Here is a 144,179-nt window from a genome sequence, read left to right on the forward strand (position 1 = left end):
ATGAGAAATAAATTGCTCAGCGTAATGACAAACAGTTCAGTTCAGTTCAGTCTCTCAGTCGTGTCCGACTCTTTGTGACCCCATGAATCGCAGCACACCAGGCCTCCCTGTCCATCAAAAATTAGTGCTTTCTTTTTCTTTAAATCATACAAACTCATTTAGATCAATCACCTACATTTGATCTGCATTGATGTGAATTTGCTAAACTGATACTATTCAGTTTGGATACTTGACACCATTTATGAAGCAATCAATTAAACCACTGCTCAGCTGTTGCAGAGCAGTTAGAAAGGCTATGATCCCAATCAATCACCCATGTAGTGACCTGACCAGCCAGATATACCATTCTGATATCTTGGTTTATATACAACAGATACTTTACAATAGGGCTTCTCATATAAACCCTGCAAAATTTCTATGGGGATGAACAGAGCAAACAAATGAGGAAAAAAGTATTGAACTACATACATACTGTCTTAGAATATATTAGAATGTCCATAGCCCTGGCTTAGAGAGCTCATTCTTTGAATGTTAAATGTAGTTAGATCAAGGAAAAGTGGAAAATTTTAGAACAAGTTCACTGTTTTCAGCCCCAGTTTTCACTGTCATCTCTGCGGCCTCCCTTTAGAAATGTCTCCCTATTCCTGGACTCCTCTGTATGCCATAAAATTCTAGACCTGAATTTCCCTTGGCAAGTTAAGTAAAAGCCATTCCTCCTTGGCCTTCGACTCAAGTATTTTAAGAAGACATGCCTTTGTGTCAAGGCACCATGTCTTCAAATGGAAGGCAGGACTTCTTCAGTTTATAAGTCTTATAGAAGCTACTCTAGAGCTTTGTAAGTGTGATAGATACCAATGCTGATGTTTCTTAAAGGAGAAAACTGTGCACAGCTCACTCTCTGCTCTCTGTGGTCCAGAACTGCAAACTACTAGACCAGATGGGCGCTTGGTCATCACAGTATCTATCATAGAGACTAAGACTTCTTTTGTCTCTTTATTTTATTATTTGCAATGTTTGCTTTTTTATTAACAGTGGCAACAGCAGTAGTAATAATGATAGTACTATTTAAGTATTTTTAATAGTATTTTCTTGGGACTCATAGATTTAAAAAATTAACAAATTTGTTAGCAGAATAAATCTAAATCATTTCTTGAAGGAAATTCTCTAGGTTTTCTGAACGTGGGAATAGCATCGGTCATATTGGTTTAGATTTGCTTATGTAAGAAGGGTGCCTAAGAAGAAAGGGGATGAGCAGTTTTGGCAGAGTGAACAGAACTGTGAGATAATATACGATTCTTGTCTGTTTCTTCAGGGTGGAGGATATAACCCCAGAGACTTGTGGCCTGAGGCAGGATCATTGGAAGCTTCACTGGCTTTGATGCAATCTACATAAGAACATATTTTTGCATTTTTCTAAACATGTAACATAATCAGATAACTTTATGTTTCTGTTTATTATAATTGTGTTACATTCCATTAGGCCTCAAGGCATAGTAAAATTTTTAAATCCCAACAATTGAGTATTTAAAATTTTAAAAATCAGCATAAACCAAAGTCAAACTCTTTCTACTAAAGAAACTCTACTCTTTCTACTCTATCCACAATTTCAATTTGGACTATTATTCTGAAGGACTGAATGAGGCTGGTAAAGTTTACACGGTATAGTTTTGAAAATGTGGGAAAATACTGTGCTCCCAATAGCCTGATATACTAATTAGGCAAGCACAAGCTAAAATAGGTTAGCCAGCTCGTAGAGCCATGACGCATGTCCAGGTCTATGGAAATTCAGTATTTTTCATTTGACTCGATTCTTTCTCCCAAAGGTAGAAATTCAGACCTTTAGCTCATCTGGAACTCTCTCTTGACAGTAAGATCAAGGAAAATCAGAGCAGAAAGTCTGTCCAATGGCATCTTCAAAAACTTAGGTGTACCTTTGTATTTTACACAACATTTCAACTTTTTCAGTTCAGTTCAGTTCAGTTGCTCAGTTGTGTCCAACTCTATTTTTTTAATATATATTTTGAGATTTTCCATTTCAATAAGTACATTAAGTATCACGTTACATTTTTGTTATCTATATAATATTTCATTTCAAAGAGATTGGAGAAGGCAATGGCACCCCACTCCAGTACTCTTGCCTGGAAAATCCCATGGACGGAGGAGCCTGGTGGGCTGCAGTCCATGGGGTCGCTAAGAGTCGGACACGACTGAGTGACTTCACTTTCACTTCTCACTTTCATGCATTGGAGAAGGAAATGGCAACCCACTCCAGTGTTCTTGCCTGGAGAATCCCAGGGACGGGGGAGCCTGGTGGTCTACTGTCTATGGGGTCGCACAGAGTCGGACACAAGTGAAGCGACTCAGCAGCAATGCTGGTAACTTAGATTATAAGTGTTTACTATTGTAAAGAATTCTGAAACAAACATCTTTTTCACTAAATATATGAATTTCTGATGATTTCCTTAGGAATGCTGAGGTAAAAATATCATATATTTTTATATCACTGAATGACAAAATAAAAGTTCTTAATTGTCTTAATATTTACTGGACAGAACAACATAAAATTGAGATTTCATTGAATGTTACTTTTTAGACTCATAACTCATGTAAGAAATGAAAGTGGGGATTTTACTACCAGCTTTTCAAAGGTGAAAAGGATTATAAGGGAATTTTATGAACACTGTATGTCAACAAGTTAGGGAACATAGATGAAAATGACAAATTCTTAAAAACAAATTATACTGACAAATTAAATCTAAACTGACTTAAGAAGAAAAAGAAATCTCAACAGAGCAGAAACAAAGGGACTGGTTTAGTAATCAAAAGCCTCTAAGCAAAGAAAAGTCCAGGACCAAACGGTTTCACTGGTGAATTCTACAAAATGTCTGATAGAAAAGAAGGTAACACTTCCTAATTCACTCTATGTGGCGAGCATTACTGTGATATCAAGCCAGTTAAAGACATAAAACAAAATTACAGGCTAATTTTTCTTTTAAATATAAGTACAAAATACTGGCAAACTGAATGCAATAGCACATTAAAAAGATGACATAGTATGACCAAGTGGGATTTATCCCAGAATTAAAGTGATTCAACGTAAGAAAATCACATCAATGTAATATATCACATTACTAGTATGAAGAAAAAAAAAAACACATTATCTCAATTGATGAAAAAGAAAAAAGGCACTTAAGATAGTCCAATACCCTCTCATGTAAAAATATTCAGTAAACTAGGAATAGAAGAAAATTTCCTCAACATGATAAAGCACATTATATGGAAAAACCTGCAGCTGACATTGGGACTTCCCGTGACCACTAATGGTAAAGAACCTGCCTGCAGGTGCAGGAGACTTAAGACCTGCTGGTTTGATTCCTGGGTTGGAAAGATCCTCTGGAGGAGGGCATGGCAACCTACTCTAATATTCTTGCCTGGAGAATCCTATGGACAAAGGCTCCTGGAGGGCTACAGTCTATGGGGTCACATAGAGTTGGGCACAACTGAAGCGACTTAGCACAGCACAGCTGACATTACAATTATGAAATACGGAAAATTGTTATCTAATCTTAGGAATAAATTTTTTTTTGTTTAAGTGGAAAAGCTGGTTCTCAAATTCATATGGAACTTGAGTCCAAATAATCAAAATAAGATTTATAAGTCACAAATCAGGAGGACTCACACTTCCCGGTTTTAAAATTTGTTACAGAGCTACAGTAACCAAAACAACGTGGTTGGGCACATGTCTATATATTGGTCTTTATCAGCAAACAGAACAATGGAAGAGAATTGAGAGTCCAGAAATAAACGTCTTTGGCAGCTGTTTTTGATAAGAGTGCCAAATCCATCGAATAAGCAAAAAAACAAAAACTCTGCTTGTAACTTTAAATAAGCAAATGTGTTACAAAAGTTGTAACTTTTATAATTCTAATGGTCCTTACTAATGCTGAAATATTTGGATGGTAATAAGCTTTTTCTCTATAGTTTCATTCTAGCATTTGGTGGATAACATAAAGAATAATAAGATAAAAGGAGTTTTATTATTAAAATTCATTTAAGTGAAAAAGATTCAATCAGCATTTATGATTATATATTGAAATTTTTTAAAAGTGTGCAAACAAATTGCATAGGAATCTTTCTGAAGTATCTATGTTAAATATATTTAATATTCATCTGCTCTCCTTCCTTAACTCCCAGAATAAATATAAGTTCAGGCAAAATTTATCTGAAATAAATGGTGAACATGCTATCACATGAAGCATGGTACCCATTTCTGTTTCCAAAAATCACAATTTAATCAAATCCAATAAGGAGTAATTAAAGAAAACTTGGTATCTGAAAACCAAAAAATAAAATTATTTATATAAATGGAATTTAGGCAAGCATTAAGGAATAAATATAATCTTATGGATCTATTTTCAAGGATTAAAGTATCTAAACATTTATGAAAACAATACCAGAAATAACACCTTTTTTAAGCTAACATTTCAAAGCATGTTATAGAAGCACATATAATATTTCTTTTTAAAATGGGACTTCCCTCTGAACAGTGAACTTTTAGAATAGTTTTAAAATCTCATTTGTGGCTGTTGATCTTGAGATTGTTCTTAGTAAAAACAAGACTCAAACAAAACTGACTTGGTCAGAAATTCTAATCAAGGCTTGACATTCTGTTTTGGGTGCTGGTCTCTATGTAGCATACTGAGCTAATTTATAACAACAACAACAAAAGTAAGAGACAACTTATCATCAACATACTTAAAGTGTTGAGTACAACAGAATTTGAAATATAATTTTGCAAGCATTTTAATGTTTATTGGAAGTTGATTCAATATTTGATTCATTTTGACTATCTCCTGGGACTGGGGAGAGGAGTAAAACAGCATCGATGTGATCCCTGCTGTCGTTGAGTTTATAATCTAGTAGGAGTAACAAATGCAGAATTAATCATTGTAAATAATTTTTTCAATAAATAATTAATGAAACGTTTCATTACAATTGTAAGAAATGTAATGAAAAGTAGTACACTGTACTAGGCAGGATACAGATGGTGGACTAAAAAAATGTGGAGCTCACCTCCCACCATGAACACATCAAAAATGCATCTACCTTGAAATAATTCACATTGAAAACAGAAAACCAGAAGAAGGACTCGTATACAACCAATGCCGTGTGAAAGATAGACACATAATCAGATAGAAAGGAAAAAAAGCGATTAGACCAGGACCTCCCAGGGCCTCTGGGAGGGCATTGGGAGGAAAATGATTACATGGGTAGAGATTCAGCCCTGGGAATGAACACTTCAAGATACAGATTGGACCCCTCAGACTTGGCGCCCTACACAGAGAAGAAATGCTTCTTTGGCCGGTTGGAGGACGGCTGGGACAAACGGAAGGGTGTGGGAATCCTGGACTCTGCCTGGGAGGAACACACGTTTATGGATGGTCAGGCTAGTCCCAGAGGCAATGAGGAGGAGGGGTGTGCTCTGGTGGACGCTGGTTGTCCCGAGACCGCCTGGTGCACACCCCAGCCCGATTCTGGCCCTGCACACTCCACATCACAGTGTGGCACTGGATCTGCCGCAGTCATGCCCAAGAAAAATACTCAGCCGTGGGATGCCCAGGAAACTAGGTCCTGAGGCGGAGCCTGGAGAAGGGGGCAGCTGTCATTGTTGGTACGTAGTTAAGGAGCACCTCGGACATGGCCCGGATCCCTGATTGCAGTCATGCCTCCGCAGGGCATTCTAGATACAGGCTGAGAGTCCGTGCACCTACAGTCAATTAATCCATGGCAAAGGATGCAAGAATTATACAATGGAGAAAAGACAGTCCCATTCATAAGTGGTGCTGGGAAAACTGGACAGCTACACGAAAAACAGTGAGATTAGAGCATTTCCTCACACCATACAGCAAAACAAACAAAGTAATGGCTTCTCAAGATGGTTTAAAGGCCAAAATGTAAAACCTGAAACCAATAAAACTCATAGAAGACAAAATGAGCAGAATACTTTTTGACATAATTTGTAGCAATTTTTTTTTGTATATGTCTCCCAAAGCAAAATAAAAGAGCAAAAATAAGCAAATGTGACCTAATTAAACTTAAATACTTCTGCACAACAAAGGAAGCTATCAATAAAACTAATATATAACCTAGAAAATTGGAGAAAATATTTGTAAATGATATGACTGACAGGGATTGAAAGAAAAAGTGAAAGTGTTAGCTAAGTCACGTCTGATTTTTGTGACCCCATGGAATGTAGCCTGCCAGTCTGCTTTGTCCATGGGATTCTCCAGGCAAGAATACTGGTGTGGGTTGCCATTTCTTCCTCCAAGCCATCTTCCCAACCCGGGGACTGAACCCAGGTCTCCTGCATTGCAGGAGGATTCTTTACCATCTGAGCCACCAGGGAAGCCCAACAAGGGGTTAATATCCAAATACATAGCAGCTCATGCAACTGAATCTCAAAAAATCCCAAACAACCCAATTTAAAAAATGGCAGTTTTAAGCTTATAGTCTACTTGCTTGATAACACAGAAAGAGTTGCTGCTGCTGCTGCTAAGTCACTTCGGTTGTGTCCGACTCTGTGTGACCCCATAGATGGAAGCCCATCAGGCTCCCCCGTCCCTGGGATTCTCCAGGCAAGAATACTGGAGTGGGTTGCCATTGCCTTCTCCAATGCATGAAAGTGAAAAGTGAAAGGGAAGTCACTCAGTTGTGTCCGACTCTTAGCAACCCCATGGACTGCAGCCTTCCAGGCTCCTCCGTCCATGGGATTTTCCAGGCAAGAGTACTGGAGTGGGGTGCCATTGTCTTCTCCGACAGAAAGAGTACCTGCTGCTTATTTAAACACTGCAGCAAAAGCCTAGGAACTGGCATTTGTTGCCACATTCTGCCCATTTGTGAATTGATCACAGTCAATTGGTTCTCAGTTTCCCTGTTAGGGAAACGCATACAACTGAGCCAGCAAGGATCAACTCATCTCAGACTCAGTTCAATTCAGTCACTCAGTTGTGTCTGACTCTTTGCAGACCCATGGCCTGCAGCACATAAGGCTTCCCTGTCCATTTCCCACTCCCAGAGCTTGCTCAAACTCATGTCCATCAAGTCAGTGATGCCACCCAACCATCTCATCTTCTGTCGTCCCCTTCTCCTCCTGCCTTCAATTTTTCCCAGCATCAAAGTCTTTTCCAATGAGTCAGTTCTTCACATCAGGTGGCCAAAGTATTGGAGTTTCAGCTTTAGCATCAGTCTTTCCAATGAATATTCAGGATTGATTTCCTTTAGGATGGACTGGTTTGATCTCATTGCAGTCCAAGGGACTTTCCAAAGTCTTCTCCAATGCCATAGTCCATCTCACACTACAAAAGAAATTAGTTGATTTTCCAGAGGGAAACTGAAATGTTATCTAAAAATATAAACAAAACCGAATAAATACTGAAAAAGCAAAAAGGAGATAGATTGGCACAGCAGGTAGTTATCTCACTCTACTGCTCACATTTTATGTAAGTACATGGCACAGTGGTAAAGAATCTGCCTGCCAATGCAGGAGACACAAGAGATGCAGATTTCCCCCCTGGGTTGGGAAGATCCCTAGAGGATGGCATGGTAACCGACTCCAGTATTTTTGCCAGGGAAATCTCATGTACAGAGGAGCTTGGCTAGCTACAGTCCATGGGGTCACAAAGAATCAGACATGACTAAGCATGCTCACACACATATGCAACTAACTACATATAAATGCAAATCTTGGGTCCAGTTTACAATTTAGGAGTAAACTAAATGGATGATATCGGCTTTAGATTTTCTAAGGTGGAATATTTCCATGAAAGGCTGAAATCACATATTTTCTCTGTGTTTCCTAACACTGCTTAGCACAATTTTTTTGCATTTAAGGTAACTTGATTTTATTTGCAAAGGCAGATATAATTTCCACTGCCTGAATATTGTTGAATATTAAATTTGACCTTTAAATATTATGCCTATTGAGATAAAATGACACCATTTCATCTTTATATTCTGAAAGGATGATTTGAATATTTTTGAAGACATATAATACATTGCACAGTACAAAACATAAATGATTCAACAATAAAGTGTATCTCCCTTTCACCTCTCTTCCTAGCCATAGATTTCAATTCATTGATGGAACGTGTATTATCATGTATTTTCATGGGTATATGTGTGTGTACTTTTTAAAGCATAAATAATTCTGTGTTACAGAATTATGGACATATGGACTGGTAAACTTAGAATGGCTAGTATAAGTGGGCAGTTTCCATCAAGATTGGAATGTAAGTTAGTATCAGGGGACATAGAAAATTGTGTAGTAGTCAATGGTGTAGATTTGTTTTCAGAGAAATTAAATATTTTTGAACACAGAATTAAGCTATCTACAGCTAATATGTCAATTATGTGTGAACTGAAATGGAGAGTGGTAGATTTGGAGTTGGTGGGAATATGAGGAGGAAGGTACTGTAGAAATGCAAGTAGGTGAGGTAGAATGACCAAGATAATGACCCAGATACCTGAATGACCCATATAACCATGATGGTGTGATCACTCACCTAGAGACAGACATCCTGGAATGCAAATTCAGGTGGGCCTTAGGAAGCATCATTATGAAGAAAGTTAGTGGAAGTGATGGAATTCCAGTTGAGTGATTTCAAACCTAAAAGATGATGATGTTAAAGTGCTGCCATCAATATGCCAGCAAAATTGGAAAACCCAGCAGTGGCCACAAGACTGGAAAAGGTCAGTTTAATTCCAACCCCAAAGAAAAGCAATTCCAAAGAGTGTTCAAACTACCACACAATTGGAACATCTCACATGCCAGAAAGTAATGCTCAAATTTCTCCAAGCCAGGCTTCAACAGTATTTGAACTGAGAACTTTCAGTTCAAGCCAGATTTAGAAAAGGCAGAGGAACCAGAGATCAAATTGCCAACATCCACTGGATCATAGAAAATGCAAGAAAATTCAGAAAAACATCTATTTCTGCTTCATTGACTACCTCAAAGCCTTTGACTGTGTGGATCACAACAAACTGTGGAAAATTCTGAAAGAGATGGGAATACCAGACCACCTGACCTGTCTCCTGAGAAATCTGTATGCACGTCAAGAAGCAACAGTTAGAACCAGACATGGAACGATGGACTGGTTCCCAATTGGGAAAGGAGTCTGTCAAGTCTGTATATTGTCTCCCTGCTTATTTAATTTGTATGCAGAGTATATCACGCAGAATGCCAGACTGGATGAAGCACTAGCTGGAATCAAGATTGTAGAGATAAATATCAGTAACCTCAGGTATGCAGATGACACCATCCTTATGGCAGAAAGCAAAGAAGACCTAAAGAGCCTCTTGATGAAAGTGAAAGAAGATAGCGAAAGAGTTGGCTTAAACCTCAAAAGTCAGAAAACGGAGATCATGGCATCCTATCCCATCACTTCATGGCAAGTAGATGGGAAAGGAATTGAAACAGTGGCTAACTTTATTTTTGGAGAGCTCCCAATCACTGCAGATGTCACGCCCACCAGTGTCCCTCTACCTAACTGTTGCAAAAGCATCAGTAAATTCATTGTCTGCATAGTAGCCAAAGGGATCTTTCAAAGCACACTTATTTATCTTGACACTATGTAATTAAATATTCTTTAATATCATCCTTTCTCAAGATAAAGATAAATATAGTAAGATCAATATCTTCAGCATTATTCCCTTAGCCGTGAATGATTGGGTGTGATATATCTCCAGGCTCATTTAGCATTGCTTGTTGCATCTGGCTCTTGGCAACACTGTGGATGCCACCAGCCTCCTCTGTCCACGGGATTTCCCAGGCAAGAGTACTGGAGTAGGTTCTCCAAACACTACAGTTCAGCTATCAGTTACACTGGTTTCCTTTGAGTTTTTTAAAAATAGTAGCCAATTATCACTGGAGGAGGAAATGGCAACCCACTCCAGTGTTCTTGCTTGGAGAATCCCAGGGATGGCGGGGCCTGGTGGGCTGCCGTCCATGGGGTCGCACAGAGTCGGACACGACTGAAGCAACTTAGCAGCAGCAGTAGCAGCAGCAGCCAATTATCTACTGGATTGAAATATCTATGGGCAGAAAGATTTGTCAATTTCACTATTTTATTTTTGCCTCCCTCAACAGATAGAGCATAGTAAGGTAGTAGGTTTTCAATAAATGCTTGTGGAGAAAATACAGTTGACATGGTACGTTGTGTCTTATGCTGATGATCGTGCCCAATATCATAGAATAATAGTTTTAGAAGACATTCAAGGTCAGAAAGACCTACTTTCAAAGTGTTTTTATGAGCAGGAAGAAGTCTTTTTGGGTAATGCAAATGAACAGGAAAACTGCTGATTTTAGGTATTTAAATCATAGAGCTGCTTGTTCAGGGACATGATTTAAATCATTATCTAAAGATATTTACTCTCTCATGGAGATTAACTAGTGAAACCACTAAGTATCTCATATTACCTCTTGACCTGCAGTGTTTATATTTAAATTTCCACATTAGTTCTGTTTATAATTTCTAGGGCAAACACTAGTCTCAGCAACCTGCATGGAATTTGGTATTGTTGTGTACATAAATGTACATTGTCACTGGAATAATTTTAAATGCTTGTTAATATTTATATTTCTAAAAACTTTAATAGCTACAGATTTTAAATTAACACAAAATATTGATTTTCTAGTAATCCAATTTATGTTAATTGCTTAATATTTTATATAGTTTCAATAGCAAAACATTTCCCTTGTGTAGGTTGTTAGCTGTCCTTTGCCTTTTCTGGCTGTACATGCTCCCCTCTGCTATGCCTGTGAGTTTGGGGCTTCCCTGGAGGCTTCTCCTTCAATGCAGGAGACCTGGGTTCTATCCCTGGGTCAAGAGCATCCCCTAGAGAAGAACATGGCTACCCACTCCAATATTCTTGTCTGGGAAATCCCATGAACAGAGGAGCCTGGTGGGCTACAGTCCATGGGCTCACGAAAAAGTCAGATACCACTGACTAACACCTTCACTTTTCTGGTTCACTGCAGCACCAATGGGAATGTAGGTTTTTTACATTTCTGCCAAGAAGAGTTGACTCTATTTCTCTAATATTGCGTGTTTCAGTGAATAGCAACTCCATTCTCTTGGTTAGGTGAATCAGAATCCTCCCTTTTCTTAATTCCCACATGCAGTCCACTGGCTCCAACTGCCTCAAGAGCATGGCACTGGTTGGGCAATGCATGACATGATTTTCCCTTTTACTTCTCCAGACCTAGGGGTAATAACTAGTTTCCTGAGTTATTAATATTAATATCTAAACAATCTCATTCTACACATTTTATTTCCCAGCCTTTTCAACTCTTTGATACTATATTAAATCCCCTGGTTGAATGGGCATAACAGAATGGACTATTCTGGTTATTCTGCACTTTTCCTCCTTGTTATACTGTGGGAGGGGCTTTCTTTACTAGTGGTAAAGAATCTGCCTGCAATGCAGGAGACCTAGGTTCAATCCCTGGGTCTGGAAGATCCCCGCTGGAGAAGGGAATGGCTACCCACTCCAGTATTCTTGCCTAGAAATTCCATGGACAGAGGAGCCTGGTGGGCTACCGTCCATGAGGTTGCAAAGAGTCGGACACGACTAAATGACTTTCCCCATCACTTTTCATCCTGCAGGGAGCTAGAAGTGAGAATAAACAGATCTCCTTGACAGTAGGTTTCTGGTTAAATTCTTCTTCTGGGAAGACCAAAAAGCTTGAAGAAAGGGAGAATCACTTTTTATTTGCTCCTGGTAGAGTCTCAGGGAACAATAATTGAGATAGGCAAGCACAGACACCTAGCTATCTGTTGGGGCAGCACTAGTATGAGAAATCAGGGCATCAGTCACTCCAACAGCTTCAGCAGCTCAACACTGAGCACACAGCAGCCACGAGCATGCTCAGTCTCCATGACAAGGTGTTATGGCTCTGGCTCTGTCCAGAGTAGAAATATAAATGGACTTCTGCAGTTCCAGAAGTTGTTTAGCATTTTGGCTTCCCTTGTAGCATTCTTGGTTATGGTTCCTTAGGCAAGTTCAGTAGCATAGCTATCTTGGACTTCCGGTTAAATTAATTAAAAAAAACAAACAAACTTTCTAGTCTAAAGTTTTCTGAATATCCTAGTTTCCTTTTATCGTTTTCTAAGCCTTTTCATTAGTTTTGTATTTAACTCCCTGTATTAAATGCGCTTTGTTTGAAAGAACTAGGATTGCTTGTTTTCTGTTTTTAAAGGGATACTAACCAAACACGATTTCCAATATTTAAAATCATATCATATATACGTGATTATAAAATTCATCTGGTTTATGAATGTGTCATTAGTTATTTTATATTATGTTATAGTAACATTATATTGTATTATATGTATTACGATTTATTGTATTGTATGGATAAGCTCCAATTTATTTACCAATGATAACTTTTAGATTGTTTCCAGTTTCTAAATATTATAAAAATTCTTCTACATGTATGTTTTCAGCATACATATGCATAATATATATTATATTTATGTATATATATATATTTCATTTAGACATACAGCTTGAATCAAAATAGTGGGTCATGGATATTTGTATATTACTCTGTAGCATATATTACTAATAGTTTTCATAGTGAAGTCTCTCAATCGTGTCTGACTCTTTGCAATCCCATGGACTGTAGCCTACCAGGCTTATCCATCCATGGGATTTTCCAGGCAAGAGTACTGAAGTGGGTTGCCATTTCCTTCTCCAGGGGATCTTCCCGACCCAGGGGTCAAAAGCCCAGGTCCCCTGCATTGCAGGCAGACACTTTACCCTCTGCACCACCAGGGAATCTCATAGTGGATGTACCAATTTATATTTTCACTAAAAGCTTATGAAAGTTCCAGCTCTCCTCTTCTTTGCAACACTTGGTATTCTATTATCTACAAAAACATTAGTTTTCCTTAGAAATTAGCCATTTAGGTAAGACTAGGTGGGGCAAGTTGTCTTTGCTCCATTCAGAATTACCTGGGCCCACTTGAGTGCTGATGACAGAAATCATCTGATATTTTACTAATATATATATATATATATATATATATATGTATGTATATATATTTGGAGACTAATGCTAGGATCCTATTGGCTGAAATTTCAAGGAACATTGTAGGTAGCTTCCCCATGGCATGATGCCTGGATTTCTGGGGAAAGTACCTAAAGAAATACAGACTGAGATGAGAAAGAGAAACCAGTAAAAACTGTATCACCTATCATGACCTAGGCTCAGATCTAAAACAGTTTCAATTTCACTGTTTATTATTTATTAGAAGTGAATTACCAAACATAGACATGATAGTATTCATAGTTATACGAGTGTATTTTAAACACTTTTATCTCTCCTATGATAGTTATAAATATCTCTAACAATTTCTTTTCATTCATACCTTTCTGCTTTGGTTGTGTTGTTTTCATGCAGTTTGTTCTCACATATATTTGCTGTTGCTGCTGCTTAGTCGCTCAGTCGTGTCTGACTCTCTGCGACCCCATGGATTGTAGCCTGCCAGGCTCCTCTGTCCATGGGGATTCTCCAGGCCAGAATACTGGAGAGGGTTGCCATTTCCTTCTCCAGGAGATCCCCCTGACCCCCACATATATTTGAAATAGTGACAAATAATTACTATTGTTTTAAACAGTCAAAATTTATTTAGATTTATATGGAAATGTATCTTTTTGGTACCCTTTATTTATTTGTACACTATAATACCTTTTTATAAAATTGCATTTCTTTTCCCTACAAAACTGTTCAGAGGTTTTGTTTTTTTTTTTTTTTCCTCTCATATGAGTTTCAACTAAATAAACTTTCTCAATTTTTTTAATGGAAAAAAGTTTTATTTTAAAACTGTTGATTCATTTCAAAAGGATATTTTTATTGAATAAAAAGCTTAGGTTGACATTTGTTTCCTTTCTGTCTCTTAAAGCTCTCATTCCATAGTCTTTTGGCTTTCAATGTTTTCTGTAAAGATCCAGCTGCTCATCTCACTATTAGCCCTTTGCAATGATCCCTTCCTTCTTCATTTGCCTCTCTCATTTTTCTCTTTGTCACTGGGTTATAGCAGTTTTACCGTGATGTATGTACCTGAGTATAATTTTTTTATACTGATCATGTTTGGAATTCAAAGAGTGTTTGTTATGTGTGACAAGTTATGATTCATCATTTTGGTCAATACTTAAAAGTTTGACCAATACCTACTTTAATAGTCTGCCTCATATTCTCTCTTACCACATTTTATACTCCAATTAGTACCAATATATTTATATTTTTCTTTTTAAAATTTTCATCTCATTTTTTAATTTTCAAAGTAATTTTTATTATATTTTTTATATTAGATGTATTTTAATATATTAGAATATATTATATACCTAATATAATATATATTAGGTATATAATATCTAATAATATATAGAATATATATTAGAATATAATATATTAAAATATATTAGATATATTTATTATATCTAATATATTTCTTTCACTTATACATTTTCCATTTCTTTATTCATGTATTTGCTTAAATCTAGATACTTTTCTACTCACCACCTTTCAATTACCTAATTCTTCTGCTGTGTCTAGTCTGCTCTTGAATACATCTATTAATTATTATGTATTTATTTTTCAAATTTTCAGTTTCTATTTAATTACTTTCTATGAATTCCAGCTTGTTATTCACATTTTATTTGTTTTTTTTTTATGTTATAGGGACAAATTAATATAGTTAAGTGTTACCTTCTAAACTGTTAGGCAAAGTGCCATTAACACAGTGAAGTTTATAGGTACTCATAGAGGATGGTGAGTGGTTTCACAGTGTTTATTATCATGATCATGATAAAGTCAATATTCATAACAAAATTATGTTCTCTGATAACTGCAATATTTGGATTATCTAAGAGTCTCATGTTAGTATGTGTTTATATTTTGTTTTTTTGACTTTTAGTTTCTTAATTATTTTCCTGTCTCAACTTATAATTTTGAATAAATGCTTAGGGCATATGAATCATGGTACTGTCAATTCTCAGTATTTCTGATAGCTGTGTTAAATGGTCACTGAATTAGTGAACGCTGAACCAATGTTCTTAGGGGAAATACAAAATTAGGTTCCTGGGGGCCTCTGTCACAATACTCTCAAGATACTGAAGGTATATGGATGGATGGATGCTAAGTCACTTCAGTCTTGTCCAACTCTGTGAGACCCTATGGACTGTAGCCCTCCAGGCTCCTCTGTCCAGGGGATTCTCCAGGCAAGAATACTGGAGTGGATTGCCATTTCTTCCTCCAAGGGATCTTCCAGACCCAGAGATAGAACTAGCATTTCTTATGTCTCCTGCATTGGCAGGCAGATTCTTTATATATATAATACTGTTTTATGTGTGTTTCTGTTGAAAGAGACGTTATTCAATATACATATTTGATTCATTAGCATTGAACTCACAGCCAACGGCACAGTATTCATGTTTGCATACTCAGTCACGTCCGACTCTTTGAGACTCTATGGACTGTAGCCTACCAGGTTCCTCTGTCCATGGAATTTTTCTGGCAAGAATACTGGAGTGGGTTGCAATTTTCTACTCCAGGGGATCTTCCCAATCCATGGATTGAACCTTCATTCCTTATGTCTCTTGCATTGTCAGGCAGATTCGTTACCACTGTGCCACCTGGGAATAACACTGTAACTCATGCTTATGTGTAGCTTATCTAACGTGCAGTTCCTCCATCAGGCAAATATAGCCTGTTTACACTTAGAAGCATTAGACAGCACTCAGCAATGTGCTTTGGGGGTCATTTTAAATAAGAAATCACAGAAAACAAACAATCACAAAAACATTTTCACAAAAAGGAAGTTTGTATTTTGAGAGAGAAAGCAAGAAGTCAGAATATTACCTTGACTTCAGTTGACAATATAGATGTTGGGCAATGTAAAATTTTACCACTCTATGCATGTCCACAAATGATTGTGAAAACACTATAAGCATAAGTACTGGTTTTTTGGGGGGATACAAATAAATTTTAATGAATAAGCAAATTTACAAGTAGGAAATCCTTGGGTAATGAGGATTAACTATATCTGTCTAGGATAGCATTTAATTTTCCTCTTGTAATAAAACTTTGTCCAACAAGCGATTGAGATAATTCTAAAATCTCAGAAGCATTTAGAAATGTTCTCCTTTGCTGGACTTCAAGCTCAATTTTTGTCTCATTAACACCATAATATTTTCCAAATCTCATTTTATCCTCATAGCAGCTGCCTTTTAAATACTTACTTTGTGCATGTACAGTTGAGGAATCCCAAACGCCTTGAGGGAGACTGTGTAAAATAATGGACTCTCATCTTTACTGTTTTCATATCTCCGGAGCATCTTAGCTCCTACCTTCTTGCTTCATTGGAGCCTCAAACTCCATTTGACTTCCTTACTCAGTAAGATTGTTGCACCCTCCAAGCCACAACTTTCTGTTTGAATGCTATGCCCTGTGAGTAAATTAGAAAACAAACAATCAAACAAAAAAAAACCAGTGTCCTGAGGAAAAAAGCAGTGGTGAATAGAGAGCTCTCTTCAATACATTTTTTTTTTTTCTGCCTAGGACCTTTGTCTCTCAAATCCTGAGCACCATAGTTGCTTTTCTATGCTTTGAGAAGAGTTTTTTTTTTTGTATTTTTCAGAGTTTACCTTTGCTCTTTTTATTTATGTTTGGCTGTGCTGTGTCTTCATTGCTGCATATGGGATTTCTCTAGTTGTGTCGAGTGGGGACTACTCTTCTTTGTGTTGCATGGTCTTCTTATTGCAGTGGCCTCTCTTGTTGAGGCGCACAGGCTCTAAGTGTGCGGTTTCAGTAGCTGTGGTACACAGGCTCAGTTGCTCCGTGGCACATGGAACCTTCCTGGACCAGGGAATGAACCTCTGTCCCCTGCATTGGCAGGCAGATTTTTCAACGACTGGGCCGCCTAGGAAGTCCCTACGTTTGCTCTTGAGAGAAGGTTAGTCTGATACAAGTTATCCCATTTTGGCTGATAGAGCAAGTCTGATGTATTATTTATTACATGAATAGTGAATAGACATTCAGTTTACTTACCAACTGGTTTAGTGATTATTATTGAAACATCTATTTTAACACCTCCTACAAGCCAACCATTTTGGATGTAGCATTGAATAAAGAGCAGAGAATGATTTTTCTCAAGGAACTTAGTATCTAATGAAGAATATAGAAAAGTTTAAAAGAGTAATGTGTTAGAAGGGTGATAAGAGCAAAGATTCATACTGGGACTTTTGAATTCAGAGAAGAATTAATAAAAGAAAGGGCATTTAAGTGTAATCCTGAAGACTGAATAGAATTTAGGTAGGAAATAGAGGGCTTTGGAAGAAAAAGGAAAGAGAAATTTTAGCAATGAAGAAAATTATTAAATATCATAGAAGAAAGGACTGACCTTTAAAAGAACTAAGTGAAAAATATGACAAAAGAAAGACAATAGATGAAGTTAAAGAGGAAAAAAGATAATAATATTTTATAATAAGACTATAAGTTCTTTTAAGAAAGCTGACCTTTATCCTAAGATCAAAACAATTCATTTATAAGTATAGCATGAGCAGTAGTATCAAATTTGCATTAAAAATAATCCTGCTGGTTATACTATTAACAGTATATTGAAAGGGATAAAATTAAAGGTAGAAGATAGGATAGGCGCCTATAAGAATGACACAGATGAGTGGAAACATTGGATTAGAATATTTATTTTACACAAAGATACAAAATAGTGTATTTTATTGCAAAGTGAAGTAGTATATTTTTACTGCAAACATATGAACAAGCCAGGCATGCGTGTATATATAGTTTATGAGTCTTCCTGCTCTCAATCGTATTCCTGAAATTTACAATAACTATTATCAACAGCTTGGTGAATACTATGCAATAATTTTTTAAAACATGTATATGTTCATATACAAAAACCAATATTACAATTTTATTTTTCCCATTTATGGAAGATAATCATTTATGAAATATGACCTCTTTATATCCATTGTTCCTGTACATGAGATAATGAAAAATTCCTGAAAAAATAATGGTTTGGAGACTAATAAGAGGAGATGAAAACGGAGCCTTGGGAGGAACGAGTATGTGTATAAGAGAGAGAGGGAGAGATAAGGAGAGAAAGAAAATGAAGGGAAGAGAATGAGGAAATGAGAGAGAGAGAGACTGGAGATGAGGATGAGGGAGAGAAGATAAATGGCAAGTAAAAGAATTGGGTAAGAAGACAGAAATGTCCCATGAGGGTTATTAAATTATTTTTCTATGATGGATACATTGTTTTCCCTTCTTTTTCTCTATAATACCATAAGTAAAAAGTTATATAAAGCTTTAAGAAATAAATATCATTTGGAGGGGAAAATTAAAAGTTTCAGATCTTGTCTCAACCTTGACTGTCAACCCCACATTTCATTATCTATTAAATATCACATTAAATATCTATCTATTTATTCTTTTCTGAACATATATATCTGTATACACAATATCTATAATTTATGCACAAAAATATATGCAATCATATGTATGAAAGTATATATGTGCAGTTATATGAATATATAACTTAGTCATATTATACACATAGCTAAGCAATTTGCATTTTTCACCATACATGAGAGTCATCTATGTCCATATATATATCAATTTAATGGAGCTTTTCAAAAGAGTTCTTATGATTACATAGCATTACCCTAATCAATTTAGCCAACTGTCTTTTGCTGACTATTTAGGTTCTATATTAAAATAATCTCTAATCACGGTCGTCAAAAATTACTGTTAGAGAAAGATCTTTTTTTGCATATTCATGTTATTTTGTAAAGTTTGCGTGTGTGGCAGATATCATAAAATATTGTCACATTTGCCTGCAAAGTTTTTATGTACTATGAATTTGATATTTAGAAAATCTTTACCTATCTGTGTTCCCAGAAGAAGAATTTGAGAGTGCCAAACTTCTTCTAGTGTGAACATTTTGCTTTTGGTAAAAAAAAAAAAAAAAAAAGAAAAATGCCACAGCCATGAAAACATTTCCTTCTGGAGGCAGTAAAAGTTGCTTCAGAGGCAATTTGTACTGCTTGCTTTCTTTTCTTGTTGCTATATCTTTTTCTCAGCTGGAACATTTTGTTAAGACTTCTCTTTAGCAATCTTATTGCTGGGTTAGTTTCTACAGTTCTTACCTAGCTGGTATGACAAGACATTCTATTGTAGGCTTTGCATTTTCCTGATTCTGTATTCACTTAACATTTTAGTTTTTCTTGGCTTACCCAATTTCAACAGCTTCTTGGCTAACCAAGAAGAATATCACTTTTGAATAATGACCTGGATTTCACATCTTGACTAAAACCAGTTTATCATTCTGGTAAAATTCCTCTCAAGGGCGAACTTACTTATTGGGATAACATTTCAGAATTAGCCTATGAGTTTTATGTTTTCAATCATACTCAGTAAGACTCACTCAGTATTAAAAGATAAAGAAGTGAATTGTAATTACAAAAGTAACATTATTTCTCTAAACTGTTAGTCATAAATTATTTATGTGAATCAAGTATCGTATCAAGCTGACAAATTACTGTTATTAAATATTTAAGACACCACCTAAACATAATTTTCGTACTATATGTGTGAGGGTTTACAAATATTTAGCTTAAGTATTCAACTTTTTATCTAAAGAATTACCTATTTTTAAGATAATTTAAAATTTGACCCTTAAGGACTATTATTAGACAGTGCCGCTGCTGCTGCTGCTAAGTCACTTCAGTCGTGTCCGACTCTGTGTGACCCCATAGATGGCAGCCCACCAGGCTCCCCCGTCCCTGGGATTCTCCAGGCAAGAACACTGGAGTGGGTTGCCATTTCCTTCTCCAACGAACGAAAGTGAAAAGTGAAAGTGATAGATAGTGCACGCAAGCTCAGTTGTGTCCAACTTTTTTTGCGATCCCACAGATTGTAGCTCCTCTGTTCATGGAATTTCTGAGACAAGAATCCTGGAACGGGTTGCCATTTCCTTTTTGGGGGATCTTCCGATAGAACCAATGTCTCCTGTGTCTCCTGCACTGGCAGGCAGATTCTTTTACCACTAGCGCCACCTGGGAAGCCCCCGATAGTAGTTTGTACTTATTATTGAAGTGAAGTGAAGTCACTCAGTCGTGTCCGACTCTTAGCGATCCCATGGACTGTAGCCTACAAGGCTCCTCTGTCCATGGAATTTTCCAGGCAAGAGTAGCAGAGTGGGTTGTCATTTCCTTCTCCTGCAGACGCTTTACCGTCTGAGCCACCAGGGAAGCCTGTATTCATTATTAAACAGAGATAATTTCTAGTGAATGTGTTCATTATTGGAATTTTTTTGTGTTTGATGTTATATATTTGGTAATCTATTTTTTTCAGAGCCAGTATACTGTAACACTTTTATTTAAAAAATGCATTGCCTTAATTATATAATTTATTAATTTATGAAATACTAAGATAATTTGTCAAAAAGTAAGTTGAAGTAAGAATATGTAGTAGCTTCTATCAGGAAATCATTGGTTGTTGGGAAGTAGAAATCTTTTGATGTTACAAGTCATTTTTCTTTAGGGTACCCTCATGATCTTCTGAAGGAAATGATATGGGACATATGAGGATGTAAGTCAAAAGCTCATTTGAGTCAGTGTTAAATATTAAAAGCTTATTGATGCTTATAAGCATCAATTATGACTGGAAATTATATCAGAATTAATTTATACAATTAATTACAATTAAAGGGTGCAAATAAGCTTAATAACAATGTCATTTAACGTTTGAATTCTTTCACAATCAACATTAAAATATATTGACTGTATTGATCAGGACAAGAAACTTTATGTTACAAGATTTACCATAGAGAATTTTCCCTAACGATGAGAAACCTTGAATGTCTACATGCACTCTCTCTTGTTCACTACTGTGTCTAGTTTTCCTCGCACAATACTTAGTCACAGCAGGTATTTAATTATAAATGAGTACAATGAGGTGGTCCAAAAGAGGGAATCACTCCCACAGTCATGCTTTAATATTTACTGTTATTTCTATTTTTCAAGAGAAAAAATATAAGTAGCATTTGCAAATTATAATTTATCAGATTCTCACTTAAGTAAAAATGACAGCTCTCTCAGCATAAATATGATTAGCTGAAAGAGTTGCTGTTGATTAGTCACTAAGTCATGTCACTGTTTTGTGACCCCATGGACTGTAAACTGCCAGACTCCTCTGTCCATGGAGTTTCCCAGGCAAGAATACTGGAGTGGGTTGCCATTTTCTTCTTTAAGGGATCTTCCCAATACAGGGATCAAATGCATGTCTCTTGCATTGCAGGAGGATTCTTTATCGTTGAGCCACTGGGGAAGCCATAGCTGAAGGAGTAGCTAATGCATATTGCTTGCTTACTACATTCAAGGCACTATTCTGTTTTTGCAAAAATCTTCATGTCAATTGTAAGACAGATACTATGATTCCCTCCAATTTACAATATGAGTTAGTATTTTAAATACTCTATCTAAATATGTAATACAGAGTATACTTTTTGGAAAGAATGATGACTTTTCTGCTAAGATGATATGCTGCTGCTGCTGCTAAGTCACTTCAATCGTGTCCGACTCTGTGCGACCCCATAGACTGCAGCCCACCAGGCTCCTCTGTCTCTGGGATTCTCCAAGCAAGAACATTGGAGTGGGTTGCCATTTCCTTCTCCAATGCGTGAAAGTGAAAAGTGAAAGTGAAGTCGCTCAGTCGTGTCCGACTCTATCGACCCCATGGACTGCAGCCTACCAAGCTCCTCTGTCTATGGGATTTTCCAGGCAAGAGTACTGGAGTGGGTTGCCATTGCCTCAGGTCAGATCAGTCGCTCAGTCGTGTCTGACTCTTTGCGACCCCATGAATCGAAGCAGGCCAGGCCTCCCTGTCCATCACCAACTCCCGGAGTTCACTCAGACTCATGTCCATCGAGTCTGTGATGCCATCCAGCTATCTCATCCTCTGTCGTCCCCTTCTCCTCTTGCCCCCAATCCCTCCCAGCATCAGAGTCTTTTCCAATGAGTCAACTCTTCACATGAGGTGGAGTTTCAGCTTTAGCATCATTCCTTCCAAAGAAATCCCAGGGCTGATCTCCTTTGGAATGAACTGGTTGGATCTCTTTGCAGTCCAAGGGACTCTCAAGAGTCTTTGCCAACACCACAGTTCAAAAGCATCAATTCTTCGGTGCTCAGCTTTCTTCACAGTCCAACACTCACATCCATACATGACCACAGGAAAAATCATAGCCTTGACTAGACGAACCTTTGTTGGCAAAGTAATGTCTCTGCTTTTGAATATGCTATCTAGGTTGGTCATAACTTTCCTTCCAAGGAGTAAGCATCTTTTAATTTCATGGCTACAGTCACCATTTGCAGTGATTTTGGAACCCAGAAAAATAAAGTCTGACACTGTTTCCACTATTTCCCCATCTATTTCCCATGAAGTGATGGGACCGGATGCCATGATCTTCATTTTCTGAATGTTGAGCTTTAAGCCAACTTTTTCCCTCTCCACTTTCACTTTCATCAAGAGGCTTTTGAGTTCCTCTTCACTTTCCGCCATAAGGGTGGTGTCATCTGCATATCTGAGGTTATTGATATTTCTCCCGGCAATCTTGATTCCAGCTTGTGTTTCTTCCAGTCCAGCGTTTCTCATGATGTACTCTGCATATAAGTTAATAAACAGGGTAACAATATACAGCCTTGACGTACTCCTTTTCCTATTTGGAACCAGTCTGTTGTTCCATGTCCAGTTCTAACTGTTGCTTCCTGACCTGCATACACATTTCTCAAGAAGCAGATCAGGTGGTCTAGTATTCCCATCTCTTTCAGAATTTTCCAAAGTTTATTGTGATCCACACAGTCAAAGGCTTTGGCATAGTCAATAAAGCAGAAATAGATGTTTTTCTGGAACTCTCTTGCTTTTTCCATGATCAAGTGGATGTTGGCAATTTGATCTCTGGTTCCTCTGCCTTTTTGAAAACCAGCTTGAACATCAGGAAGTTCACGGTTCACATATTGCTGAAGCCTGGCTTGGAGAATTTTAAGCATTACTTTACTAGCGTGTGAGATGAGTGCAATTGTGCAGTAGTTTGAGCCTTCTTTGGCGTTGCCTTTCTTTGGGATTGGAATGAAAACTGACCTTTTCCAGTCCTGTGGCCTCTGCTGAGTTTTCCAAATTTGCTGGCATATTGAGTGCAGCACTTTCACAGCATCATCTTTCAGGATTTGGAATAGCTCAACTGGAATTCCATCACCTCCACTAGATTTGTTCGTAGTGATGCTTTCTAAGGCTCACTTAACTTCACATTCCAAGATGTCTGGCTCTAGGTCAGTGATCACACCATCATGATTATCTAGGTCGTGAAGATCTTTTTTGTACAGTTCTTCTGTGTATTCTTGCCGCCTCTTCTTAATATCTTCTGCTTCTGTTATGTCCATACCCTTTCTGTCCTTTATCGAGCCCATCTTTGCATGAAATGTTCTTTTGGTATCTCTGATTTTCTGGAAGAGATCTCTAGTCTTTCCCATTCTGTTGTTTTCCTCTATTTCTTTGCATTGATCACTGAAGAAGGCTTTCTTATCTCTTCTTGCTATTCTTTGGAACTCTGCATTCAGATGTTTATATCTTTCCTTTTCTCCTTTGCTTTTCACTTCTCTTCACAGCTATTTGTAAGGCCTCCCCAGACAGCCATTTTGCTTTTTTGCATTTCTTTTCCATGGGGATGGTCTTGATCCCTGTTTCCTGTACAATGTCATGAACCTCATTCCATAGCTCATTAGGCACTTTATGTATCAGATCTAGGCCCTTAAATCTATTTCTCACTTCCACTGTATAATCATAAGGGTTTTGATTTAGATCATACCTAGCTATTATTAAAAAAAGGTAGTCCAAAACATGTGATGGAAAAAGATTTTAAAAAGTATTTGAAATAAAATCATTTGTTAACAACTGGGTAACATTGTTCCAGATATCTCTATGAAAGTGTTAAAGTTGATAAATACAAGTAATTTGAAAACCTGGGATTGCATTATACCTGATTTTAGTGTAAGCCAGTAAATAAATGTACTTAAAAAGTGAAAATAAGATCAAGTTAGAGTTGCTTAATTTCTGATAAATATTTCTCTGTAATATATAAGTATCTAAAGAATTTTATCAACTTGTAAAAGATTTTATTATGAAGACATTTAAAGTTATAAATTCATTATTGTGTTTCTCTTAATATTTAAGTTGTAGTCTATACTGAATTCTTGATAAAACTTAAAATAATATTTTCTCAGTTAAATTTCTTTCTCTTCTTTCTTCTATCTTATATTTATTTCTTCTTTTTTCTAACTTTTCTATCTCTATATTAAATTATTTAATTATATTGTCAAGGCACATACTGCTTACCTACAGTTATGAAACCTTAATTCTCTCCTTTATTATTAGCTTTATAGTTCTAAAATCTGTTCATCACAACATATCCATTCTATGATTCTTCAATTTGATTAGCATTTTATCATCAAATATAATTTTCGTATATATTATATTCCCAGTATCCCAACTTGCTAAATAATGCCTATTTGTTATTGTATTTTTGAAAGGCAAATTGCCTATATGTAAAGGATGTGCCACCATCTTTCTGTCAAAATTATTGTAAGATATTACTCTACTATATTCCCAAGTTGAATGATATTATGAAAGAGCTAAAAATATTAAAAACATATTTTTATATAACTTGCTATATCGTTTAAGAATTTAGTTTCAATTTTAGTTTCAGAGACGTTGTTCAATTATGCTTTACATTATTTTGGACCATTTCTTCTACCTTCTTATATTTTTTTTCCCAGAGTCATCCTTTATATACTTTTTCTTGTAATTGAAATATATCTTTGTAATAGTTTTTCATAAATTTATACTTTTGTATGATATCTGTTCAGTTGCTCAGTCATGTCCGACTCTGCAACCCCATGGACTGCAGCACACCAGGCCTGCTTGTCCGTCACCAACTCCCTGAGTTCACTCAAACTCTTGTCCATTGAGTCGGTGATGCCATCCAATCATCTCATCCTCAGTCGTCTCCTTCTCTTCCCGCCTTCAATCTTTCCCAGCATCAGGGTCTTTTCAAATGAGTTGGTTCTTCACATCAGGGGGCCAAAGTATTGGAGTTTCAGCTTCAGTATCAGTCCTTCCAATGAATATTTAGGACTGATTTCCTTTAGGATGGACTGGTTTGACCACCTTGCTGCCCAGGGAACTCTCAAGAGTCTTCTCCAACACCACAGTTTAAAAGCATCAGTTCTTCAGCACTTAGCTTTCTTCACAGTCCAACTCTCATATCCATACATGACCAGTGGAAAAACCAGAGCCTTGACTAGATGGACCTTTGCTGGCAAAGTAATGTCTCTGCTTTTTAATATGCTATCTAGGTTGGTTATAACTTTCCTCCAAGGAACAAGCGTCTTTCAATTTAATGGCTGCAGTCACCATCTGCAGTGATTTTGGAGTCCCCCCAAATAAAGTCTCTCACTGTTTCCACTGTTTCCCTCTCTATTTGCTGTGAAATGATGGTCCTAGATGTCATGATCTTAGTTTTCTGAATGTTGAGATTTAAGCCAATTTTTTTACTCTCCTCTTTCACTGTCATCAAGAGGCTCTTTAGTTCTTCTTTGCTTTCTGCCATAAGAGTGATGTCATCTGCATATATGAGGTTATTGATAATTCTCCTGGCAATCTTGATTCAAGCTTATGCTTCATCCAGCCCAGCATTTCTCATGACGTACTCTGCATATAAGTTCAATAGGCAGGGTGACAATAAATAGCCTTGATGTACCCCTTTCCCTATTTGGAACCAGTCTGCTGTTTCATGTCCAGTTCTAACTGTTGCTTCCTGTCTTGTATACAGATTTCTCAGGAGGCAGGTCAGGTGGTCTGGTATTCCCAATTCTTTCAGAATTTTCCACAGTTCATTGTGATCCACACAGTCAAAGGCTTTGGCATAGTCAGTAAAGCAGAAGTAGATATTTTTCTGGATCTCTCTTGCTTTATCGATGATCCAATGGATGTTGGTAATTTGATCTCTGGTTCCTCTGCCTTTTCTAAATCCAGCTTGAACATCTGGAAGTTCACGGTTCATGTACTGTTGAAGCCTGGTTTGGAGAATTTTGAGCATGACTTTGCTAGCATGTGAAAGGAGTACAACTGTGCTTGAACATTCTTTGGGATTGGCTTTCTTTGGGATTGGAATGAAAACTGACCTTTTCCAGTTCTGTGGCCACTGCTGCATTTTCCAAATTTCCTGGCATATTGAGTGCAGCACTTTCAAAGCATCATCTCTTAGGATTTGAAATAGCTCAACTGGAATTCCATCACTTCCACTAGCTTTGTTCGTAGTGAGGTTTCCTAAGGCCCAGTTGACTTCACATTCCAGGATTTTTATGATATAGAATTAGATAATACCATATATTAACCCTGGGATAGAACCCACGTCTCCCACATTGCAGGTGGATTTTTTACCACCTGAGCCATCAGGGAAGTCCAAGAATATGGAAGTGGGTAGTTTGTCCACTCTCCAGGGGAACTTCCCATCCCAGGAATCAAACTTGGGTCTCCTGCATTGCAGGCAGATCCTTTACCAGCTGAGCTACCTGGTACACTTAAAATTAGTAAGTTTAAATATAAATTTAATAAATATTTAAACATACATTTAAATATAATAAATAGATGAAAGTTTTTAGATGGACTTGAATAATTTTCTAATAATGTCAGCATTCCTACATGAATAGATTATTGTTGGCTGGGTAAATACCTTTTGCTTTATTAGGAGTAATATATAGGATCTTAGGAGAAGGCACTGGCACCCACTCCAGTACTCTTGCCTGGAAAATCCCATGGACGGAGGAGCCTGATAGGCTCCATGGGGTCGCTAAGAGTCCAACACGACTGAACGACTTCACTTTCGCTTTTTACTTTCATGCATTGGAGAAGGAAATGGCAACCCGCTCCAGTGTTCTTGCCTGGAGAATCCCAGGGACTGGGGAGCCTGGTGGGCTGCCATCTATGAGGTCGCACAGAGTCGGACACAACTGAAGCGACTTAGCAGTAGCAGCAGCATAGGATCTTAATAGCATAAACAAGCTGAGAGTTATATTGTATCTTGTATTTTGTCTTGTTATGTTGCATGGTTTCTTTTTTTATAAAAGCATATATTTAAAAAATGCTGATAAAGCTCTGGTTGGCCCATTTTAGCCATTAACTTTTCCGAAGCTTCTTTCTGTTCAGCATGATTTGAAAGTTAGAAGAAAATCTTAAAACTTTGGGCTATCTTGATGATCCAGGCTTATCTTTGCATTATTTCTACAGGATCAAATCTTCAACCTTTTACTTCCAATGATCTAAACAATGGATTATTTTATAACATTTTCGTTAAGTGATGCTTGTTTTTTCATTCTTTTGCCACAAATCTTTGTAATATATTTATTATCTGGTTATCTCTAGCAAATCCCAATTTTAGTAGGATTTCCAGTCTCTGTACATCCCAATTTATATGAGATTAAGCTCTGTAGAGATGCCTTGATTTCTGTTCTTTATTATAACTGAATGCTAAACTTCAATTCTGTGAACTGCTAAGTACCCTAAAATTTTTTTTAAGGAGGTTATTTTTATTGCTTGCAACTAAATAACCACTTATAAATAAGAAAATAAATGATTCTCCCTACCTGATATCTGGCCCACCCCCCAAAAAAAACCTGGATGTTTACAAAGTTATGCTCAGCTTGAATTATCTGTGATTGTTTTATAAATCTTCTAAACTTGATCTTTATTGGTATTCAGTGTGTTCTCAGAATGAAACTTTTTCTCATATTAATTTTTTAGTAATAAGTACTGTTAATAGGAAAAGAATGAAATAGAGATTTAAAAATGAAATATGTGATAAGACATCACAGTTTTAAAATAAAAGCTTTTCAGCATGTCTTAGGAAAGGCAAAGAAACTCCTTTCTTATCTTCTAGAATATAGAATCCTGATTTGTATGAAGGGAAACACAGGAAGATGGATGGTGTCTTGTACATTCCTCATGTGCTACAGGAAGAAGTCAATAGACCTCGTGTCAGGATGAAGCTAGTGTGTCAGACAGAAGATTAGAGGAATACCATCAGCTCCTATGAAACTACACTTACAGCTCTGCTCAGACAAGATAATGCAAATATTTTAAATAGTTTGTTATATCTTACATTTAAATTACTTTTTCTCCAGAGGAAGTAAAGTTTGGAAATGCTTATTAAGCTTTTTCTTTATTTCATAGCAAAGGAAATTAGAGAAATTCACCATTTATGGTTCTAAAATTATGGAGGGTTGAATGAATTTACTATTCTCTAAGTTAGTTTCACATTTCATAATATGACTTATAATTTATTAGAAGTTAAATCTATATGTTCTTTGGAAGGAATGATGCTAAATCTGAAACTCCAGTACTTTGGCCACCTCATGCGAAGAGGTGACTCATTGGAAAAGACTCTGATGCTGGGAGGGATTGGGGGCAGGGGAAGGGGACGGCAGAGGATGAGATGGCTGGATGGTATCACTGACTCAATGGACGTGAGTTTGAATGAACTCCGGGAGATGGTGATGGACAGGGAGGCCTGGCGTGCTTAGATTCACGGGGTCGCAAAGAGTTGGACACGACTGAGTGACTAAACTGAACTGAACTGAACTGAAATCTATACAGGAATACCAACTACATTTCTTTCTGAGAATCCTCCAAAGTCAATGTTTACATAACAGTAACAATTATATTTCTCTAACAACACTACTACTTCTAGCCTTTGATTTGGGGAAAATAGGAAGTTACTATACTGTGCTGTTTGAACCTGTCAGTTTGTCCTAATGAATATCTTAAAGGAAGTTTGGATGCCAGATGTGCTACTCAGTTTTATGCTCAGTTATTAACTCCATTCCAAGTAAAAGATTTTTACAAAAATATTAGTAATAATAAAAAGGTCAGACATCTATGCCCCATTAATAACTAACCTACAGACCTGCAAGAGTGATAATAGAATGATAAATGTATAACAAATCATGCTAGAATTTCCTAATGACTGTTTCAAAAAGGAAATCAGTTGAATAGCACAAAATTCACAGTAAGAAATAGGACCTGGCCACACACAGATATATTCCTGTTATGGGTTGAATTGTGTCCCCAAACCCACCCCCACCTCCAAACTCTTCCCACACCAGTCAAGTTCTTTTATTGACATTCTAACCCTGAGTCCTGCAGAATGTAACAAATTTAGCAACAGGGCCTTCTAAGAGGTTATTAAAATTAAATGAGATCTATTGGCTGATCTTAATTCACATGACTGTATTTGGACATAGACTTCAAAAGGTGATTCAGTTAAAATTCATAAGTTTTCTAAAATACATATATTATGTTATACATACTATTTATATATATATATATATATATATATACATACATATATATATGTATGTATACAAAAGCTTTTCTACTTAAGAATTTTTGCCTAGCTAAAAAAGTACAGCATTTGATCCTACTTGTTTGAATAGAATGAATATTACTACTACTTAGTATGAATAGAATGCTAGATTTCTAATTTATATTCACTCAAAATTTTTATATTGTTCCATGTATTTTGGCATCCAGTATTACTGGTAAAAGTTTGCAAATTTCATTATCTTCAGTTCAGTTCAGTCACTCAGTCATGTCTGACTCTCTGCCCACCCCAGGAGTTACAGCACGCCAGGCTTCCCTGTCCATCATCAAGTACCAGAACGTGCTCAAAATCATGTCCATCAAGTTGTTGATACCATTCAGTCATCTTCTCCTCTTGTCATCTCCTTCTCCTCCTACATTCAATCTTTCCCAGCATCAGGATCTTTTCTAAGGAGTCAGTTCTTCTCATCAGGTGCCCAAAGTATGACTATTGGAAAAACCATAGCTTTGACTAGACAGAACTTTGTTGGCAAAATAACGTCTCTGCTTTTTTAATATGCTGTCTATATTGGTCATAGCTTTTCTTCCAAGGATCAAGAGTGATTTAATTTTATGACTGCAGTCATCATCTGCAGTGATTTTGGAGCCGAAGAAAATAAAGTCTCTCACTCTTTCCATTGTTTACCTGTCTATTTGCCATGAAGTGATGAAACCAGATGCCATCATCTTAGTTTTTTGAATGTTGAGTTTTAAGCTTACTTTTTCACTCTCCTCTTTCACTTTCATTAAGAAGATCTTTAGTTCCTCTTCGGTTTCTGACATAAGGGTGGTATCATCTGCATATCTGAGGCAATCTTGATTTTACTTGTGGCTCCTCTAGCCTGGCATTTAACATGATGTACTCTGCATATAAGTTAACTAAACAGGGTGACAGTGTAAAGTCTTGACGTGCTCCTTTCCTGATTTAGAACCAGTCTGTTGTTCCCTGTCCAGTTCTAGCTGCTTCTTGACTGGCATAAAGATTTCTCAAGAGGCAGGTCAGGTGGTCTGGTATTCCCAGCTCTTGAAAAATTTTTCTAGTTTGTTGTGATCCACACAGTCAAAGGCTTTAGTATAGTCAATAAAGCAGAAGTAGATCTTTTCTGGAACTCTCTTGCTTTTTCTATGATCCAGTGGATGTTGGCAATTTGATCTCTGGTTCCTCTGCCTTGTCTAAACCCAGCTTGAACGTCTGGGAGTTCTTGGTTCATTTTTCAACATTACTTTGCTAGCGCGTGAGATGAGTACAACTGTGTGGTAGTTTGAACATTCTTTGGCATTGCCTTTCTTTGGGGTTGGAATGAAAACTGACCTTTTCCAGTCCTGTGGCCACTGCTGAGTTTTCCAAATTTGCTGACATATTGAGTGCAGCACTTACACAACATCATCTTTTAGAATTTGAAATAGTTCAACTTGAATTCCATCAATTCCACTAGCTTTGTTTTTAGTGATGCTTCCTAAGGCCTACTTCACTTCACATTCCGTGGTGTCTGGCTCTAGGTGAGCGATCTGGGTTATTAAGATCCATGGGGTTATCTGGATCATTAAGATCTTTTTTGTATAATTATTCTGTGTATTCTTGCCACCTCTTCTTAATAGCTTCTGCTTCTGTTAGGTCGATACGATTTCTGTCCTTCACTGTGCCCATCTTTCTGATTAAAATTTTTTTGAATGAGCCTTGGAACTTCTATCCCCATTCTGAGAATATAAAGAGATATTGTTAACAAAACAGGAAAGTAACATGTGATATAGTGTTATTAACTAAAGTAGAGATTTTGTTAAAATCTCACAAAATTTTATGCTAGTGTCCATCGTTTTATCATACCTTATTCAAGATTCCAAAGGTGATTAAGTTAAAATGAAGCTACTACAACCCTAATCCAATATAATCAATATTCTTATAAGAAGAGAAAGAGATCCAGGTGAACACATATAGAGAAAAGGCTGTGTGTGAGGACATACCAAGAAGATTGACATCTGTAAGTTAAGAAAAAAAATCTTAGGAGAAACCAAATCTGCTGACACTCTGATCTTGTACATTAGACTCCAAAACCATGAGAAATAAATTGTTGTTTAAGCCACTCAATCTGTAATATTTTGTTATGACAGCCCTAGCAAACTAATACAATTCCCATCTTTCCAAGATTTTTTCTTTCAGGATGATATTTTTTTTACCCTCTTAGTATGAATTAGGTAATTTTCAGAGTACAATCAAGCCATTATTTATGATGTAAGTAATTTTTCAAGCTTCTGAGTATACTGATGCTGTACAGGTATTGCACATTCTACATTCATGCAGCGGCTTAACTATTGCTGTATTCCTCAAAAATCCAGTCCTTAATTCGACCAAGTATACTTTGATTTTTATGGTATGCAAAAATTCAACTTAAGTGGGCCTTAGGAAGCATCACTATGAACAAAGCTGGTGGAGGTGATGGAATTCCAGTTGAGCTATTTTAAATCCTAAAAGATGATGCTGTGAAAGTGCGGCACTCAATATACCAGCAAATTTGGAAAGCTCAGCAGTGGCCACAGGACTGGAAAAGGTCAGTTTTCATTCCAATCCCAAAGAAAGGCAATGCCAAAGAATGCTCAAACTACCTCAAAACTGCACTCATCTCACACACTAGCAAAGTCATGATCAAAATTCTCCAAGCCAGGCTTCAGCATTACATGAACCGTGAACTCCCAGACATTCAGGATGGATTTAGAAAAGGCAGAGGAACCAGAGACCAAATTGCCAACATCCATTGAATCATCAAAAAAGCAAGAGAGTTCCAGAAAAGCATCTACTTCTGTTTTATTGACTATGCCAAAGCCTTTGAGTGTATGGATCACAATGAACTGTGGAAAATTCTGAAAGAATTGGGAATACCAGACCATCTGATCTGCCTGTTGAGAGATCTGTATGCAGGTCAGGAAGCAACAGTTAGAACTGGACATGGAACAACAGACTGGTTCCAAATAGGAAAAGGAGTACATCGAAGCTGTATAATGTCACCATGCTTATTTAACTTATATGCAGAGTAAATCATGAGACACGCTGGGTTGGATAAAACACAAGCTTGAATCAAGATTGCCGGGAGAAATATCAATAACCTCAGATATGCAGATGACATCACCCTTATGGCAGAAAGCAAAGAACTAAAGAGCCTGTTGATGAAAGTGAAAGAGGAGAGTGAAAAAGTTGGCTTAAAGCTCAACATTCAGAAGACGAAGATCATGGCATCCGGTCCCATCACTTCATGGGAAATAGATGGGGAAACTGTGAAAACAGTGAGAGACTTTATTTTGGGGGGCTCCATAATCACTGCAGATGGTGACTGCAGCCATGAAATTAAAAGATGCTTGTTCCTTGGAAGGAAAATTATGACCAACCTAGATAGCATATTAAAAAACAGAGACATTACTTTGCCAACAAAGGTCCATCTAGTCAAAGCTATGATTTTTTCAGTCATCATGTATGGATGTGAGAGTTTGACTATAAGGAAAGTTGAATGCCGAAGAATTGATGCTTTTGCACTATGATGTTGGAGAAGACTCTTGATAGTCCCTTGGAATGCAAGGAGATCCAGCCAGTCCATCCTAAAGGAAATCAGTCCTGAATATTCATTGGAAGGACTGATGCTGAAGCTGAAACACCAATACTTTGGTCCCCTGATGTGAAGAACTGACTCATTTGAAAAGACCCTGATGCTAGGAGAGATTGAAGGCAGGATGAGAAGGGGACAACAGAGGATGAGATGGTTGGATGACATCACCGACTCAATGGAGATTAGTTTAAGTAAACTCCGGGAGCTGGTAATGGACAGGGAAGCCTGGCATGCAGTAGTCCAGGGGGTTGCTAAGAGTTGGAGATGACTGAGCAACTGAACTTAAAAATTCAAGTGCTTCCTGTTGAGCCTCTCTTATTAACAGATAAAAATCTAGCCAAATAAAGTTTTATTGAATTAAATTCTTGATACATAAACAAGCCTGAGTACATTCTCCCAAAGACTTCAGTAATATATTTCACTGTTTTAGTAGGGTGCACAATTTCCCAATATGAAATTTTGGCAAAGTCATTGTTCTAAAGCCTTATTGACTAAAACCATCAATTAAATAGTATATCCTCTTAGCTTAATTAAATGTAATCCATGTGTTTCAAATAGAAAGATGGCTAAATTCAGTCTTGGAGAATTTCCTTTCATTTATCTACTTTTGACTTGAGAGTATTGTTGAACACTGAAAAATTACAAGTAGTTTGCACTTCCAGATTCTGATATTTTCTACTGAGAAAGTATTTAGCTATTACTTTCATATTAAAAAAAAAATCCTTGGCAAGATATAAGCTCTGGCAATCATTTACTCTTTGCAGATAAGACTCTTAAATTCACATTTCTTGTGTCAGCTTTTTGGTTGAATTCCAAATATATTTGCATACGTAGAGCTAGACATAATCAATGGGTACTATCCTCCTTATTGCTGACTATCCTTTGTAGGGCTGGTCTACTCTTAGATGTGTAAGTTGCCTTTTATTGAACAAAAGTTGCCAAATTCTGTAGTTCTTACTGTTTTAGGAACATAGACAAGAGGTCACCAGATCAGCATGTGTAAAGGGAGAAAGAAATCAGTACTAATGAGTGTTTAGCTTAGGTCAGACACTTGATGTAAATCTTTCCTACAGCATTATGTTAATCCCTCCCAGAAACCTTCTAAAGCAGATATTTGTATCTTCAATTGAGTGAAGAAACTGAGGCTTATATTAGGCTAAAAATAATTGTCAAATAGCCATCTAATCCTATTTCAAAGTTAATACCTCAGAAACCATTTTAGACCAACTGAGTCATCTGTTTCACAGATAGAAACCCGGAGTGCTGGCATTGCTCCTTGTGATACATTTGAAGTCACTGTGAGCAGTGTCAACAGCAAGTGGCCATATCAAAGAAGAAATTCTTATATAATGAAGCATTTGGCCAGAAAAACAATATCAGATGGACCATGAGTCAGCACAGTTTTTTTTTTTTTCCCCTAGCACACAATCTGAATTCACTCTGTTGTGTTCCTCTGTTAAAACTGTTTGTGTCCTGACTGACATTATTTCACAGTTTCTAAGTACAAACAGTTACATTTTGAGTTGTGTAATGTTCTCTCTTCTGAAAGAGTTAACTGGACTTGAAACATCTGCTTAGATACCTGCAGGAAATGCTTATGTTATGGTTTGGGGCTTATAAAAACAATAATATTTATTTAGAACTCCTGTGCTGGGCACTATGCTAAGTGATTTCACACATGTTGGGGTGGAGAGGCAGAATAACTTAGGTTGTTTATTTGAGAAACAAATCCTGTATGAGTAGACCATCATTAATATGTAAATCCCCTGTATTATTGCTTTACTGGCACATTCCTTTCTTACTTGTCCCTTTCACAACTCAAAAGAGAATCAGTCAAGACTGAGTTACTTGTCATTCCTTTTTTGACTAGACAAAAAGCCAAGAAAGAAATGAAGGAAGGCATTTGCTTGCTCAGAAAGCCTCCTTTAGGAAGTTGAAAGGGGCTGTAATTAGTTCTAAAATACCATCTTATATCCACTGTGCATATATTTTTCACTCAAGAAAATTGAACATTGGAGACCAAAGGGCTAGGAATGTAAAATGATGCAGCTAAATTCCATTTAGAAATAGTTGTAATGCAATTCCCAGTTGCTGGAATGATTTGATCTTCCTATCTGGAGAAGAAATTGAACCCTGCAATATCAACAATATTTTCTAACTCCTCTCTGATTATTGTTATAAACTGACAGTGATTGATTTTGAATAATTATTCTAAAAAATGAATTAGATTAAAAAATAATCTTCTTGATTATAGAGAAGCCTAGTACATTTTTTTTTAATTAGTCCTTTTTAAGAATGACTGATGATGTAGCATTTGACTAGCGCAGTGGATCTCTTACATACTAACTATTAGACTTTACTTTCAAAAACACTGTTTAAGTTAAAGGCCAAATTTTTAGCAAAATCCCAATTGTGGGTAAAATTCTTCTAAAAGGAAGTGGCATGTAATTAAAGCAGCCAGGAAATCAGAATCAGGGGCCTGATGTGTATTCTTGGCTTAACCATCAGTTATCTCCATGAGTCCAGGTGACTTCTCTGGGTCTGATCTTTCTGCTTCTGTAAAATGAAGGAGTTCAAGGAGGTGCTCTCTGAGGTCCTTTCCTCTTGAACATTCTGTTTTTATGTATTACGTAATCCCATTTTATATATATTAATGGTCTAGTTTCCATATAGGACTCTAAAGTAACATCGGAAAGCGATTAAGGGAAAGTGTAGAGAAAGATTAGCTATTAGGAGATACAATAGTTTCTTTATGTTTCATTGCTTATGGAAAGATGCTCTCAAGAGTCGTACTTTTAAGATTTTAATTTGCATTCAAATCAACCAGGAATTTGGTTAAAATGCAGACTCTGATTGGTAGGTTTGAGAAAAGGCCTGAGAATATACATTATCTTTAGCACGTTTCAGAGTGCTCTCCTTGTTGCTGGTTTCAGAGTACATTTTGAGTAGCAAGGCTCTGACTATAAATATAAAGTATGTATAAGAATCTGATAGAAATTAAAAATTCAGATTCCAGGATTAGCTCTCCAAAAATTTGAAGACTAGACTGGGGGTCACCAGCTCTGAATCCTTAACAAGGATCCTGTGTGAAACTGATGTTAGGGGTTTAAGAACTCAAACTAAATACATTTAAGAATTACTATTATAGAGTCATGGGAGGGATTTATCTATCAGCCCTTCTCTAGTTTGTACAGGTTATTTTTTCAGTCACTGACTAATTTTCTGATGCATTTGTTTTCAAAATAACCTTGTGAAACTGGTTCTATGGTTCGCTTGTATTCTTTTTTTTTTTTTTTTGTAATTTTATTTTATTTTTAAACTTCTCATTTCATGAATTATCTCTTGCCTAATTAGAAGGGCAGTTCTGTGTGTAGTGCTTTTGTAGCTTTTTTTTTTTTAATCTTTGTTTTTTCAACTTGTGGTCCAGAGGACTGTCTACCCTTAACAAAGATTTGTGAAGTCACTATAAAGGGAGTAGGCTGTAGTAGAGAGAATACCATACTGGAAATAAGAGAGCCCAAGCCCTGATTCCAGCACTACTAACCATTCATCCATCCATTTGTTCATTCATTGATTCAGTCTGTGCTTTTCTCATACCTGAAACTGGGAGATCTTGGGTATCATAAGTTAAATTAGTTACTAAATTATTAATTAAATTAGTTAGACATAAACTAAACAGCATGCTGATCTAGTGGGAGTCGCCAAGAATGAAAATAATGATTAAGTTCAGAGGTATAATTGCTATAATACACAGAAAGCTTGACAATGGTCACTGAAGTTCTTTGCTTCCAAGAAAATGTTATCTGTTTCATTTGTGAGCATGATAAGAGAAAATAAGAGATTAGTATGGACACTGAAAATAGTATGCACAGGAGCATGAACATGTGGCTGTATTGGGTAAATTCAAAAGCTTGTTAAATAAAGTCATTTTCATTGTAGAGACTATATTGGGTCAAGGTTCTCCAGAGAAACAGAGCCAATAACAAATATATTAGATATAGATGTAGTTAGAGGTAAAAGGAGATTTGCTATAGGAATTGGATCACATAGTTAAGAAGGCCAAAATGTCTTAGAATGTGCTGTCTGCAAACAGGAGACCCAGGAAAGCCAGAGGTAGAATTCAGTCCGAGTCTAAGAGCCTGAGAATTGGGAGACCAAGGGTGTAAGTACTGGTCTGAGTCAGAAATTCTGAGAACCAGAGGGCAACAGAAGATGCACATCTCAGATCAACAGCAGATCCACCCTTGTCCACATTTTTGCCCTGTGTGTGCCTCCAATGGAATTGGCTGATGCCTTTCTATGTAGGGGAGGGACATCTGCTTTATTCGGTTGAATTCAAATGCTAATCTCTTCTAGAAATTCCCTCACTGAAACATCTAGAAATAAGGTTTCACCAGCTCTCAGTGCATCTCTTAGTTCAAGCTGACACAAAAAAATTAAGCATCATAGAGGCAGAGGAGAAAAAAAGACATCAAAATGTTATGTTAAAAAATTTAGAGATAAACCTTGGTGTATTACATTTGAAGTTCTAAATAACTTCTATCATGTGTTACAGTAATTTCTCTGTTGCATCTAAGCCAAGAACTTTCTCTCACCCTCCCTGAGTTCATTTAGGGAGTGCTTCATTCAATAACTATTTAATTTTTAGTTCTAAATTATATACCAGAAACTGTTCTAGACTCTGGAGATAAAATAGAAAATCATTAAAATAAACATATCCTCATGTATATACCAATATTTTAATGGGAAATATTCTGACTGGGGGGACAAATGAAAATTAAACTTCTTAGCATACTAACTGGTGAGGTTAGAAAAAGAATATAGCAGGGAAAGAGAATGGGGCATGTTGGGAGGAGGGCGATGGTGATTTCTTAGGGAGGAAAGGCTTCATTGAAAATAAGAGGTTTGATCAGGGACCTGAGGAGGGTGGAGAGTGAGTTTTATAGTTCATGGATTCTCAGACAGGAAATAGAAAGGGTTGGTGCCCTCGTGCATTTGGCAAGTTCAAGGGCCACCAGAAAGATCAATGTAGCTAGATCACAGGAGCAAAATTGAGGAAACACATTGTTTAGAAACTTTGTATGCCATACGAAAAATTTTGACTTTTACTATGAGTGAAATGGGGAGCACGATCTGTTGACAACAGACATTAGGAAAGAAAGATGAGTCAAGGAGACAAACTAGAATTGGTGTTGGCAAGCTACAGCTCATAGATCACATTTGGCCACCTTCCTGCTTTAATAAATAACGTTTTACAGAAACACAGCAAGTTCATTAATTGTATACTGTTGATGGAATGCTTTCAAATTTTGGCAGAGTTAGGTACCTGCAACAGGACCTTATGACCTGCAGTACCTAAAACACTCACTATCTCATCCTTGCAGGAAAAAGTACACACACTTGAACTAGAAGATTATTATGATAATCTAAGTGAATGATAGTGGTAGCTTGTATTAGGATAGGACTAAAGGAAATGATGAAGAGTGTTCAGATACCAGGCATATTTTGAAGGTGAAAGGTAAGTATGTGCTGATAGAGGAAAAGTATAAGAGAAAACAAACAAAAAAATTACAGATGACTTTTTTTTAGGCATGAGCAGTGGGGAAGACAGTATTGATTCATTGATTGGTTTTAGGAAGATTGAGTTTTTTTTTTTTTTTTTAAGTAAGATTGTGGGAAGAGCAGGTTTGGAGGTATAGACCAGGAGTTTAATCTTTGAGATACTTACATCTCAGCAGATATATCTACTAGAAAGTTGTATGGCTAAGTCTAGAGTTCAGACAGATCTGAGCTTGTGATATAAATTTGGAAGTTTTCAGCATAAAAAATTCATGGGTGAGATCATAGGGAAGTTATGGTATGAAATCAAGAGGTTTTAAGGTTAGAACTGAGATTTGAGTGTTTCTAGTGTTTGGAGGTCATGAGATACTGTAAACCCAGCAAAACTGAATGAGAAGGGGAAGCTCGAAAAATTGGGAGAGAAACAACATATGAAAACCTGGTTGCTGAGAAAAGAGAGTATATTTAGGAGACTATCTTGAGCCTTATTAGTACTGCTGGCCTTATAGATAAGATGACGATGGAGAATTTGTTATTGGCTTAAAATATTGAGGTAGTGATAACCTTGAGGAAAGTTCTGGTGGCATATGGGGTGAAATGCTAATTGGACAGGATTCAAGAGACTGGAAAGAAAGGAACTGAAGACAGCTTGTAAAGAAAACTTAGAAGTTTGCCTCTAAAGGAGAGCAAATAAGCTAGAAAAAGGATGTAGTATTGAGATTTTTTTTTTCTTATTTTTTTCAAGATGGGAGAAATAGCAGAATGCTTGTATGCTTTGGGGATAATTTAGTCAAGAGGGAAAGTTAAAATGTCCAAGACAAAGAAAAATTCCTGGAGCAGTGTGTTTGAGCAGGTGCACAAGTGGAAGAAATGTCCTTCAACAAAAACACAGGCTGTTCATTCAAAGCAACAGAAGGGAAAACAGAATGTATAGGCACAGATACAAATAGGTGACTTGATTGTAGCAATTTGGAACATTTTCTTCTCTTTGATTTTTCTCTTTTTTTCCTTTTTCTTTTTTTTTAAAGAAAGGTCAACTGCTGAGGGGAAAAGCAGAAGAGATCTTGGAGGTATGAGAATGAAGGAGTAGAGGGCATTTCAGTTCAGTTCAGTTGCTCAGTCGTGTCCGACTCTTTGTGACCCCATGAATCGCAGCACACCAGACCTCCCTGTCCATCACCAACTCCCGGAGTTCAGTCAAACTCTTGTCCATCAAGTCAGTGATGCCATCCAGCCATCTCATCCTCTATCGTCCCCTTCTCCTCCTGCCCCCAATCCCTCCCAGCATCAGAGTCTTTACCAATGAGTCAGCTCTTCACATGAGGTGGCCAAAGTACTGGAGTTTCAGCTTTAGCATCATTCCTTCCAAAGAAACCCAAGGCTGATCTCCTTCAGAATGGACTGGTTGGATCTCCTTGCAGTCCAAGGGACTCTCAAGAGTCTTCTCCAACACTACAGTTCAAAAGCATCAATTCTTTGGGACTCAGCTTTAAACATCCTCAAAGAGAAGGTCAAGTAGATAGATGGCGTGTGGGGTATATATAGTAGAACTTCAGAATAGTAGAGCAGAATACCAAGGGCTAAGGTTCAAAACAAATAAAAAATTATGACAATAATGTAAAATAAAAAGATTCTAAATACCCAACAAGATGATAAGAAATGACAGTTTAGAACTTTCAGTAAATGGACTATTGTGCAACAATTATAATAATTTTCCAGTAAGCTTACTAACATGGAAAAATCCCCTCAAACAATTTTTAAGAGAAGATCCTTATACTCTAGACTGTTATTAAGACAATTTGACAAGTGGCATAGATATTAAGATTCCAAAGACCCATTGCTGGAAAGTGATGGCATGGACTTACACTTCAGGTCTATCTGCTTTTCACTGATAACCACACAGCTTAAATTTACATTGTAAGTACCTATATCACATCATTCATTGAAATGTAGCCCTTGCTTTTTGAACCTTCAAATTAAAAAAAAAAAAAATTAACTATTACATAGAGATGTAGCTCCCATCTCCTACTTCAATAATTGTTTCAACTGATACATTTAACTTTCTTTTATCAAACTTTTTATTTTGTATTTGCTTATAGCTGACTAGCAATGTATCAGATAAACAGCAAAGGGACTGAGCCATACATATACATGTATCCATTCTTCCCGAAGTCCCCTCCCCTGTCCACGTAACACTGAGCAGAGTTCTCTGTACTATACGGTAGGTCCTTTTTGGTGTTCCATTTTAAATATAGCTGTGTGTACGTGTCTATCCCAAACTCCCTAATTATCCCTTCCCCTCATCCTTGCTTTCCCCTACCGAGCAAAGAGAAGTTTGCTCTCCAAGCCTGTGAGTCTGTGAAACATGTAACTTTTATTATAAACTAATATCATTTATTTCTAACATTCCAAGTCATCACTCTGAACTGCATTTTTGTAAAAGCTGATTCTGTCATTCAACACCTAAGACTTACCTTTGTCAACACTTTTCATTAGCCAGCTCTTTGTCATTTGTAGAATTAATTATTTCAAGGAAGTCTCTCATGTAAATCACCAACATATTTAACATGCTAATTCATTCTTTGAAAATAGTATTTAAAATGATAGAATCACAGGAGTTTCTTTGAACAATGCAAGAAGCTTTGTGCAACTAAATAGAATAAATTTTAGACATAGGTGAATCAAGAAACAAAACCCAAATTAAGTGTGGGTCACTCCTCTATGATGATTTCTTTAGCAAAAATGGTTTTTAATTTCAGGGTTTTACCCTCAAAAGACTTATAGGATTTCTACACAAGTGTGATTTACCCCTGGTATCTAACAGCTGGCATTTAGATGATCTTACCTAGTCCTACTGATCTCGAGTGGCTTCAGCCTGCAATTGCTTGGAGTGGGGCATGGGTTCCCAGCCAGAGACTGGGGCTGGGTTGTGGCAGTGAAAGCACTAGATCCTAGCCACTAGGCCAGTTCAGTGACAGGGGCCCTGGCCCTTCGGCTTTGCACAAAGGAATTTCCACAAAGGTGGAACGTAGTGAAGCAACTCAATTATTTATTAAGAGGATGAAGAACACAGAACATGTGGTTAGACACACGGTTTGACTCAGAGGAAGAGTGCCTGAGTTGCACCCTCATGGCAGTTTGAATTACTTTTATGAGGCATTTCTTCTGGTTTTCCTTTGGCCAATCATTTTGATTTGTCTGGTTCACTGTCCATCTTTGGTATGTCTCAGGATCTTTCCATGTGTGCACACATATCTCTTAGCCAAGATGGATTCTACCGAAGAGACCTGTGGGTAGCCTGACATTAGTTAACATCATTCCCCTTTGATCTCCAAGGAGACTTTCTGTGCATGTGTGGTCAGGGAGGTGCCCTGACTTCAAGAATGAGAATTATGTGGTCTGGGCAGGGCCTAGCCTCCTCCCTTAATTGTCCTGCTATTCTCCTCTTAGAGTTTCAGTAAATAAAGAATGAATCTCCTATTGTTTTACCCTGAGAGGAGGGGGGTACATCTACCTCCTGCCTCACTATGACCATAAGGAATATTTACCTCCGATGCTGATGACTTCTAAATTTGTATCTTTTATCCAGATCTCTTCTTTAAGCTTCAGTCACATATATTCGGCTATCTTCCTGATAGCTCCCTCAGGGTAATTCAAACATAATTCATTCAAAAGAGATTATTTACACTTTTTGCTACCTCTACTGTAAGAAGGAAGATGATTCTCATCATATTGTTAATATTTCGGAAAATCTTGACATCACTCTGAAAGAAAGCACAGTTATTGTCAAGGATCCCACAGGAACTCTGTGGAGAAACTTCAGTCACATCAGTGTAGAATTCAGTTTCCTTGAAATGAAGAAACTCTACCCTGATAAACTACTATCATGGCATCCAATCTCATCACTTCATGGCAAATAGATGGGAAAACAGTGGAAACAGTGGTTAGCTTTATTTTTGGGGGGCTCCAAAATCACTGCAGATAGTGATTGCAGCCATGAAATTAAAAGACTCTTACTCCTTCCAAGGAAAGTTATGACCAACCTAGACAGCATATTAAAAAGCAGAGACATTACTTTGTCAACAAAGGTCCATCTAGTCAAGGCTATGGTTTTTCCAGTAGTCGTGTATGGATGTGAGAGTTGAACTGTGAAGAAAGCTGAGTGCTGAAGAATTAATGCTTTTGAACTGTGGTGTTGGAGAAAACTCTTGAGAGTCTCTTGGACTATAAGGAAATCCAACCAGTCCATCCTAAAGCAGGTCAGTCCTGGGTGTTCACTGGAAGGACTGATGTTGAAGCCGAAACTCCAATACTTCGGCCACCTGATGTGAAGAGCTGACTCATTTGAAAAGACCCTGATGCTGAGAAAGATTGAGGGCAGGAGGAGAAGGGGACAACAGAGGAAGAGATGGTTGGATGGCATCACCAACTCAATGGACATGGGTTTGGGTGGACTCCAGGAGTTGGTGATGGACAGGGAGGCCTGGTGTGCTGTGGTTCATGGGGTTGCAAAGAGTTGGACACTACTGAGAGACAGAACTGTACTGAACTACCCTGACAAATGGTAGGGAAATAGAAAGGAAGTGGTTACTGCTTGCACTATCTATAGTCAAGCATAGAACATGATCAAGACTGTCACACTAGGCTCCTCTTACAAAATGAGATTTGTGCCACTTGCCCATCAACCTCATTATTTAGAATGACTCTCCTGTTGAAATTAGAAATTTCTTAGTTGAAAGTTGCATCTGCAGTGTTTGAATGAGACAAGGCATTCCTTGTTCACTATCTTGAGTTCAGAATGATGAGTTAATTCTTGAAGAAAAGGGCATTGAACATGTATCAAACCTAGCTATTTTGATTCAGCAAGCCAGAATAGTTATAAGTGAGAATATCAGAAAATTTGGGGATGGTATCTATGTTTTTGAAAAAGGAAAAGTTCAGCTGGCTGATGAATAGAATCTAAGAGTTGTCTACCTATGGAAATAGTAAGATGCTTGATGACTACTAAGATCTCCTTGTGATATTTTAAAGATGAAATAAAGGCTCTATTGAAGAAAACAACCAAAAATCTGGATCATCAGCTTATCCTTTCTGTCTGCAAGCTGTTTTCTGTTTTTATAATGGAACCATCACTTGCTCAAGCCAAGAATCATCCTTATTTCAACATTCTCTCTAAACTGTGTTTCTTCAATGATGTGTTTGTTAGTTTTACCTCTGAATTTGTTGGAGAGTCCTTTGGACAACAAGATCAAATCAGTCAGTCCTAAAGGAAATCAATCCTGACTATTCATTGGAAGGACTGACACTGAAGCTGAAGCTCCAATACTTTGTCCATCTGATGGGAAGAGTTGACTCACTGGAAAAGAACCTAATGCTGAGAAAGATTGAGGGCAAGAGGAGAAAGGGGTGACACAGGATGAGATGGTTGGATGATATCACTGATTCAATGGACATGAGTTTCAGCAAACTTTGGGAGATAGTGAAGGATGGGGAAGCCTGGTGTGCTGCAGTCTATGGGGTCGAAAAGAGTTGAACAGGACTGAGTTACTGAACTAAAATGAACAATCCCCGAAATACATGTCTATTCAATCCACTTTTCTTTACCTTCTCTGCTCCTCTGTAGTCTAAGTGTCAATCATCTCTAGCCTGTATTACTATAGTTGTCTTCTAATTAGTCTGAGGACTTTCCCATTTCATCCTTCTAATTTTTCCACAAAACAAGTAGCTTTGAAAGATCATTCAGATCATGTCACTTCCCTACTTAAAACCTCTTAATGGCTTTCTGTTCTTCTAGAATAAAACTTAAACTCTGTATCCTCATCTATAAGATACTGCATGCTTTAACTCTTGTCCAGGTTTTTAAACCATTGTGCTCTCCCTAGTTTTTTTTCTTCAGTTGCTTTATTCTTTGTCTTCTTTGAAGAAATGAAGCTTTTCTAGCCTTAGATCCTTGTATCCACTCTTTCCTGTATCTGGACCACTTTCTCATGGCTTTTCTTATTCTTTAGAGCCCTGAAAATGTCACACACCCAGGGAGGTATTTCCTGACCATTCAGATCAGTCCTGGGTGTTCATCAGAAGGACTGATGTTGAGGTTGAAACTCCAATACTTTGCCACCTGATGCGAAGAGCTGACTCATTGGAAAAGATCCTGATTCTGGGAAAGACTGAGGGCAGGAGGAGAAGGGGACAACAGAGGATGAGATGGCTGGATGGCATCACCAACTCGATGGACATGAGTTTGGGTAAACTCCAGGAGTTGATGATGGACAGGGAGGCCTGGTGTGCTGCGGTTCGTGGGGTCACAAAGAGTCAGACACGACTGAGCAACTGAACTTAACTATGAAGAATAGATTCCCAACTTTGAACTTCTCTTTTTTCTATGAAAACATCTGCTATTCCATTTCTCCTATGGAACCTACCATAACCGTTGGGTATCTTGTTTATCCATGTATTTAATTCATTTTTTTATGTCTCACCAATTTATAGTTTGTCACTGAAACCCCACAGTCTCTGTCACATATTAGATTCTTAATAAATAACGTTTGAATGAATGGGTGAATATGCTATTTTCACTCTTTGCAGAAGCAATAGTTCACTTTCATAGTTTATGAATCCATTAGGTACCATGTGTAGTCAATTGATATTTAGATTACAGGTGATAACTGCCTTCTTAACACTTCCTATTTCCCAATTTTAGTATGAAAAGATCTGTTTTAAGCAATTTCTAGAGCCCTTTGGTATATCAGAGTTCTAAATCTTTGTCATCTTTCACCCTGAATAATTCCAATGGATATTTATAAGGAAACCATTTAGCTGGATACCCCTAACTTGTTTCTCATTTTCGCTCAAGTTCTAACCTCAGGATAAATGCTTTCCCTATTTTAACCACCTGTGAACCATTTTAACAGCACACAAATCAAAATGCAAATTTACAAAGCAAAAGAGGTTTCTTTATCCTTCTTCCACCATTTACACAGGTTGTCTACATAAATTTGTTGAAGGTAGAAATATAAGATGAAATCAGTTTAAATCAGTAGGAAAGGGTTTAATCCAAAAATCTCATCTCAAGTGACTGAAATCACAGCATGAATCAGTGCATTTATTAAGATGCTGCCTGGCCCGCTGAAATAGATCATATTTTTATATCATCAACCATGCCTTTGGCAAATAAACATGACCATAGCTATTCAATTTTAATTTTAGAGATACTATTTTTAAACTTTCAGTGATCTTTAACACAGATTCCAGAATCCCACAGAAAAGCAATAGTCAAAAACCATATTATGTCATATCTCAAACTTCTGCACTAGAAGTCATTAAAATTGTCTTTGGAGATTTAGTGGATTTATGCATAAAACCTCTACTGGATTATCCTTTTGTGTCATAGACAGCATTATCAATGTTTCCTTTCAGATTCTCCCCTAGTGTCTGGTGGGTCAAGCGGACAGAGTCCACTGACACTGGTCAATATTTGGGCCTGTATTACCCATTGGAACACTTCGCGAGAGTTAGAAACATGCTTAATTCTCCCTCTCATTTATCCTTCTTTTATCCATCAAAGGACACTAAAGGACCTATGGATCTTGCATTATTCCCAAACCTATATTGATATCAGCTATATCTATATCTTAGCCACAGCAAGTGAAGTGAAGTAAAGTTGCTCAGTCATGTCCGACTCTTTGCAACCCTGTGGACTGTAGCCCTTCAGGCTCCTCTGTCCATGGGATTCTCCATGCAAGAATACTGGAGTGGGTTGCCATTTCCTTCTCCAGGGGATCTTCCCAACCCTGGGATTGAACGCAGGTCTCCTGCATGGCAGGTAGATGCTTTATCCTCTGAGCCACCAGGGAAGCCCCAGCAAAGGGAAGAACAAATTCTAAGTTAAGGAATGTAAAACTGGAAGTAGCTATTTCCATTGCCAGAGGGGAGCTGACTATGTGAAGACAGAAAGTGAAGGATAAAATACTCTTCTTACTCCTCTATTCTCTTTTTCAGTCCACAACATCATAGTTCCAGCAGGAGAAACAACCAGATACTTTTTCAGGAGTTCTGAACAAGGGGGTTTGTTTCTCACTTTCCCAGCTACATAGTAGAAAAATTTCAGCTTCCCTTAGAGGGAAAGCCAGTGCAACATGTAGCCACCCAGGTGATATGTAAGGCAGTAACATGACCAGTTGAAGAAGGGCCAAGCCATATTCCCAATTTTTTTCAGAACTTCCTAGTTTTTCTTTAAGCCTAGAGAAGGAGGCAGGAGATACCTGGGATGTGACCTGGCTTAGCACCCCACAACAAAGTCTATCGAGTTGGGTAAAACAATCCCAGGAAATGAGGAGAAAGAGAGCCGTTATGCCTCTGCAGTATCCACAATGCCATGAAACTGAAGAGAGGGTGCCCAGGTGGGTTCCTGAAGACCACTGAATGTATAACATGGCAAAATAGAAGTCTCCAGAGTTGGACTAAGTAAGAGCATGGTTAGCCTGACAGATCAGGAAACAAGAGATAGGCTTCATTGCTCTAGACGTCAGCAGCTGATGGCAACTGGCCATTAGGGCAAGAGATAACTGCACTGGAGCCCAGGATATTTCAAAGAACCTACATACAAGGAAACTGAAGTCAGAGTAGTGGATATTATCATCTCTGCAAAGTATGTAGTATGAGAAAAGTGGAGCAAAGGACAGATCTCTGAATTTTGAATCAAGAGTATGAAAAGAAAGAGTAATCTGAATAAGGGGTTTTCCAATGTGAGGGACTGAACACCCTCTCTTTGGTCTCAAGGCATTGTGGATACTGTGGAGGCCTAACTGCTCCCTGTTTCCTCATTTTCTGGGATTGTTTTACCCAAATGAATAGACTTTGTTGTGTCTGGTCAAATTTCAAGTTCAATGGAGACTTTCACTCAACTAACAACTGAAAATCTCCACTGAACTTGAAATTTGGAAGTCATTAGTGACCATGGTAGAAACAAATTTTGTGAAGAGGAGAAGACTCAAGAGAGGTTGGAGGAGTCTGTAAGTGAGAAAGTAAAGAATGGATGAGGAAATGGAGGCAGCAGCTGCAGTCCTTTCAAAAAATTTGACAACGAATAGGAGAGAAATCAAGAAAATGGAGTAAAACAGTAGTTTTTTATTTGTTTCTTTGTTAAATCATTTGTTTTAAAGAATACTGAGCACATTTCATTATCTGGGGAAAGAAGCAGAACATAGGGAGAGTAGATAATGTTGCTCATAGACTGAAAAGGTGAGCCGAAAATGCATCAGGGCTTATATTTTGTAAATAAGAAAAAAATGAGATTTTAGATTAATCTGCTTGTTGAAGGCCACAGAGATTGAATGATCTATTTGAGCAAGAAGCACATCCTTTATATTCATACTCCTTTACTCTTCTATCATTATACTGAATGTCTTCATTTGCATCAGAACAATGGTGATGCTGTGATGGCTTAAATCACCGGTAATACCCCTTCCTCTTGCACTGAATTAAGATTGTTGTTGTTGCTTAGTCCCTAAGTCAAGTCATATCTGACTTTTGCGACCCTATGGACTGCAGCATGCCAGGCTCTCCGGTCCTTCCCTTTCTCCCAGAGTCTGCTTGAATTCATGTCCATTGAGTAGGTGATGCTATCGAACCATCTCATCCTCTGCTGCCCCTTCTCCTTTTGCCTTCAATCTTTCCCAGCATCAGGGTTCTTTTGCAATGAGTTGGCTCTTCCCATCATGTGGTCAAAGTATTGGAGCTTCAGCATCAGTCCTTCCAATGAATATTTAGGGTTGATTTCCTTTAGGAATGACTGGTTTGATCTCCTTGCTGTTCAAGGGACTCTTGTCAAGAGTCTTCTCCAGCATCACATTAAGACTTGAGTGTGCTTGCGTGCTTAGTCGCTCAGTTGTATTCGATTCTTTGCGACACCATGGAGTGTGGCCCGTCAGGCTCCTCTGTCCATGGGGTTCTTTAGGCAAGAATACTGGAGTGGGCTGCCGTGCCCTCCTCCAGGGGATCTTCCTGACCCAGGGATTGAACCCCTGTCTCCTGTGTTTCAGTCAGATTCTTTGCCATTTGAGCCACCAGGGAATTTAAGGATTCCAAACTTCTTGATAACAACCTGAGGCTTTTGTAAGTTTTGCATATGAAGGAGTCACAGTTGTAATTTTGTTGCTGTTTGTGAATTTCTCATTGCCTTTTAATCTGAGCACAGAAGACTACTGCCTTTTTTTTTTTTGCCAGTCCTTAGGAAGAGGGAAAGTAGACACTCAAAAGGGGGAAGAAGATGAAAGCGCTTCTAGACCTGGGCAGTGGGTAAAGGGAGATGAATGACTTCCAGTTTTTGGTGCTGGATCAACTATATTCTTTATCCTTTTCATGAATTTTGAGGAAACTACAGTGCAATCTTTTCTAAATGTAAAGGAACTGGAAGGAAGATAAGGCTGACAATACTGGTGTTAGGGTTCACAAAGGACTCAAGGTTTAAAAATTGCCCATCGTGGTGACCTAACAAACAAGGGATGAAATCACAGTGGCCACATTGCCCTGGTGGCAGCCTGTTTTTTCCTTAAGGTGATACCTGTTTTTCCTTCCTGGTGCGAGTTTCTCAGGACTATGTGCCCACCCGACAGTGAGATCCCTCTGACTACATGATCACAAGATCCCAGCTGCATGCTAAAGATAAATGAAGGCCCCCTCCCTTTGGGGCACAATTTCCCATTGATAGGGTATAAGAGGGGTTGGCTGTAAAGGGGAGCACTGTTTTTCCTCTAAAGCCAGTCACTTTCTTTCTTTCTATAATACATCTTTCTCTGCTTGAATGCCTGGCTCACTCTCTTTTTCTCCGAACTTGCCTTACAATTGGCACCTATTTTTTAAATAAAAATAGCAAACAGTAGCTGATATTTATTAAGTCCTGGCCATGCGTCAGGCAGATTTAGCTGATGGCACTTAAACATCTCATTGAGTCATTACAATGTTCTGAAGTAGGATATGTTTCCCCCTTGTTGGGACTGGAGACTGACTGATTCAATATCCCACTTATAAGCTATGTGACTTTTGGTCAGTTATTTAACCACCTGAGCCTCAGTATCTTTATTCATAAAATGTGATTGAGAAAGATGATCCATGGATGATAAACTCTTCTTTGGAGAGTTTTTTTTTTTTTTTTTTTTTTTTTTGAGTTAGTGTTTATAAAGTATTTAGAATCTCATGGAGAGAAATATGTTTTTGTAAAATGAAATAAAACTCTGATTTTGAGGCCCATATTCTTTCCACTTCACCAGCCCAAACTACACATCAGTTTGCTGACTCTACTCTTAGAAGTGATAATGTATTTTCCCAGAGCAAAATAAGCAATTATAATTCTTGTAATACTATAATTCAAGCAAGTAGAATTCTGTGGACTATCCAAGAAAGTAATGACCACACATCATAATACAACCTTGAATATATTTTCTTAGAGAAGCAAAAATAAGTATCAGATATTTCGTGTGATATGGGTTGAAGATTACTTGTTGATTAAATACAGGAAGTGGATGAAAGATAACACCTTCCAGTGAGTTATCAGTAAGGTGCATTCTCCATTCTTATTCACCTGGTTCAGTTTAATTGACTAATTACTGGAAATACACCTACAAACCACAGCAGAAGAGCATGTGAACATTAAGGTAAGAGAGCAGGGAAAATTGCCCTTCTTCCATGAAACAAAACACTCTAATCTTCACTGAATTGTACAGACAAGAAGTGATTTCTGAAGAAATGAACTCATTTGAACAAGTTAAACTCTTGTTTTTGATTCTTTGGATGGCTGACAGCAACTAATTTTTCATAAAACCCCCAAATTTTTCATAAAATCCTCCTCAGCCAAGTGTGTATTTTTTATTAATGTTTTTCTTACCAGTTGAGTTCTTAAATGCAAAAATGCTTTGAAAATTAAAAAACATTATAAAATTTAATATTTATTTTTTGTGAACTGTTACTTTCTATGTTTAAGAACTCTACTGGTCCAAGAGGTACTAATTTTACTCTGAATTAATCCAGAAGAAGGAAACAGTTTGCAAAATTAATCCATTTTGATCTTTAATCCATTTTGAGTTTATTTTTGTGTATGGTGTTAGAAAGTGTTCTAGTTTCATTCTTTTACAAGTGGTTGACCAGATTTCCCAGCACCACTTGTTAAAGAGATTGTCTTTAATCCATTGTATATTCTTGCCTCCTTTATCAAAAATAAGGTGTCCATATGTGTGTGGATTTATCTCTGGGCTTTCTATTTTGTTCCATTGATCTATATTTCTGTTTTTGTGCCAGTACCATACTGTCTTGATAACTGTGGCTTTGTAGTAGAGCCTGAAGTCAGGTAGGTTGATTCCTCCAGTTCCATTCTTCTTTCTCAGGATCACTTTGGCTATTCGAGGTTTTTTGTATTTCCATACAAATTGTGAAATTATTTGTTCTAGCTCTGTGAAGAATACTGTTGGTAGCTTGATAGGGATTGCATTGAATCTATAAATTGCTTTGGGTAGTATACTCATTTTCACTATATTGATTCTTCCAATCCATGAACATGGTATATTTCTCCATCTATTAGTGTCCTCTTTGATTTCTTTCACCAGTGTTTTATAGTTTTCTATATATAGGTCTTTAGTTTCTTTAGGTAGATATATTCCTAAGTATTTTATTCTTTCCGTTGCAATGGTGAATGGAATTGTTTCCTTAATTTCTCTTTCTGTTTTCTCATTATTACTGTATAGGAATGCAAGGGATTTCTGTGTGTTGATTTTATATCCTGCAACTTTACTATAATCATTGATTAGTTCTAGTAATTTTCTGGTGGAGTCTTTAGGGTTTTCTATGTAGAGGATCATGTCATCTGCAAATAGTGAGAGTTTTACTTCTTCTTTTCCAATTTGGATTCCTTTTATTTCTTTTTCTGCTCTGATTGCTGTGGCCAAAACTTCCAAGACTATGTTGAATAGTAATGGTGAAAGTGGGCACCCTTGTCTTGTTCCTGACTTTAGAGGAAATGAATTTTAAACTTTATACATCATTGCCTGAGAATGAGAACACATTACTGCTACTGCTACTGCTAAGTCACTTCAGTCGTGTCCGACTCTGTGTGACCCCATAGATGGCAACCCACCAGGCTCCCCAGTCCCTTGGATTCTCCAGGCAAGAACACTGGAGTGGGTTGCCATTTCCTTCTCCAATTCATGGAAGTGAAAAGTGAAAGTGAAGTCTCTCAGTCGTGTCCGACTCTTAGCGACCCCATGGACTGCAGCCTACCAGGCTCCTCCTGGTTTTTCCAGGCAAGAGTACTGGAGTGGGGTACTCACTCAGCCTGAGTTCACTCAGAGTCCTCCTAGGATTTTCCAGGCAAGAGTACTGGAGTGGGGTGCCATTGCCTTCTCCGGAGAACACATTAACAATGTTAATAAATTGGGTATATGCATGAATTATTACCAGAAACGTATATATTTCAAGTTTCTGCAAGTATATGTTTTCTCTAAGGTATCAGTTCAGTTCAGTTCAGTCACTCAGTCATTTCCAACTCTTTGCGACCCCATGAATTGCAGCACTCCAGGCCTCCCTGTCCGTCACCAACTCCCAGAGTTCACCCAAACTCTTGTCCATCGAGTCGGTGATGCCATCCAGCCATCTCATCCTCTGTCATCCCCTTCTCTTCCTGCCTCCAGTCCCTCCCAGCATCAGAGTTTTTTCCAATGAGTCAACTCTTCGCATGAGGTGGCCAAAGTACTGGAGTTTCAGCTTCAGTATCGGTCCTTTCAAAGAACACCTAGGACTGATCTCCTTTAGAATGGACTGGTTGGATCTCCTTGCAGTCCAAGGGACTCTCAAGACTCTTCTCCAACACCACAGTTCAAAAGCATCAATTCTTCGGTGCTCAGCTTTCTTCACAGTCCAACTTTCACATCCATACATGACCACTGGAAAACCATAGCCTTGACTAGACGGACATTTGTTGGCAGAGTAATGTCCCTGCTTTTGAATATGCTATCTAGGTTGGTCATAACTTAAGACGCTTAGGGTTAGGGTTAGGGTTAGGGTTTTAATTTCATGGCTGAAGTCACCATCTGTAGTGATTTTGGAGCCCCCCAAAATAAAGTCTGACACTGTTTTCACTGTTTCCCCATCTATTTCCCATGAAGTGATGGGATCAGGCATCTTTTAATTTCATGGCTGAAGTCATCATCTGTAGTGATTTTGGAGCCCCCCAAAATAAAGTCTGACACTGTTTTCACTGTTTCCCCATCTATTTCCCATGAAGTGATGGGACCAGATGCCATGATCTTAGTTTTCTGAATGTTGAGCTTTAAGCCAACTTTTTCACTCTTCTCTTTCACTTTCATCAAGAGGCCTTTGAGTTCCTCTTCACTTTCTGCCATAAGGGTGGTGTCATCTGCATATCTGAGGTTATTGATATTTCTCCTGGCAATCTTGATTCCAGCTTGTGCTTCTTCCAGCCCAGCGTTTCTTATGATGTACTCTGCATATAAGTTAAATAAGCAGGGTGACAATATACAGCCTTGATGTACTCCTTTTCCTATTTGGAACCAGTCTGTTGTTCCATCTCTAAGGTATAGTAAATTCTTAATAGTCAGTGTGTGAACATTCTTGGAGTGAGTTAGGACAACTTCTGTTGTTGCTTAATTGCTTACTCTCCTCATTGTTCTATTCTTAAAGGTCTAACCTGAGGGAGCCTCATCAATGTATTTCTTGCCATCTGGTTTCTCCTTGGGTTTGGTCAAGGAAGAGAGCAGAGTGACATAGGGTTAATCATTTCCCTGGATGTTTCTCTGCCAGCATGCAACCAGTGTCCCTTTTGGCTTTTACTCCCACTTAGAAGCCTCCTCTGTATAGCTCTCCTCTTGGTAGTTGTTGTTCAGTCACTAAGTCGTGTCTGACTCTTTGCTACCCCATAGACTGCAGCATGCCACAATTCTTTGTCCTCAACCATCTCCCTGCATTTGCTCTAACTCATTACCACTGAGTCAGTGATGCCATCCAACCATCTCAAACCTCTGTAACCCCCTTCTCCTCTTGCTCTCAGTCTTTCTCAGCATCAGGGTCTTTTCCAATGAGTTGGCTCTTCCCTTCAGGTGGCTAAAGTATTGGAGCTTCAGCATCAGTTGTCCCAATGAATATTTAGGTTTGATCACTTTGCTGTCCAAGGGACCCTCAAGAGTCTTCTTCAGCACCTCAGTTCTAAAGCATCAATTCTTCAGTGCTCAGCCTTCTTTATGGTCCAACTCTCACATCCATACATGAATAATGGAAAAATCATAGCTTTGACTATACGAACCTTTGTCTGTAAAGTGATGTTTCTGCTCTTTGTTGTTATTCAGTTGATTAGTCCTATTCACCTCTTTGATATCCCATGGACTGAAGCATTCCAGACTTTCCTGTCCTTCCCCATCTCCTGGAGTTTGTTCAAACTCATGTCCATTCAGTTGGTGATGCCATCCAATCATCTCTTCCTCTGTCATCCCTTTCTCCTCCTGCCCTCTTTTTTTCCGCTGGTATCACGGTCTTTTCCAGTGAATCAGTTCTTTGCATCAGGTGGCCAAAGTACTGGAGCTTCAGCTTCAACATCAGTCCTTCCAATGAATATTCAGGGTTTATTTCTTTTAGGATTGATTGGTTTGATCTCCCTCCAATTCAAGGGACTCTAAAGAGTCTTCTCCAACGCCACAGTTTGAAAGCATCAATTTTTCAGTGCTCAGCCTTCTGTATGGTCCAACTCTCACATCCATACATAATGACTGTAAAAATACATAGTTTTGAATATATGGACCTTTGTCACAAAGTAATGTCTCTGCTCTTAAATATGATGTCTATGCTTGTCATAGTTTTCTTCCAAGGAGAAAGTGTCTTTTAATTTTATGGCTGCAGTCACCATCTGCAGTGATTTTGGAGCCCAAGAATAAATAAAGTCTGTCACTGATTCCATTGTTTCTCCATCTGTTTGCCGTGAAATGATGGGTCTGCTTTCAATGATTTTGTTTTTCTAAATGTTGAGTTTTAAGCCAGCTGTTTCACTCTCCTCTTTCACTTTCATCAAGAGGCTATTTAGTTCTTCTTTGCTTTCTGCCATAAAGGTAGGCTTATCCTCATATCTAGGGTTATTGATGTTTCTCCCAGCAATCTTGATTCCAGCTTGTGCTTCATCCAGCCCTGCATTTCTTTTGTATGATGTACTCTTCATATAAGTTAAATAAGCAGGGTGATGATATACAGCCTTGATGTACTCCTTTCCCTATTTTGAACCAGTCCATTGTTACATATCAAATTCTAACTGTTGCTTCTTGACCTGCATACTGGTTTCTCAAGAGGCAGGTGAGGTGGTCTAGTATTTCTATCTCTTTAAGAAATTTCCAGTTTGTTTTATTCCACACAGTCAAAGGCTTTACTATAGTTAATGAAGCAGAAGTAGATTTTTTTCTGGAACTCTCTTGCTTTTTCTATGATCCAGTGTATGTTGAAAATTTAATCTCTAGTTCCTCTGCCTTTTCTAAGTCCACCTTGTACATCTGGAAGTTCTTGGTTCACATACTATTGGAGCGTAGCTTGAAGGATTTTCAGCATTACCTTGCTAGCATGTAAAATGAATGCAATTGTGTGGTACTTTGAACATTCTTTGGAATTGCCCCTATTTGGGATTGGAATGAAAGCTGACATTTTCCAGTCCTGTGGCCACTGCTGAGTTCTCCAAATTTGCTGGCATGTTGATTGCAGCACTTTAACAGCATCATCCTTTAGGATCTGAAATAGCTCAGCTGGAATTCCATCATCTGCACTAGCTTTGTTTGTAGTGATGCTTCCTAAGGCCCACTTGACTTTGCACTTCAGGATGTCTGGCTCTAGGTGATTGCTCACACCATCGTGGTTCTCCAGGTCATTAAGATCTTTTCTGTACAGTTCTTCTGTGTATTCTTGCCACCTCTTCTTAGTATCTTCTGCTTCTGTTAGATCCATACTGTTAGGTCCATACTCTGCTATTTAGGTTTCAGTGATAGTTTGCTATCAACTATCACTGGAAAACTCAGCAGTAGCCACAGGACTGGAAAATATCAGTTTTCATTCCAATCCCAAAGAAAGGTAATGCCAAAGAATGCTCAAACTACCACACAACTGCACTCATCTCATACACTAGTAAGGTAATACTGAAAATTCTCCAAGCCAGGCTTAAGCAATATGTGAACCATGAACTTCCAGATGTTCAAGCTGGTTTTAGAAAAGGCAGAGGAACAAGAAATCAAATTGACAACATCTGCTGGATCATGGAAAAAGCAAGAGAGTTCCAGGAAAACATCTATTCTGCTTTACTGACTATGCCAAATCCTTTGACTGTGTGGATCACAATAAACTATGGAAAATTCTGAAAGAGATGGGAATACCAGAGCACCTGACCTGCCTCTTGAGAAACCTGTATGCAGGCCAGGAAACAACAGTCAGAACTGGATATGGAACAGCAGACTGATTCCAAATAGGAAAAGGAGTACGTCAAGGCTGTATATTGTCACTCTGCTTATTTAACTTATATGCAGAGTATATCATGAGAAATGCTGGGCTGGAGGAAGCACAAGCTGGAATCAAGTTTGCCAGGAGAAATATCAATAACCTCAGATATGCAGATGACACCACCCTTATGGCAGAAAGTGAAGAGGAACTCAAAAGCCTCTTGATGAAAGTGAAAGAGGAGAGTGAAAAAGTTGGTTTAAATCTCAACATTCAGAAAACTACAATCATGACATCCGGTCCCATCACTTCATGGTAAATAGAATGGGAAACAGTGGAAACAGTGGCTGACTTTATGTTCTGGATGCCAAAATCACTGCAGATGGTGACTGCAGCCATTAAATTAAAAGACAGTTACTCCTTGGAAGGAAAGTTATGACCAACCTAGACAGCATATTAAAAAGCAGAGATATGTCTTTGTCAACAAAGGTCCATCTAGTCAAGGCTATGGTTTTTCCAATGGTCATGTATGGATGTGAGAGTTGGACTATAAAGAAGCACAGAAGAATTGGTGCTTTTGAACTGTAGTGTCGGAGAAGACTCTTGAGAGTCCCTTGGCCTGCAAGGAAATCCATCCAGTCCATCCTAAAGCAGATCAGTCCTGGTGTTCATTGGAGGGAATGATGTTGAAGCTGAAACTCCAATACTTAGGCCACCTGATGTCAAGAGCTGACTCATTTGAAAAGACCCTGATGCTGGGAAAGATTGAGGGCAGGAGGAGAAGGGGATGACAGGATGAGATGGTTGAATGGCATCACTGACTCAGTGGACATGGTTTTGGGTGAACTTCGGGAATTGGTGATGCACAGGGAGGTCTGGTGTGCTGCAGTCCATGGGGTTGCAAAGAGTCGGATATAACTGAGATACTGAACTGACTGACTGATAGTTTGCTCCCATTGCATCCATTCATTAGACCTAGATGGTAGTATATTTTCCGTTATAACTAGCCTCATCGTATTATACCATTTGTTGATAACATCTGTATTATACTAAGGTTGATAACCTTGATCCACCCATGGGAATACCCCTTATTAAAATCTTCTCAAATTATCCCATTTGAATGATCCATCTGTTTCCTGACTGATCTATTACAGTGTAGGAAATAGATTTCCCAGAGAATTTAGTTATGGTGTAATAATCTTCAGTGTCAACATCATCTCTTGTCTACTTTTTAAAAAATTTTTAATTAATTCATTAATTTTAATTGGAGTATAATTCTTGTCTGCTTTGCAGTAGCTTTCTGTTGTTCTCCCTTCTACTTTTGTTCCACTAAAATCTGTCTTCTACACTGCAACCAGAGTGATCTTATTAAAATGTGAGATCAGATCATTTCTCTGCTCAGACCCCTTGAGGGCTTTAAATCTTAAAGTCCAATACATCTCCATGGCCTCAGGCCCCTAACAGTCTTCATCAATACATGACTTGCTTACTTCCTTGCCCTTATCACTCCGATATCCACTGCTGTAGATCTTCCATTGTTTCTTGAGCACATCAGGCATACTTATTATTAAGGATCATCACACCTGATATTCCAGCTGCCAATAATGTTCTTCCTCATGGGCCCTGCACTAACAAATCAAATTTTAGCTTCTAAACTGAGGCTTTTCTGTACACCCTATTCAAATGAAACCCCGTCCAGCCTTAGGCGTGCTTACTTACAAAGTGCTTTTTTTTTTTTTTTCTTCCAAAGTGCTTATCATCAACTAACATATTTATTTTATGCCATTTCTTCCTAAAAAATTAATGTCATGAAAACTGGCTTATTTCTGTTGGCCCCTATGCTGTGAATGCCTTGAACACTGCCTAGCACTTAGTAGAAACATACTTTATAATGATTTATTGAATGAGTGGGTATGTATTACTCACTGAAGTTTAGTTACATTTTATTCAGGTCACAGTGATGCTAGTTGCAATGTTAGTACTGATTTAATTAAATAAATCATCAAAAAATTATTAAAACTTACAGTTCTATACTGAAAGTGTCATGGATCTCTAAGACTTATATCTGTTTAATAAACATAAATAAATACAAGTCTTAATTTACTCCTAAGTCCATAGAATAATGTAACTAAAGTGAATCAGTAGACCTAAACTTTTGAACTAGCTCTACTAACAACTTATATTGCATAACCTAAGGGAAAGTCTCTTCAATTTCTCTGTGCTCCAATTTCCTTAGTTGTAAAATTAGGTGAAAGGGTGAATGATCCTTAGCATCCATTATTCATCTGAAATTCTAAGAAGTGGTTGTTATATACCTTTGAGAATATGTTTATGTATTTTAAAATTTCATCTGAAATTATAGTGTAATCAATGCTAAAGATCATTGATAAGTGATACCTACAGGAAGCACATGTAACTTATTTTCATTTGTCCTTCATCTTCTTTATGAACAATATATTACTATGTCTTTTTCTAGAGAATAACTAATCAGGAGACTTGTGATGACAGATAACCCTGTGATAGTGACTATTTTTTTTTTAATTGAAGTATAGTTGATTTATAATGTGTTAGTCTCACATGTACAAAAATGATTCAGTTATTCATAGCAGTAGTATTAGTCACTCAGGAGACTGTAGCCACCAGGCTCCTCTGTCCATGGAATTCTCCAGGCAACAATACTGGAGTGGGTGGCCATTTGTGTGTGTGTGTGTATATATACAGATTTACATGCATGTATATTTCTTTTCAGATTCATTTCCCTTATAGATTATTACAAACTGTGTATAGTACTGTATGCTATATAGTAGGTTTTTATTGGTTATCTAATTTACATATATTATTACATATATTTTCATCACAAACTCCTTATTTATCTCTCTCCTTCTTTCCACTTTGGTAAACATAAATTTGTTTTCAATGTCTCTTAGTCTATTTACGTTTTATAAATAAGTTTATTTGCATCTTTTTTTAGATTCCACATACAAGGAATTACGGTATTTGTCTTTCTCTGTCTGCCTTAGTAATTTCTGCTGCTGCTGCTGCTAAGTCGCTTCAGTCGTGTCCAACTCTGTGTGACCCCATAGACGGCAGCCCACCAGGCTCCACCGTCCCTGGGATTCTCCAGGAAAGAACACTGGAGTGGGTTGCCATTTCCTTCTCCAGTGCATGAAAGCGAAAAGTCAAAGTGAAGTTGCTCAGTCGCGTTGGACTCTTAGCGACCCCATGGACTGCAGCCTACCAGGCTCCTCCATCCATGGGATTTTCCAGGCAGGAGTACTGGAGTGGGGTGCCATTGCATTCTCTGTAGTAAGCTCTAGGTCCATCCATATTCCTGAAAATGGCATTTTTTGTTTTTATGCTGAGTAATATCCCTTTGTGTATCCATACTTCATCTTTGTATCTGCTCACGTTTCAGTGGACATTTCGTTCACCCCATGTTTTGTTTTTTGTAAATAGTGCAGCAATGAACATTGGGGTGCATGTATCTTTTCAAATTATGATTTTCTCTGGATATATGGCCAGCAATGGTATTGCTGGATCCTATGGAAATTCCAGTATTTTAAAGAGCCTCCATACTGTTTTCCATAGTAGCTGCACCAATGTGGGACTAAAGTATAATCTTGAATTTACTGTTTTCAACAATATATTGAGAATATATTAAAATATAGATGAAATATGTTACGATAGATGGTATGTGTCAGAATTTCAGATTATACTGCAGTAAGTATTCTCATCTTTGATATTCCTGGAAACTTATCCATGTCATAGATTTTCAAATCCAAGAAAATATTTTAAATAATCTCAAATGAATACTTCAAATTGAAATAAACCTTTTATATATGGCATATTTTTAACCTTTAGGATTCAAACTGGACTCCTGAAAAATTTATGTAAAAGTAGTAGAAGTATCCAGATGGTTCTCTTTATCTCTTTAAATATCTGAAAATACAAAGTCAAAAAATTTTAAATTTCCTATGTCTGCATTGTGCCAACCCAGCAAAAATCAGATGCTATTTATCACTTTTGAATTTTCACCACCAGAAAAGTCATTAATTTTAATGATAAAATCCTGTTATAACTTGCATTGAGTTGACCTTTTAAGCTCTCAGACAAAATGTACCATATAACCATAAGGTGATATTATTGTTATTTGGAAATGAAATAGTATTTCTTATCCTTTTATAATAGCATGACAGACAAAATACTTGAATACCATAATTTTTTCCTCTGTGCAAATTTTACATACAATATTCATTTTGAAAATGAGTATTTTCTATACATTTATGTTTACATTTTAACAAATAGATATACGTAATTATTTATAGACTCCTGTTGGGTAGATAGAAATGTTTTTATTACATCTATTGTTTTATTTGTCTTAATTGTTTTCAGTAAAATCTGAACTAAACCATTAGTTATTAATATACTTGACCCCGTACATGTGTTTTATCCCTCTACTAAATAACTTTCTTACCTTGCATCAATTCATCTTGATTATGAAACTGAAATAAATTCAGTGACTGCTTGTCAGACAACTGGACAGTGGAAAACTCTTCTGTTGGGAAAACAAAGAACTCACAATTTCTAGCCTTTTAGTGCTTGATGATATATGCTTCCATCATGCCATTTGCTTATTGTACAATACATAGGAGAATGCTTTCTACTGGCTTCAAACATAGCCTTCTAACAGGCATGGTTCAAAGAAAAGGCTCTCTACATGCATCACAATTTCTTCCTTGCTGCTGCTGTTTCGTAAACACTTAGGTGATACATCCATCCTCATTAGGAATCACTCTTCCTTACAGACAGACTATTCCCAACAATCAGCAAAACCAGTTCTTCTCTTGGATTTAAAATATCCTTGCAACATTCATTCTTACCATTTTTCTTTCTGTGGTCCCCAATTAACACCATTTTTTTTAGCATAATATCTTCCATCTTGATTTATGTCAATATAATGTAACAGATTTTATGGGTAGGAGGAAGCAAGCAATACAAAAGGCAACATTAAAAGGGCCTTGCCAAGTACTGGGTTTAACAATTGGTAGAATTTCAAAAAAGCAGCTCTTAGAAATTATGTTTAATCATTGCTAGCAGCTTAGAATAAAATTACTTCATACTCCTAGTCACTTACCATTTAATATTTATAAAAATGATTTCTACATTCCATGAATCTTAAATATTCATGATTATCATTTCTCTAATTTCCAAAAGCCCCTCAGAGAAAGTATACTGCAAGTTAGAACATTACCTGATATAGGAAAGGGAATAATGACACATATATCTGACAGATTGTGTGATACAGTGGGGTGAAAGCGATTTACTAGGAGATGGGCAATATGGGCTGCCCTTTGGTACCTGGGACTTGCTACTTTTGTGACTGAGCAAATTCTATGGTTCCTGTGTTCTCTAGTTTTCACCCCTGGCAATGAAAGAGATCACTGTCTTGCTCTACCTTTTAGGTTCTTTGAAAGTTCATTGATAATGTGTGTGAAAGTACTTTCAAAAGGTGAAATATTTTAAAGTATTAGATTGGTACAAAAGTAATTGTGGTTTCAGATCATGAATTTTAAATCATTATAACAAAGCTCAAACACATCTTTATTAATCAAAATAGGAACCATTACAATCAACATATTTTTGCCAACAAGAAATAAGTTTGTTTATTCCTATAGCATAAAAATCCATACTTTGGGATTCCACAAACTCCTGGAAAGCATTTTTTGCCTCCTGCTGATGGTGAGAACATTCTCCCTGCCAAACATTACCTAGATGCATGAAGAAGTGGGCCCTTTTTACTGATCAATGCCAGCTGTAGGCGTTGAAGTTTTCATTGCATCTCATCAATTTGCTGAGCAGACTTCTCAGATGTAATGATTTGACCAGGATTCAGAAAGATATGGGAGAAGGCAATGGCACCTCACTCCAGTACTCTTGCTTGGAAAATCCCATGGACGGAGGAGCCTGGTGTGCTGTAGTCCATGGGGTCGCTAGGAGTCAGACACGACTGAGCGACGTCCCTTTGACTTTTCACTTTCATGCATTGGAGAAGGAAATGGCAACCCACTCCAGTGTTCTTGCCTGGAGAATCCCAGGGACAGGGGAGACTGGTGGGCTACCATCTATGGGGTCACACAGAGTTGGACATGACTGACGTGCCTTAGCAGCAGCAGCAGCAGAAAGCTATAGTGGATTAAACTGGTAGCAGACCACCAAACAGTGACCACGACCTTTCTCTGGCATAACTCTGGCTTTGGGGAATGCATTGGAGCTTCCTGTCAGTCCAACCACTGAGTTGGTCATCACTGGTTATCATACAAAATCCACTTTTCATCACACATCACAATCCGATTGAGAAATGGTTCATAGTTGTTATATAGAATAAGAGAAGATGACACTTTGAAAATGGTGAATTTTTGATTTCCAGTCAGCTCATGAGGCACCCACTCATTGAGCTTTTCATCTTTCCAATTTGCTTCAAATGTCAAACAACTATAGAGTGGTTGATGTTGAGTTCTTCAGCATCTTTTCCTGTAGTTTTAAGAGGATCGGCTTCTATGATGCTCTCAATTGGTCGTTGTGAACTTCGGATGGCCAGTCATTATGCTCCTCATCTTTGCAAAATTTCTTGAAGCACCACTGCACTGCATGTTCATTAGCAGTTTCTGGGCCAAATGCATTGTTGATGTTGAGAGCTGCCTCCATCGCTTTACAACCCATTTTGAACTCTAACAAACAAACAAAAATTGCTCGAATTTATTTTTTGTCTAACATCATTTCTACAGGCTAAAATAAAATAAAATAAACAGCAAGTAATAAGTCATTAGCAAAAAAAACTTAAAGCAAGTAATGTACATTAAATGATGTATAACATAACCACATTTAAGAATGTATTCCGATATCAAACAGCACAGTTCAACAATGTGAAACCATAATTCCTTTTGAACCAACCTAATATTATCTTTGTGATTCTTTAAAATTTTGTATTCCTATCTATATACCACTACGGAATCAGCTTTTTTCCCCCTCTCCATCAAAAAAAAAAAAAAAAAAATCACTCCCCATTTTGAAAAAATATAAGCAATTAAAACTCCTCTTCCTGGTCTCCACAATTCCAGACTCTCTCTACTTTTATCTGATGATTTTTAGAGGGTTAGATTTTGTACCAAATATCTCATGACACTCTAACAAATCTCAAATGATAGTGTCACCAAAAAAGAAAGTGAAAGTGAAGTCACTCAGTCGTGTCCAACTCTCTGTGATCCCACGGGCTGTAGCCCACCAGGCTCCTCCATCCATGGGATTTTCCAGGCAAGAGTACTGGTGTGGGGTGCCATTTCCTTCTCTAGGGGATCTCCCTGACCCAGGGATTGAACCCAGGTTTCCCACACTGTAGGCAGATGCTTTACTGTCTCAGCCACCAGGGGAGTCACCAATAAAAATAGTAACAAAACTACACATGGTTTACTGTTGATACAAGGTATTCATACACAACTCCACTGTGTCTTAACCCAGATGTGTATCAAAAGTAGCCCTTTTTAAGACTTGTAATCCATTAAGCTCAAGCCTAATTTTCATTCTCTATGCAAAAACTATCTTTTTTAAAAAAGAAAACTCCTTTATTTTTTCACTGAAACCATCCATCAGACAGGCCCACCCCTTCCTTGCAATAGCTCTTTTTTTAATGATCAGAAACTTTTTACATCATATTTTGTTTACTGGACTAGAACAATAACACTACTACTGTTAGTATTACTACCTTTTACTACTCAACACTTTGTTTTCTCATTTATAAAAATTGGGATGTTAAAACTAGTAGCTAAAATTTTTGTTTGGGTTAAGTTAGCAAATAAAAATTTATATATTAATACCTATAAGTTCTTTAAAGGAAGGAGCATATGGTATTTCAGGTATACTGCTACATTCCCCATAGTATTTAACACTAAAGCAATTTTCTACCCATATACATAATATATATCCTTTAAATACACTGAATATCAGAGAGTTAATATATTTGTCTGTGCTCATGAGTATTATATACACATGTGTGTGTGTGTATATATATATATTTATTTATTTATTTATATACCTGTAGTATTAATGCTACATGTGTTTATATACATGTAGTTCCCCACCCCCCTCCATTTCTTTCTGGTAAGTAGTACTGAATACTAATTGCTATTCCAGAGAACTCAGAGTGGCAGATGTTACCATCCTCATTTCACAGAAGAGAAAACTGACTTCAAGGAGTTATAGCTTTCTTAGAATTACTCAGCTTAATAATACAGAATGAGATTCCAAACACAGGATCTTTTCTCATAAGTAAATGCTACTTACACCGCTTCATCTAATTGTCAGACACTGTTCTAGCTGACGATGATAGAATTGTAATTTAGAACAACTTCCTGCATTCTCATCTCCTTTTCATGCCCAAGCCTGAGAAGAGTTTCTTCATCAGCTCTTTGGGTTGTTGAATGAGACTTTGGAACCTGGAGCAGAGTATGTCCAATTCCCTTCTCCACTCTGAAAACATATGTGACTCATACATTAAATCTAGTGATCAAATGTCTTCGAAATACCCTTCAACTCACCTAAGCATTATTAGCTTACAATATGTTTATTCTTTTGTGATTTGTATTAAGAAGATATTTCTTGAGATTGTAAGCATCCCTTCAAATCACATTTAAAATATTCTAACAAAAACTGGTCAAATGCAATTGTATTATCTTATTGTTTTACAAAATAAAGTTGGTAGTGCCAAATGATCACAAATTATTAATAGTTAGAAAAGCTAATGAGCCAATTTGTTCCTCTGGCTCATGATACTCTAGGTATTTTAAAATTGTGTTTTTCTCAATTATCCATGAATTATTACATCATGGTACTAAACAGACTTACATTTTCTTAGATGTTTCAGAAATGCCTTATAATGTATATTAGGTAAAAAGTTCTTGCTTCATGGCTTCCCATTTCCTGAAACTTAATAGTTATTCACCTTAATCCTATAAATTCAGTGTTCTGTAAGGTAAATTTACTTCAAATGCAGAGCATTTTTCTGTAAACACCCATGTGTATCACTTTCATTCTCTCATCAGTCTGGCTTTATTGCTCTAAGCAAATATCCCTTGATTTCATTTGTAAAATATTTCTGAAGAAACAAAGGTGGTTTTGAACTTATTTTCATTTTTCCCCTTTTACTGAGATTATGATGACTTTGAACAGTCCTCAGATGAATTTCACCTTTCCTTTTTGTCTATTTCAAAGGAAGGGAAACTTTGAAGAACATTTTTTTCTTTTTTAATATATCTAAAGCTTCTTTTACATAGAAATGAAATTTCCATTTAATACTTTGAGCTTTCACTGTGAATAGACTATGCTCAGTGGAGACAGAGGAAAACAAACTTACTTATAACTATTCTTGTTGTCTCTGGGGACCCATGTCTGGTCACTTGTAACTCCTCTACCCTGCTCACGATAGGGAAACTGTAGAGCCTCAGTTCAAGCACAGTTTGCCAAGGAAATGAGGACCCTGAGTGTACAGAGAAATTTTCCCTTCAACTTTGTGAGTCACAGTTTCCTAAGGGAGAAAAAAAAAAATATGGGATCATGAGAAGCCAAATTCTACTTCACCTCTTCTCTAACCTGCCAAACATTCCTGATCAGGGTTACAGAAAGAATGCTTTCAGTCTCTTGCCGTAGTGGTTATCAAAAACTTAAGTCTCCTACTTTAGTCTTAATTTTTACAAAAATCAGTTCTTACTGAAAATGTAAGGACTATTTTTATGGGGATGCAGTCCATTATGTGGTAGCTACTGCGCTGTTTCTGGAAATGACTTGTTTTTCCTCTTTGATTAAACAACTGTTGTTGTTCAGTTGTTAAGTCATTTCAGTCTCTTTGCGACCCCATGAACTCAGCATGCCAGGGTTTCCAGTCCTTCATTATCTCCCTGAGTGTGTTCAAATTCATGTCCATGGAGTCAGTGATGCCATCCAACCATCTTATGTTATATCACTCCCTTCTCTTCTTGCCACCAATCTTTCCCCAAATCAAGGTATTTTCCAATCAGTTGTCTCTTCACACCAGGTGGCTGAAATATTGGAGCTTCAGCTTCAGCACTAATCTTTCCAATGAATATTTAGGGTTGATTTCCTTTAGGATTGAAGACTTTGATTCTCCTTGCTGTGCAAGGGACTCTAGAGTCTTCTCTAGCACCATACTTTGAAAGCATCAGTTCTTTGGTATTCAGCCTTCTTTATGGTTCAACTCACAGATTCATACATGACTACTGGAAAAACCATAGCTTTAACTACACAAACCTCTGTTGGAAAAGTGATGTCTCTCCTTTTTAATACATTGTCTAGGTATGTCATAGCTTTTCTTCCAAGGAGCAAGCGTCTTTTAATTCCATGGCTGCAGCCACCATCTGCAGTGATTTTGGAGCCCAAGAAAATGAAATCTGACACTGTTTCCACTTTTCCCTCATCTACTTGTCATGAAGTAATGGGACTGGATGCCAACTATCAGAATATGTCCAAGTTCAGTTCAGTTCAGTCACTCAGTCGTGTCCGACTCTTTGCGATCCCATGAACTGCAGCACGCCAGGCCTCCCTGTCCATCACCAACTCCCGGCGTTCACCCAAACTCATGGGCATCGCATCAGTGATGCCATCCAGCCATCTCATCCCCTGTCGTCCCCTTCTCCTCCTGCCCCCTATCCTTCCCAATATCAGGGTCTTTTCCAATGTGTCAATTCTTCGCATAAGGTGGCCAAAGTACTGGAGTTTCAACATCAGCATCAGTCCTTCCAGTGAACACCCAGGACTGGTCCCCTTTAGGATGGACTGGTTGCATCTCCTTGCAGTCCAAGGGACTCTCAAGAGTCCTCTCCAACACCACAGTTCAAAAGCATCAATTCTTTGGCACTCAGCTTTATTCACAGTCCAACTCTCACATCCATACATGACCACAGGAAAAACCATAGCCTTGACTAGACAGACCTTTGTTGGCAGAGTAATATCTCTGCTTTTGAATATGCTATCTAGGTTGGTCATAACTTTCCTTCCAAGGAGAAAGCATCTTTTAATTTCATGGCTGCAATCACCATCAGCAGTGATTTTGGGGCCCCCCAAAATAAAGTCTGACACTATTTCCCCATCTCTTTCCCATAAAGTGATGGGACCAAATGCCATGATCTTAGTTTTCTGAATGCTGAGCTTTAAGCCAATTTTTTCACTCTCCTCTTTCACCTTCATCAAGAGGCTTTTTAGTTCCTCTTCACTTTCTGCCATAAGGGTGGTGTTGTTTACATCTCAGGTTATTGATATTTATCCCGGCAATCTTGATTCCAGCTTGTGTTTCTTCCAGCCCAGCGTTTTTCATGATGTACTCTGCATACAAGTTAAATAAGCAGGGTGACAATATACAGCCTTGACGGACTCCTTTTCCTATTTGGAACCAGTCTGTTGTTCCATGTCCAGTTCTAACTGTTGCTTCCTGACCTTCATATAGATTTCTTAAGAGGCAGGTCAGGTGCTCTGGTATTCCCATCTCTTTCAGAATTTTCCACAATTCATTTTGATCCACACAGTCAAAGGCTTGGCATAGTCAATAAAGCAGAAATAGGTGTTTTTCTGGAACTCTCTTGCTTTTTTGATGATTCAGTGGATATTGTCAATTTGATCTCTGGTTCCTCTGCCTTTTCTAAAATCAGCTTGAACAACTGGAAGTTCATGGTTCATGTATAGCTGAAGCCTGGCTTGGGGAATTTTGAGCATTACTTTACTAGCATGAGATGAGTGCAATTGTGCGATAGTTTGAGCATTCTTTGGCATTGCCCTTCTTTGGGATTGGAATGAAAACTGACCTTTTCCAGTCCTGTGGCCACTGCTGAGTTTTCCAAATTTGCTGGCATATTGAGTGCAGCACTTTCACAGCATCATCTTTCAGGATTTGAAATAGCTCAACTGGAATTTCATCACCTCCACTAGCTTTGTTCCTAGTGATGCTTTCTAAGGCCCACTTGACTTCACATTCTAGGATGTCTGGCTCTAGGTGAGTGATCACACCATCGTGATTATCTGGGTCGTGATGATCTTTTTTGTATAGTTCTTCTGTGTATTCTTGCCACCTCTTCTTAATATCCTCTGCTTCTGTTAGGTCCATACCATTTCTGTCCTTTATCGAGCCCATCTTTGCATGAAATGTTCCCTTGGTATCTCTAATTTTCTTAGATCTCTAGTCTTTCCCATTCTGTTGTTTTCCTCTCTTTCTTTGCATTGATTGCTGAGGAAGGGTTTCTTATCTCTTCTTGATATTCTTGGGAACTCTGCATTCAAATGGTAATATCTTTCCTTTTTTCCTTTGCTTTTTGCTTCTCTTCTTTTACAGCTATTTGTAAGGCCTCCCCAGACAGCCATTTTGCTTTTTTGCATTTCTCTAAGAGTGTGCATTTTTGTTCAGTGGGAATTCTGCCTTATGTGTCAGCAAATATACACAGCATAATTTGATTTTAGAAAGTAAAATATGATGGGCTATTAAAAATTATTGGAGTATAGTTGATTTACAATGTTGAATTAGTTTCAGGTGTACAGCAAAGTGAATCAACTATACATACGCACGTATCCAGTCTTTTTAGAATTTTTTCCCATATTGATCATTATATGGTACAGAGTTCCCTGTGCTATACAGTAGGTCCTTATTAGTTATCTATTTTTATATATGTATTTAGTAATGTGTACATATCAATCTCAATCTTCCAATTTATCTCTGTCCTCCTTATACCTTGGTAACTGTAAGTTTGTTTTCGACATCTGACTCTATTTCTGTTTTAAAGGTAAAGTCATTTTGTACAGTTGTTTTAGATTCCACACATAAGTGATATCTTGTGATTTTTGTCTTTCTCTGATTTATTCAATATGAAAGTCTCTAGGCCCATCCATGTTGCTGCAAGTGACATTATTTCATTCTTTTAATGGTTGAGTAATAGTCCATTGCATATAGGTACCACATCTTCTTTATCCATTTCTCTGTTGATGGACATTTAAGTTGCTTTGACTTCATCTTAAAAAGATGAATTTTAAAATTCAACTGAATAATGACTGTACTTAACACAAATACATGGCAAAAATAAGAATTTTTAATTGGCCAAAACAATCTTGATGAAAAAAGAATAATGCTGGAGATATAATGCTCTCTGATTTCAGGTTATGTTACATGGTACAATAATTAAAACCATATGGCACTGGTACAAGAACAGACATATATATCAGTGGAGCAGAATAGAAAACCCAGAAATAAACCTAAATATTTATAATCAGTTAATCTATTAAAAAAGGAGGCAAGAATATACAATGGAGAAAAAACAGTCTTTTCAATAAATGGTGCTGGAAAAACTGGACAGCTATTTGTGAGAAGGAACCTACCTCAAGATAGTAAAAGGCCATATATGATAAGTCCACAGCAAACATTATTCTCAGTGGTGAAAAACTGAGAGCATTCCCCCTAAGACCAGGAATAAGACAAGGGTGCCCTCTCTTACCACTATTATTCAATATAGTTTTAGAAGTTCTAGCTACAGCAACCAGAGAAGAAAAATAAATAAAAGCAATTGAGATTGGAACAGAAGAAGTAAAACTCTCACTGTTTGCAGATGACATGATACCCCCTAAAGATACAAACAGAAAATTACTAGAACTAATCAATGAATTTAGCAAAGTCACAGGATACAAAATCAATACAGAGAAATCACTTGCATTCCTATATACTAACAATGAAAATCAGAAAGAGAAATAAAAGAATGAATCCCATTCACCATTGCAACAAAAAGGATAAAAAATCTTGGAATAATCCTGTCTAAGGAGACAAAGAGTCAGACACAACTGAGCAACTGATCTGATCTGATCTGAAGGAGACAAAAGTACTGTATACAGAAAATTATAAGACACTGATGAAAGAATCAGATGACATAGCAGATGGAGAGATATTCCATGTTCCTGAGTAGGAAGAATCAATATTGTGAAAATGACTATACTGCCCAGTGCAATCTACAGATTTAACACAATCCCTATCAAATTACTGATGGCATTTTTCACAGAACTAGAACAAAATATCTCACAATTCATATGGAAATACAAAAGGCCCTGAGTAGCCAAAGCAGTCTTGCCAAAAAATGGAGTGGAGAAATCAACCTTCCTGTCTTCAGATTATACTACAAACCCACAGTAATCAAAACAGTATGGTACTGGCACAAAAACAGAAATATAGACCAATTGAACAAGATACAAACCACAGAAAAGCTCACACATTTATGGGTGGCCATTTCAAATCCTAAAAGATGATGCTGTGAAAGTGCTGCACTCAATATGCCAGCAAATTTGGAAAACTCAGCAGTGGCCACAGGACTGGAAAAGGTCAGTTTTCATTCCAATCCCAAAGAAAGGCAATGCCAAAGAATGCTCAAACTATCACACAATTTCACTCATCTCACACACTAGAAAGTCATGCACAAAAAAATATTCCAAGCCAGGCTTCAGCAATACGCAAACTGAACTTCCAGATGTTCAAGCTGGTTTTAGAAAAGGCAGAGGAACCAGAGACCAAATTGCAGACATCTGCTGGATCATCGAAAAAGCAAGGGAGTTCCAGAAAAACATCTATTTCTGCTTTATTGACTATGCCAAAGCCTTTGACTGTGTGGATCACAATAAACTGTGGAAAATTCTGAAAGAGATGGGAATAGCAGAGCACCTGACCTGCCTCTTGAGAAATCTGTATGCAGATCAGGAAGCAACAGTTAGAACTGGACGTGGATCAACAGACTGGTTGGCCACCTGATGTGAAGAGCTGACTCATTGGAAAAGACCCTAATGCTGGGAAAGATTGAAGGTGGGAGAAGGGGATGACAGCGGATGAGATGGTTGGATGGCATCACTGACTCAGTGGAGATGAATTTGAGTAAACTCCGGGAATTGGTGATGGACAGGGAGACCTGGCATGCTGCAGTCCAAGGGGTCGCAAAAAGTCAGACACGACTGAGTGACTGAACTGAACTGATGCATGCCTTATTTTTCACAAAGGAGGCAGGAATATATAATGTGGCAAAGACAGCCTCTTCAATAAGTGGTGCTGGTAAAACTGGATAGCTACATGTAAAAGAATGAAATGAGAACACTTCCTAACACCATCAAAGATAAACTCAAAATGCATTAAAGTCCTAAATGTAAGACCAGAGCCTATAAAAATCTTAGAGGTAAACAGGCAGAACACTTCATGACATAAATCAAAGCAAGATTCTTTATGACAAACCTCCTAGAATAATGCAAATAAAAGCAAAAATAAACAAGTGGGACCTAATTAAAAGCTTTTGCACAGCAAAGGAAACTATAAACAAGGTGAAAAGACAACTGTCAGAATGGCAAATGAAACAACTGACAAAGGATTAATTTCCAAAATATACAAGCAGCTCATACAACTCAATACCAGAAAAACAGACAACCCAATCAAAAAGTTGGAAAAAGACCTAAACAGACATTTCTCCAAAGAAGACATACAGATGGTTCACAAAGATATGAAAAGATGTTCAACATCACTCATTATGTAAGAAATGCAAATCAGACTACAATGAGATATCACCTCACACCAATTAGAAAGCCCATCATCAGAAAGTCTACAAACAATAAATATTGGAGAGGGTGTGGAGAAAAGGGAATCCTCTTGCACTGTTGGTGGGAATGTAAATTGATAAAGCCACTATGGAAGACCGTATGAACATTCCTTTAAAGACTAGGAATAAAACCACCATATGACCTAGTTATCCCACTCTTAGGCAAATATCCTGAGGAAAACAAAATTGAAACAGACACATGTACCACAATGTTCATTGCAGCATTATTTACAATAGCTAGAATATGGAAGTAACCCAGATGTCCATCAACAGATAAATGGATAAAGAAGTGTGATACATATACACAATGGAATATTAGTCATAAAAAGGAATGCATTTGAGTCAGTTCTAATGAAATGGATGAACCTAGAGCCTATTACACAGAATAAAGTAAGTCAGAAAGAGAAAAATAAATATCATATACTAACACACATATATGGAATCTAGAAAAATGTTACTAATGGATTTATTTACAGGGTAGCAGTGGAGAAACAGACATACAGAACAGACTTAAGGACACGAGGAGAAGGGAGGAGAGGGTCAGATGGATGGAGAGAGTAACATGGAAACTTACACTCCCATGTGTAAGATAGATAGCCAAAGGAAATTTGCCAGATGTCTCAGGGAACCCAAACAGGGGCTCTGTATCAACCTAGAGTGGTGGGATGGGATGGGAGATGGGAGGGAGGTTCAAGAAGGAGGGCACATATGTACACCTTTGGCTGATTCATGTTAATGTTTGACAGAAAACAAAATTCTGTAAAGCAATTATCCCTCAATTTAAAAAGAAATAAAATTTAAAAAAAGAAAAGGAATTTAGAACATTTTTCACAATGCATAAAAAATAAACACAAAATTGATTAAAGACCTAAAAGTAAGACTGAAAACCATAAAACTCCTAGAAGAGCACATAGACTTAGTACTCTGAGGTAAATCATCACAGTTTTATTTGGATCCCTTTCCTAAGGCAAAGGAAGCAAAACCAAAAATAATCCAGTGGTACCTACTTAAAAGCTTTCACACAGCAAAAGAAACCATCAGTAAAATGAAAAGACAACCTACTCAAAGGGAGAAAATATTTGAAAAATAATATAACTGATAAGGGGTTAATATGTGAAATGTATAAACAGTTCATGTAACTCAAATTCAAAAAAACCTGATTAACATTGGGGTACACGTGTCTCTTTCCCTTCTGGTTTCCTCAGTGTGTATGCCCAGCAGTGGGGTTGCTGGATCATAAGGCAGTTCTATTTCCAGTTTTTTAAGGAATCTCCACACTGTTCTCCATAGTGGCTGTACTAGTTTGCATTCCCACCAACAGTGTAAGAGGGTTCCCTTTTCTCCACACCCTCTCCAGCATTTATTATTTGTAGACTTTTGGATCGCAGCCATTCTGACTGGTGTGAAATGGTACCTCATAGTGGTTTTGATTTGCATTTCTCTGATAATGAGTGATGTTGAGCATCTTTTCATGTGTTTGTTAGCCATCTGTATGTCTTCTTTGGAGAAATGTCTATTTAGTTCTTTGGCCCATTTTTTGATTGGGTCGTTTATTTTTCTGGAGTTGAGCTGTAGGAGTTGCTTGTATATTTTTGAGATTAGTTGTTTGTCGGTTGCTTCATTTGCTATTATTTTCTCCCATTCTGAAGGCTGTCTTTTCACCTTGCTAATAGTTTCCTTTGATGTGCAGAAGCTTTTAAGGTTAATTAGGTCCCATTTGTTTATTTTTGCTTTTATTTCCAATATTCTGGGAGGCGGGTCATAGAGGATCCTGCTGTGATGTATGTCGGAGAGTGTTTTGCCAAGAGACACGTGTACCCCAATGTTCATCGCAGCACTGTTTATAATAGCCAAGACATGGAAGCAACCTAGATGTCCATCAGCAGATGAATGGATAAGAAAGCTGTGGTACATATACACAATGGAGTATTACTCAGCCATTAAAAAGAATACATTTGAATCAGTTCTAATGAGGTGGATGAAACTGGAGCCTATTATACAGAGTGAAGTAAGCCAGAAGGAAAAACATAAATACAGTATACTAACGCATATATATGGAATTTAGAAAGAGGGTAACAATAACCCGGTGTACGAGACAGCAAAAGAGACACTGATGTATAGAACAGTCTTATGGACTCTGTGGGATTTGGGAGAATGGCAATGAAACATGTAAAATATCATGTAGGAAACGAGTTGCCAGTCCAGGTTCGATGCACGATGCTGGATGCTTGGGGCTGGTGCACTAGGACGGCCCAGAGGGAGGGTATGGGGAGGGAGGAGGGAGGAGGGTTCGGGATGGGGAACACATATATACCTGTGGTGGATTCATTTTGATATTTGGCAAAACTAATACAATTACGTAAAGTTTAAAAAAAAAAAAAAAAAAAACCTGATTAAAAAATGAGAAGAAGAGCTGAACAGACACTTTTTCCCTCCAAAGAATACATACTGATGGCCAACCAGCACATGAAAAATGCTCAGCATCATTGATCATCATAGATATGCATTTATTAAAATCCACCTAGGAATTTAACTTTTTTGAAAAACAGCTAGATTAATTTTACTGGGTTTCCTTTCTCCATTCTTAGTCTGCATCTCCGTCCACATTTCATACAACCTTTACCTGTTTTTTCAGTCACTTTTTACCACCTCATTTCATTTCTTACTGACAGATCTTCAGTGGACTCCTGTATTTACAAGGCAGTATCCAATTACCTCAACTTACATTTTTAGTTTTATAATTACCTTTATGCAGCTCTCCTTCCCAACCTCTTGTTCTTCTAGCCTAGTTGGTCTCTCCATCTTCACAATATATTTATTTTTACAAGATATATATTTCCTTTGTTTCCTTTGGAACAAGTAATAAGACAAGAATATTCACCATACCATTGTTATTTAAGATTGTTCTAAGTTACTAGCTGAAGTAATTAGTAAAGATGGAGAAGGAAATGGCAACCCACTCCAGTGTTCTTGCCTGGAGAATCCCATGGACGGAGAAACCTGGTAGGCTGCAGACCATGGGGTTGCACAGAGTCGGACATGACTGAAGCGACTTAGCAGCAATTAGTAAAGACAAAGGAAATGGAGACATAAGAATTAGAGAGTTGAATGTAAAATGGTTATCTGCAAATAATATGACTGTTTTCTGAAACACCGAAAATAATCAACTGAATTTTTGTGAAAAAGAATTCAATAAGTAGGCACAGAGTGATATCAATTGTCTTTATATAAATTGCCTTCATATGTTGAAGCTAAAAGACAGTCATATCTTGTGTCTTTTAGTGTTTTTATAATAGCAACCAAAAGATGAACTACCTAAGACTAAAAAAAAGAAACGATCAAGACCTAAATGAAGAACACTTTATAATATCATAGAGATTCATGAAAAGATATTTTAACAAATGGAAATCACGTTCTTGAAGAGAAAGACCAGAAATTATAAAGATGTTTCCTTAATTTCTCTTTCTATTTTCTCATTATTAGTGTATAGGAATGCAAGGGGTTTCTGTGTGTTGATTTTATATCCTGCAACTTTACTATATTCATTAGTTCTAGTAATTTTCTGGTGGAGTCTTTAGGGTTTTCTATGTAGAGGATCATGTCATCTGCAAACAGTGAGAGTTTTACTTCTTTTCCAATTTGGATTCCTTTTATTTCTTTTTCTGCTCTGACTGCTGTGGCCAAGACTTCCAAAACTATGTTGAATAGTAGTGGTGAGAGTGGGCACCCTTGTCTTGCTCCTGACTTTAGGGGAAATGCTTTCAATTTTTCACCATTGAGGATAATGTTTGCTGTGGGTGTGTCATATATAGCTTTTATTATGTTGAGGTATGTTCCTTCTATTCCCGCTTTCTGGAGAGTTTTTATCATAAATGGTTGTTGAATTTTATCAAAGGCTTTTTCTGCATCTGTTGAGATAATCATATGGCTTTTATTTTTCAATTTGTTAATGTGGTGTATTACATTGATTGATTTGGGGATATTGAAGAACACTTGCATCCCTGGGATAAAGCCCACTTGGTCATGGTGTATGATCTTTTTAATGTGTTGTTGGATTCTGATTGCTAGGATTTTATTAAGGATTTTTGCATCTATGTTCATCAGTGATATTGGCCTGTAGCTCTCTTTTTTTGTGGCATCTTTGTCAGGTTTTGGTATTAGGGTGATGGTGGCCTCATAGAATGAGTTTGGAAGTTTACCTTCCCCTGCAATTTTCTGGAAGAGTTTGAGCAGGATAGGTGTCAGCTCTTCTCTAAATTTTTGGTAGAATTCAGTTGTGAAGCCATCTGGACCTGGGCTTTTGTTTGCTGGAAGATTTCTGATCACCGTTTCAATTTCCATGCTTGTGATGGGTCTGGTAAGATTTTCTATTTCTTCCTGGTTCAGTTTTGGAAAGTTGTACTTTTCTAAGAATTTGTGCATTTCTTCCATGTTGTCCATTCTATTGGCATATAATTGCTGATAGTAGTCTCTTATGATCCTTTGTATTTCTGTGTTGTCTGTTGTGATCTCTCCATTTTCATTTCTAATTTTATTGATTTGATTTTTCTCCCTTTGTTTCTTGATGAGTCTGGCTAATGGTTTGTCAATTTTATTTATCCTCTCAAAGAACCAGCTCTTGGCTTTGTTGATTTTTGCTATGGTCTCCTTTGTTTCTTTTGCATTTATTTCTGCCCTAATTTTTAAGATTTCTTTCCTTCTACTAACCCTGGGGTTCTTCATTTCTTCCTTTTCTAGTTGCTTTAGGTGTAGAGTTAGGTTATTTATTTGACTTTTTTCTTGTTTCTTGAGGTATGCCTGTATTGCTATGAACTTTCCCCTCAGCACTGCTTTTACAGTGTCCCATAGGTTTTAGGTTGTTGTGTTTTCATTTTCATTCATTTCTATGCATATTTTGATTTCTTTTTTGATTTATTCTATGATTTGTTGGTTATCTAAATTAATCTATGCATTTAATGTGATCCCAACAAAAATGCCAGCAGGATAAATTTGTGAAGCTAAAAAGACTGATTTAAAAATATATGTAGAAAAAGGAGATGGTTTCCCCCCTGTAAATACTCTTTCCTTTTATTACTGCTAATTTTTTACTTAATTCTGAAGGGTATTAAGCATTGTAGTCCTATGATCTAGACCTAAAACACAAAAGAAAGCAAATATTAGTGAGTGGTGATTTCAGAGCTTGGGCGTTATGAAATTAGCAGACTCAGATTTGTGTTTTGGTTTTGCCACTAGCTGGCTATGTGAATGTAGGGAATTGACTTAACTTCTTCAAGTCTCATTTTCCCATCTAATGAAGGGAAGAATCCACCTTACTGTGAGAGTCAAAGGAAATGAGTACACATTTCCATTTGTGAAAATCCTAGACACTTTGCCTAACCCAGAGTGTATTTAAGACATATTACTTAAAAAATGTAACCTTGGCTTTTCCAAAGTTCAGAAATAATCTAGGTCTCTTGCAAACCTAATTCCTAATGGATGCCTTACATTTATTTTTCATGTAATTCATCAACTATCTCCTATTGTTTCCCTGAACATTATATGTAACAGTAGTGATGGATTTATTTAGGGGTAAAGAGAAATGTTAATATCTTCCATTCTTCTGTTAGATTTTCACCTGAGTTGAAATTTGTAGGTTGTTACAACTTCTGAATTAAGCTCAGCAGAATTTTGTTCTCATTGTTCTCTTATGACAAACAGTTATCTGGGCATACCTGAAACAAAACAAATACAATCTTGAAAAAGCACCCCCTCTTTCAAAATCTTGTATGAATCTTAGGGGGTGCGTGCTGCTGCTGCTGCTGCTGCTAAGTCGCTTCAGTCGTGTCCGACTCTGTGCGACCCCATAGACGGCAGCCCATCAGGCTCCCCTGTCCCTGGGATTCTCTAGGCAAGAACACTGGAGTGGGTTGCCATTTCCTTCTCCAATGCATGAAAGTGAAAAGTGAAAGTGAAGTCGCTCAGTCGTGTCCGACTCCTAGTGACCCCATGGACTGCAGCCTACCAGGCTCCTCTGTCCACGGGATTCTCCAGGCAAGAATACTGGAGTGGGGTGCCATTGCCTTCTCCTGGGGGGTGGGGGTGCATACTCTTCTCTAAGCTTCTTGGTTACCGTCCAGGCAGTCTCATGGGAGTAGCATCTGGGGAAAGTTACAAGTGTTTTCTGCAACCCATGTTCTTCATCTATAAAAAGAAAATTATTAATACTTGGCTGCCAAAGTGTGGTGGGGATTAATTGGATGTTTATAAAATCTTTAAAGATACAAAATTCCATAAAAGCTCAGAGTTTCTGCCTATTAAATTAGTCATAAAATTTGGAAAATTTCCAGGAGAAATATTTAAACTACTGGTATATGATTGTTCAATTTCAGGAGATAACAAAAATATGCAGCATATTTTATAATTTTTGATCCTACCTCTTTTATTTAGATGATTGAGGAAAGGTTAAAATCAAGTTACCATTGATCCTTAACAGTCACAGAGCAGATGAGTTTCTATATGAAAGTTATTGCAATGAAAAATGAAGAATCCATGAATTCATTAGCATTAGCATCTCATTTATCTTATCAAAAGACTTTTAACTGTCTGGCTATCCTTTTTCTCACTTCAAAACCGTGATACTCTATTTTAACACTGCTCTCCTTTGGGTACTTTATCAATATTTACTCATTAAAAAATTCTTTGGAAGTGAATTATTTGTTTTCACAGTACATATGGTAGCTCTTGGAACCAGCACAATGAGAACAGGAGAAATGTTATTTGATGGTATAAGAGAGGGTAGGTCTTCCCAGTGGTAAAGAATCCACCTGCCAATGCAGGAGATGTGCCTTTGATCCTTGGGTCGAGAAGATCCCCTGGAGAAGGAATTGGCAACCACTCCAGTATTCTTGCCTGGAAAATCCCATGGACAGAGGAGTGTGGCAGGATATAGTCCATGGAGTCACAAAGAATCAGACACAGCTTAGTGACTGAACAACAACAACAAAGGCATGAACATTACAGATTTGTGTACAGTAGGTGATGGTCATACCACTATGTTCTATGGCCTGTCTAAGGAAGCAGTGACATTAGTGAAATTCACTATTGCTATATTCATCAACAATAATTGAGGAGAAAACATGTGAAAGCTGTAGAACTCACAGAGTTCAGTTTCACACTGGAAGATTTGAATATGGAATACTTTGTGTTTTATAAAGCAACATGCCATGAGACTCTGTTGCACAGAAAATATGCTGTAAAAGAACTCTGTAGTCCATTATGTTAGTAATGAAATAACAAAATATTTATTTTAGAATATTCCTATGATAAACCTAACCTAACCATAGACAGTGCCTCTGAGTGGTTCCTCTCCAGTTCTGTGGAGCCCGTGAGTCCCAAACAGCCAAGCAGAAAGAAATCAGACAGAGAGTGAGAGCAAGAGGTTGCGTGCGCTTGTGTGTGTGCTGCCCATTTTCATGTGACAAGGGAAGTGTTCTGAGGTAGTGATGGAGGGTGCTTTTGGTCCACGGAAAGGCGGTACTGCAGGTGGCTATAAGACCTTTGAGTTTGAACTCAGGTTGACTGGGCTCTTCATCTCGGATCCATCACTCATAGAGAACTGAAACAATTCCTTGCATGAAATGGAGGCTATAACAGGAGTACATATTACACGGATTAGTTATTAGAGTTTAGTGTTCATGTTAAAATGATTAACAGAGTGTCTTGTGAGCACAAGTAAAAACTGAATACATTTTAGCACTTGCTGTTATCATCTCTTTTTAAACATAATAGTTCTATTAATAGCTTTGAAAACAATGATCAGTTTATATTTGGGTGGCATAGAACAAAATTCATTCTCTATCTGCCTTCCCCACCTTCCCTACACTAAAAGAGCAAAGCTGTTATTAATTGGACTCACCAACCAATACAAGGTAGAGAACCTCTCAGACCACGTGTGGGTAGGAGAAGGTAGGGTGAGTTATTGAGACCAGTGTAGTGTGCGTAAACCTCTTAGGATTTATGATACTCATTCATTCCTCTTTGAAACTTTCTAAGCACAATATTGTTGTAGAAGGTTATTGAGATGGTGTGACTGCCAGTTGACCTGCAAACTGAACCCGAGGAACTGGGGGCTCTAGTTTATGAGACTGCAAAGAGTCAGACGTGACTTAGTGACTAAATAGCAACAACTCTCTTAACCCTGTCCTTAGAACGTACATTCCATCTACCATTCCCACTCTAGGAGCCATTTTAAGGACACAGCCTTGAAAGAGCAAAGTGTTGAGACCATCCTAACTGAATATGTGATTGGATCCATTTAAGTCCTCTGTATAAACTTTGAAGATACTGATGGGTGGATATGGAACTTTACTCATGGTGCAGTTGCCCAAGGCAAGCCTCATATGTAAGTTCCCTTTCTTGTTAGAGTGCTTCCCTGGTGGTTCAGACACAAAGAATCTGCCTGCAATGCAGAAGACCCGGGTTCAATCCCTGAGTTGGCAAGATTCCCTGGTGAAAGGAATGGCAACCTACTCCAGTATTCTTGGCTGGAGAATTGCAGGGACATATCAGCCTGGTGGACTACAGTCCATTGGGTCACATAGAATCAGATGCAACTGAGTGACTAGCACCATCACTTTCTTGTTGAAACTGTTGCCAGTCTAGGGTGGTCCACTACTTTCTTTAATCTCTCTGTGTCCTCCATGTATGGGGCCAGTTTGTGAACTAACAAATAAGAACATAGGACTTTGGGGGAGTAATAAATAATCTCAGGACAAATCCAAGGCCAAATATTTTGAATATCCCTTAAACAATTTTTAGACATTTTTCAATTCTGGCTTCTCCCTGTCACGGTTTTATATTTTTACTGAATATGCAGAACAGAACCATTCTAGTGCCTTTTGACTGAACACAGTTCTATATTCAATACCCATTTCCAGGAACAATTCCAAAGGCCTTATAATCGCAGAGTCATATGTGGATTGTTTGTTGAGACCTGCCAAACCTATGTTTAAAGGGTTGGCCCTGGAAGCAGATACCCTCTTCAAAATCAGGTCTTGTCATGTACTGAACTGGGTCCTTGAGAAAGTTACTTAATCTTTTTATGCCTCAGTTTACTCACTGATCCACACAATCAAAGGCTTTGGCATAGTCAGAAAAGCAGAAATAGATGTTTTTCTGGAACTCTCTTGCTTTTTCAATGATCCAGCAGATGTTCGCAATTTGATTTCTGGTTCCTCTGTGTTTTCTGAAACCAGCTTGAACATCTGGAAGTTCACGGTTCACGTATTGCTGAAACCTGGCTTTTGAGCATTATTTTACTAGCATGTGAGATGAGTGCAATTGTGTGGTAGTTTGAGCATTCTTTGGCATTACATTTCTTTGGAAATGGAATGAAAACTGACCTTTTCCAGTCCTGTGGCCACTGCTGAGTTTTTTAAATTTGCTGGCATATTGAGTGCAGCACTTTCACAGCATCATCTTTCAGGATTTGAAATAGCTCAACCGGAATTCCATCACCTCCACTAGATTTGTTCATAGTGATGCTTTCTAAGGCCCACTTGACTTCACATTACAATAAACTGTGGGAAATTCTGAAAGAGATTGGAATACCAGACTACTTTACCTGCCTCTTGAGAAACCTATATGCAGGTCACGAAGCAACAGTTAGAACTGGACATGGAACAACAGACTGGTTCCAAATAGGAAAAGGAGTACGTCAAGGATGTATATTGTCATCCTGTTTATTTAACTTATATGCAGAGTACATCATGAGAAACGCTGGGCTGGAAGAAGCACAAGCTGGAATCAAGATTGCCAGGAGAAATATCAATAACCTCAGATATGCAGATGACACCACCCTTATGGCAGAAAGTGAAGAAGAACTAAAGAGCCTCTTGATGAAGGTGAAAGAGGAGAGTGAAAAAGTTGACTTTAAGCTCAACATTCAGAAAACTAAGATCATGACATCTGGTCCCATCACATCATGGGAAATAGATGGGGAAACAGTGGAAACAGTGTCAGACTTTATTTTTTGGGGCTCCAAAATCACTGCAGATGATGACTGCAGCCATGAAATTAAAAGACACTTTCTTCTTGGAAGGAAAGTTATGACCAATCTAGATAGCATATTCAAAAGCAAAGACATTACTTTGCCAACAAAGGTCCGTCTAGTCAAGGCTATGGTTTTTCCAGTAGTCATGTATGGATGTGAGAGTTGGACTGTGAAGAAAGCTGAGCACCGAAGAATTGATGCTTTTGAACTGCAGTTTTGGAGAAGACTCTTGAGAAACACTTGGACTGCAAGGAGATCCAACCAGTCCATTCTAAAGGAGATCAGTCCTGGGTGTTCTTTGGAAGGACTGATGCTAAAGCTGAAACTCCAGTATTTTGGCCACCTCATGCAAAGAGTTGACTCATTGGAAAAGACTCTGATGCTGGGAGGGATTGGGGGCAGGAGGAGAAGGGGACGACAGAGGATGAGATGGCTGGATGGCATCACTGACTTGATGGATGTGAGTTTGAGTGAACTCTGGGAGTTGGTGATGGACAGGGAGGCCTGGCGTGCTGCGATTCATGGGGTTGCAAAGAGTTGGACTTGAGTGAGTGACTGAACTGCACTTACTGTACAGCAAAGATAAGAGTAATTCATTGTTATGCTATATGATTATATAAAGATCAAAGAGATAAAAGATACAATGAGATTAGAATGGTTTCAGGCTCATAATAACTGTTTAGAAATGTAAGTTGTTATTATTGTATTATGGTTATTATGCTGCCCTGTTGAAAGGGTATACTCACACACTATGTTAACAGCCAGTTAATGGAATAAAAGCACTATAGTACGTTTGAGTATGATCCTCAACTTCCTTCTATCAGGTATTATTAAAGATAATGGAGAAATCAGAATGAAAACATTAGTTGTGCTATTATGCTTAGTGGAGAGATCAGTAAGTTCAGTGTAATAGTAACACCTGACATTTCCTTAGGGCTTTATAGATCACAAATTTCTATGCATAAATGCTTGGCAGTTTGCAAAGAGATTCAGAACTCTGCTTTTTAGACTTAGCAACAATCAGACAACTGAGGTTATTGTTTTTATTTTTAAAAAAAGTAAGGCTAAAAGAAGTTAAGTCATTCAATTGTAGTCCAACACTCATGCCAGTTAATATGTCTAATAAAACAAAGAGTTGTAAGTCACGTGGCATGCTGCTTATCTCCACATTCTCTTCCCTCTTCCTCCTCCATCCCCTCCCTATCTCCCTGCCTCCCTCACTTCCTTCCTTTCTCCCTTCCTTCCCTTTCCTCTTCTCTTCCTTTTTCCCTTCCTTCCTTTCTCCCTTCCTTCCTTTTTTCATCTTTCTTTTCTTACTCCATTCAGAAATATTGATTAAACCTGACCATGTGCCATGCACTATGCAAGACGCTGGTATGAAGTCATGAAAAGCAAACATGATCCCTCCCTCTTTGGAGAAAACATTCCAGTGTTAGAGTCATAAACAAGTAAACAAATCCATAAACCTAATGACTCCAAATTTTGACACTATAAAGAAACAGACGAGGCAGTGTGATTCAGAGAAATGAACTGTGAGTGGGGGTTAATTTAGGCAGATTGGTCAAGATAAACATCTCTGAGAAATGGGCAAATCAGAGAGCCAAAGAAAGAGGGGAGTTTGTTAAGTGAGGGGCTTGGTGAGATATGCAGGGGTGTTACAGACACTGAAGCCTAAGTCATTTTGGTCCCTGACGTCTTTCAGGTTGAAGTATTTGAATTGAGTCTGGATTACAAACCTTTCAGGTAGCTAAGAGATTTTTGGGATTGTGTCTTATCCTGAATGTCCGCTAGTACTTTGTTACTTGATTCTAGAAGATTAGCATAGAGTGTCTACTCTGCAGGCACCATCAACTATGATAAGTGGGGCTTAATTCGCCCCATTCCCCGAAGTGTCTTAAAATGCTCTTTCTTGTAATTGCTGTATTCAAGGAACATTTTGCATTTTTCTCAATGTTTGTCCCAAGGAGATTTTTTATTTTTTTGCTGCTTTGAGCTCTAGAGCTTTTTGTTGACTCACCAATGAGATTCTAATTCAGCATGTTTTACACTAAAATCCACAGTTTTCATTCTGGTCTGGTATAGGAGATATACATCTTTTGGAAAATAATACTGATCCAGACAGTATTAAAAAGAAATCTTATCCCCCAAAGGATGTAATGTAAATAGAGCAGCACATGGCCAGCTGTTAAAGGAAATCTCTTTGGCTTTATTCTTTCCCCAAGAGTGCAGTGAGCTGGTCCTTTTAGAATGTACCTACTGGGATACTAATAAGACACAAAATGAAAACACCTTTAAAATATCTGTATATGTCAAATACTCAGGCCTAGAAATCCTATGGATAAGACATGCTGTTATTATGTGACTTACACTGAGGATTTATTTTGCATTGCCTAAACCAAGGTCCTTAGCATTGAAGACAGAATGCTGAAAGATGCTAATATATTACATTTAAGGTTTCCTTCAGCATCTTTGGCATTTCCCATGAGACATCATCATGTACATAGCTTTGAATGCAGAGTGATGTAATAAAGCAGGATAAAATATGGCTGCAGAATTCTGTGATGGCACCACGGCAGGCATCTTAAGCTTTTTTCATATTGAAAATTCAGCAGGACTATTAAAGTGTAATGGCACAGAACATCTTGTTAAAAAAAAGCCACAACCCTGTATGATATTCTTGTTTATGGATGATATTTATTGCTTTTGTATTCTTATTGTGTGCTTTCGAAGTCAATTGAAATGCAAGGGCTAATGAAACCTCCACCATAACACATTTATTCTTCCCCTACCCAAAATGAGTCTACAAGATGTAAATGACTTACATATATCAACAGCTCAGGTTTTATTGTTTTGGATTAATTTATTTACTGTAATATTCTTAATGAAAGTAATGACTCTTACACTAGTTTGTATATTCTCCTACTACAGTTTTATTAAATCATGCTGGGAAAGTTCACAATGAAGACTTTAAAATAAAATTCCATGTTTAGTCAAATATATAAATATAATCCACTTACGGAAGATTAACACTATATGTTTTTTCTTTTCATTGTCCTTAATTTTAGCTCATCAAAATTTTAAGTTTAGGAATGTCCAGGATTTAACATATTAGCAATGTACTCCTATTACATAATTTTTAAAAATAATGCATGTCTGAATTATTAGCTTTTCTTTTATACCCAGAGTTCACTGCACATTTTATTGATTATGAAGAACTCAAGCAATCACTTCAAACTTTTGTCCTCAATGTTTGCATTTCTCAATGTTTGAGGTGAAAGTGAATATTTTTAATAGAATTACTGAAATTCTAGACTGGATATGAAAGCAGAAACTTGCAATGTCTAATTCCAAACTGCATGTTAGAAAAATTACAACAGTCAATAAATGCAATTATTGTGTGACATAGTTTGATAAAGTAACCTAAAATGTTTTTATTTATGTCCGTTCCTTTTCATATAACTGATGCCTGGTAGTAGTACGGAATCTCTCCCAAAATTTTGCTAAATGACCTTCTAATTCATAATCCCTTATTGCCATCAATCCCAATCTGTCAAAAACTAGGCCTCTTATTCCTACTTTCTTCCTTAATTATTTATTAGAAATTACTTCCCTTGAATGAAATTAATCTTAAAGTTTTGGAATAATCTTCAAATCAATCTCCCAATGGGACCATGATATGTCAATTATACCCTCAAAAAGCATTGCAAAATATATCCCCTCCTGTCCATTTCCACTGCATGCTTCAGCAGTATCTTTTGACATTCCCAGTAGCAAATGATCTTCAAACAGACCTTGGCAATATCTTCTACCTATAGTCTTTCCTTATATAACAGTTTGTTTTCTTGAGCTATACATTCGATCATGTAACTTTACTGCTCTAAAATTGTAAAGGTTTCTTAAAATTCAGATTTCTTAGTCTAACTTGTAAATCTAGGATTTATTGCTAAACTTACATTTTTAGAGCTTTCCCATAATTTCACTTCATTTATCTTATATTACAACCCATCTTGAAATCTCAGTAGCCTCAGAATCCATCACCTATAATCATTTACCCAATTTAGAATGTCTTTTGGTAACGTGTGGTCCACTGCTACAGAAGTTTTATTAGAGAATGGTTCATTCACCTTTCTCTGATAAAACCATTGAGAAATATTTGTTTCTTACATCACCTACTTCTCCCCCCATAATGGTCTGTCTGGATTGTTTTTAGATCTATTGAGGCATTAACAACTAACTGCAAATCATTTTTGCACTTGAAAATATTTGCCTTCTATATTAAAGCTTCTTGAAGGTCAATTTCTTGTTTGTTTCTTCTTCATATTCTTTTATGATGCCGAGCACAAATCCATGCACATATTCTGTGTTCAGCAAACATTTGTTGAATTAAATGGAGTCAACCATAAAATGTCTTATACTTTTAAAAACGTTCTTTCTGTATCTAATGCCTGCCAAATAAGCCCTAGCTGCTCTTTAATCTCTATTCAAAGCTGCATTTTCTAACTTGCAAGTTTCTTTAATTGCTCTTTCTTGAAGCAGGAAAATAAAGAAATAGAGAAAGTGGGGAGATGAAGGAGAGAAATGCAAGATGTAGATGCTGCAGAGGCATCCAGTTAAGTTAAATGTTGCATGTGATCTGATGAGAAATACCTGAGAGCTGCAGATCTCAGAGGACTTGTGCAGGCTTCTTCAAGTAAAGTGGTTTTATCCATTGTATGAAAAGCATTTATGACATGGTCAGCCTTTCCATTGTAAAGAAAATATGTTTTCTGAGTTTACAAAAGGCACTTTCTCCCTGGTACTGATTTTCCATCCATGTGGCAGCAATTTTAAGTTCTTCTTTGAGTGACAGCTAACGTTGCATCAGTGTGAACTAGTGAGTGATAGCTTCCAAGGAAACAGCCAAGAAACCCCTCAAGGTTCAAAAAGCTTCTGGTGAATAATCTGTTTTTGATTTAGAATCCTGTAAGAAAAGGGCTTTTTTAAGGTGTCATGGGTTTCACTGTCCTTTTCTTCTCTATCCCCCAATTCAGACTGGGATATTTATAGCTCAGTAATGCTTACAGTCTTTTGTGCTCAGGGCAGATTTTCATTTTTTTTTTTTTTTCTAAAATTAAACATTCATATGGTAGAAAGCATTTTTTACAGTCAGCCTTAGCATTTTGATCTTCAGCTTAGTTTGACACTGACACTTTGTTTTTGTTTTTATTTTCTAGTTGAGAGCACTAAGAATTAATGGAAACCTTTTTTTTTTTTGTAAACTCAATGCATCTAAGAGAATCTGGGATGATTGCCAGTTACAGAAATGAAGGTGTGGGAGATAATCTTTAAGCATGAAGTCATACCTCTCATTTTAGTGTCCTGAAATGTTTCATTAGCCACATGGTCAGAAAATTATTTCTTATATACAATGAGATCTTTCTTGGAGTAACAGCATGAGCCTAGTTTTATCTGATATTTTATAAAGTATAAGATAAAAGTCATATTTTTCCTGATAATAGTGACCATTTATTTAATGATTATGTAGCCTGTGATAAGTAGTTTACACAGTGTCCTGATAAAGATGTCCTAGTATTTTGATTTTACAGGTGAAAACATTTAGGCTAAGTAGGTTGCCCAAAGTAAATGGGCAGAACCCGGATTTCTGTCAAGGTCTGCTGCTGCTGCTGCTGCTAAGTCACTTCAGTTGTGTCTGACTCTTTGCGACCCCACAGACGGCAGCCCACCAGGCTCCCTCGTCCTTGGGATTCTCCAGGCAAGAACACTGGAGTGGGTTGCCATTTCCTTCTCCAATGCATGAAAGTGAAAAGTGAAAGTGAAGTCACTCAGTCATGTCCGACTCTTAGCGACCTCATGGACTGCAGCCCACCAGGCTCCTCCATCCATGTATTTTCCAGGCAAGAGTACTGGAGTGGTTGCCATTGCCTTCTCCACTGTCAATGTCTATTTGACTTCAAAACCATGTTTTTTAGCACTCCATTCTGCTGAGTCTCAGCAATAGATTTTCAAATATGTAAGCCATGATGATGTAAACTTTCTGTTCTCATTTTTTAAAGTTCTGCCCATATTTACATTGGCTGTTATTTGTTTATGATGTGTCAACTGAAAAAGTACAGACAACCTAAAATTGGCTTATTGTTTGTTTTAGTCTCTAAGTCGTGTCCAGCTCTTCTGCAACCCCATGGACTATAGTCCACCAAGCTTCTCTGTTTATGGGATTTCCCAGGCAAGAGTATTGAAGTGGGTAGCCATTCCCTTCTCCAGGGGATTTCCTGACCCAGGGATGGAATCCACATCTCCTAAATTGGCAGGTGGATTCTTGACCACTGAACCACTTGTGAAAATGTTACGACTTCAAGCCAGTGAGACAGCATCTCAAGTAACCCTGAGAGAACTGTTTGGAGGAGGCAGGGGAGAAGCCAGGTTATATAGAAGCTTTAAAACAAAGAGTGGGAAATCTGAACATGAAAAGATTATTGTTAATTAAAGAAAGCCAGAAAAAGCTTCTGCACAACAAAGGAAACTATTAGCAAGGTGAAAAGGCAGCCTTCAGAATGGGAGAAAATAATAGCAAATGAAGCAACCAACAAACAACTAATCTAAAAAATATACAAGCAACTCCTACAGCTCAACTCCAGAAAAATAAATGACCCAATCAAAAAATGGGCCAAAGAACTAAATAGACATTTCTCCAAAGAAGACATACAGATGGCTAACAAACACATGAAAAGATGCTCAACATCACTCATTATCAGAGAAACGCAAATCAAAACCACTATGAGGTACCATTTCACGCCAGTCAGAATGGCTGCGATCCAAAAGTCTACAAGCAGTAAATGCTGGAGAGGGTGTGGAGAAAGGGGAACTCTCTTACACTGTTGGTGGGAATGCAAACTAGTACAGCCACTGTGGAGAACAGTGTGGAGATTCCTTAAAAAACTGGAAATAGAACTGCCTTATGATCCAGCAATCCCACTGCTGGGCATACACACTGAGGAAACCAGAAGGGAAAGAGACACGTGTACCCCAATGTTCATCGCAGCACTGTTTATAATAGCCAGGACATGGAAGCAACCTAGATGTCCATCAGCAGATGAATGGATAAGACAGCTGTGGTACATATACACAATGGAGTATTACTCAGCCATTAAAAAGAATACATTTGAGTCAGTTCTAATGAGATGGATGAAACTGGAACCTATTATACAGAGTGAAGTAAGCCAGAAAGAAAAACACCAATACAGTATACTAACGCATATATATGGAATTTAGAAAGATGGTAACAATAACCCTTTGTACGAGACTGCAAAAGAGACACCGATGTATAGATCAGTCTTATGGACTCTGTGGGAGAGGGAGAGGGTGGGGAGATTTGGGAGAATAGCATTGAAACATGTATAATATCATGTATGAAACGAAAAAAAAAAAATAATAAAGAAAGCCAGATAACCCAAGTTAAGGAATTTAGAGCTTTTCTATATATGGGAAGATGCAAGATTCTGGGCCCACTGAAATGATTCCTTTGATATGTACCTCAACTATCTGGGACCAGTTTCCTGGGTTTTCACATCCTGAGCTTCCTTTCCTCAGGGCTTATAGGAGGGAGTGGCTACAGTCTGGATGGTAGGTATTCTCCTTTCTGAGTTCCCTCAGGGTTCACGGCTTACATTGGAGGGCTGTAATCTCTGATGACTGTGACATCTTTGTTTACTGATACGGCAGGAAATAGTCCATTTTTCAGGTGTATGGCAATATTTTTCTTCAAGTAGTAATATCAACTGCTAACTATCCTTTGAGTTCTTACTTAATGAGGTTGTTCAGTTGCACAGTCCTGTCTGACTCTTTGCGACCCCATGGACTATATATAGCCCTCCAGGCCTCCCTGTCCCTCTCCGTCTCCTGAATCTTGCTCATTTTCATGTCCATAGCACTGGGGTTGCCATGAAGTCATCTCATCCTCTGACACCCTCTTCTCCTTCTGCCCTCAATCTTTCCCAGCATCAGGGGCTTTTCCAATGAGTTGGCTACTGGCATCAGGTAACCAAAATACTGGAGCTTCAGCTTCAGCATGTGAAATGAAAATATTAATAGATATTAATAAACAAGAAATGTCACAGCCATCAGTGATTTTTGGCCTCCAAATGTAAATGAGAGCTCCCAAAACTGAGATCCAGTGGATGCTGCCACCCCCCCCCCCCACCCTCCACCCCATGGTGATTTCTGGGGAGGTGGGGGAAGGAAAGAAGGTGAACAAGGAAAAAGGATTGACCCCAGAGAGCTGAGGTGCATATGAAAGAAATGCATTCAGTGAGCCCAGAGTCTTGCATCTTTCCATACGTAGAATGCTAAATTCCTTGATTGGATGTCTGCTCTTTGATGTTTAGACTGCCTGACCCTTTTGTTGCAAATTTATGTATAGCCTGATTTCCCCTCCTGCCTCCTTGGGGCAATTTTCTCAGACCTACTGAGATGCTGTCTCCCAGGCTCAGAGTCCTAAACATTCCCACAAAAATAAAATAACTCTCAGGTTGTGACTATATTTTTTAGTCAACAGCATCAGTTCTTCCAATGAGTATTCAGGGTTTATTTCTCTTAAGGGTAACTGGTTTGATCACCTTGCTGTTCAAGGGACCCTCAGGAGTCTTCTCCAGCACTACAGTTCAAAAGCATGGATTTGTCAGTGCTCCACCTTCTTTATGGTCCAGCTGTCACAGCCTCACGTGACCACTGGGAAGACTGTAGACTTGACTATGTGGACCTTTGTTAGCTGAAAGTTAATTGTACCTACAACATACACTACAGCTATTCAGGTTTTACCACCATCAGGCATTAGTCTGTATTTTTTTCCCCCAAGACTCCTTTCCAAATTTAAATACAAGCTTGTAGGACTGATTCTAACTTTTAAGACTTTATTTTTCTGGGATTTCCGTGCTGGGAACAGGCTGAAGTTTATTCATTTTTAACGAAGTGGTCTGTGTTGTAAAATCTGAGAGCTAGTTGGAGATTTTATATGATGGCAAGTCTTTTTTTTCAAAATGCTTAAATTTGGCATTATCACTGTTAGGTAGTTAGAATAGGAAAAAGGAGTCCAGAATGGTGGCGGTTAAAAGACAAAGAAAGGAAAAAGCCCGCAAAAATGGAAGAAAGGAAGGTCTGAGGACTGGAGTGAGAACCTCAGGTGAAGCAATCAGCCTTCCTGGCTAGCCCAATGTACAAAGGACAGACTCAGGGGGAGGAGAAAAAACACATAGAAAGAGGAGCCAAAATTGAGTCTTTTTTCTTTGCTTCTTTTGGGTCAGCCCACCCTCACGCCTTGAAGATGTATTTTCCTTTGCTTGCCAAATAAAACTGAGCTATAACCGAGCTGTAACACTGAGCTGGTATGTCCGTCGTCGCTTCAAATTTTTGCTGCCGTGAGACAGAACCGAGGAAATTATACACTCCCCTGACATCTCTGATTCCATTTCTCGGGTTTAACCTGACTGAAACAACTTCAGCTCAGCCCCCATGAAGGAGAGGCCAAGCACAGCAGAAACCCAACTCAGCAGAAAGCTCACACGGCTCAGTCTCAGATTCCAGAAGACCTCCATCTAAGGTAGGAGGTCCTCACTCCTAAGGTTGAAAGGACCTATGGCTAACAAAATCTTAATTCCTTTACAATCTCTTGTTTCTTGTTTCCTTGAACCCCCTGCAAACAGGCAAGTGGCAGTGGGTGCAATTGAGGGACTCTGACAGGGGCTACCTAAGAGCTGTTGCCCAAGTGTATGGGGGTTCTTCTGTCTTTAATCTTCTTTGTGCCAAGGATCAGTCCAATGAAAACTGTGAGCACAGGTCAGGTATTTAGCAGATTTTCTGGCAGGTTATGAAGGGGATTCCTCTTCATGTTTTTCCCACTGTTTTTTCCTCCTGTCCCTTAGCTCTTCTTTCCATCTATGCCACTGCTTATAAAGTACTGGGCAGGTCATTATCTTTCTATTTCTGAAAGTTGTGCTTGAAGCTGATTACCTGAGTGGGACTCTGTGCTGTGCTTAGTCACTCAGTTGCATCCAACTGGGACTTAAGCCTGGCCAAAACCCACAGTGCCTGGTTTTAGGACCTAATAAAGTTCAGACTCTTAATGTCTCATTGCAAAAAAATTCAGTGAGAGACACAGCGATAGGTAATAGGTGGATTTGTTTGGATTTAGAGAGAAGAACACTCCACAGGAAAATTCTTAAAGAGATGGAATACCAGACCACCTGACATGCCTAATGAGAAATCTGTATACAGGTCAAGAAGCAACAGTTAGAACTGGACATGGAACTCCAGACTGGTTCTAAATTGGGAAAGGAGTATGTCAAAGCTGTGTATATTGTCACCCTGCTTATTTAACCTATATGCAGAGTACATCATGCAAAATACCAGGCTGGATGAAGTACAAGCTGGAGTCAAGATTGCTGGGAGAAATATCAATAACCTAAGATATGCAGATGATATCACCCTTATGGCTGAAAGCAAAGAAGAGCTAAAGAGCCTCTTGATGAAAGTGAAAGAGGAGAGGCTGCTTTAAGAACATTCAACATTCAGAAAACTAAGATCATGGCATCCAGTCCCATTGCTTCATCGTGAATAGATGGGGAAACAATGGAAACAGTGAGACTTAATTTTTTGGGCTCCAGCATCACTGCAGATGGTGACTGCAGCCATGAAATTAAAAGATGCTTTCTCCTTGGAAGAAAAGCTATGACTAACCTAGACAGCATATTAAAAAGCAGAGACGTTACTTTGCCAACCAATTTCCATCTAGTCAAAGCTATGGTTTTTCCAGTAGTCATGGTATGCATCAGAGATTTGGACTATAAAGAAAACTGAATGCTGAAGAATTGATTCTTTTGAACTGTGGTGTTGGATAAGACTCTTGAGAATCTCTTGGACTACAAAGAGATCCAATCAGTCCATCCTAAAGGAAATCAGTCCTGAATATTCATTGGAAGGACTGATGCTGAAGCCTAAACTCCAATACTTTGGCCACCTGCTGTGAAGAACTGACTCATTGGAAAAGACCCTGATGCTGGGAAAGATTGAAGGCAGGAGGAGAAGGGGATGACAGAGGATGAGATGGTTGGATGGTGTCACCTACTCGATGGACATGAGTTTGAGTAAGCTCTGGGAGTTGGTGATGGACAGGGAGGCCTGGCATTCTGCAGGCCATGGGGTTGCAAATAGTTGGACAGGACTGAGCAACTGAACTGAACTGAACTGACACTCCACAGCGTGTGAGCCATTGCAGAGAGTGAGTGTGGCAGCCATGGAATGTGGTATGGTTAGTTTTTGCAAGCTGGGTGATTTCATATGCTAATGAGTAGAAAGTTCATCCCAACAGTTGGGGAACCACCCACTCCTCAGTCACTTGACAGTACCTTGGAACTGTCCTGGAACCCTCTGCATGTGTCATTTAGCTTGCAGATTGAGCATCAATGTTTAGTTGAATTTGACTTTTCATCTTGGACCCATTTGATTTTAATTGGTTTATGTTATGCCCTTGGGCTATGGCATTCTTTCCAAAGTTGTGTCCTGCCCCTTTCCCTCCTATTTCATGCTCTTTTCCTGGGCCCCTCAATGGACCACAGTTTTGCCTCTGCAATCTTCTGGAGGGACAACCAGAAAATAGTTGGCCCTTGGGAAGGAAATACTGTATAATATCCAACCCTTCTAGATATTCAGACCTTCATCTTCCATGTTTCCTATAACATGCACAACAACAGCATCTCTCAGTGAGCTCACTAGGGTGGGTGACAGGCACCAAATGCCTGCTAGAAGTCCATTGGTTGGTGGCATCCCTTCAAGGGCAATTGAGTTTCCAGGGATAATGTTTGCCACTTTGGAAGTTAGCCCTGCAGGCCGTTTGGGCCCAAACCCTGACACCCTTCTCCTAAAGTTACAAACATACTACTGGATCAAATCTCCACTACACTTTTATGGAACATCTCTTCTGTTGCCTCTTATCAATTTGTTCTTAAGCCACTTACTAACTCCTACAACCAGGACCCTGCCCCCTTGTAGGCAACATCACTTCGCACTGCTTATTATTAGAACACTCTAATGGGAAAGATTGAAAGCATGAGTAAAAGGGGCCAACTGAAGGTGAGATGGTTGGATGGCATCACCAATTCAATGAACATGAGTTTGAGTAAGCTCCAGGACTTGGTGATGGACAGGGAAGCCTGGCATGCTGCAGTCCATGGGATTGCAGAGTCAAACATGACTTAGTGACTGCACTGAACTGAACTAATGCCCCTAACAGGACCAGATAGCCCACTCCTTTGTCATTACTTCTGTTATTACCAAAATGGGTCTATGACGATGAAATGTTTATCACTGAAAACATCCTAAACTTCTCTTATAGAGGACTAGGGGAGGGAATCAGTGACTTACATTACCTCAGAGCAATAAAAGGGTAAGTCTTATGGCTGTTTCACCAGGTTCCCAGTCTCAGGGCACAGGCTTGGATTACTTTACATTATTCTATTCTATATTACTTTACATTATTCTATTCTATATCTATTCTATATTATTCTATATTACTTTACATTATTCTATTTTATATCTATTCCCATCCATGGTGGACAAATCAGCAATGAGTTAAGATTACAACCCCTTAATCCTACCCAGAACTGGTCATTTTGGAGATCGTGGAGATCCCCAACTCCAGTCTGGGGAACCAGGAGGTCTATATGCCTCGACCTGCCCGGGGACCCAATTCTTGTGAGGCTAATCTGCCTTGGCCTGCCCTGAGATTAGATCTCCAGGAGGCTGTCATGCCTCAGCCTGGTTGGGGATCTGTACCCTGACCTGGGAATGCCTGGCTCTCAAGTTGCAACAGTACTGGGTAGGATAAGCTTCAGAAAGACTCACCCTTAAGGGAGTCCACCCATGGAAATTGAAAGAGGCCTATTAGTCATCACTGTGTTTCAGATGGGAAATAACCAATCTACTTCCTGACAGACACCCTTGAGATGCATCCTTGATAACTGGAAGCAGTTTGAATCTCTGATTCTAAGGAGAAGTGGCTTATAATTCTTTTGTGCCACTGTGTGGCCATGGTATCCTCTGGGGGATAAGGAACACTGGCCTTAGGATGGGAGTATAAATTAAAATACCATCTTGAAGCTATATTTATTCTGCAAAAGACAAGGGAAATGGACAGAGATCCCTTGTGTCCAAAATTTCTTCCAACTAAGAGATATGAAGGAACTCTGTCTTAAGTATGGGATTGTTGTATGCCCTAAAACTGAGCCTACTAGGCAAATGCTGTTAGGCACAGCCAACCAAGAGGAGGAAGGCCCCATGAAGGCTCAGCTCCCATGGCTCCTGAGTTGCCTGGTGCTCCTTTCTTGTATCCAAACATTCCCCCATATCCGGGAGCACCTCCTCCCCAAAAGCCAACTCGAGTATGTCCCTTAGTGGAAACTGGAGGAGAATTCGGACCAATTCAGGTCTGTAAGCCCTCCTCCTGCTTAGAACTAAGACAGATCAAACAAGACCTGGGAAGCTATACAGATGACCCAGGCCAATATATCGATACATTCCAACACATTACCTTAGCCTTTGACTTGATGTGGAAGGACATCATGGTCATATTCAGTCAAACTTTATCTGATCCTGAGTATGCTAGTGTCTTAAAGGAAGCCAGAAGGTATGCTACAGGGCTTCACATGCCAAGCCATATATACCCAGTGGTGGAAACTGCGGTCCCCTCCTCAGATCCTAATTGGAATTATAATCATCCTGAGCACATCTAGGAAAGGGATCATTTTCTGATCTGTGTAAAGGCAGGACTAAAGTCAGCCCAGCAAAAAGTAATTGGCTGTGCCTGGGTCTCAGCAATAACTCCGGAGCCCCATGAGAACCCCATTGCCTTTCTGGAAAGGCTAAAAGAGGCCTCCAAAAGTTTACCAATCTGGACTTAGACTCTTATAAGGGACAGGTGATTTTAAAGGACAAATTCCTGTTCCAATGCACATTAGATATCAGGATAAAGTTACAACAGCTATAGCAGCAGGACACTGCTTCCTCTTTAGATGAGATGGTCCAGGCAGCCACCAATCCCATTTATAACAGAGAACAGGAGAGGTAGGCCAAGTCCCAGGAAAGGGAGAAAAGGAAAGAGACAAGACATGTTCAGATGCTGGCCACCCTCCAGGGAAGCCCTATGGCAAACCCTGAGTCCTTAAAAGACAAGGCATGACACAAACGCCTCATCTGTAGACAGGTGGGATATTGGGCCATGGAGTGTTCAAAGCATGACAAGTCTCCTAAAATGGCTTGCTGCAGATGCCGTAAATTAGGACATTGGGCGGCACTCTGCTGTCAGGACCCAAGAGCCTCAAGATCAAGTGCCAAGCCTTACCTCATGGTAGTTCAACAGGTCTGAAGTGGCCGGCTCCAGCTAGTCTACCTGTCACAGATAACCATCATGAGGCTGGAGCCAAGGGTGCAACTGGATGTGGCAGGTAGGTCCAATAATTTATTGTTTGACATAGGGGCTACCTACTCTGTCCTGACCTCCTAGTTCAGAGCCTTCCCCTCCCAAACCTGTAGCATTTTGTGTGCTACAGGAAAAACAATTACTAAAGGATTCACCCAAGAACTTACTTGTTACTGGGATGGATACATATTTTCCCACCAGTTCTTGGTGGTCCGTGAGCATCCTACTCCCTTACTGGGAAGAGATATACTCACTAAACTGGGGACCACCCTTGTGATGAGAAGCTTTTCATCCCCTAGAGCCCTACAGCTTCTGGTTACTACTGAGGAACCCATTACACCCTCTCCAATAGAGAGGGACCAAAAACTACGGGAGGACAAAACTAACCCCCAGGTGTGGGACCAGGGGACTCCTGGATGAGCCCACCAAGCTGAACCTGTCATCATTGTCCTCTCAGTTTCCAAACTGGAAACAATACCCCCCACAGAAGAGAAGCTTGGGAAGGGCTATAGCCTCTAATAAATAAATTCCTTGCCTGTGGGCTATTGGTCTCCCCCAGTTCACCATATAACACCCTGATCCTCCCCGTAAAGAAAAAGGACAGAACCTGGTGAATGGTTCAAGATCTCCGGATCATAAATGAAATTGTAGTCCCCCTCCATCCCACAGTACCCTGCTGCTGCTGCTAAGTCGCTTCAGTCATTTCCGACTCTGTGCGACCCCACAACGGCAGCCCACCAGGCTCCTCCATCCCTGGGATTCTCCAGGCAAGAACACTGGAGTGGGTTGCCATTTCCTTCTCCAATGCATGAAAGGGAAAAGGGAAAGTGACACTTTCCCATAGCGACCCCATGGACTGCAGCCCACTAGACTCCTCCATTCATGGGATTTTCCAGGCAAGAGTACTGGAGTGGGGTGCCAGTGCCTTCTCCTACAGTACCCTATCCCTATGTAAACTTGGGAGAAATCCCACCCAGTGCCAAGTGGTTTACACAGTCTTGGATCTCAAAAATGCATTATTTTGCATACCACTGGCTAAAGAATCCCCAAATTTTTTTGCCTTCAAGTGGGAGGCTCCAGGAGAAAAACACCAACAGATGACTTGGACAGTATTACCTCAAGGGTTCAGAGATAGCCCCCACCTGTTTGGACAGGCTCTTAGCCGGGATCTCCTAGGTCTGGACTTGGGACCTAATGAGAAAATATTCCAACACATAAATGACCTACTAACCTGCTCTCCAGATGAGAAAAATGCCCAACAACATGCAATTCAGGTTCTAAACTTTTTGGCAGAGAGGAGATATAAGGTCTCTCATGCTAAGGCACAAATGGTTGAGACAAAGGTCACTTACCTGGGAGTTCAGATTACACACGGGTCCAGGAGGCTGTCCTCTGATCAGGTACAAGGAATCCTCCAGTTGCCCTCTCCCTCAACTCAAAAAGAATTGCGAGCTTTCCTGGGGCTAACTGGGCACTGTAGAATCTGGATACACAGCTGTAGCCTAATTGTCCAGCCCTTATATGAAAGCTTAAAGGGACAGGATCATTCAGTCTCATTGATGTGAGGAACTCCTCAAAAGAAGGCAGAGTCTACACTAAAACAAGCCTTAACTTGTGGTTGCCAGACCCAAAAAAAGCATTCCAACTTTATATCCACAAAAAGGAAGGAATAGCCTTGGAAATGTTAACTCAAAGATTGGGACTTTTAACTCAAAAGTTGAGCCCCAGCCTGTAGCTTACTTATTCAAGAAGTTCGACCTAACTGCCTGAGGCTGGCCTCCTGACCTTTGAAATCTTGCAGCTATTGCAGTCCTGATAGAAGCGTTAAAACTCTCTTCTGGGGGCAAACTAACTATTTTTACCAGCCACCAAGTGAAACAACTCCTAAATGGGAGAGGCCATCTATGGATGTCTGATCAAAGGATTCTCAGATATCAAGTGGTGCTGATGGAAAATCCAGGCCTCACTATATCCTCTTGTGAGGTTCTTACCAGGTACCCTCCTGTCTAATCCCGAGGGCTCTCCCCTTTCAGTCGTGCTTAGAGACCTTAGACCACTGGTCAAAACCCTGAGAGGGATTGTCAGAAGATCCTCTGACCAATCCTGAGGAAATCTAGTACACTGATGGAACCAGCTTTGTCTTGGATGGAAAAAGAAGAGCCAGATAGGCAGTAGTCTCCAATTTTGAGGCCATAGAGGCTAAACCTTTGGCATCGGGCACTTCAGCCCAATTGGCTGACCTCATAGCCCTGACTCAAGCTTTAGAGCTGGGAAAAGGAAAAAGAGTATCCATTTACGCTGACTCCAAGTATGGCTTTCTGGTTCTACATGCACATGCGGCTATTTGGAAAGAAAGAGGCCACTTGAAAGATGGCCCCCAATCAAATATGGTGATCTAATCCTTAGGCTCTTGGAGGCAGTCCATCTGCCCACTGGGATTTCAGTCTCCCATCATAAACAACACCAAAAATGGAGCACGGAAATGGCATGAGGGCACAAGCAGCCGTTCAGGCAGCTATGAGAGCAGCATTATAGAACAAGGACCTAATAGGGGTTGCCACCTTAGTTCCACAGACTAATTTGCCAGAAACTTCTTCATTTACTGAAGGTGAGGCTCTTAAAGCTAAGAGTGAGGGCTTTCAAGAAGATCATATGGGCTGCTTTCAAAAAGAGAAACTCCTTTTTCTGCCTGGGAACCTCCAATGGAAGTTGATTAACTCCTTACATCCCACCACTCATTCAGGAAAGAAGGCCCTCCAAAGGTCCTTCAGAAGAACAGGTCTCCAAACGACTTTAAAGCAAGTGGTCTCCTCTTGTTCAGAGAAGGAAATGGCAACCCATTCCAGTGTTCTTGCCTGGAGAATCCCAGGGACAGGGGAGCCTGGTGGGCTTCTGTCTATGGGGTCGCACAGAGTTGGACACGACTGAAGTGACTTAGCAGCTCCTCTTGTTCTGCTTGCCAATTAAACAACCCCCAAAGAGCTCAAGGATCCCAGCTGGCCCAGTGCATCCAATGACATGGGACCTACCCAGGAGAGGCCTGGTAGATGGATTTCACCCAGATGAGAGTTCCTCAAGGCTATATATACCTATTAGTCATGATAGACACATTCACAGGATGGATTGAAGCCTTTCCCACTTGGAATGAGAAGGCTGAGGAAGTGGTAAAAAAAAAAACCTGTTCCATGAAATCATTGGTCTGCCCAGGTCATACATAGTGACAATGGGACATCATTTACTTCTAAGGTCACTCAAGGGGTCTCTAAAGTGTTGGGCATTATTTATTATCTCCTTTGTGCCTGGGGCCCTCAGTCTTCAGGAAAAGTAGAAAGAGCCAAACAATTCTTAAAACCAGTGATAAAATGATAACCCAGGAGACCTCCCTGGGATGGAAGAAGGCTTTACCAACAGCTCTCCTCCACACCCTTATTGTCCCTAAGGAACAGATTGGTCTTAGTCATTATGAGATGCTATATGGAAGACCTTTTGTTCACGTCAATGACCTCCTCCTAGATCCAGAGGCTCAGACTCTCCAGTCTTATACCATGGCCATTGGGCAATTCCAGGAAGATACATGCTGTGGGGTGTCAACCAGGACCCACAAGACTCTAAAGAGCCACCACTATATGCTCCAGGGACTCAAGTCCTAATTAAAGTCTGGAAAGATGGGTCCCCAAAGGCTCAACTCCAGCCCACATGAAAGGGGCCCTACTCTGTAATACTTTCTACTCCCACAGCAGTCAAGGTATAGGACTCCTGGATTCACTACTCACAAGTCAAGCTATGGAAGAAAACAAAAGAGAACACTCAATACACCTGTGAGCCCCTGGGAGATTTCAGATACCTATTCAGGAATACAAATGAGTGCCATTCTAATGAATACCCCCAAAATTAAGTTTATTGGGATAAGATTTCTCAATATAGCTCTAAAGAGCCAACACACCTTGGCAGGAGTTGTACTCCAAAATAGACAGGTGATAAATCTCCTGATCCCTGAATAAGGAGGGACTTGAGCTATCTTGAATGAGTCATGTTGCTTCTGGGTAAATACCTCCAGCTAAGTTAAAGCAAATCTCACAGTCCTCAGGAAAAACATTCAGATCCTACAGGATCTCAAAGAACGAGCTGGAGAGTTCTCCTGGTGGCTACAATCTCTCTTTGGAGATCCTTCTCCTGGCAAGGGGGAATTTGGAGTTGGCTAATGTCCCTATTAATCCCTGTATCACCATATTGATGCTGCTTATGATTACCCCCTGTATTATCAAGTGTCTACCCCATTTTGTATCTGCCCAGGTCAATAAACTACAACATGCAGTGTCAGTTCAACAAGGATATATAAAACTACAGCCAACCACGGAATATATCACTCACCCTTAGATGGACACCTCTGTAAGGACTCTGAAGCTTGAGACTAGCAAGAGGGGGAGGCCCAATGACCCTTGCTGTCCCAGTTCAGCAGGAAGTTAGTCAGAGAGACAGCAACACCCCTACTCCCAAAGAACTGGACCTTCTATCCAGTGGGGATAGAAGTGGGGAATGCTAGTTAGTCAGAATAGGAAAAAAGGAGTCCAGAATGGCAGTGGCTAAAAGACCAGGAAAGGAAAAAGGCCGTGAAAATAGAACAAAGGAAGGTCTGAGGATCAGAGTGAGAACCTCAGGTGAAGCAAACAGCTCTCCTGTTTAGCCCAATTTACAGAGAGCAGGCTCAGGGGGAGGAGAAAAAGCATCTAAAAAAGGGAGCCAAAATTGAGTCTCTTCACTTTTTTTGGGCCGGCCCACCCTCATGCCTAGTGGATCTATTTTCCTTTGCTTGCCAAATAAAGCTGAGCTGTAACCGAGCTGTAACACCAAGCTGTAACACTGGTCTGTCCATCACTTCAAATTTTTGCTGTGGCAAGACAGAACCAAGGAAATTACACATTCCCCTGACATCACTTTTTTCTTGGTTAATTAGCCTTGTTTTCTTGTTCACACTATTATACAGTGATTTGGAAGAGGGTTTTTCCTTTCCAACTTCTCACTCTGATATTTTTAGGGGACTATTTCTGTAACGTTGAAGGCATAATTTTAAATTATTTTAAGGGATGTATAAACCCATTTCATTATTTTTAAAATCAGAATTTGAGGTAAGGACTGTGGGCCATCAGTGTCTACCAAGACATGGCCTTAGACTGCAGTCAAGAATAGTAGATAGAAATTTACATGATGATTATGTGAGTTGAATTTAAAGAGGGTCATAAAAGAGTTCTAAGATTGGGTGGTGGAATTTCACAGGAAAAATAAATTAATTCTGCCCAAGACATTGCTGGAAAATTTCTTGGCATAGGTAGCAAGCTGTTTATTTTCTGTTCTGATTTTTCCCATGAAAATATGTTAATTTTAAAATTAACCTAAATTCTACATTTTAGAATAGATCTGGTAGGATTTTGACAAATGGATGGTAAGTAACAAAGTGAAATTAACATATTCTATATATTTTAAATACAAAACATAAGTTTTACCTTGAAAAATAAAGTACTTGAGCTTTGTTACTGACTTTTCTAATACCTTGGCATTACTTTGCCAACAAAGGTCCATCTAGTCAAAGCTATGGTTTTTCCAATAGTCATGTATGGATGTGAGAGTTGGACTATAAAGAAAGCTGAGTGCCAAAGAATTGATGCTTTTGAACTGTGATGTTGGAGAAGACTCTTGAGAGTCCCTTGGACTGCAAGGAGATCAAACCAGTCAATCCTAAAGGAAATCAGTCCTGAGTGTTTTGGAATTCATTTGGATTCATTTGGAATTCATTCAGTCTTTGGAATGACTGATGCTGAAGCTGAAGCTCCAATACTTTGCTCACTTGATGTGAATAACTGACTCATTGGAAAAGATCTTGATGCTGGGAAAGATTGAAAGCAGAAGGAGAAGGGGACAACAGAGGGTGAGATGGTTGGATGGCATCACCGACTCAATGGACATGAGTTTGAGCAAACTCTAGGAGTTGGTGATGGACAGTGAAGCCTGGCATGCTTCAGTCAATGGGGTCACAAAAAGTCGGACATGACTGAGCAGCTGAACTGACTTTCTAATATCATGATAATCAAAGAAGGAAGAGAATAGGGAAGGGAAGGGAAGCAGGGAAGGAGGGAAGAATGAGCAAAGGGTAGCAGGGAGGAAGGAAACAAAGCCAAGCATTTTGGTTAACTTTTTAAAACCCAACTAAAAGCTTTATTGGGCAACTGAAATATAGAAATAACTAAATTTTCATGCAACTTCAGTGTTTCCTCCTGTACTTTTAGTTGGCGTCTACATATAAAATTTGAATTTATATTTACTGGATTTTTTTAGTTGATAATTCTTCCAAATTGTGCACCTGATCCTCCCCTTCAAGAAGGCAGAAAGTCAAGTCAGGGAATTGTCTTTCCAAGTAGTTCTTGGTCATTTAACTCTCAATATACTCCATTCCAGAGAACAAGCCAATCCCTATCCCAGAAAATATTAGCTTGCTCTCTGGTGTCTAACAATTTTACAAAAACCAATTTTATCATGTCATAGTGCTATTGTGCAAATGATAGTTAGCTTGTAAATGGCAAGTAGTAAGGTTATAGTGTTTTCAATGCTATTCAGATTGTGAACAGGCAGAAACATCATAGAGCTAGTCTGCTATTGAGATAGTAAAATAAATATTTTTATTGAAATGCATTAAGTGGTTGGGGAGTCATACATTGAAATAGAATAGAGTAGGAGCACTTACTCAGAGATAAATTTGACAGGGGAATCTCAGAGCTACTTCCTACATAATCATATACGAGGAATGAGAGATCCTATGATGAAATTTGCAGCAATGGTTTAACACCGAATGACTATAATAAAGAAAGTATAGAGTCAGAATGTTTTATCAATTATTGAGAGGTGATTCATGTGGCTTGGCTGTCTGGATATAATTCAGCCTCTTCAATTACAAATGTGACTCAACCAAACCCCAGAGACCTGAAACAATGAGGAGGTTTTACTTTTTGCTTTTTTTTTTTTTTCCAGCACACATCATGTTTGAGGTATGATTGTAGCTATCACTATCTGTAATTGTAGCTGCATTGAGGAAACAGGAAATAAAGAGGAAAGGGTCAAATTATAAATTGAATTCTAGACATACTTATGGATTTCCTTTTTTTTTTTTTTGATTTCCTTTTAATGGAGGATGATGAAACAAGATGCTGGAGTCAAATTTATAGCAGCCCTTTTGAATAGGAAATAATGAATGACAAGTGTTTGTCATTCAAACAATGCATAATTACTAATACTATAATAATATCATGTTATTGCTGGCATTTGGAGTATTTCTCTCATGGTTCAGGTTTAGTGAAAATGCAAGCTTGTTGACCATTTATTTTATCCATAAGTGGATGATATCCAGTTCAATGCTAGTATAGTCTTGGCAAGTATCATGATAATTTCCAGTTTGCTAAAAACCAACCTATAGTACTTTGCAACTTTTATGGAAAGTTTCAAATATAATGCAAAGCTTCAGTCTTAATTCTATTATTAACACATTGTCACCACTGTCTCATGGAAGTATTGGCTCATGAAATACTAATAAATAGGATCTCTAATTCTTTGAGAATAGCAAGGTTCCAAAGGCCTTTATTGGAGAAGGAAATGGCAACCCACTCCAGTATTCTTGCCTAGAGAATCCTGTGGACAGAGGAGCCTGGTGGGCTGCCATCCATGGGGTCTCACAGAGTCGGACACAACTGAAGCGACTTCGCAGCAGCAGCAGCAAAGGCCTTTGTAACTCCCAGTATGATATTTTACTTAAATTTTATTCAATCAGAATTTAATGGGTTAAATAATTATTTTAAAATGTCAAAACTTCAAAACAATTAAGCATGTATACTTAATGGACTTAAAACCTTGCTTAAGTAATTATTACAAGCCCAATAGTCTTTAACAAACCAATGTTAGCACACATGTCAACTTGATGTGACATCATAGAATATTTAATCTTCACATCATTAAGTCTAGTGACTTTGAGTTCCATGAAAAATAAAGGGGCGATTCTTAGGGTATATTAACTTGATTTTTCCAAATAATATGCTTTTGTTCCTTTCCATGCTAGTCCTAAATAAACAATATTTTCAACTTCATTGCCTACCAGAAAAACGTCCATGCAATTTATGCCCCAGCTACACTGATTATTAACCATTCCTTCAAAACATAAACACTTTCAGCTTCAAGCTATTCCTTTACTTTTGGTGTGGTATTATTTATGAAACTCTCAGCCTTGATGCTAGGTGTGGACTCTAATTGGAATACTACTGATTATGACACAGTTTCTACAGCAATTGTGTTAGCGATAAGCACATGATTCAAGATGACATACTCAGAAAGAAGTCTGGTTCTTCTGGTCAGAAAGTTGAGAAAGAGATAAACTTTTCCCCTGTGTTAGATGCTAGTAAGGACTAATAAATGTGGATTACTGCATATAGCTCACCTTGGTAATGAAGACATTTCTATCAGTTTGAGGCTGCTTTTTAGTTACTTGTAACTGAAGAATTTGAATTGGTATAAGTGTTAAAGCTTTTAAAGCTCTCTTTAAAGCTTTTCATGACTACTCTACAAATAATGACTGCTTGAAGAACACACTCCTATTAATTCAATAAATATTTTAAGGTTCAGAAGAGAAGTCTGGGTTAGAGATATAAAACTGGGAATGACTAGCATGTATACAGTAAATGAAAGCTTGGGACAGGAAGACATCACCAGGATAATGAGTGCAAATATAAAAGATGACCAAAGACATCCCTGTGCTACACCATCACAAAAATATAAGGTAGATGAGGAGGATTCTTGCCAAGAATTCTGAGAAGGAGTAGTAAAGTGTTGCTAGAAGGAAAGCTAAGAAAGTGTGTTGTCCTAAAAGGAAGTAAACATTATTATATAAGTGAATAACTCTTTAACATGCAGCAGATAGATGAAATCAACATCATATTTAGTAAGGTGGAGGTTACTTGTGACATTGACAAGAACAGATCGGACAGAAATTTGGAGGCAAAAACTGATTAGAGTAGGTTTTGAACAAAAGAGATGGAGAGGTCTTAGAAACATCAAATACATGCCTGATGATGTTGAACACCATTTCATTGCTTTTTGTCAATTGTATAAACACAACAGCCATCTAGTATTAGGGTCAAGCAAAAACCACCCAAGGGATTTCTCTAAATTTCAAAGTTCAAATTACAAATAAATGGCATGATATATACATGCGCTTCCTTTAGCATCACTGTTCAGAAAGGATATCATATTGAATTGACTAGCTTAATATAAAATGTCTTGTATTCTTTAGTTAGTTTATTTTTAAACTTCAGGCAAAATTTCATCATAATTCAAAGGTAGTTTGTATTTACTTTCCACCCGAATATTTTACAGACTCTTCAAATAAATGTGTTAATTGCATGTCTAAGCACCATCACTGTAGAAAATATTTTTTAAATATTTTCCATATATTTTCTTTGAATAATTAGTGAATTAGCCAAACAGCAAGTTTTACAGGTTTATTTTTTTAGATTTTTGGCCTAAATCCACACTTTCCATCACCCAAGTCTATTGTTCTGCCAATTTATGAGAGCTTACCATCACAAAACTGTACTGGTCAAGTCAAAATATACATTGTTTGTTCCTTGGTACTTAGACAACCAAACAGAAAAATTATGTTCATACAAAACCCTTCACACAGATTTTTATAACAGCTTTACTCATAATTGCCAAACTTGGAGCAATGAAAAAACCTTTCAGTAGGTCAATTAATAGATAAACTGTGATATATCCAAACAATGGAATATTATTCAGTGTTTAGAAAGAAATAAGCCATAAAAAGACATGGAGGAAACTTATGCATATTACTAAGAAAGAAGCCAATCCAAAAAGGCTGCACACTGTGTAATTCCAAGTATGATATTCCAGAAAAGGCAAAACTATGGAGACAGCAAAAAGATCAGGGGTTGACAGGTGTTAGGAAGAAAGAGGGATGAATAGGTGGAATAAAAAGGGTATTTTGGGCAGTGAAACTAATCTGCATAATAATACAATGACATATACATGTTACTGTACATTTACCAAAACCAAAAGAATGTACATCATACATGTACAACCCTAATGTAAATTTTGGGGGGCTTCCCTTGTAGCTCAGCTGGTAAAGAATTTACCTGCAATGTGGGAGACCTGGTTCGATCCCTGGGTTGGGAAGATCCCCTCGAGAAGGGAAAGGCTACCCGTTCGAGTATTCTGGCCTGAAGAATGCCATGAACCGTATAGTATGTGTGTACTATAAAGTATGTATGGACTGTAACATAAATTTTAGGCTGCTGCTGCTGCCGCCGCTGCTACTAAGTCGCTTCAGTCGTGTCTGACTCTGTGCGACCCCACAGACAGCAGCCCACCAGGCTCCCCCGTTCCTGGGATTCTCCAGGCAAGAACACTGGAGTGGGTTGCCATTTCCTTCTCCAATGCATGAAAGTGAAGTCGCTCAGTCGTGTCTGACTCTCAGCGACCACATGGACTGCAGCCTACCAGGCTCCTGCGTCCATGGGATTTTCCAGGCAAGAGTACTGGAGTGGGGTGCCATGGCCTTCTCCGAAATTTTAGGCATTGGATACTAAAGATGTGTCAAGGTACGTTTTTTGATTGTAACAAGTGTACCACTATGGTGTGGGATGTTAATAGTCTTTGGGAGGTTGTACATGTGTAGTGACAGGAAGTACACGGGAGCTTGCTGTACTTCCTGCAAAATTCGGTAGTGAACCTAAAATTGCTCTAAGAGATAGCTCATTAAACTAAAACAACAACGAACTTACACATTGTTTTCAGTGCTTAACTATAACTAGTTCCATTTCTAATGAATTGTATTGAATTTCATTTGGAAGATTAAGAAAATCAATCACTGTTCTCAAAACAGTTTCAAGTGGTTAATTTTTAAAACATGTAATTGCATAAAGCCGAATAAAAAAGGTTTCATTTTGCAGCAGACTGTATTTCTCAGCTATTTTAGGGACACGAAATTCTCAATACATATATTTGTGTGCCACAAACTCTCACCCAAATTCTTGAAAATGCTTGATTAAGAAAGGCCCTCCATTTTGAGTGAGTGAGTGAAAGTAAAAGGAAGTAGAACTAACTGATGGGTGTTTAAAGGGAAGTGCAGCTGTGGGTTATACTCATAAACATTGTGATGCTCTGGGTGTAGACAGTTTGATTCAATATCTTCATAGGGGAATATAACATTCCCTTTTCCTGAGTGACATAGAAGAACAGGAATTGCACTTTCTTTGATATTTAGGGAAATAAATCCTCAGGGATGTCAAATAATAGGGAGAAAGTTAGGGATGAGTGTATCTAATACTTCCAAAAAAAACCTCCTGAATAAACATTTTATTATTATTTTCAGATAATAAACACTGCAGAATAAATACTTTATTATTATCTTCACATTGGCTGACTATGGACTTAGCAACTGGACAAGCTTACGAAGTTGTAGACTTTTGCCTGTGTTATTTGCTTCCTGTGCTTTCAGAAAGCACAAAATAATTATAATTGTAAAAATCTACACAGCAAGGACCCCTGAGAATCAACCTTCTTTTCACTGCTGCTCCCTGGCTTATCACCGCACTAACAAGTATTTGAGGACTTTGCTACCCAGTTTACAATGATCAGTCATGACATCTTAGCACAATAGTAGTAAATGCTGGTTATGTAGTCTTTCTGGGATTAACAAGATCAAGATTAAAAAAAAAAAAAATCTGCCAGGACCCTGGTGCTTTCCTGATTAAATAGGAAAAAGGCTTTAAAATGACACAAATGAAGGCATTGAAAGTTGAAAATAAACAATTACTAACATTGTATTTTTGCTTTCTCTTCTTATGTTATTTTCAGTTAATAAAGAGCATAATCTATTTGTACCTGCTTTTGCCTTAGGAGTTAGAGGGAGATAATGAAAATATTTTACTATTTTCATATTATAAGCTGTTGTTTCCAAAGAAAGTCAAAACTGATGTATATTATCGCATTATTGTTCTCAGGGGACCGCAGTCACCATAGTGATTGTAATTACATGGCTTCATTAACTTTATACATTCTACCTGTTATGGGGGGCGCACATTAAGGAAATTTGCATATACAGGAAATGAATGGCATTTGCAGGGAGCTAATGTCATTAAACATTTAGGCAGTCCCTATTAGGCAGAGGGGTTTCCACTGAGATATGCTTTTCAGTGTGCCCTTTATACTTATTGTGGGCACAGGGTTATATTTCCTAACCTTAAAAGTAAAACCTCTTTCAGAGGAAAATATTAGAAAAGCAACAGCTATTTTAACAAATCAGATATATGACTGGAATCAAATCGTTGACACTAAAGGTTATTAGAAGACACAATCAAGGAAAGTATGATGCTGAAAGATACAAATAATTTGAACATTTTGGGGCTCTTGCACAGCATGAGTGTGTGTGTGTGTGTGTGTGTGTGTGTGTATGTAAGTATATATGTATGTATATGCATGCATATGTAACTGGATAATGACATATTTTTAAATGCATTTTGATATATGTTGGTGCATCTCTGTCTTTATTGACCAATTTAATCTATTAGCCATAACATTTTTTTTTAATTCAAATATAATTTCAGGTGAAGAAATCATGATAACTGAACAGTAGACATGAAAGGAAAGGGACAAAAAACCCAGAGAGTAAAATTTAAAATAATAAATTTAGACTTTTTACTCCTACAATAAATATATTTCAGACATTGTCAAGGGCAGGATAATAAAAATACCTTCATGTACCTTTTGTTCGAAGTAGCTGTTTTTGTTTTTGGCAGCACCAGAGTTCTGAGTAGTCTAGAGAGAAAATCTATAATTTCCCCTGGATGCAGTGGGGCAATGGGCTTTCATACCCTCACAGTCTGGCCGTGGCAGTCGAAGGAATGCTCAGAAGTTCTTCTTGTCTTTGCATTCTGTTTGCCACACTAGGACCTATTTCAATTACTGAGAACAATAAGGTTAGCAATAGCAAAGCATTTATTGTATACCTAGGAAAATGGGATGATATTTGGCAAACGACAGAGTTTTGTAAGTCCTAGAGAGTTGTCTTCCAAATAAGATTAAAAACAAATCATTACTTCTTTTTAGCTATTAAAATGATCATAATAATAGAGAAATTATCTGTTTTCTGGTGCAAAATTACATCCTAGGGAATTACATTACACATGTAAACTATGGTGGGTTTTTTTCCATCTGTACCTTTTTGGGTTAATTAATTCTTCAAGAGAGATGATGTATGTCAGTATTGAATGAAAAAGAAATCACTTAATGCAGGCAATTCACATAGATCTCTACAATTAGAGTTGAAAGCAATACAGTTAACAATGCCAGGGTTCATAGGTAGCTGAAAAAAAATCAACTTTTTTCCCTTCAAATTATTCCCATGTCTTCTGAAATTGTCTCTACCTTATTAAGAAGTTTACAAAATTTATGTTAAATATTTTATAAGAATGAATACATCAAGTAAATGAATTAAAATACATTTTTTCCTCTCTTCCATCCAAAGAATTTTAATCTTTTTTTTAGGGTAAGCTTTCCTAGGGTAAAGTTAATCACCTTTTGGATCAAAATAACAACCTTATTTGCTGGCACAACATCATGTAAGCTAATTTATGCCTGCTTCTAAATGAAAATGACCCAAAATCAATTGGTCTCCTATTAAATGGTTGTGTACCTGCTATTAATTGTGGATATTGCAATCAGTGCCTGTTTAGATTTGTTGGAAAGAAATCCACAAAGGCTTTTCTAGACTTTTCTTTTTTTTCAAAATAGAACTGAGGTCTATGATCTCTTGCCGAGTCCATCAACAGTTATTTATTTGGTATTGTAGAAGAAAGGCAGCTCTTTAAATCTTAAGAATGTGATTAGGTGTTTTTCATTTCTTCTTCTTTTTTTTTTACCAAGAGTACTGAAATATATGGGATGTTTTATTCAACAAATGTTTTTGAATGTTGACTGTTATACTCTAGAGCTTGGCAGCCCAGAATGTATCTGATTCATCTAGGAAACCAGATGTGGTGATTATTGTAGTGGTTATTCCACTATATATATAGTGAATAATTTAGTAAATTAACATATCCATCGCCTCGCATTGTTAGCATCTCCTTTATTTATTTATTTATTTGTGTGTGCGTGTGGTGAGAATATTTAAGATCCATCCTTTTAGCAAGTATGAAATATAGTATTTTTAACTGTAGTTACATTACAAGTATAAAATGTATTTTAAATTACAGTCACATTATGTTAGATCTCCAGAATTTATTCATCTTGCATAACTTAATCTTTGTTCCCATTAATCAATCTTCCCATTTCTTCCATCCCTAGCACCTGGCTGCTACTGCTTCTGCTGCTGCTGCTGCTAAGTCACTTCAGTCGTGTCTGACTCTGTGTGACCCCATAGACGACAGCCCACCAGGCTCCTCTGTCCCTGGGATTCTCCAGGCAAGAATACTGGAGTGGGTTGCCATTTCCTTCTCCAATGCATTCATGCATGCTAAGTCGCTTCAGTCATGTCCGACTCTGTGTGACCCTATGGACAGCAGCCCACCAAGCTCCTCTGTCCACAGGATTCTCATTCATGTTGTCACAAATAGCAAGATTTTCTTCTTTTTTAAAGCAAAATAATACTTCATTATTTTCATAATCCATTCATCTGTCAGTTGATATTGAGGAGGAAACTTTAAAAATAGAGATTCTTTTTTTTTTTTTCCTTTTTTTTTTTTTTTTTATTCTTCCAATTTTATTTTATTTTTAAACTTTACATAATTGTATTAGTTTTGCCAAATATCAAAATGAATCCGCCCTTTGAGTCAGGGCGGAAACCAGATACTGAAGAGACTAGCAAACAGAAGAAGATATAACAGAGGGAAACGCCTTGGAAGCTACAGGCAATAGATCAAAACCCTGTGGTTACTACGGACTACATAGGAAGGGGCCTATAGATCTTGAGAAATATAAATCTGACCAAGGAACTAGCCAAAAATGAACTGAACCCACAACACCCACAAAAAAAAAATAGAGATTCTTGAGTGCCACTTCATATATATACTAATATCGCATCAGAGTTTATGGAGTGGTATCAGGCCCTGAAATTTTTTTAACACTTAACAGAATTTTTAATTTTCAGTAACAGTTGAGAACCATTATTACAGGTATTGTAGAGAATATAGACAGCATAAATGTGGATAACAAACTGTCTCTGATATTTTGGACCTTCTGTGGCAGATTCATTTTGATATTTGGCAAAACCAATACAATATTGTAAAGTTTAAAAATAAAATAAAAAAAAAAAAGAAAAGTAGTTATAGGTAGAATGTTAACTATACTCAAAGCTTCTTTTTTAAAAAAAAAAAATCACTCAATGATTGGCTGAGTAATAAAGTACATATCTGGGTGACGTACCAATATTTTAATATTGATGTATTCAAATATCTGTCATACGCCTCCTTGGTTTCTATAAAAGTTTATTGCTGATCTTTTTGGAACCTTACATTGTGGCTCAGGTGGTAAAGAATCTGTCTGCAACGCAGGAGACCTGGGTTCGATCCATGGATGGGGATGATTCCGTGGAAAAGGAAATGGCAACCCACTCCAGTATTCTTGCCTGGAGAATTACATGGACAGAGAAGCCTGGAGTGCTACAGTCCATAGGGTCACAAAGAATTGGATACGACTGAGTGCCTGACACTAACATTGTGTCAGCACAGAGGAAGTGTAAAGTCTCTTCTGGGTTATGGTGCTAGCAACCATGAAGACAGGAACCATCTTTTGCCATATCCCCAATCAGCTGAAGATGAGAGAGTGGAACTCAGAGAGGCCTTGCTTAGAGATATAAATCTGGAGCTTTATAACTAGAGTTATAAGGTTAAATTTGATGCTCTACAACTATGATTATAAATTTGGAATATAAACTGGGAAAATATAGATGATGCTTAAAAGCCACAGGATGTTATTACCAGAGGAGTATGTGTAAATCGTGAAAAGAAGAGCACCTGAGATGTTCAATAAGTAAACATTTTGAAGATACACAGAGGGAAAATAGCCAGTAAGGAGACAGAAAGAGTAGTCAGGGAAGTAGAAGGAAAACCAGGAAAATCCTATCTCCCAGAAGATTAGAGAGAAGACGTTTTTTTTGTTTTGTTAAAGAGAATGACCAATTGTGCCCATTACTAAGGATCTTAAGTTAGGTGCACATAGAAAAGTGTTTATTAAATATTGAAACACAAAAAGTTGGTGATGTGTCTTGGGAAAAGGTCAAATGAATGGTATAAAACCCAGAGTGGAGTGGGTTATAATAAATGGGAAGTGAAAAAATGGATACAGTAAGTATCATAAACTTTTTTGAGAATTTTGATTGTTAAGAATACTAAAGATTTAAATAGTAGTCATTAGGCTCAATGTGGAGCTTGCTTTTATGCCCCTTTGGACAAATAAGGAAAAAATTATTTTTAGGTAAATTAGAAAAAAATGTCCTTCCTGGTCAGATGTAGTTACAAGCCAGGATATATATATATAGGAGAGAAGAATAACACACTAAATTTGGCTCCCATATATTACTTCAGTCAGGTACCTTTGGGATGAACAATCCTGCTTCGTATAGAAAAGAAAAATTAAGTTGGGTAAGTATTATGCTGTATTTAGCTTTTGTATCATTTTTATATCACTAAATATCACACCCACTGCTAGGTTAAAATGAATCTTTCAAGCTCCAGTTCAGGGAATTAGTCCTGGAAATACTCAAGACAGTTGTCAGCAATCGCCTTCCTGAAAGTTGAAACATGTGTGGTTATTTACCAGTGAAGGTGGCCATTTGCTGCCAGTAGGGAGAGCCAAAGTGGTTGCTGAGATCAAGAGGATAGAAAGTGAGTTAATTTCAGCTTTGAGGTGAATTCATTAGACGGCAACTTTTGCAGACTCAAAAACAGTGTTTTTATCTTTGTATTTCCCATACTTAGCACAGTGCCTGTGAGTGGTAGGCATCCAGTGTTTGTTGAATTGTACTGAAATTCAAAAAGGTAGTTTAATGACCAAAAAATAAGTAGCATAGATGATAAACTAGATGATGAGACAGATGTCAGGAATGGTGGTTATTAGACAGAGACTGGTGTTCAAGTGGATAAGCCAAAGGGAAATCTACTTTCTTGGAGATAAAAACAGAATAATGTTAAATGAGGGCATCTCACTGAAACTTCCTTTATTCCAAGTGGTTCTTTCTCATGTCCTGTCTTAGAGGGAAAACACTGAGTGATAATATATTAGAGGAAATATACTACAGATTGACTGTAAGTTGATAGTAAGTTGATAGTATAATGGCCAGAACAAACATGTACTGTGGGGAGTTGGTCATACTCATTACAGATTTTTATTGGTAGTAAGTCAGATAAATTTGACACAAACAGGAAATGGCATTTACAAGCAATGATAGACGTTCAGATTGAAAGGAGTTCAGAGTTCAGCATCGTGAGAAAACAGACAAGAATCTTGAAAAGATGCTGATGCTGAAGCAGACAAGTGTTTGCCATTAATAGGGCTGTACAAGTGATAGAAACATGTATGCCTTAAGGACAAGATTAAAGGCAAGACTGATGAAAGTATGGTAGGAACGAAATTTCAGAAGTCAAGTAAATGGCAGTTCATCAAGGCAGGGACTCAGATGCAAAAGAAAATATTAAGGAACCCATCAGAGTGTGACTATAGCAAAAGTGGACTTGATTCTTACTTGTTTGAGTTTTGAATGGATCTAGGACTTGTTGCATGAGCTAGAAGGATTGCAGAAGGGGAACATAGCCTGGCATGCTATTCTACCCACGTTTCCCCTGCTGTAATATTATGCTAGTTTATCATCTACACTGCTTAAAATTTAGCACATACACATAGCCTACATTTTATTTGTTCTTTTTTTTTTTTGTTTGTTTTTTATGTCAAAATAAGATGACATATTTATTTATTTTTCTTTTTTTTTTTTTTTTTGTGTGTGTCTATAATTTTATTTTATTTTTAAACTTTACATAATTGTATTAGTTTTGCCAAATATCAAAATGAATCCGCCACAGGTATACATGTGCTCCCCAAAAAAATATTTTTCAAGGAAAAATAATTCCCACAAATTGGCCATCATGTGGTATTTTTGTGTCTGTTTACATTATTGACTTCCCTGGTGGCTCAGATGGTAAAGCGTCTGTCTACAATGCGGGAAACCTGGGTTCAATCCCTGGGTCGGGAAGATCCCCTGGAGAAGGAAATGGCAATCCACTCTAGTACTATTGCCTGGAAATCCCATGGACAGAGAAGCCTGGTAGGCTACAGTCCATGGGGTCAATGTTTCTATCACTTGTACAGCCCTATTAATGACAAACATTTGTCTGCTTCAGCATCAGCATCTTTACATTTACATTATTATGTATTTCTACTTTTTAGGACAATGGTACCAACTTACCATATCCTCAATGAGTACTTGTTGAACTGAAATGCTAACTTGTTCATGTCAAGTAAATTTCACTATTCTAAATTATGAATTTGAAGCAAAAGAGGTAGCTATGTCATCTTTAAAGAAAGTATGTTGAATCCTAAAAATGACTCACTTTTGAATATAAAACATGAGTTTAACAGAGATGCTATCACCACTTTGCGTCTTCCCTGAAACACTTGGCTGCTGCCATCTTGATTGGTTTAAGATGTTTTGTGAAGGCTGTACCTTTACATTTTATGAAAGGGGAATAAAGCTCCTCTCAATTGACTTGATGCATTGAAGAGAATTGCATGGGCAATCTCCCTTTATTACATTCAATGGTCCAAGGTGCAGAGCAGCTTAAAAATGTTCTTTTAGAAATGATACTCTTCAGAAAGGTTCACTAATATGGCATTACTAGATATCTCTTTTACTGTCTTTTTGCTGAAAAATGCAACTTTTAAGGGGAAACCAAGTACTTCCATTGTGTGAACTTGGTCAACAATCAAATGACCATATGTAATTCATTTTCCATCCTTTCTTATAATACATGGTACTCACAGTACCTTAAAATGAAGGTGGTGGCACCCTAGGAACCTACACTAGAGTCAGCATCTATTATGATTAATTAAGCTCCTATACAATGCCTTCTTATTAACATTAATTATGTGGCAAGGAAAATTGAATGATTCATAAAAGCAGAAAGCATTCGGCTTGACCACATTATACAGCAGTGCAAATAAGAATTCTTAATGCTGTTTAACAAATGACTTTTTCACTCTTCATTAAAGCCCCTTGTTGCCATCCAATCTTGATTTTAGAAATTAAAGCTAACAACCAGATTGAGAGAATCAGGAAAGGGACAGCATGGGGCAAAGTCTCAAAGCCACAACTAACAGCGTGAGGCAAAGTGAACCTCAAGCTATTGCTGTTCTCAGAGAAGGCTAGGGAGGGGAGGAATGCATTTACAGGGAAACTCAATTATAGCAACCCTCAGCTATAGGAAAGTACTTGTGAATGTTGACATGAAAGCTTTTTCCCTTAATGTTTTAATTAAATACCTAGAAGCCAGCGCTTCTTCTCGGTTAGTGTCAGAGCACTGCTTCTTGGTGGATAAATGTTTACAGCAGAGGCTCAGCTGAGGGTTTCTACAAACATGACTCTAAGAACTGAGAAGGCTTTTGTTGAGGCACTTGAGATCCAGAAAGCAGTAGTGATTATAAACTAGCAGTACAATAGCAGGATGGTTTAATCCACCCAAATGTCAGTCATTGGTTTTGCAAGTTGGCAAACCCACCTTCATCTTCAGACAAAAGGGCACTGGTTAGTCATCTGTTTAATTCTCTAGCTTCAGTGTGTCATTTGGATGTTGAAGGAAAATCCCTTGATTCGGTCTGCCATTTCTGACAGCCTCCCTCTAGACCCCATTAATAAGCCTTTTAGAGAATAGAATGCAAAGTAGGCAGCAGGCAGCCCGCAATCAAAATGGAGATAGAATACACAGTAGAAATGTCTCTCCTTTGTAAGAATAGTGTTTAGGTGACCTTTGTTGAAGATAATTTTTTTTTAATCTAAAAACTGTGTCTTTCAAGATAGAAAGCAGCATTTGCAGTGCAGTAGATTTGGGAGGTCATCTGGAAATTGAGAGTTTGTGATAGGATACAGAAAAACTCAAGTGATATTTACAAAATATGCAAACAATGGCACAGACAGGAAGCCAGTCTGGCTTTGGGCATGCCTGGGGAATTTCCTTCAGAAAACAAATATGCCACTCTTTAATGTTGGTTTGAGTCTCATTATAAAATCGCAAGTGAAATGAGACACTCTTTGCTTCTGAAACAGTGATTCCAGAAGCAAAGCAACTGTTCTCTAATAAAGCAGTCCTGCTAAGATTTGTAGGATTCTAATGTGCTTTGAAAGCACATCATTTGTTAGATAATGGACCCTTACTATTGAACCTGTTTTCTATTTTCATGCATTAATAATTTCTGGTTGATAAACCTGTGTGTGTGTGTATGTGTGTGTGTGTGTGTGTGCATTCTGACTAGCACTGCTTAATAGGTCACATGTACATCGATGTGTCCGATCTCTAGGGAAGTCTCATTCCAAATACCTTTCTGCAAGCATTGCCTGATGGAAGGAAGCATTCCAAAATGCACAATTTCCAGAGACACAAGTTTGACCAGGAGTGGAGAACTTTAGAAGGAATGAAACAAGTACAACTTCTCCTATGCAAGTTCTCCATTAAATAGGGAAGTTCTTTTAGAGAGAGGGATGGGGCCAAAATCTATGTTGTACTGATCACAACGCAATACCACGTGTCTTGTTGTAATCAAAGGCTGAGAAACAAGACCACAAAAGAAGCAGAGAGATCATTTATTACTAGGGAGATCACTTTTATTTATGGAGTAGCACCAGGGAAGTCACTTATTTTTATGCATCTAGTCCTTTAATAAAACACTGATAAAGCTTTTATGCACTTTTATAACTCAGTAAAGCATTCAGGCATGCCTTTTAAAATATACAATGGCAAAAATAGCCGTTTTCTGCTAGGAATTTGTTTATAAGCTGTCCTTTTACTAGAATGTACATTAACCTGAATTCACTTAAGTAAAACAGCAAAAAGATGTTTATTAAGACTACATAAAAATATACACCCAATGGGTACTTAAAAATCATATGGCATGTCTATAATGCTTAGTAAGTACTAGAGATTAGACTATTTGTATAAAAGAGTGTGCTGCAGTGCTATAGTCCATGAGGTTGCAGAGTCAGACATGACTAGATGGCTGAACAACAGGAAAAGAGATGACTTACATGTAGTCTGACAAGTCAGTTTCTTGTCAAAAGATACAAATTAGAACACTGATGGCCTTGGGCTCAGGCAGGTTTCTGTGGGGTGCTGGGTTTCACTACCCTTTAGACTGTTCTGGAACCAGCAGTGGAAATTGTCATGTTTGTTTTGAATATTCCCTGCAAACTGCATTTTGTAGAAGCCTCTGTTTATTGTAAAATCATGTTTAAGCTAATGAGACTGGGAAGTCATCTAGTCATGTTCTATCACTTTTTAATGGTAGATTTTATCAAAGCATATTTTTAGTAATTCCAATGACAATGTTTTTTGCTTATATTTTTCATTTATATCTAGATCTTTAGGGCTTTAAAAAAACTGTTTATTTCATTACAAGAGGTCCTTAGTGAATGTTCAGAGGAGAGTTGGCTGCTCTATCAACTCTAATAGAACTCAAGAAAAACATTCTGCATTCTTATTGCATGCTATACTACTCTTATAAAAGCTAATTTATTTTTATTAGTATTTGAACAACATATGATAACTTGTGTTACGTTCAGTGAAAACATTACTATGCTTTCAGTGATGTGCTTTGTAGAAAAATACAATTTTAAAGATTCCTAACTTAACTTGACATTTGAATGTTTACATCCATATAAGAGATGGGAAATCATATCCTTCTTTTGACATCCAGTGGTTTCCTCCGGGTGGTCTCATTCCTTCTTGGAGGTTTTAAGTAGGGGAAAAAATGTTAAGCAATTAGTAACCTGTGGTTCACTGCAAACCACAGGCCCTGCTGGCAGAGTGAAGCTGGCTATCTCCCCATATTTGGGCTTATTCTTGCAGAAGGTAGATAGAAGAGGAGATTGAACAATGAGAATCTCCTACTACTGACATTTATACAGGGCAGCAACTGGTTGAGAGAAAGAAACAGGTGTCCAGCATCACAGAATTGCCTCAATCCTTAAGCTCAGATTTATATACATATCTATTCAAACCACCACCACAAACAATGAACCCTTCTTGTGTTAAACTATACTGTTATAAATGAAATATTTAGGATCTGAGACCAGTGGTTTTCAAATTAGCGTGTTTTGTAAATATGAGGTAATAAACCACTTTTGGGGTGTGTGTGCGTGTGTGTGTGTGTGTGTAGATACCTGGGCAAAAATAGAATTAGAGGCTATTATCTTCCATATGTACCCTTTCCCAAACTCATCTGACCTAGCAAAGAATCTGTGCGGCTTTCCCACTCCCACTTCTCTTTTCAGAACCCTTCTGCTAGAAGAGGAACAGGGCAATTTTCACCAACAGATTCCACATCCTATTGTAGCACAGTCCCAGGGTTTAAAAAATCTCTGAAGCACATAAAGAGGGAAAAAAATTTCAAAAAAGCAAACATTTTTTCTAACTGTTCATGCATCTGTCTGCCTCTGTCTAGCAAGTATCTGTTCATCAGCTCGCCTCTATTTATGCAGCTATCCATGGTAAGAGTAGGACACGACTGAGCGACTTCACTTTCACTTTTCACTTTCATGCATTGGAGAAGGAAATGGTAATTCACTCCAGTGTTCTTGCCTTGAGAATCCCAGGGATGAGGGAGCCTGGTGGGCTGCCATGTATGGGGTCAAACAGAGTCAGACACGACTGAAGTGACTTAGCAGCAGCAGCATGGCATGTGAAGTCACTTCAGTCATGTTAGACTCCTTGCAACCCTATGTATTCTAGCCTGCAAGGCTCCTCTGTCCATGTGATTCTCCAGGCAAGAATACTGAAGTGGGTTCCGTGTCCTCCTCCAGGGGATCTTCCTGACCCAGGGATCGAACAAGCGTCTCTTACATCTCCTGCATTGGCAGACGAGCTATTTACCACTAGCACCCCCTGGGAAGCCCGCATCTATCTATAGATTTATCTGTCTACCAATCACTTAGAATAAAACATCAGAACAGAGATGGGTTTAATAAATAGTTATGCTTCTTAACATGACATTTGAAATGAAAGCAAAGTCATCTGTTTTATGTTTTTTTTTTTTTCTGACATGAAGTGAGTCTGAATTTGAGAAGTATAGGACTAGCTTTGTCATTTGGGTTACTAGACATATGTTTTCCATAAATTGAATAATGCTGGATCTCCAAAGTTTTGATAAAAACAGTCTTAAAGGACACACACAGTAGAATTTTAGATGTAATTATTTTTAATTTTTAATTATATACTATAATGAAATTATACTTATTATAATTACTTATCCTTTGCAAGGATCAAACTTAAGATGAAAACTTCAGATAATATCCTAAAATGTACTGCTGCTGCTAAGTTGCTTGAGTCGTGTCTGACTCTGTGCAACCCCATAGACGGCAGCCCACCAGGCTCCCCCGTCCCTGGGATTCTCCAGGCAAGAACACTGGAGTGGGTTGCCATTTCCTTCTCCAATGCATGAAAGTGAAAAGTGAAAGTGAAGTCTCTCAGTCGTGTCCGACTCTTAGCGATCCCATGGACAGCAGCCTACCAGGCTCCTCTTGTCCGTGGGATTTTCCAGGCAAGAGTACTGGAGTGTACAGATGGTAACAATTTTTCAAAATTCTTGTAGAGATGCCCAAAGACTTGGATACTACTCCCATAGGCTTGCACTCTTATCCTTGTCAGGGATCAGCCTAGAGTTGGAACCTGACCAAGTATCTTTTCTATCATGACCTTCATCTTCCTCCTCCTCCCTGCATCCACCCTCCTTATTCTCTTCTTTCTGACCCTCTTCTCTTCCCCTCCTTCCCCTCCCCTTACCCCTCCTTCTTTTTATTTTTATTCTCCTTCTTTGTCTTTGCCAGGAGCAGAATTTTTTTTTTTTAACATTTTTAAATAGGTACATTTTAATTGTCTTTGAAGTACTTTTATCTCAGGCTTCCCTGGTGGCTCAGTGGTGAAGAATCTGCCTGCCAATGCCAGAGACACAAGTCCAATCCTTGGGTCGGGAAGCTCCCCTGGAGCAGGAAATACTCCACTTCAGTATTCTTGCCTGGAGAATCCCATGGACAGAAGAGCCTGGTGGAGGTTATAGTCCATGGGGTCACACAGAGTCAGACAGAAGTTGGTGACTAAACAGCAAGTACCTATATAACACTCAATTTTGCCACTTGGCAGAAGGAAACAAAAATGTTTACTATCTAGCTGTTTATTGAAAAAGTTAGCCAACCACTGATATAGGTGATATAGGCTTATTTAGTGATTATTAGTTTTCTTCCAAAATGTGCAAGTCATGCTTCTATGATAATTTGTGGACATTTATTTTCTATCACATCTTACAGACAAAAATTAATGTTGTTTTATTTCATTCTTCTTGTACATCTGCTTTTATTTCTTGTTTTCCACTGTGTGTTAGTTCATGTCCTTTGAGAATCAGACACAGACGTGATCTGAGCTAAGTAAGAGGGGAACACAGGGTGTGGAAAAACTGAGCCCAGAGCCAGAGGAGGCTGGGAGATCTGTCAAGCCAGGTGGCAGATCTAGAGTAGCTAAGAGGGAGAGAAAGGAGGTTGAATAGGAAATGGATTAGACTGTGGAGCAATTCTGAAAAAGTTTTGGCAAAAGTATTGGGGAATCCTCAAGCCAAACAAGTTCTTGTTGGAGTCTACTGTCTCCAGGAAAGCACTGGCTCTTGTATCTGGCCACACTTGGTCACTGGCCTGAGAATCTGGCAGGAAGTACAGCCTTTCATGAGCTGGGTGATGGCTTTCACCCTGCAGCATCTGGGGTTGCTGGCCAATTACCAAGCTTCCTGCCATTTGTGATTCGAGTCGTATTTTCGCAGCAGCCATACTTTGTAAAAATGGATTGCTAAGCCTTCTTTCAAAAAATAATTTCTGAACTTGAATACAAATATGCTGCTCTCTTATCATTTCAGTCTCCATTTTACATCTTGTTTGAGAAATCCTTCCCAATCCTGAATGAATAAGATACTTCACTATATTTGTTTTTAATAGTATTTAAGATTTGGTTTCCACAATTAAACATGGAGAGGTAGGTAAGCAGAGAGGAGAAAGGAAAGTGGAGAGATAAAGATACTATTTTACTTTATTTTCTTATGAAAAGGCAATTGTCCAACATTTCACTGAATAGAGTGTCCTATCACTTCTGACTTTATGGTTTACCTAAAGGGTTTACCTATCACCTGTGACTTTAGTGTGACTCTTTTCTAATGAGTTAGTTCTTTTTATCAGGTGGCCAAAGTATTGGAGCTTCAGCATCAGTCCTTCCAATGAATATTCAGGGTTGATTTCCTTTAGGAATGAATGGTTTGATCTCCTTGCAGTTCAAGGGACTCTCAAAGTCTTCCTCAACACCACAGTTCAAAAGCACCAATTCTTCAACACTCAGTCAGTCTTCTTTATGGTCCAACTGTCACATCCATACATGACTACTGGGCAAAAACATAGCTTTGACTAGATGTACCTTTGTTGGCAAAGTAATGCTTCTGCTTTTTAATATGCTGTCTAGGTTGGTAACACTTTTCTTCCAAGGACTAAGCGTCTTTTAATTTCATGGCTGCAGTCACCATCTGCAGTGATTTTGGAGCCCAAGAAAGTAAAGTCTATCACTGTTTCCCATCTATTTGCCATGAAGTGATGAGACCAGATGCCATGATTTTTTTTTTTTTTAACTTTGAGTTTTAAGTCAGCTTTTTCACTCTCCTCTTTCACTTTTGTCAAGAGGCTCTTCAGTTCCTCATCACTTTCTGGCATAATGGTGGTGTCATCTGCGTATTTGAGGTGATTGATATTTCTCCCAGCAATCTTGATTCTAGCCTGTGATTCATCCAGCCCAGTATTTCACATGATGTACTTTGCATATAAGTTAAATAAGCAGAATGACAATACAGAGCCTTGATGTACTCCTTTCCTGATTTGGAACCATTCTGTTGTTCCATGTCTGGTTCTAACTGTTGCTTCTTGACCTGCATACAGATTTCTCAGGAGGCAGGTAAGGTGGTCTGGTATTCCCATCTATTGAAGAATTTTCCACAGTTTGTTGTGATCCACACAGTCAAAGGCTTTGTCACAGTCAATAAAACAGAAGTAGATATTTTTCTGGAATTCTCTTGCTTTTTCAATGATCCATCGGATGTTTGCAATTTGATCTCGGGTTTCTCTGCTTTTTCTAAACCCAGCTTGGAAGATCTCAGCTCACATACTGTTGAAGTGTAGCTTGGAAAAATCTTAAGCAGTACTTTCCAAGCATGTGAAATGAATGCAATTGTGTGGTAGTTTGAACATGCTTTGGCATTTCCTTTATTTGGGATTGGAATGATATCTGACCTTTTCCAGTCCTGTGACCACTGCTGACTTTTCCAAATTGCTGGCATAATTGAGTGCAGCACTTTCACAACATCATCCTTTATGATTTTAGATAGTAAGCTGGAATCCCATCACCTCACTAGCTTTGTTCATAGTGATGCTACCTAACACCCACTTGACTTCGTACTCCAGGATGTCTGACTCTAGGTGAATGATCACACCATCATGGTTATCTGGTTCATTATGATCTTTTTGTATAGTTCTTCTGGTTATTCCTGCTACCTCTTTTTAATATTTTCTTCTTCTGTTAGGTTCATACTCTTTCTGTCCTTTATTATGCCTATCTTTGCATGAAATACTCTGTTGGTATCTCTAAATTTCTAGTCTTTCCCATTCTATTGTTTTCCTTTATTTCTTTGCATTGTTCACTTAGGAAGTCTTTCTTATTTCTCCTTGCTATTCTTTGGAACACTACTTTCAGATGGATATATCTTTTCTTTTCTCATTGCCTTTTGCTTCTATTCTTTTCTTAGTAAGCCTTCCTCAGACAACCATTTTGCCTTTTTGCATTTCTTTTCCATGGGGATGGTCTTGACCATCACCTCCTATACAATGTGATGAACCTCCATCCATAGTTCTTCAGGCACTCTCTCTATCAGATCTAATCCATGGATTCTATTTATCACTTCTATGTATAACCATAAGAGATTTGATTTAGGTCATACTTGAATGGCTTAGTGGTTTTCCCTACTTGCTTCAGTTTAAGTCTGAATTTGGCAATAAGGAATTCATGATCTGAGCCACAGTCAGCTCCTGGTCTTATTTTTGCTTCACAATTTGGCTGCAAAGAATATAATCAGTTTTATTTCGGTATTAACCATCTGGGGATGTCCATGTGTAGTCTTCTCTTGTGTTGTTGGAAGAGGATGTTTGCCATGACCAGTGTGTTCTCTTGACAACACTCTGTTAGCCTTTGCTCTGCTTCATTTTGTACTCCAAGGCCAAAGTTGCCTGTGACTCTGGGTTCTCTTGACTTCCTGCTTTTGCATTCCAGTCCCCTATGATGAAAAGGACATCTTCTTTCAGTGTTAATTCTAGAACACCTTGTAGGTCTTCATAGAACCATTCAACTTCAGCTTCTTTGGCTTTAGTTGTTGGGGTATAGACTTGGATTACTGTGATATTGAATAGTTTGCCTTGGAAATGAGCAAAGTTCATTCTGTTGTTTTTGAGGTTGCACCCAAGTACTGCTTTTGATAACCTAATAGGATTTATTTAGGAAAATTTGGGGGCATATTAAGTATTGGCTAATGGAAGTAATTTTCCTTTCATGTGTATTGACCCTCTGATTAATCATTTTATAACACCATAGAAAACAAGGTTTTAAAGTAAGCTTAATTATCGGAGGTTTTACACAAGAGGACTTGAGTAAATTTACTTTATTGAAACATCAGTGAAGATAATATATAAGAGAGAAAAGTAATGATTAAAAAACGTGACAACAAAATCTCTGGGAGCTGAAGTCATTCCCTAATGCTAACCTATTCAAGACTTGTACTTGCTTTAAAAGTCTGCATTAATTTTATTATGTCCTATGTTTCCCTTTTGCTGACACTTTAAGAGATGGCATCTTTCTAATAAAATACTGCAGGAAAACAGAATTGTTAGAGTGAATGTGAAACATGAATACCATTTACTGTGTAAGAATCGACAGTTTTTGCCTAATGAAATGTTCCACATGAGTAGTTTGTACTGGATGATTCACTGTATCTATTTAAAATAAATATAGATTTTAAAATAAGATATGTTATCTTTTGTAGAACACAGGAAGGTCAACACCAGGAAAAGAAAATGAATTACTTTGATAATCTGCATAAGTCAATTTTGGCTATTGTTTTATAATAAGGCAGGAATCCTGTCTCTATTATATATTGTTATGACTTCAGCAGCTAAAAATTGCATGACACATAGTAGGTCCTCAGTAAAATTTAATAAAATTGTTTATTGAAAGTCAACAAAGCATCTTAGAGTTTCTAAGGTAATTTAAATCCTCCTATAAAGTTAATGTACAGCCTTGACGTACTCCTTTTCCTATTTGGAACCAGTCTGTTGTTCCATGTCCAGTTCTAACTGTTGCTTCCTGACCTGCATACAGATTTCTCAAGAGGCAGATCAGGTGGTCTGGTATTCCCATCTCTTTCAGAATTTTCCATAGTTGATTGTAATCCACACAGTCAAAAGCTTTGGCATAGTCAAGAAAGCAGAAATAGATGTTTTTCTGGATCTCTCTTGCTTTTTCCATGATCCAGCGGATGTTGGTAATTTGATCTCTGGTTCCTCTGCCTTTTCTAAAACCAGCTTCAACATCAGGAAGTTCATGGTTCACATATTGCTGAAGCCTGGCTTGGAGAATTTTGAGCATTACTCTACTAGTGTGTGAGATGAGTGCAATTGTGTGGTAGTTTGAGCCTTCTTTGGCATTACCTTTCTTTGGGATTGGAATGAAAACTGATGTTTTCCAGTCCTGTGGCCTCTGCTGAGTTTTCCACATTTGCTGGCATATTGAGTGCAGCACTTTCACAGCATCATCTTTCAGGATTTGGAATAACTCAATTGGAATTCTATCATCTCCACTAGCTTTGTTCATAGTGATGCTTTCTAAGGCCCACTTGACTTCACATTCCAGGATGTCTGGCTCTAGGTCAGTGATCATACCATTGTGATTATCTGGGTTGTGAAGATCTTTTTTGTACAGTTCTTCTGTGTATTCTTGCCATCTCTTATTAATATCTTCTGCTTCTGTTAGGTCCATACCATTTCTGTCCTTTATCAAGCCCATCTTTGCATGAAATGTTCCTTTGGTATCTCTGATTTTCTGGAAGAGATCTCTAGTCTTTCCCATTCTGTTGTTTTCCTCTATTTCTTTGCATTGATTGCTGAAGAAGGCTTTCTTATCTCTTCTTGCTATTCTTTGGAACTCTGCATTCAGATGTATTATTCTTTGGAACTCTGCATTCAGATGTTTATATCTTTCCTTTTCTCCTTTGCTTTTGCTTTTCTTTTCACAGCTATTTGTAAGGCTTAAAGCTCAACATTCAGAAAACGAAGATCATGGCATCCGGTCCCATCACTTCATGGGAAATAGATGGGGAAACAGTGGAAACAGTGTCAGACTTTATTTTTCTGTGCTCCAAAATCACTGCAGATGGTGACTGCAGCCATGAAATTAAAAGACGCTTACTCCTTGGAAGGAAAGTTATGACCAATCTAGATAGCATATTCAAAAGCAGAGACATTACTTTGCCAACAAAGGTTCATCTAGTCCAGGCTGTGTTTCCCTGTGGTCATGTATGGATGTGAGAGTTGGACTGTGAAGGAGGCTGACCGCCGAAGAATTGATGCTTTTGAACTGTGGTGTTGCAGAAGACTCTTGGACTTCAAGGACATCCAACCAGTCCATTTTGAAGGAGATCAGCCCTGGGATTTCTTTGGAAGGAATGATGCTAAAGCTGAAACTCCAATACTTTGGCCACCTCATGTGACGAGTTGACTCATTGGAAAAGACTCTGATGCTGGGAGAGATTGGGGGCAGGAGGAGAAGGGGACGACAGAGGATAAGCTGCCTGGATGGCATCACTGACTCGATGGACATGAGTCTGAGTGAACTCCGGGAGTTGGTGATGGACAGGGAGGCCTGGCATGCTGCGATTCATGGGGTCGCAAAGAGTCAGACACGACTGAGTGACTGATCTGATCTGATCTGATAAAGTTAATATTCTAGATTTGTTTTCACTAATGTGTTGCCCTTTACTAACACCAGATAGCTCTCCAGGTAATAGTTATATGATTATAAAAGCACCAATTAATTTGCTAAGTTAAATAAAATTTGCTGAAATAATATCTATAATACCCAAAGATTCAGATAGTTAAACATTTTTTTTTTAAACAAAATACAAAAGCCATGTAATGAAAAGCAGCAGTAATGAGCCTTTGGCTTCCCCAGTATCTACTTCATTTTATGTTTTAAAAGTTGTTCTTATTTTAGTATATACACTTCTAGATGACTTTCATATCATTAAATATTATGCTTATATCAGGCTTTCTTGATCACTGTAAATTATATTTAAATCTAATTGTGATACATGAGAACATTTTATAGTCTTCCACTACCACCCCTGTTTTCAAATATAGTTACATTTGAAATTTTAATCTATTATTTTATTCTCATATTTCAAAACGCTTAAATCCTCATTCCCCACCATTACCATACCACAATTCTAATGTCCTTAATGTTTATCTTTTTATTGGTATAAGTTTTTATGACATGCATATTTTGTCTGAATATGTTCTTCGTACTGCTAAGTAGTATGGTAGTATATCTTAATCTTTTCCTACATTTCACCAGTCAATAATATATTTTAAAATGCCATCCTTGTTGCTATATTTAGAGGTTCTCAATTGTTGACACTAAATATTCATTCATTTTACCAAGAACCAGGAATATCAACAAGTGATGGATAAAGGACAGTTAATTGATACCAACAATAAGGTGACAGAAATATTAATATTGTCACTATACCTCATCTCTACCATTCTGACAAGTCTCCTTCTTTATATTTTTTGTAATGGTTCCTTGTTTGTATCTTTATTTGTGGCAAAATATTTTCTGCTAGTCTTCACATCATTCTTATTGATAGTTGTTTTGTGAATAGTTGTAATTTTGGTGTGCCCATTGAAGGAGTTAAGCTCAACTTCTTCCTATTCTGCCATCTTTGCATGACAAATATTTTCTATCATCCTGTAGTCTGCTTTTTCACTTGTTGATTGTTTTTTTTGCTGTACAGAACCCATTCAGTTTGATGAAATCATATTTGTCTATTTTTGGCTTTGTTATGTTGCTAAGCTTTTGGCATCTTATCCAAAAAATGATTGTCGAGGCTAATGTCCACAAGAATTTTTTGCCTGTTTTCTTTTGTGAGTTTTACAGTTTTATTTAAGTTTTTAATTAATTTTGAGTGGATTTTTGTATATGGTTTATGATAAGAGTCCAGTTTAATTCTTTTTCTTATGAATATCTAGTTGTACTAACACCATTTATTGGAGAAATTATCTTTTCTCCATTGTCTGTTCTTGACATACTTTTAGAAGATCAGTTGACAATTTGTGGATTAATCTCTGGCTTCTACATTCTCTTCTGTTGGTCTATTGTTTTATACCAGCACCATACTTTTTTCATTACTGTAGCTTTGCAATATATTTTTAAATAAGAAATCTGATATCTCTGTATATAAGGAGCTCCTAGTCAGTAGAAAAATAATAATAATAACAATAATTTGAATATACTTTTTCTAAAGAAACACACAGATGGCCCCTATGTATATGAAAAGATGCACATCATCATTCATCTCAGGAAAATGCAAATCAAAACGCCAATGAGGTATCACTTGACACCTGTTAGGATGACTTTATTGAAAAGGAAAAAATAGTGGAAGCACTGGTAAATGTGTGAAGAAAAGGGAACTCTTATACTATGTTGGTAGCAATGTATAGCAATTATGAAATACATTATGGGGGCTTTTCCCCTCTAAGATCAGGAATAAGGAGGGATTCTGTTCTCACCACTCATATTTAGCACAGTGTGGCAAGTTCTAGTCAATGAAATAAGGCAAGAAAAGAAGAGAAGAGGCATATATTGGTAAAGTAGAAATAAAGCATTCCTTGTTTGCAGATGATAGCATTGTCTGTGTAGAGACTCTCAAAGAATGTATAAAAAATCCTAGAAAGAATAAGAGTTCAGCAAGATCACAGGATAAAAAAAATCAACATAGAAAAATCAATTGTACTTCTATACACAAGCAATGTAGAGATAGACACAGGCTCATTACAATTAGTTACAACATAACATTTACAATTGCTCAGAAAATGAAAACTAAGTATAATTTTTCAAAAACGTATATAGTACTAGTATATTGAAAACTGTAAAATGTTGATGAAATATATAAAAGATCTAAATAAATATAAAGCCACTTATTCATGGTGGGAAAACTCAAAATAGTAATGAGTTTAATCCTCTTCAGGTTGATATGTGGGGTGTTTAACAAAATTCCTATAAAAATCCTAGCAAAATATTTTGTAGGCATAGACACAGCTATTCTAAAATTTATACAGAAAAACAAAGAAAGATAACTAAAAATATTTTTTTAAATTAATAGTTAAATGGGAGAATTCAGCTGACCTGATTTTAGGGCTTATAATAACTATACTGTCAAGATGTGGTGTTGTGTTAGACCTACAGATTAATGAAACAGAATGGAGTACTTAGAAATGGACCAATACAAATATGACTAACTGATTTCTAACAATGTTTTAAATGGAATTCTATGGAGGAATGGTAGCCTCTTATAAGCAGAAAAAATAAGAAACCTCGTCAAAAAGTAACATCTTACATAAAAATTAACACTAAATTGATTGTGGACTGAATTTAAAACAGAAAACTCTCAGAAAAAAAGCATAGAATTTTTTGGGATCTAGGTCTAAGCAGAAACTTCTTAAACTCAACACCAAAAGCAATATCCAAATAAAGAAGGAGTTAACTGGACTTTGTGTAAATTAACTTTTGCTCTCCAGAAACACTGTTAGGTTGGAAATACAAGCTGCAGATGGAGAAAATATTTGCAAATTGTATATTTCTGACAAAAGATCATGTACATAATAAATAGAGAACTCCATCTCAAGAGTTTTTTTTTTTTTTTTTTAATTCATTCAACAAAAGCATGAATAGGCATTTCATGGAAGATACAAGAGGCATATAAGCACATGGAAATATGTTCAACATCACTAGCCATCAGGGAAATGCAGATTAAAACCACAGTGAGTATTACTGCACACCTATCAGAATGACTGAAATAAAAAACAGTGACGACACTAAATGCTGGCTAGGGCCTGAGAAACCTGAATCTCTCATATACTGCTCATCACACTGTGGGAATGTAAAATGGTCCAGCCACTCTGGAAAAGAGTTTAGCAGTTTCTTTAAAAATACATGCAACTATCACATGGAAGGAATGATGCTAAAGCTGAAACTCCAATACTTTGGCCACCTCATGCGAAGAGTTGACTCATTGGAAAAGACTCTGATGCTGGGAGGGATTGGGGGCAGGAGGAGAAGGGGACGCCAGAGGATGAGATGGCTGGATGGCATCACTGACTCGATGGACTGAGTCTGAGTGAACTCCGGGAGTTGGTGATGGACAGGGAGGCCTGGTGTGCTGCGATTCATGGGGTCACAAAGAGTCGGACACGACTGAGCGACTGATCTGATCTGATCTGATCTGATCACATGGTTCAGCAACTAAAACACTGTTCACACAAAAACATGTACTTATATCTTTTATAGCCCAAGCTGTAAACAACCTATATTTCCTTCAACAAGGGTATGGTTAAACTATATACTCACCATAGAATACTGCTCAGTAATAAAAATGAACAAAGAATTAGATGCAGAAATTAGATGAATCTCTAGAAAATTACACTGAGTGGAAAAAAAGCCAATCACAGATGATTCCATACTGTGTAATTTCATTAATATAACATTCTTGAAATTGAAAAAATCATAGTCATGGAGAACAGATTAATGACTATCGCCAGTTAAGGAAGAAGTGGAGCAGGACAGAAATGGGTGTAGCTAATTGGAGAGCAACATGAGTGATACTTATGGTGATAGAAAAATTCTGTTTTGACTGTGTTGATGCCAATATCTTATCTGTGTTGTCACACTATAATTTAAGACTTTGCCTTTGAGGGCAACTGAGTAAAACATACACAAGCTCTTTCTGTGTTACTTTTTACAACTGCATGTGAGTCAACAATTTTCTTAACTTTTAAAATGTTTAATGTGTAGCTTAATACTACATGAGCAAAAATTCAGTTTCTCTTGAAATTAGATGTTTTTAAAAAATCTATTTTTACCCCATTTAGTCACATGCAGGGGAGGATGAGCTGTATAAATTTTTACCAAAAATATCATCTAAATTTTCAAAGGATAAAATAATTCTTGTTAAAAAAAAAAAATTCTTGTTATGCTTCATCCCAAGGAACAAACATTTCTGTGTTTTTGTGGGAAAAAAAAAAGAAAGTCAAAATCTGAAAATCTTCAACTCCCTGGAACATGATTACTATGCTTTTAAAGCATTTGAAACAACTGATTCATGTAATATAATTTAATTACTACTATTAATAAGATATATTTAGCATAATTTTTTGATTTAAATGTATATGCATTTAAATTTTATCTCTTTCAAACCTCAAATTTTTTTCTGGAATATTTGTCCCATTTAAATTAATGTTCTATGTTGATTAGTTTGACCTACCTGCATATAGAGCTCAGATTCAGGATATTATAGATATTTCCCTGAGAACATCCCTTGACTATTTTCTCAGCACTGTAGGATGTATAGCTTCATTCCACTGTGCTTAGCTCTTGGCTGATTCATTCCACTGGCTCTTATTCAAAGCCAAGATGAATTATAGGTCCTTTGGCAACTACAACAGAGAACACGCTTGCTTTAAGAAATGTTTACAATTGTATTATAGGGATTTGTATTTAGACTTCTAAAGAAACATTTTAAACATTATTTATAGCATCCTCTTCTTTGCCCTAGACACTATACAACTGTTTCTTTCTACATAAACCTTTCCATTCCTCCTGCATGCCTTTGGAACATTGCAAACTATGGTAATAATCATTGTCATGGGAATGCTTTTGTGTGCAAAACATAAATCTCTGTTTTCAAAAAGTAAACTGTGTTTCGGAAAATATATGAATAAGAAAGCAGAGAGTGATTAAGCAAGTTATACTTACTAATAATGTCTTTATAAAAATGTTAGGCAGTACTTCTTTTCCAAATTTTTTAAGGAGAAAATAAAATAAACCGAACCTAAATTGCTATAGAAAATGTTTAGCCAGGAATGAAGAAAATCATATTGACTTACAGGTTTATAAAAACCAAAATCTCAACTACCAGTGATAAATTTCTTTAAAATTGTAGTACCCAGTTGCAGAAAATTCTAAAGTCATATTCCCTTAGATCAGGGTTTCTTAATCTTGACACTATTGACAGATAATTCCTGGTTAGTGTGAGAGGGCATAAAGTGAGTTCTAGAATATTAAGCATCATCCCTGGTCTCTATTCACTAAGTACTAGGTCTCTTCAGTCGTGTCCAACTCTTTGCAACCGTGTGGACTGTAGCCAACCAGATTCCTCTGTCCATGGGATTCTCCAGGCAAGATACTGGAGTGGGTTGCCATGCCCTCCTCCAGGGGATCTTCCTGACCCAGGGATTGAACCTATATCTCTTAAGTCTCCTGCATTAGCAGGCAGGTCCTTTACCACTGGCGCCACCTGGGAAGACCTGGATGCCGGTAAAACTCTCCCAGATGAGACAACAGAAATGTCTCCAGGTGTTGCTAAATGTCCTGTGTGGAAAGAGGAGGGAAATTACGCCAGCTGAAAACTACTCCATTATCATTCTGTAATATACTTCCTTGCTCTTATTACAATATTTATTTTAAAGCCTGTTTTGTCTGATATAAATATTACTACTCCAACTTGCTTTTTTATTTCCAGTGGCCTGGAATACCTTTATACATCCTTTCATGGGGATGCGGGTCTCAACTATCCCACGTCTCCACTCCTTCTATCCATCTCATTGTGGTTCTTTCTTTATGTATTTCATTGTGGTTAATTTTTCCTGCTAGTTTCCAGGTTGTTGTCATTGATAGTTGCTCTGTTAATAGTTGTACTTTTGGTGTGCCCATGGGAGGAGGTGAGCTCTGAATTTTCTTATTCCGCCAGCTTGACCACTCCCTGTGTGCTGTCAGTGAGATGGTACACATTGCCAGCTGGGTTTCTATACACTTTAATTTAATGAACTGAGTTTAATTTGACTGGCATTATTTACTTCATAGTCCAGAAATAGTTTATACTTTCAGTTCAGTTGTATCCCTGGGATGAAGATCCAAGGAATTTATATGCTTGTGAGGGTGGGCCAAGAGGCAATTGCAAGCTCATCAGATTCACTGCCTAACCTGTAACCAATCTTCCAGAATGGGAGGAGAGGGTACTCATGTATTTCTTTGGATCGGCTTTTAGAACAGGACTTATTCTCTTTTTGCATTCCCAGCTGCTTTTCTTTATCATACCTCCATTTAAATGACTGCTGTTTAACCCTGCCTGCATATTAAAATCAGTTGGAAAACTTTTTTAAAAACTTACTATTGGGTTTATCCAGTGGATCAGATGGTAAAGGACCTGTCTGCAATGCAGGAGACCCAGGTTCAATCCCAGGATTGGGAAGATCCCCTGGAGAAAGGAATGACAACCCATTCCATTATTCTTGCCTGGAGAATCCTATGGAGAGAGGAGCCTGGCAGGCTACGTTCCATGGAGTCACACAGAGACTAACACTATGGATGCCTGAGATTTATTTCTACAGATTCTAATTTAATTATTCCAACAGAGACATGAGCATCTCTGTCTTGAAATGTTTTGTAGATGATTTTCATGTTCGGCCAATGTAAAAAAGAAATATTTAGTGAAGTATTCTTATATGGTTGGGGATATTCTTTCATTTTCAAACAAAGGAGTATCTTATATCTCATTTCAGCTTTCTCCCTTCAGTAATCATAACAAATGGATTTAATTATAGATGCTTATGTGGATGAGAAACACTATGTTTTTAGAAAATCTTTTTAGACACAGATACAGCTCTCTTCTACATTGGGTCTTTTCTTTCTTGGTAACAAGTTAGAGATAAGTGGAATCTGGTTTGAGGGTCACAATTACTTTTTAGGGGTAAATTTTATTTCGACCCTCCAAATATGAAGAAAATATCTTAGATTCTGGTGTTGTTAGTCACTAAGTCGTATCCGACTCTTTGTGACCCCATGAACTGTAGCCCACCAGGCTCCTCTGTCCATGAGATTCTCCAGGCAAGAATACTGGAGTGGGCAGCCATTACCTTCTCCAGGGGATCTTCTTGACCCAGGGATTGAACCCACATCTCCTGCGTCTCCTGCATTGCAGGCAGATTCTTTACAGCTGAACCACCAGAGAAGCCCATATATATAGTATATATTATTCTAATAATTATTTAAATAAGTATATAGTATTGGCTTTTAAAAGAAAAGAAGAAATGAGACATTGTAGGAATACATAAATGGAAACACCGTTGCAGACTGCACTAGTCTCTGAGTGTTTAATGGATAAGATTTACATAAAAAAATGGGATGATTATGACCCATTGCCACATTTTAAATGTTCTTATTTGGTAGAGGAAGGCAAAGGAAAAGGCATAGCAACTGAAAGTGAAGCAGTGTGAAAAATAAGTACAAAAGCTAGACAGTCCTGGGTTCACTCGATGAAAAATGGATGGCTCATTTTCAAAAAGAGAGACTTTAAAATGTTTGTGATTTTTTGAAGCATATATTGGAAGTGGTTTATAAAAGGCTTTGACATCAGGAAAAGAGGCTGAAATTATCTTTTATTAAAGTGAAATGTGAGGAGGTTTTTTTAAATTAAATATTTAAAGGGAAAAAAATAAATTCCTCTAGACTGAGTCCATTGGTTACAGTCATTCACATTTGTTTGCACTGTTGAGAAGCATATTGTGTGTCCAGGAAACATAAGCCCTCTGAAAACTGTATCAAAGCTGAATGCCTGGTTTATTGTCAATCTAAAGGAAATGTTATTACGTTGTATATTTAAAGGTCATAAAATGCTGTCAATGGAGCTTGTGATTTTTTTTTCCTTAGATGAATGTGGTTATGGAAGAAATGTGCAGGCAGATGTTTAACATAAAATATCCTTCACATTTTAGAATAAACAACATATGGAACAAGTAGCCATGTTATTCGATGTGCTGAAGTTGAAAATGGTTCAGAACAGATCTGCTTTGATTTAGTTTATCTCCATCACATACTAACCAAGATGTTTCAGCAGATTACAGTTAATATGAGGGCAGATTGTTAATTTTTTAACTTTAAAGCTATTTTAAAAGTATCCTACATGACATGATGATAAGAGATAAGATTGCAACTAGTGGAATAAAATAAAACATTTTTTATTAAAGTGATATGTGGGAACATCACATTATAGACAAAAAGAGAAAGCCATTCTAACCTGGGAAATGTTAGATTCAGAGAAAAGTTTAAAAAAAAAAAAATTTGGATTGATCTTTTTTAATTGCTCAGATTTTGTCCAGAGAAGTAAATTGAGCTCAACTAATCTATTCTGTTCCTTTTTTAGCATATTTATGGAAAATCAGGCAATTAAATGATGAAAGAGGGAAAAAATAACTGATGAATACATTTTATAGTCACATATTTTATTTTTAGATAGAACTTCATGTCATTTTATTGCAATAAAAAGTATTTCATAACAACCAAAGGAAATTTAACATTTAGTTCCATGTTAAAAATAAAATAAATTGTTTTCTCTGAATTCAGACCTACTATATTTAGACAACAAGAATGCTAACTATATAAAATGAATATTTTGGGAATTGATGGGTATCGTGTATTGGAATGTATTTGCATTCAAATGTTATTGTTCTTACCCACCCTGCCTTCTTGCTCTAAATAAGAAAGTTCACAAAAGTATAACTTTAAAATTAGAATTACTTAATTTCAGAGATGGAAGGACCCAGAAGGTCAGCCAATATGTCTTTTCTAAAGCACCTCTGACAGATGGACATCCAGCCTCTGCTTTTATGAACATTTATCACAGTGTTGAGAGGGACAGGCTACTGGCTATTTCTCTGTGCCACCTGTATTATTATTATTTTTCTTTTACTTTAAAAATATTATTTATTTTTAATTGAAGGATAATTGCTTTACAATAATGTGTTGGTTTCTGCCATACATCAGCATGAATCAGCCGTCGGTATACATATGTCCCCTCCTTAAACCTCCCTCCCACCTCCCACCCCATCCCATCCCTCTATGTGTCACAGAGCACTGGATTGAGCTCTCTGACTCATATTATTAAACAGACCCTAATTTAGTCATTCTACAAATGTTTCAAAAAGAAAAATACAGGTTCTTTGGTTTGTTTTACCTGTCAAATGGAAAATCAAATTGTTAAATCAAGGCAGTTTCATTGATCTTCCATCCTGTTCATTACTGTTCCATTTCCCCTGAATATAAACACATTGACAGGTATTCTTGGCCATATCTTACGGACCTGTATATGCTTCCCTAAGTTACCCAGATAGAAAAGATCTCTCAAGAGGTAGCTCCAGTTAGATAAGTTGTCTGCAGTGAGTACAGGCTCTCCAGGTGGTGCTAGTGATAAGGAACCTGCCTCCCAATGCAGGATATGTAAGAGACATGGGTTCTGTCCCTGTGCTGGAAGATCTTCTGGAGAAGGGCCCAGAAACCCACTCCAATATTGTTGCCTGGAGAATTCTATGGACAGAGGAACTTGGTGGTCTACAGTCCACAGAGTCTTGGAGAGTCAGACACCACTGAAACAACAGCATGCATACACGAAATGGGCAAACTTCTGGGGCTCTGTGGTATTAAACTCTTTCTAGGAAGAGATGAGCCAGTCAGTATCAAAGTCTAGCTCTGTATCTGCAAGAAGTTTTGACTGTCTTCTCTGTTACATCCAAACATGAAAATGTGCTTTCTTACCTGGGAAGAAGCCATCTAAGAGAGAAAGTAGAGACTCCCTAACCAGACAGATGGAAATCCAAATCTGACTCCCTTACTTATTGATATTTTTGGTAGTGGACAAGTTATATAACATTTTTCAAACTCAGTGTCTTGTGGGGAAGAGCAAATATGTTCAAAAGAAAGATTGTCCAATCTGTGGTGACAATTACACTATTTCTGTGCCTGTGTAGAATAAGGTACTGCTCTACCTCCATCACAATCTAGGATTCTGGACCGAGAAGCAAAGAGCTATTACTCTCATATGGGAAAAAGGCTTTGAATTGGGCCATGAATTTTGGCTTAACTAAAACTTGTTCACATGCATGTACCATTTATAAAAGTGAAAAGTCAAAGTGTTTGTTGCTCAGTCATGTCCAGCTCTTTGATTTATAAGTACTTCATGTTAATTTTACAAAATTCAAATATATACCCATGAAAACCTAAAAGTCAATGAAAGACTTATTATTTTAAGGGAATAACATATACCATTACCATTTTTGTAATATATTTGTGTATATACAATATACACATATATACATAGCTATGTCTTTGGTCCTGTGTAAAAAATTTTATTCTTTTCATTTGAATCACAATATGCAGATATGAAACAAAACTAAAATTTAATGACTCTTTAAAAGTTTTACTGAGGCAAGAGGATTAAGATATGACAGTTCAGTAACTTCTTGTTGACTAAAAATGAACTGCAGTATTTAAACAATGCTTTTGAAACTAGATAATTCACTTACATCTGAATAATTTATTGTACCACTCTAGAAAGAGTTAAACCAAGTTCTAGAATTATTCAATTCATTTGTAGAAATCAGAAAAGAAATTTTGTATGGTCACGAAGATGTAGAAATTAGTTGATTGCTAATGTTCATATAAATTTATAATGTTCTTATAATTCTGAAATATTCTCTTTCTTTCTTAATTGGCATAGACTTTAAAATCATTTTTTCCTGAGCCTGCATTTAGGATTTTTTAAATATGATTTTCACTAAAAAACTGAGTAACAAAAAGGATATGTATTTCAAAAATAGTAAAAAATGTTCTTGATAGTATACTATCAAATGTATAGCATAAATGTCTGTAATTCAGAGAATCATTTTCATAGGTGTTTGATTTTTTAATTTTATGCTGATAAGTTTCATATAAAAGACTGTCAGGAAGGATGAAATTCCTTTCCAAGAAAATGTGACATTTGAGTGTTATGAAAGGTTACATATCATACAATTTCTGATGTATAGAGTCTGTTAAATAACTATATAAGGAGTTTTAAGACAGAAATACACTAAATTATCAAAATAACTTTTACAGATAAAATGCTAGAATCAAAGACAATACACCAAGGGTTATTTTTAGTCAGTCTTTATTTATTACTGACCACAATTGCAATTCTATTATAAGCAAAATTTAAAAAACAAGATTAGTATACATGAATTATAAAAATATTAGGGCTGGAAGTGTTAGTTACTCAGTCATGTCTGACTTTTGTGGCCTCATGAACTGTAGCCTGCCAGGCTCCTCTGTCCATATAATTTTCCAGGCAAGACTAATGGAATAGGTAGCTATTCCCTTCTTCAGGGGCTCCTCCAGGCCGTGAGACTGGAAACAGCCTCAGAAATAGCCATTTTTTCTCTTTGTTAGACAAAGTATCAGAGTAATTGGAGGCAGATCCCTAGAGTATGAAAGCTGTGTTCAGTGTATGGTGATATTCCAATCACAATGGTCTCCATCCTTTGCTGCTACTGCTGCTAATTCACTTCAGCCGTGTCCGACTCTGTGTGACCCCATAGACGGCAGCCCACCAGGCTCCCCTGTCCCTGGGAGTCCCCAGGCAAGAACACTGGAGCAGGTTGCCATTTCCTTTTCTAATGCAGCAAACTGAAAAGTGAAAGTGAAGTCACTTAGTCGTACCCGACTTGTAGCGACCCCATGGACCGCAGCCCACCAGCCTCCTTCATCTGTGGGATTTTCCAGGCAAGAATACTGGAGTGGGTTGCCACTGATGCTAAATCTATTTTGACTGAATTTTCAGTGATAAGTGACTGCTCTGACCAAGATCATGCAGTGCAACATTCAGGGCCATTCTGGGCCCGTGAAGGCTGGGCCAGATCTGTCTATGATAACACATTGACTGTACTTGGTGGACATTCTCAAAAGTTAGAGTTTGGAACATGATTGAGGAAAACTACAAATCTGGGGAATGGCTTATAATTCTCACACTTTTGATATCAACCAGACATTGAAATATTCATACTGTTAATTCAGTTATACAAATTCACCTGTCAACATATGTCCTCTGTTCTATGTGTCTAGGCAAAAAAATAGTAATAATAAAGGATTTTAGATCTACATTAAGGCTCTTTGTTGTCTTGACTTATTTATTAACTATGTGATTAAATTTGAATTAAATCAAATTCCTAGAGTTCTGCATCTGTTAATATGGTATGATGGGATAACTAAAGTTTATTACATAGAAAAAGGAGATTTTTTCCCATCAGTTCAGTTCAGTCACTCAGTCATGTCCGACTCTTTGTGACCCCATGAATTACAGAACTCCAGGCCTCCCTTTCCATCACCAACTCCTGGAATTCACCCAAACTCTTGTCCATCGAGTCAGTGATGCCATCCAGACATCTCATCCTCTATCGTCTCCTTTTCCTCCTGCCCTCAATCCCTCCCAGCATTAGAGTCTTTTCCAATGAGTCAACTCTTCACATGAGGTGGCCAAAGTATTGGAGTTTCAGCTTTAGCATCAGTCCTTGCAATGAACACTCAGGACTGGTCTCCTTTAGAATGGACTGGTTAGATCTCCTTGCAGTCCAAAGGACTCTCAAGAGTCCTCTCCAACACCACAGTTCAAAAGCATCAATTCTTCGGTGCTCAGCTTTCTTCACAGTCCAACTCATACATGACCACTGGAAAAACCATAGCCTTGACTAGACGGACCTTTGATGGCAAAGTAATGTCTCTGCTTTCGAATATGCTATCTAGGTTGGTCATAACTTTCCTTCCAAGGAGTAAGTGTTTTTTACTTTCATGGCTGCAATCACCATCTGCAGTGATTTTGGAGCCCAAAAAAATAAAGTCTGACACTGTTTCCGCTGTTTCCCATTCTATTTACCATGATGTGATGGAACCAGATGCCATGATCTTAGTTTTCTGAATGTTGAGCTTTAATCCAACTTTTTCACTCTCCTCTTTCACCTTCATCAAGAGGCTTTTTAGTTCCTCTTCACTTTCTGCCATAAGGGCGGTGTCATCTGCATATCTGAGGTTATTGATATTTCTCCCTGCAATCTTGATTCCAGCTTGTGCTTCTTCCAGCCCAGTGTTTCTCATGATTATACTCTGCATATAAGTTAAATAAGCAGGGTGATAATATACAGACTTGACGTACTCCATTTCCTATTTGGAACCAGTCTGTTGTTCCATGTCCAGTTCTAACTGTTGCTTCCTGACCTGCATACAAGTTTCTCAAGAAGCAGGTCAGATGGTCTGGTATTCCCATCTCTTTCAGGATTTTTGACAGTTTATTGTGATCCACACAGAAAAGCAGAAATAGATGTTTTTCTGGATCTCTCTTGCTTTTTCCATGAACCAGCGGATGTTGGCAATTTGATCTCTTGTTCCTCTGCCTTTTCTAAAACCAGCTTGAACATCTGGAAGTTCACAGTTCACGTATTGCTGAAGCCTGGCTTGGAGAATTTTGAGCATGACTTTACTAGCGTGTGAGATGAGTGCAATCATGCGGTAGTTTGAGTATTCTTTGGCATTACCTTTCTTTGGGATTGGAATGAAAACTGACCTTTTCCAGTCCTGTGGCCACTGCTGAGTTTTCCAAATTTGCTGGCATATTGAGTGCAGCACTTTCACAGCATCATCTTTCAGGATTTGAAATAGCTCAACTGGAATTCCATCACCTCCACTAGCTTTGTTCGTAGTGATGCTTTCTAAGGCCCTCTTGACTTCACATTCCAGGATGTCTGGCTCTAGGTCAGTGATCACACCATCATGATTATCTGGGTCGTGAAGATCTTTTTTGTACAGTTCCTCTGTGTATTCTTTCCACCTCTTCTTAATATCTTCTGCTTCTGTTAGGTCCATACCATTTCTGTCCTTTATTGAGCCCATCTTTGCATGAAATGTTCCCTTGGTATCTCTAATTTTCTTGAAGAGATCTCTAGTCTTTCCCATTCTGTTGTTTTCCTCTATTTCTTTGCATTGATTTCTGAAGAAGGCTTTCTTATCTCTTCTTGCTATTCTTTGGAACTCTGCATTCAGATGTTTATATCTTTCCTTTTCTCCTTTGCTTTTCACTTCTCTTCTTTTCACAGCTATTTGTAAGGCCTCCCCAGACAGCCATTTTGCTTTTTTGCATTTCTTTTCCATGGGGATGGTCTTGATCCCTGTCTCCTATACAATGTCACTAACCTCCGTCCATAGTTCATTTTCCCCATAGTCTCCTATTTATTACAAGATGTGTGACAATTACTCCTCTGAAATTTTTCTGCACTTGTAAAATTAAAATAGCAATTGCAGCAAATTTCTACTCATCCTTCACAAATCAATTCCATTGTTACTGCTCTCTACACACCACCCAGGCAAATGTAAGCATCCATGCCTGCTTTCATAATAGCATTTATACATTGTCTTACAATAGTTTATTTTCTCTTTCCCCTCCACTATATAGTGAGCTTCTATAATTGAAAGGTCATTTTGTTTCTCTCTGTATCCCAGTAATAATCGGAGAAAGCAGTGGCACCCCACTCCAGTACTTTTGCCTGGAAAATCCCATGGATGGAAGAGCCTGGTAGGCCACAGTCCATGGAGTTGCTACGAGTCAGACACAACTGAGCGACTTCACTTTCACACATTGGAGAAGGAAATAGCAACCCACTCCAGCGTTTTTGCCTGGAGAATCCCAAGGATGGGGGAGCCTGGTGGGCTGCCATCTATGGGGTCGCACAGAGTTGGACACGACTAAAGCGACTTAGCAGCAGCAGCAGTAATACTACAATGTACAGTATATGGCAAGAACTCCATGTCTATTGGCCAAAGAATGAATTAATAAATCCCCTTCCATTTACCCCATATTTAGAACATATTTGCTTCATGCCTATGATATTCTAGATTTTAGTGTCACAATGTTAATTAACTAAGTCAATGGGATAATTTTTACCAAGACTTAAACCATAATGTCTGTAAATTGGTTTACTAGAGCATCTTTTATATGCATTATTTTATTAGAACAAAGAATAAGAGACACAACAGGTATGTTTTCTATGTATACATATGAACAAGTTTTTCACTTGGCATTATATGTCCCTATGTTCTACAACTACTGCACTTATTGTGATTAAGAAGTAAATTGTCCCTGTAATTGAAGTTCTCATTTTCATGGGTCAGTGTACTCACATATGTCTCTTAATAATAAATATATTTTTAATTTAATATATGACCATACTATTTAAGTCAAGAGATAGGTGGCATAAAGGTCTATAACATATAAGTTCTAACATATAAAACTATTTTTTGTACATAATTGAAGCACTTAGTGCAATCAACATGTTGATTAGAGCATCAAACAATAGCAGACAGAATTTAAAGAAAATAAACAAGAAAATTTGTTGATCCATATCCTTGGAAAAATTTTTTACCACTTTGTGGAGTTTGCTTCTCCTGTACTCTCTGTAAATTGTTTATATATGTGAATAGATAAAAAGTTCAAAACACATGCTTTGAAATATTAAAAGCAGCTGTCTCTGGTGTGGATTTGGATGATTTTTGCACTTTTTTTTCCCTTAAGTGCTTTGTTTACTCCATGGTTTACTTTTACTAAAACACAAGTATTACTTATCTAATAAGATACAGTTATTCTCTTTTAGAAAAAGTTAAAACCTTATGAGAATGATGCAAAAATGAAAATAAAGATTAGTGAACCAGAATTTCTGGTTTTTCTGGTAATTTCTGAATTAGGAATTCAGAAAGACTTCACTTATAAAGTTTCCATAATGAAAAAAAAAAATTATGTGAATTGAAGCTTGAAACAAAATAAAATCAGTTATTAAAGTCATCCTTAAAATGATCTTATATTATTCATAACCTTGAAGTCTCTGTGCCAGTGAAATTTACCACCTTTCAGGACAGATCAAGGTCTGAGCAGGATTTCCTGGTTTCACCAGATTACTTTGTTTTAGTAGAGTTTGGTTCTTTGTAATTTCTCCTGCTCACAATCCATACTCCCTGCACCATCTGCAAGCCTTCATCCAGCTGATCTTACATGCAGTAAAAGACTTCCTTCCTCTTAATTGCTGCCCAGTGTTCTTTCCTTTGAAATTGTAGATCAGGCCCACTTCCTTGATTTAATACCACTAATTTCCTAAACCTATCATTTAATTCTTGATTCATCACATTTAGCACACTTGGATTTCTGTAAACATATTTATTTGGTTTTTATATTTATCAGCCGTAGTCTCACTGAAGAGGCTAACCTTTGAGTCAGACCAAATCCTACTTTCCCTTTTTATTCAAAGAGGGACCACAAATATGGTGCATGATTATATAAACCTCAAAGTCCTTCTTAAAAAAGAAAAATAAAAGTTAATAAAGTTTGTTTTGGAGTATGTAAGTGCCATGCATAAGCTATGTAAGATAGCAGGTTGTCACCATAGGGTATCTGTTGTTATTTTAAGATCCTAGTATGATTTCTTATTTAAGGTCAGCCTTATTCTTAAATACCTGCTGGATATTGTTTGTTTAAAACCAAAATGGGTTTTGTTTTAAACATTCTTGATCCTATTCTTTTGTCATGAGACTGAAAAAATAGTGATATTCAGAATATTTTACCCTTTTTCAAACAGTCAGCTGAAAATGACTTTGGTTCTTGTTCCAGAATTTGTTTGGCAAAGGAAATATGTGACCTTTTGACCTCCTGTTCTGCTGTGATGGCTTGTTGTTTCAGACCCTTGACTTCAAAGATGTTTCATTTTAAATTACATTTTCATGGTATTTTCCATCTCAAAAACCTCCAGACTTTGTCCTTAGCTTACATTTGAACTCTCAGCCCAAATTATCTCATGTTCCCTTGGCAAACTGAACATCTGCTTTATTTTCATTATAGCCTCGGTCGTCTTTGCCAACTCTGAGACCCCTCCACCCTCTTCATAGCCTTGCCTGTCATCCCCGCTGCCTCAAACCACTTCCCCACAAGTGTATTTGTCCCAAGTCCACCATTTCTCAAGATAAAATATTATCTTTTCCATGAAGACTTATCAGGGTGCACTTGGCCTTAAGAGCGCTTTCCTTGATCTGAACTCCTCAAGTCCTAATTGCCAGCACACGTTCAGGACATCACTTTACCACATGCAGAATCTTGGTCTCTGTCTTTCTTCTGTCCCTATTCTCTGTCTACCAAGGCAGGCCCCTCAATGTGCTTTATGTATCGATATCTTACCCACTCCACTGCCTCTGTCACAATAACTGGTCAGGATGGATGGTCAATTGATCTTCAGACATTCCAGTTCATGTAATGTATAAGGCAGGAG

The sequence above is a fragment of the Bos indicus genome, chromosome 4, assembly GCF_029378745.1.
Source record: "Bos indicus isolate NIAB-ARS_2022 breed Sahiwal x Tharparkar chromosome 4, NIAB-ARS_B.indTharparkar_mat_pri_1.0, whole genome shotgun sequence".
In the NCBI taxonomy this organism is placed as follows: Eukaryota; Metazoa; Chordata; class Mammalia; order Artiodactyla; family Bovidae; genus Bos; species Bos indicus.